At 44.4% G+C, this 117,954-nt stretch overlaps 4 protein-coding genes and 1 long non-coding RNA gene across 7 annotated transcripts; 2 read left to right on the forward strand and 3 right to left on the reverse strand.

Annotated features, from left to right (window-relative positions):
* The first annotated feature begins 2,930 nt into the window (after positions 1-2,930).
* Positions 2,931-22,052, forward strand: C1QTNF4 (C1q and TNF related 4). The gene is made up of 2 exons (XM_069968404.1): positions 2,931-2,959; positions 19,393-22,052. Exon 2 carries the CDS (start codon positions 19,394-19,396, stop codon positions 20,477-20,479), a length of 1,086 nt encoding a protein of 361 aa, XP_069824505.1. The 5' UTR covers positions 2,931-2,959; position 19,393; the 3' UTR covers positions 20,480-22,052.
* A 10,772-nt stretch (positions 22,053-32,824) lies between these two features.
* Positions 32,825-38,834, reverse strand: NDUFS3 (NADH:ubiquinone oxidoreductase core subunit S3). Its single transcript, XM_069965827.1, has 7 exons — positions 38,718-38,834; positions 37,180-37,239; positions 36,016-36,113; positions 35,043-35,192; positions 34,530-34,655; positions 33,604-33,723; positions 32,825-33,081 (listed from the first exon to the last, which is right to left on the reverse strand). Exons 1-7 carry the CDS (start codon positions 38,761-38,763, stop codon positions 32,917-32,919), a joined length of 765 nt encoding a protein of 254 aa, XP_069821928.1. The 5' UTR covers positions 38,764-38,834; the 3' UTR covers positions 32,825-32,916.
* On the forward strand, positions 38,777-60,091 carry KBTBD4 (kelch repeat and BTB domain containing 4). 2 transcript variants are annotated; one of them, XM_069965826.1, is made up of 7 exons: positions 38,788-38,939; positions 43,305-43,937; positions 45,934-46,040; positions 56,817-56,897; positions 57,455-57,523; positions 57,746-58,113; positions 59,710-60,091. In XM_069965826.1, exons 2-7 carry the CDS (start codon positions 43,334-43,336, stop codon positions 59,918-59,920), a joined length of 1,440 nt encoding a protein of 479 aa, XP_069821927.1. In that variant the 5' UTR covers positions 38,788-38,939; positions 43,305-43,333; the 3' UTR covers positions 59,921-60,091. The 2 variants fall into 2 exon arrangements, with proteins under 2 accessions (XP_069821926.1, XP_069821927.1); XM_069965825.1 differs by lacking the exons at positions 56,817-56,897; positions 57,455-57,523; positions 57,746-58,113; positions 59,710-60,091 and adding an exon at positions 47,894-51,151 and having other exon boundaries at positions 38,777-38,939.
* Positions 54,636-65,119, reverse strand: PTPMT1 (protein tyrosine phosphatase mitochondrial 1). Its single transcript, XM_069965828.1, has 4 exons — positions 64,902-65,119; positions 62,332-62,412; positions 56,005-56,196; positions 54,636-54,951 (listed from the first exon to the last, which is right to left on the reverse strand). Exons 1-4 carry the CDS (start codon positions 65,052-65,054, stop codon positions 54,808-54,810), a joined length of 570 nt encoding a protein of 189 aa, XP_069821929.1. The 5' UTR covers positions 65,055-65,119; the 3' UTR covers positions 54,636-54,807.
* Positions 65,120-74,053: 8,934 nt separating this feature from the next.
* On the reverse strand, positions 74,054-77,957 carry LOC138789648 (uncharacterized). Of its 2 annotated transcripts, none has more exons than XR_011362747.1 (3): positions 77,751-77,957; positions 74,426-77,043; positions 74,054-74,201 (listed from the first exon to the last, which is right to left on the reverse strand). It is a non-coding gene; the product is annotated as an uncharacterized lncRNA (long non-coding RNA). The 2 variants fall into 2 exon arrangements; XR_011362748.1 differs by having other exon boundaries at positions 74,372-77,043.
* Between the last annotated feature and the right edge of the window lie 39,997 nt (positions 77,958-117,954).

The raw sequence follows: 117,954 nt of genomic DNA on the forward strand, positions 1-117,954 counted from the left end.
ACAGGACACAGGAACAACAGAGAGCTGGGCCAAACGCTATGGGAAGCATGTAGAGGCTCCAACCCAGGGGACAGGGCATGCTGGGATTTATAGGGGAGTGATTGGGTGCAACTACCAATTAGGAGCGCACTGCCCCTTTAAATCTGAGACAGCCGGCGCGCGCGCGCCCTAGGAGGCGGGGACGCGCGCGCCGGCCGGCACAGACCGCAACATGCACGGAGGAGAGGTGAGGCGCCCCAGGGGCCGAAGCAGCAGCAGCGCCGGGTCCCTACACAAGGACCCCGGCGGCTGCACGGGACAGGAGGCGGTCGCGGCGGCAACCCGGAACGCGGGAAGCCGCCGCGGCCGTGACAGTGAGAGACATCGCAGGACGGAGGCAAGAGGTTACGGAGACGCGGATGGCGGGTGAATCGAGTGTGTTTTGGGGGTTTTTTTGGGTCCCGTGGGAGTTAGTTTGCTGGCCAATCAAGCCCAGTGATGCTGTGGTTAGTAAACCAGGTATTGGTACTTTTGGCAGTGTGGACTTCCTGCTGGAAGATGGAAATTCCATCTCCAAAAATCTTTTCAGCACAGGGAAGCATTAAGTACTCTAAAATTTCCAGGTAATCGGCAGCGTTGACTTTGGTGTTGATGAAACACAGTGAATCTACACCAGCAGATGACATGGCTCCCGAAACCATCACTTACTTACTTACAGATGATTATCTTACATCTGGAATCAGCACCTTGGACCACTAATCAAAAGTCCAGTTCTCCTTTTCCTTGGCCCAGACACTTCTGGCATTGTTTATTGGTCAGGAGTGGCTTGACACATGGAATGCAACACTTGTAGCCTATGTCCTGCAGACGTCTGTGTGTGGTGGCTTTTGAAGCACTGACTCCAGCAGCAGTCCACTCTTTGTGAATCTCTCCCAATTTTTTAAATGGCATTTTTGATACAATCGTGTTAAGACTACAGTTCTCCCGGTTGCTTGTGCACCTTTTTCAACCACACTTTTTCCTTCCACTCCACTTTCCATTAATATGCTTTGATACAGCACTCTGAGAACAGCCGGCTTCTTTAGCAATGAACTTTTGTGGCTTACCGTCCTTGTGGAGTGTGTGAATGACTGCCTTCTGGACATCTGTCAAGTCAGCAGTCTTTCCCATGATTGTGTTGCATACTGAACCAGACTAAGGGACCTTTTATAACACTTAGGAAACCACTGCAGGTGTTTTGGGTTAATTATTGTAATTTTCTGAAATACTGACTTTTGGGTTTTTCTTGGCTGTAATCTATAATTATCAACCTTAACAGAAATAAACGTTAGAAAAAGTTCAATCTTTATGTAATGACTCTATAGAATATATGAGCTCACTTTTTGAATTGAAATACTGAAAAAAAATTTTTGTTGATATTCTAATTTATTGCAAACCACTGTATTTGTGTATTTATCATTTAATTGTTTATGTGTGAATTTTAATGTTGTGTACGTATCTTCTTCTGCAGTGCTATTTATGCACCTATATTTGTGCTCATAATGTTGTTGTTTGTGAATATCATATGCTGTGGTTTTATGTACCTTGTGCTGCTGTTTGTGTTTTTTTATGTGTTGACTTGTGTGACTATTTAGTACTGTGTGCATGTGATTTGTGCTGTTTTAAGCTGTTATATGTGTATTGTGTGATGTGTGTACTGTATTCTGTGCTGATGTATGTATATTGTTCTGCTTTGTGTATGCTGTCCTCTTTATGCATTAATTTTGCTGTTCAAATTATGTCTTACACTTCTGTGTGTATATTTTATACTATTGATGTGTGTATCCATCATGTATCACTTTGTGTACGTATTTTGTTTAGTGTGTAGATATATTTTGTTGTGCTCTGTATGTGTTTTTATTTTGACTGTATATTGTGCTGCTTTGTGTTAATTATTTACTTTCTATATAGGTTGTGTGTATCTATCTTGTGCTGCGGTGTATATTTTGTACTGTTTGTGTGTATTTTATGCTGAGAGTGTGTGTATTTTCAGTTGTGTTTTAAGCTGATGTATGTGTATTTTGTGCTTTGCTTATGCATGAATCTTGTTTTGCTGTCTATATTTTGTTCCATTTTAGGCTGGTGTGTGCATTTATTTTGTACTGTGTGTATTTTTTTTGCTGAGTAGATGAAGTATCCTATGCTGCTATGTGTATATATTTTGTGCTCTGTATTTACGCATATGTATTGTATGCCACTGTATGTATTTTGTATTGCTGTGTGCATGTATCTTGTGCCTCTGCAACTATATTTTATGCCTTTTTGATTGTTCCTATTTTGTGCTGTGTATATGCTTGTCATGTGGCACACTTTAATTTTTTTTTTCTTCACTTTAAGGAACAATCATCTTCTTTTTACAGTATATAACACATTTACATTATCCTCATATACAGAACTCTTCTAGAGAACATTGTTAATTCCATTTTCTATACATTACAGTGTAATGTTTCTTCTAGATACATACATTATTTAGTAGTTTTACACAACCCCCACTTTCTATTGAAATATCTATTTGTACCTGGCCCAGAATCACCTCTGTCTGTGGATATTACCGGGGGCTATTCTGATATCAAGGCAGCAAAATCAATAACATTTAAGGTGGTTCATTCTTATTATGAATATGTATATAGCAACACTAATAAGAAGGAATTACCCTGCATATAGCTAACTTTTTGCATTTCAAAATGTACATTTTCTAATTTTGCTTTAAAATCCTGAAAAATTTGCAACCAAGATCAATATGCATTAGGAGCCTCCTGTGAAGAGATGGAATCTGGTGCTTTACTACCTGTCCATGATTTTGTGCTCTGCACATGTGGATCCCCCTTCACTGCCCCCTCTCCCTTCCAGCTCCCCCCTCCACAGCCCTGCACCAAATCCTCCTATGTGACACAAAGTGGAGATACAGGCAGAAGACAAGTGACAAGCAGCAGCTGAGCAGGTAGGTACAGAAGGGGAGTGGGGGTGACAGGGGTGGAGAAGGGCACTGGAGGATGCAGCTGGTGCAGGTGCTATCAGGTAGTAGTGTGTCTGTAAGGTAAACAGTGGGGGCAGGGAGAGAGGGATGGAGATGCTGCCTGAATGTATCACTGGCTTCTGCTGCACCTGCACAGATCCCCATGTTATCATAGCTGGTGTCCTTAATGCCAGTGTTTCTAGATCCAGCCTTTTATCTCGGCATCTGTTGTTGCAGCTCTCACCCTGGTTGCACCCTGTCATCACCCTCATCTTCCTCACCCCCAGATTGCTAGAAAGACATTTTCTCTCCAGAGATGTGGCATTGATTTGGGTCACCCTTGTGCCCTGCTGGTTTTCCACATGTCATCTCTCATCTTACATTATAGAGAAGTCTTCCCCCAGGGGATGGGGTCCCAGATGCTTTCCTTTCTACAAGATTAGAAGATTTTCATAAAGAGAATGCACGCTTGTGCGCGACACTAAGCCTTACACTATGACATGAATAAAACTGATGTATGGAGGCATGAAGGGTTAAAAAGGTCTTGTCACATTTCTACATGCCTTTTTTTGTCAATTTATAATAGAGTAGATATTCTAGAGAGTATTTGTTATATGATAGGATGTGTCATCTAACAATGTTCAAGAATTGAGATTGTTATCTTGTATAATTTATTCTTATCAGTGGTTTTCCATAGGTCTGCAAGTAATTGATTCAAATTATAAGTAAATGTTATGTAACACATTAGTTACATAAGTGCATAGAAAAATGTTATAGATGATGAATTACTCCATTAAAGGGGTATCCCAATCTGATGCAATTTTCACCTATCTGTGGGATAAGGGATGACAAGCTGGTTGCCACTAGGACCCCCACTGATCCTGAGAATGGGGACAAAATTGTCCTTGGAATGGAAGGCCGCCAAATATTGTCAGGCATTGAATTCAAGAATGTTTGGTGACCCCATAGAGAATGAATGGGGTTGCACATGTAGGGGAAATTTATCAAACATGGTGTAAAGTGAAACTGGCTCAGTTACCCCTAGCGACCAATCAGATTCCACCTTTCATTTTCCAAAGAGTCTGCGAGGAATGAAAAGTGGAATCTGATTGGTTGCTAGGGGCAACTGACACAGTTTTACTTTGGCCCATTATATGTTGGATAATTGGCATACTTTTTTGGGGGGCCTATGAAATAGCAGTCTGCTATGCTATTCCATACAGAACTATGAAGATAACGCTTAGAAAACAAATTCATATTTAGTTTTAAACAACACAGTAAAAACTTAGGTGGTGTCTAGAAATCATTATTTTGTGTAATAACCCTGATTTTTATCCAGAATTTTCATGACTTTCCATCCATCTGTCACATTGCTCTTGGGGACATTTACGCCACTTCTGGTGCAGAAATGTCAGCAGCTCAGCTTTGATGGTTTGTGGCTATCCATCTTCCTCATGATCATATTTCAGAGGTTTTCTATGGTGGTTCTTCATCCACACCATGTTTGACCTGTCTGTGTGACATGGGGCATTGTCCTGCTGAAAAAAAAAAACAACAAAAACAAAACAATAAACAGCATTGGGGAACATTGTCAAAGCAGAAAGAGGCAAGTTTTTCTTCCAGGATAACTTGGTTCATTTGTCCTTCACAAAGACAAATCTACCCAATTTCAGTCTTGATGAAACTGCCCCGCATCATCATCATCAATCCTCCACCAAATTTCACAGTGGGCATGAGACACTGTGGCTTGTAGACCTCTCCATGTCTCTGTCTAACCATTACACTGCTTGCTATTTCTTCTTTAGGTCACTATTATGTCTGTGCCTGTTCAGACCTCAGTGCAGTCCTCTGCCTGTAAAATACAGCCAAAACAGTATCTGAATTGTATGTTTCCTTTGCACCAGTCTGAACTCTGATTTTTATACCTGCTGTGTGGTGATTGACAGGTTCTTAACCATACCTGTCTGGTTTCTTCTGCTAGCCCTAGTTCCCTGCTGCACATGGTTTAGACCATGGGTCTCCAGCTGTTGCGAAACTACAACTCCCATCATGCCTGGACAGCTAAAGCTTTGGATTTAGCTGTCCAGGCATGATGGGAAATGTAGTTTTGCAACAGCAGGAGGGCCGCAGTTTGGAGATCCATGGTTTAGACTCAGTAGTAGAGCTAAAAAAACTTCCCTTCATCTCCCTTCCCTATCAGTCTGTGTGGTCTAAAGGTCAGAGGGACAGTCCAATCACGCTAGTGTTTTATACTGAATTGGATGCTTGTAGTTCTGACCTCTTTGCCTGTCCTTCTGACCTCTGTTTTTGCCTGCAGTTCATGTACATTCAGCTATTTCCAGTTTGACCTGTATCTGCCTAATTATTCTTTATTGTGTTTGTCTATCTGGCCTTAGTCTGTGTTTCACTTACCTAGTGAAGGGAACATCGTCCAGTTGTCGACTACCTCCTAGGGTTGAGCTGGCAAGTAGGCAAGGACAGTCTTGGGGCCTAGAGCTAGGACTCTCTCTATCTATACCTGTCTTCCATTGAAGTCCCAAGTTTCCTTACAGTTACTTGATATTATCCTACATTTAAATGAGATTTCAATTAAATAGTTATAATCACGGTCAATAGAGAGTCGTTTCCTCCTTCTGTCAGTCTGTCACTTTGTTGCCCCCAATACTTGCAGCTTGACCTTGTTCTAAAAAATATTTATTTTTTTTTTCAATTTTAAGGATGGAAGAAATCTTATGCTCACTATATGCCTCTGCCAGAGAAGCTAGAATTTAACGTTTCTTCTCCTGATTCAGAACTTTTCTTTTCAACTCTTTAGGCTTGGTCTGTAGTTATTTTTGATGACACTTGCTTTTCTGGTACTACTAGCACTGCTCTCACTATTCAGCTGAGAATAGTGATAACCAGAGTAATGGCTTTTCTTTTCTTTTATACTATAGACAACTGAATACTTTTAGGCTATGTTCACACTATGTAAAAGTATGGCCATTGTTGCCATCGGCGGGTGAACATTACCTATTATTCTATGGGATCCCAGCCAGGCGTACACACATCGTATACGCTCCGGCCGGGATCCTGCACGGAGCTGCAAATAACTGACATGTCAGTTTTCTGCGGCTGCAATTCAATGAATTGCGGCCATAAGAAACCCTGTCAGTTCACACAGTGAAGAGAGCGGTTCCGGCATCAGAACCCTGCGGCCCAAAGATCATCCGGCCGGGTCACGGAATGGCCGGTCTCCAAACGTTGTGTGAACATAGCCTTATACTGTTTTAGCCCTATAGACAATCCATACCTGACACTGGACACTGCAAGACAAGTGTGAGGCCGGGTTGACACAATGTAAGACACTGGCCGTTTTGTGACACAGCCTTATCCCAGCCCGTACTGCAGTATCGTCCAGATAAACTTCATTTCTTTAGAATTGGAATGCAGGCGCATTCAGGTATGCCCACATTCCAATTACCTATTGCACACAATGTAAAGTGTGGCCGGAGCTGCACTTTACATTGTCTGCACAGTCAGTTTTGTGCAGCCGCTATTCAATGAATAGGGGCAGCACAAAACTGACATGTCAGTTATTCGTGCAGCCACAGGGAATCCCGCCCGGAGTGTATACAGAGTTTATACACCCTGGCTGGGATTCCATAGCCTTCGATGCAATGTATATTTTCAATTAATCATGTACGGTGTTAAAATTTGCAACAACAGCCATGATTAATTGAAAATATACATTGTGTAAACTTGTGTAAGCCTAGAAGGAACCTAAGGTTTTCTTTCAAATGCATTTTCTGGATAGTATAGTAGGTCTTTTTGCATTCCTGTGTAAAAGCAAGGATAATATGTTGGCAAATGATCAAGATAAGTTACTAAACCCTGCCTCGCTGCACTCTTAGTAGGTGACTGTGTTCTGTAAGAATATTTGGAGCAATTATGTATTGCAGGCTACTTGGATGTACATACTAACGTATAAAGATGTTTATTTATATCCAATGAGGATTCTGATTACTGCTTGAAAAAGAATCAGGAAAAAGAAGAAATGATGGATAATGTAAGCCACAGTAGCAACCCTAACAAACCATCCCTTGTTAAGTTCTATTAACTGAAGCAGAGCAGGGTGACAGGAAACAGAGCAGGGTGCTGAACCAAATCTAGGACATATAATGCAGAGCTAAAGCCAACCATACACTTGAGACAGCTGTCAGACGAACACTACAGCTATTTGTCCCGACTTTGCCATAACCATATACATTCTACATCTTCATTCCAAAGGGGAATAGGAAAGAAGCAGCGGACAGACTCTTCTGCTTATCTCTTATGATGATGAAATGCAACATGCACAATCCATCTTACCCCCGACATTTATCTGCGGGGAACAGTTATAAGGGCAGGTTATCTATTAGAAAGGAAAGGTGAGTGACAACAAATATGTCCAGGGGGATATGTACTGCTTTTAACAACCCCTCTAGGAGCTGTATTGAATACCTGACTTTTCCAGGAACAGATATACTTAGAAACATCTCAATAGAAAGTCTGAATAATCTCATACTTGAATATAACTCAAGGACTTATGAGCATTGGGCACTTGAGCGAATATGCTTATATTATGCTTGCATCTGCCTGTAATAACTAAAGGTGGAAATAGAGTTCACATCAGAGTTCACAATTCCCATCTTAAGGTTTTTTTTAGACAAAGCGATCTTCTGACATATGTGACAGAGTGATCTTCTGACAAACTGCCCCAATGCCCCAAAGACCATCAGAGTGCCCCAATCCAATGAACTGTCAACAGACACTGCTGGTGCCGCACATAAAGAGTACCTATAGAGTTAAACAATATAAGAAATGATGCACGTAGGGTGCAAAGACACATCCAAACAGGAGACAACCAATGTGGTTAACGATGGTTAACATGAACGATGTCAGCTGATCGTTGCAGTCATTTGTCTTTCAACATGTTGGAAAACAAACGACTCATACAGCAACGATCTGCTGCTCTTGCTCTAGCGATCACTCGGGCAGCCCCCTGCAGCTCCCTGTGGCCTCTCCTGTACTCACCCGCTCGCTGCTGCAGATAAAACTAAACTGGGTAAAGCAGAGAGGGGTTTGGAAAGGCTGAAGGCTTGGGCAGATAAATGGCAAATTAAGTTTAATGTGGATAAATGTAAGGTTATGCATTTGGGCTGTAGAAATAATAAGTACAATTATTTGCTAAATAATAATACACTGGGTAAAACTGCTTCCGAAGAGGACCTGGGGGTATTGGTGGACAGTGAACTTAACTTTAGTGATCAGTGCCAGGCAGCAGCTGCCAAGGCTAATAAAATAATGGGATGCATCAAAAGAGGTATAGATGCTAAAGATGAGAACATAGTTTTGCCTCTTTATAAATCACTGGTCAGACCACATATGGAATACTGTGTACAGTTTTGGGCACCGGTATATAAGAAGGACACAGCTGAACTGGAGCGGGTGCAGAGGAGGGCCACTAAGGTCATTAAGGGAATGGGTGGGTTACAGTACCAGGACAGGTTATCAAGCTTGGGGTTATTTACGCTAGAAAAAAACATCTTAGGGGCCATCTGATCACAATGTACAAATATATGAATGAACAGAGATCTTTCTAGTGATCTTTTTACACCTAGGCCTGTAATAATGACAAGGGGGCATCCTCTACACTTAGAGGATATCCCATACAAAGAACACCTGTGATAATACCTGATGCACTAAGTATGATTATATCACCTGTGAAATACTAAGGAAATCCTCAAAACATGACCAGTCATTAGATCCTAATAATGACTATGCATTACAGCAATTACGTCACTTCCTCAGAGTCCTTTATCAGGGGTAACAGTCTCTATGATTTATATAATCATTCACTTATATGAAGTGATCTTCTCTGTAATTAAATTAACCTTGGAACCAATAAAGATGGACCCACTAGGACTTTACACAACCTATGTGATGATCTATCTCTTTACTTGTCAACATACCTTAAAGTAGCGGTACAATGCTGGTATGTATACTCACGGAAGCTGATCGATGTCCCGCAGCGCGGCTCCATTCCCGTCCCGCGGTGCCTTTCAAATCCGACGCGCACTCACATCTGCCGGTGCTGTGACTCCTCTTCTTTGCCTTGTAAATTGAACGCCGGAAGTCACGCGCTTCCATAGAGAATGCATGGAAGCGAGTGACTTCCAGCCTATAATGACAGGTCAGAGAAGAGGAATGACAGTGCCGGTGGATGTGAGCGCGTGCCGGATTGAATGGCACCGCGGGACATCGATCAACTTACGTGAGTATACATGCCAGCGGCTATCGGGGGGGCCAAAAAAAATTTTTTGTGAACTGCTTCTTTAAGCAATGTCTACAAAGATCTAAGGTTGGGACCTTGGCATCATGTGGGTACCAGTGGAAAAATAAGTAGAATATTCAAGACTGGATATATCCAATTGCTAGTGGGTTGCAGATCTTTCTGTCTGGACAGTAAAATCTAACCTGTTAGTACCTTACATCTATTTTAACAGCAATAAGTCTTCATTAGTGTAGGTAGGACAGCACAGATGTTGTCTTTGCTAACTCAGCTGAGCAAAATGCTAAGACGTGGTTATCCTGCTGCAGTTAATCACAATGACTTATGGTCTCTGCAGGGAGGAACATCATGTAGTGAGAACCTTGTGATGTGGATACAGGATTCATGCATGACCTGCTGATTCTGCAAACTGGAAAGAGCGTAATATACCCTGAAGCAGGAGTGTATAGGAAACGTGCTACAATGTAGCTGGTGTCTAACAACATAACTTAAAGTTATACTGTCACCAGCGATGATTAAAGGAGAAGTCTGGGGCTGCTATAATTTTGGGAAGAAGCAGAAGCGGGAGGGGGGGGGCATACTAAACAACACTACTCATCCATTCCAGTGCCAGTCTAGCGCCAGATCATTGCTCCAGGACCCCTGCCGGCCTTTGGGATCTTCTTTTCAGCCGACGTCCTGACCTGGCTGACCATCCTGGTGGTCTCTCTCCCATCCCGCACCGGAGCTGTTTCCGGTAGTTACGCTACTTCACGCTCCTGTCTCTGCCATGCCCAGCCCAACCCGCACCTCTGTATGTTACACAGTGGGGTGTGACATCACCATTTTCACTAGGAATAGATAGGTTTTGGCTTCAAAGATCTGTCAGATAAATCTGTCTGTGTAAATGCACCATCAAGCACTATATGTGCATTTGCCATAATTAGTGTATATTGAGAATTTGCGTAATTTTTGTTGAGCATTAACATGTTTAAAGCCTTAGAGAAGTGGCTTTAAGATCTCTATTTGCTGTCAATGAATGCAAACACGCTGTACTCTTCAACTACTTTTAAAAGGAGATATATATACAAGTACTCCAGCGGATGGTGGGAATACACTACCTAGTGATAATGTTTTACCTTTTACCCCCATCCCATCTAGTGACCACGGAGATCCCTTATACTATACATATCCACAGAATTTGGATCCACACCCGTATAAAATTTTGATATCTTTATTAACATTAAACATACAATATAAAACCAGAAAAACAAGAGGCAATTCCAAACATGAAACCTTCCAGACTGTGTACTTAGAAATAGGGTTCAAAAACAATTTTGTGCAATAATAATAGTCAGAAAATAGGAGGCTATGTCAGGGAGAGGACACAATGTCTAGAAATAGTCTCAATTCCACACCCCAATGGTGTCTCGCTACCTGTGTCCTCAATGTATTCCCTTTAGCTCCTCTCACTATGGGCCATCCCTGCACATAGCATCTGCCCAGCGCTCTATATGTAAACAATTTCATATTATTGCACAATGTTATTGAAGTAACTATTTATCTTACCCATAATCATACACGTCTGATCAATTCCCCAACGCACGTTTCGCGATCGTAAAGCGATCTTTTTGCTTCCTCAGGGGGCTTGCCTATTCTATCATGTGGGCTCTCTTTTATGTGCTGATTTGCTGATGTCATCCCTACTTCCGGATATCTTGGCGCATGCGCGGATGGTTTCCGGAAATCACACCGCGTCATCCCAGGCGTCCGGCGGCGCGCCGATGCCCAAGACCAAAATGGCCGAGTATCATAGGCGCATCACCTACGTCCGCCCGGATAAGCAGCGTCCAGATCTTACATCAGCGCATGCGCTCATCCGTATTTAGGGCTATTACAGAAAATGTGAAACGGAGCTACAATTATGATGTTCGAGAAGACTATTATGGATCACCACTAGTTTATGTTGGGTAAAAGGGCAGAGGGAGGGGGAATTTTAAAACATATATTACATGTATTGCATTTTTGTGATTACGTGTACATAATTACAATCTCTATAAGTGCCAAAACATTTATAAGCAAAAATATGTAAAGTGCATAAAACTCCAACTACTGGAGAATAAAGTGCAAACCAGTGACTATATATAAAGTGCATAAATCTCTAAACTAGTGGAGAGTAACATGCCAATATCCTCAGAAAATACAAATATTAGTGCAAAAAAGCAGTGCTGAAAAATTCCTTTTATCATGATATATGTACCACAGTGATTAGAATAATTGTAACGAAAAAACGCATTAATTACCAAAAAAAACGCTTCAAAACCACAGGGAAAAAAAAAAAAGTGTATGATTATGGGTAAAATAGTTACTACAGTAAGATTGTGCAATAATGTGAAATTGTTTACATATAGAGCGCTGGGCAGATGCTATGTGCAGGGATGGCCCATAGTGAGAGGAGCTAAAGGGAATACATTGAGGACACAGGTAGCGAGACACCATTGGGGTGTGGAATTGAGACTATTTCTAGACATTGTGTCCTCTCCCTGACATAGCCTCCTATTTGCACTATTTTTTGCACTTTTCTGACTTCTATTATTGCAGAAAATTGTTTTTGAACCCTATTTCTAAGTACACAGTCTGGAAGGTTTCATGTTTGGAATTGCCTCTTGTTTTTCTGATTTTATATTGTATGTTTAATGTTAATAAAGATATCAAAATTTTATACGGGTGTGGATCTAAATTCTGTGGATATTTTAAAAGGAGATGTAGAAGAACGAAAAGGGTGTGATAGATGTGATGAATAAGAAGAATAATGATGTAAACAGATGTTATAAAACAGTAGGCGAGAGGAAAGTCTGAAAGGAGAAAGACAAAGGATTTCTTATATTGGATATACAGACCAATTTAATACAATTGGTTGGGTCCCAGATTTTCCTTATTCCCCTTAATTGTTCCCAGAATAGTTTCTATGGAAACCACATGTGTAATCTATAAAGAACACACACACACCAGCTTCCAGATTGCTTTATTGTTTCCAAATTGAAGTTAGAAGAGAACAATGACACAAAACATCTTAGAACATTCTGTGATTCAAATAAATTGCAGCAGGCTCCAACTTGCAGATGTGGTGACATCAGTATAACCCTGCAGTGTCACGATCTTTGTGATAACTACATCCAACTGTGTGCTCCTCCAGGGATGGATCACCTGAGTAGTAGAGGAGTCTCTGCTGGGCGCAAGGTGCAGCAGAAGACAATCCTATTTGAAGGGAACTTTGCAGCCATTTATTTGTTACTTGGGCCAATTTGTTATGGGAACATTCACAGATAACCTAAATAACCTAATCTTATTGATGATAGCAAATTTCAAGGCAGTTAAAGGGGTTATCTAGGGACATCTTTTTAGCTGGGACATGTTAAATATAAAAAAAGTCATACTCACCTGCCCTGATCAGCTGCCATTCTAACACCTTCCAGTCCCTACTCATCACTGCAACTTCCTACTTCCTATGATATCTCATTGCAGCTGGAACTGCCCACTCATCGAAGGAACCAGAAAGCAGCAGTGATGAGTGGGGACTAGGAGGCACTGAAATGGCAGCTGCGAGGGAGTGGGAGAGGTAAGTATAACTTGTTTTTTATAATTAAAGTACCCCAATAATGTGTAAACAAAATGATGTCCCTGAAAAACTCCTGTGCAAATGAATAGTAACAGAATAAATTCCTCTGGTGGTCTTAAAGAACACAAGTCTGAGACTGCCAGCCTCATATGACCCCATAGGCACCTAAGTCTCTGTGATAACAGCCACATATGCATCCCATAATTCTACCACATGACTAGGATGGATTTTCTTCCTTCAATTTTTCCAACTGAATGCAGTGTGCAGAGATGTTGAAAACTATGAACAATATACAGAATATATTAGAAAATGTTACAACATACCAGAATGCAAGCTTGAATTAACTATGGTTTAATCTTTTTGATCTTCTGCTTACCCAATTCTTCAGCAAAGTCATGATGGGGGAAGGGATCAGTCTTAGATTTATTAGTCTATACTCTATGGAATATTGAAGTAGTTTCTGGAGACGGTAAGAGGATTATCCTTCCTGTATTTATTAAAAAGTAGCAAAAGGTCATTTAATAATTAGGCATGGGCCTCATCTACCCTAGATGTAGGTTGGGTCAAAAAAAAATAGTCCTTTTATTCCATTGCATTTCATTATGCCTGCACATTGTATTGTAATGAACATACGGATGTGATAGTATCATTTAGGCTACAGCAACTTAGGTTGAATGACAGGAAGATTGAGATGTCACATCATTTTCTTCCTAAAGTATGTTGCGATTCTTCAGCCTGGCACAGTTTCCTGCTGCTACCGCATTTTAAGCAGTAGTCTGCTACCTGTGACTCTCAAGTTGTTTTAAAGCTACAACTACAACTCCCACCATGCCTAGGTAGATTTTGCACTTGTGACAGTAAGGTGTTTCTAAACACATGCTTACATCACATATTTTTGCTTAGGATGATGTTGCTCTAATATTCCTGCTAGTTTATGAAATAGTCTGGTGATATGTGGTAACTAAAGGCCATATTACACAGCATGATGTTCTAGGGGAAGCCTGTCAGTTTAGCTCTCCCTTCCCCCTCATTCCTGGCTTGCTGACTGTGCTATTACACACACAGACAGTGAGCGGTGATGGGCGTCCGGAACGATCCTTACATAAAAGTTAGCGGCTCTCTATTACCTCTCTATGCACAAATGAGGCGTGGTCTATTTTGCACTAAAAAAATGCACCTGAATCTGGCTGAAAATTCTTGTGGACTTCAAGACAAGTAATTGGGGGTGTAAACTTTGCACGAACAGCTTGAGGAATCTGTCACATTTAAAGATTGTCTAGTCTAAGTTTGCACTAAGACTAGAGCTGTGTGACAATGGGAGCTGTGTTGCGGTAACTGCACATCTACAGAGCCAAGACTTCTATTTCTATACACAATATTTACATCCAGGTGCTGCAGTTCGGCCAAACAGCACATCAGCTATTGAAGGCTTATCCTGGGGATACTGTCAAAATGTAGCTTGAGTGGGCCGTTTAGAAAGTTACATGAACATATCAGCCTCTGATAGTGTAGTGTTCTTGCTTGTCAGCAGATTTTAGTACGTCAAGGTAAGGAACACTTTCATGTAAGGATTATACCTGGGTGGAAAGACTCACATTTTTTTAGTCATACTTTAATTATTGGCATTATTCAATCTATAAATTTCATCCAAATATACCAAAACAGGCTGTGTATATTTTACTGTTGTAGCCGAGCCAGCGTTCCTATCCACCTGCTATGTAACAGTTCGAAGTGCAGAGCCTTCTTACTCACAGGTGCACAGGACACAAAAGCTTTATCCTGAGTATACACCACTTTTTAATTTTACCTGAATAATCCTTTAATTTTCCAATCCTTAAGGCCCTATTAAACGAAATGATATCAGCCATATTCGGCTGATAATTGTCTTGTGTAATGTCGGCCGTATTCATGTCAGCTGATCGTTGTCTGTCGCTGTCTTTCAACATGTTGAAAGACAAATGACTATGATAGCAGCGATCTGCTGCCGTCTCCTATGGGCTGCCTGGATGATCTAACGATCACTCGGACTACCCATATTATAATCTAATGTAATGGAGGGCCAGATGTAATTGAAACCCCTAATTGCCTGGCGGGCCAAAAATAATGACACCGCGGGCCAGATTTCCATGGAACGATAATCGTTACTTATGATCGTATTCACGATAGTTTTTTCTTTGCTTTTCCTTTGCTATTTCTTCGCTATTGCGTTCGTATCTACTGCAAACAACCGAATGATGTCATATTCAGTGTGAACGATTTGCGAACGTTTTGCGAATGAGCAACGATAAAAAAAGGTCCAGGTCCACTGTATTGCATTGTGTACAGCAACTCTTATTAGACCATGATCCTGGTCAAGTGTTGCGCTTGCAGCGCATCCCTGTTGTTTTGACTACTGTTTTATTGTTCGCCTCTGTTCGCACCCTTTGATGTATAACGCTGATATTTCAATAAAGCTCTTTGGAATCGGAAAAAAAAAAAAAAAAGGTCCAGGTCTTATAAAGCGATCAACAATTTCTCGTTCGGTCGATAATCATTAACTGCATTTCAACTGAACGATTATCGTTTAGATTCGAACGATTTAACGATAATCTGAACGATAATCGTCCGGTGGAATAGGGCCCTTTACGTTGGGGGGCCCAGAAGCTTCAGCCTATCTCTCTGCTATCTGGCATGTATCGTACAACACAGAATGTTTTGTGCTATTTGTTTCCATACTTCTCATCTAATGAACTTGAACTTTCACTGTCTGCAAATCATGATACTGCCAAGTGGTAGTTCAGAGCCAAGTGGAACACCATTCAGATGTATGACCTAATCCCTCAATGAGCCTGAGAGACACAGAGACAATATTCTCCTTGAATGTTAGGAGAAAGGATCTGTAAGAGGATCCAGGCTTAGCAATGACTGCGGAGGTTGTTCTTCCTACAATCCTGAACATATTTTCCTGGCTCTTCTCCTATAACTGTAATGGAGAGACCCCTCCAGTCTTCTTGTTGCCTTGGAGACATTGTACACCTCCCTCTGGGCTCCCTTGAATGTCTGCCGCTGCCGGCAACTCACGTAGGATGTGATGCCTTTGATCATAGGTCTTCAAACACATAGACTCAACATGAATGACTGAATTAAGAAGGCAAATGAATATAGATCTGGGACAGAAAGAGGCTGTTTACATCAACATGTTATTTAGGCATGGAAGCCAAGAGTGGATACTGAGGGGCCCTGTGCTACAAATGCATGAGGCCCCTTCCACCAGCATACCTGCAACTTACATCTAATTAAATGTAAAATAAATAATAACTGTAGAAAAAAAATTGTTTTCTTTTCCTAAAAAGTAATGGTCTTAACTTCCCCCTGCAGCGTCAAGTATCATCCATGGTAGTCTATTTTATAATTATTATTATTATTTATAAAGCGCCCTTTATTCCAGAGTGCTATACAAGCCATAAACAAACTCAAACGACCGCTGTGGCGAACAACCTGAAATCGTTCACCCAATTACATGGATCATTACTTATGATCATTATTGCGTTCACCGCTACTGCAAATGACATCTTATTACATGAGAACGATTTACAAACAGTCAACGATAAAAATAGGTCCAATTTCTATTTCTCATTTCTAGTTGGTCGTTAAATCGTTGTCTGCTATTATAATAAATGATTAGCGTTCAAATCCGAGCGATTTAATTATTTTTCGAACGATAATCGTTCTGTGTAATATCACCCTTACAATCTATACTAGGAGAAAAAGAAGAGGTAAAGTGCAGCCAGTCAAGTGTAATGCAGAATTGTTATAGGCTATAGCCTAGTTTGAAGAGATGGGTTTTCAGGTTACTTTTTTAAAGGACTTGATGGTAGATGAGGGACAAATGTGTCGGGGTAATGAGTTCCAGAGTATAGGGAAGGCTCAGGCAAAGTCTTGGAGGCGGTTGTGTGAGGAATGAACAAAGGGGGGAGCACAAAAGGAGGTCACTGGAGAATCCAAGGTTGTGTGAGGTTTAGGGCAGTAAAAGAGATAATGGTAACACCCACTGTAATCTAGGCTAGTTAAGGATAATTGGTGGTCTAGAGCATTGAGGAGAGGTATGTTATCATTCCTAGTGGTCTAGGGCTGTAAAGTTTGAAATGAATCAGTTCATAGTTCCTGCACAGCTTCTGTCTTGCATTCACATTTCTAAGAGTTGTCCATACATTTCTATTGTCTTTATGTGGTGAGCTGGGGGGTCTGCAGAAGGTGGTACAGTGCAGGCTAGCTGGCTGTTGTGGTACCGCATTGCAGCTTGTATCACCAGCCAGAGTGGTATGCTAGCTTTCCCTCACTTTTACCAAAATCAGTTATCCTTATTGTGCAGTGTGTTGGTGGTGGCCATTAACCATAGTTTCTTAGGATAACCATAAACTTTGCTGAATAGTTCTTAAAGTACAATACAGGGCAATACAGTCCTACTTCACAAGGTGCAGAAAGCTTTTACGCTCGAGAAAAGGTATACAGGTTACTTACCTCTCTCTAGAGCACCTCTGGTTCTAGGAGGTTAAACTGGTAAATTTAGGAGACTTGAAGTGGGAAGGCTTAGAGTGCGTTTACACAGAAAGATTATCTGACTTATTATCTACCAAAGATTTGAAGACAAAGCCAGAAACAGACTATAAATAGAGATCAGGTCATAAAGGAAAGACTGAGATTTCTCCTCTTTTTAAATCCATTCCTGGCTTTGGCTTTAAATCTCGTGTCCTTGCAGCCATTGATTTAAAAGTATAAAAAAAATAAAGTTTATACATACCTCTGCACGCTCCCTGGTGTTCTTGCTTCTGTCCGCAGCTGGCGCTAGTACTTCAGAACTGGTCTCTGAAATGACAGGCCGCTCAGCCAATCACTAGGCACGGTGGTCGCATCTCGGCCAGTGATTGGCTCAGCGGCTAGTCACTGGTTCTGAAGTTCCCCCAGTGGCTGCGGGGACCAGGCAGAAGCAAGAAGGAGACCAGGGATCATGGAGAGGTATGTATAAAGTTTATTATTTACACAATCATCAGCCATCAGCTGCACACGGCTATTAACATAGTGATGCGTGCCTTGGGCTGGAATAAACTATGGTTTTGTCAGCTGATCATTGCCTGTGTAATAGGGCGCTTACACTCTGCTGATGAGGCCCTTTACAGCCTTGGCTTGACTGCAGGATAACACAAGAGAAAACCATACTCATAGATAATTCCGTCTGACTGGAACCTTCCTTGGTCACAGGGACACTTCAACAGCTTGCAGCTTCTCCAACCCCTGACTTGAGAATTTAGAAATAATGTACCTCACAGTGTAGACTGGTAAAAGCTCAACGGTAGCTGCACCTCAGGTATTTAGTACAGCATGGCTCTGGCCCTCAGGAACATAATAATACAGGCGCACAGCAGTACAGCGGCACAGAATCTGGCTGAACAATGGCTCCTGGGAGGAGGACTACAGCTGGAACTTTGCAAAGAAACACTGGAACAAGACAGACTGACCAACCCTTGAACTACCACTCCTTTTATGCTAGAGGGAGAGGGCTTCAATTGGTGGAGAGAGACCTGAGGTAACTTGATCACCTATTGGCTCAAAGGAATGAGGAGAGTTTTGTCAGGCTTTGATAGGCCCAGAAGTGGGAGGTGACCCAGACATACCGTCTCCACAAGCGAGTGGCATAGCTAAATGGTAGAATTAGTCAGAAACTGAGTAAGCCCTTGTACAGACCTTCAGCACATGCTACAAGTCAATATTTAGAAAGCAGTGAAGGTGGCAATCACGTCACAACATGGAGTAACCCTGAGACAGTGAATAAAATAATTGAATGTGCTGCCCTACACAGTATTATTTCAGCAGCATGAGAAATTGGGTTCTGGGACACTGCATAGAGTCTACAGAGGCTACAAATGTACATTTGAAGTTTTGTTCGAGTACCTGAGGAGGACTTATGAATACACCAATATGATAAATGTCATATGGTAGTTGGGGACTGCAAAATACGCCTCTAGACTTCAGGTACGTTTGTATGGAGAATATGCAATGTTGCAATGAAAGGAAAGACACCAGCAGCAAATATGCATTGTTTTAGGAGGTTATAGAAGCAGCATTTCCTAACTGGGATCCTCTGGAGTCCATAGGTCACTATGGCTTGTATGAAAGTAGAACAGATATGTGGTCAAATCCAGCAATTTAATAATAGTACTGTACTCATACTGTAATCTTATTATTTTTATGACTATTTCTATATTTTGCTAATATTTCTATTACAGTAACATGGGCATCACTGCATTGCTTCTAGTGGGGAAAACACACATGTACTCTTTGTGGCCTATGGTTCCCTGGTACATAATATTCATGATCTCCTATGTGCTCTCATGTATTGAGAATATCATTTCTTAGATTACTTTTTAATGATTAATATTGTTACACTGGTCTCTTCAAATATGATTAGATTTCAGGTAACCATCCATTTTGACTGTAGAGAATAATTCTTTTTTCTTTTCCCTCAACTAGAATGTTTGCTTCAAGTATTCTTGGAATATGGGCTCATCTCCTTCTCTTTTCTTCGGTGGCCCTTGGTACAGATTTCCGTTCAGCTTTTTCTGTTGCCCGTACAACCAGTATGGAAGGGGGACCTGAAATGGTCATCACTTTTGACAAGGTCTATGTAAATATTGGAGCAGATTTTGACCCTAAAGCAGGTATTTTCAGATGTCGTATTCCCGGAGCATACTATTTCTCCTTCACCATTGGAAAGTTCCCTAAGAAAAACCTTTCAGTCATGTTGATGAAGAATAAGAATGAAGTTCAGGTCATTGTCTATGATGAGCATCACCACAAGGAGAGAAAAGTTGCCAGTCAGAGTGCAATGTTACAGCTTGACTATGGAGACACGGTTTGGCTTCGGCTCCACGGAGACCCAAAATATGCACTTTACAGCAATGTTGGACCTTATACAACGTTCAATGGATATCTGATCTATCCTGATACATCCTATTATTTCCAGAGTGGTGGTGATTCCTACAAAGCGCAAAACTCAATTACATCAACAGAAGGGTCTTCAGAACAGAATGAAGTCTACAAAAAGTATACAGCTGATAATGACCAATCCATTAACACAGACCCTAGGTCAGCCTTTTCAGTTGCCCGAACTGAAAGTCTTGTTGGGTCAGAGGACAGGAAGATACAACATCAACCAATCACGTTTGACACTGAGTTTGTTAACATTGGGAAAGACTTTAACCTATCATCTGGAGAATTTCACTGTCGTTTGGCTGGAGCATATTACTTTTCTTTCACCATAGGCAAAATGCCTTATAAAACCATGTCCGTCAAGTTGATGAAGAACCAGAATGAAGTACAAGCCATGATTTATGATGACAGCCACTCTAAAAAACGTGAAATGCAGAGTCAAAGTGTGATGCTGTCACTACAACCTGAAGACACAGTTTGGCTCTATAGCCATGGACATGAAGGCTATGGGGCCTACAGTAATCATGGAAAATATATTACTTTCACTGGATTCCTGATTTATCCTGAGATACCGTCAAAGCAACATATAGAAACAAACCCCAAACCAGAAATTATAACAAATATTTAATAGGTACCGTGATGGGTACAACAACAATGGCAGACTATGACAGTATACAAAACTGAATTGAATAATAGGTTGTCTAGGCACACATGGTGCCACAGAGATGGAAAGCACATGTTTCTGTTGTCTTCACCCAAATTTCACTCATAATTGTCTGTAGCATTGCTCATTGTGTCATAGCTAGCACCTACTGAATAATATGTTGCCTATATATTCTTGAACATTGACTTTAGGATTGTGTATAGTTCTAGATAATCCCCTGCAAGAGATTCCTCGCTCTGGTTTAGTCCTTTAGGTGAATGGATTTGAATGTATTTAGAAAACCAGGCCTCCAAATTATTAGAAGCTAACTATATGTGGGATAAAATAATGGGTTAGTAAGATGTTCTGACTTAAGTGCTTATAGTAAGCATCTCCTAAAACTAGAAGTGCATCTTATTGCACATAGAGCAATACTTACTTTTTCCTCACACATACCCTTAAAGTAAAGTGATAAGAATAGAGACAATTGGTTTGGCATTGTGTATCCTGAAGTTATGAGTTATAGGTATATAAGCCCTTTAATAACATCTGACCAGTTATGGCTACCTAAAAGTCACTTTTAACTTTTCCTATCACCAAATTTTAAATTGTCGATGGAAGACACAGTTGTCACTTTCGGCTTAGGCCTTATTTTTGTATGGTTCCCTTTTAATCAGAATATAAGATCTCCAGGAATGTCTTTCAAAGCTGAAAGGTTATCATCACCTCCCAGTATGCCAACCACGTCGCCCACAGTAACTTCAGATTTCTGGGGAGAAGATAAAGATGATGAAATACTGTTTACCCTTGAAGATTCACACTCCAAAAGGTCCAGGCAACCAAGTTATAGATGAGTCATTTGCTAGGTTCCCCATAGTGTGGTATCTCCTTCTGCTGTTGCTGTCCTTGCCAATAACATGGAGAGAACAAGGTAGCCGCCAGTGATTCTTATTACCTACCATAGAGACTTTACATGGTCACCACATTGCTTTTTGACCTTGCAGAGCCACAATGTTCCATGGCATGGAATTATTCACTGGTGAACACTTGGAGAAACTTACCAAACAATGCTTTATATATCTGCTTTCTAGCCTGAGTTAAATGTTGGAATACAAAGCATTTTCCTCTTTAGGAAAGGATGGAATAGTTCTAGGATAGGTTAGGGTATGGCTACCAAGACCAAAACAAGTCCTTAGAATGAAAGGGTCGCAAGTACTGGTAATTGGGGTTGTGCCATTGAGCAAAATTGTTAAAATCGGATGTGCACCACATACCCATATTTAAAAGTACAAAAATGTGCTGTTTTTTTTTTTTTTAAGTAAACTATCTTACATCCCTGTAGTTATTTTTCCCTCATGGATCTGATCACTTCCTGGTTTCCTCTCTGAACTGTGACCCTACTGTTGCTGTGCAGCAGTGCAGACACTTTCTCACAATGCCCCTTGCTTGCAGGCACAGTGGAGATCAGCTGCCAGTACTTCCTGAGCACTATATCCATCAATTCGATTAATGGACATGTGTGGTGCTATTCTAGAAGAAAGTGTCTATGTATTTTTAATCCTGGACAGCCCCATCAAGCACGTTAGCTAGAGATGAGAAAACTGAGCGTGCAGCATTTGATTACCAATGGCTGAAGAAGTTGGATGCAGCCCTAAGGCTGCCTTAAAGGCTCCATCCAACTTTTTAGCCACCAGTAATAAAATGCTGCACGCATGGGTTTCGGATTAACCCAGAGCATCATCGAAGTCCGCTTATCTCTAATTGTAGCGTCTTCAAGGATTTTTCCAGAATGTTGCATTCTAAGCCACTGACTCTGTAGGGAACTACGGCACAGTCCTATTCACTCAAACTGAAGATTTTTTTTATTTTTCAGTTATAAAGTTTTTAGTTTTAAAGTTATAAAGATTTGGAAATAACATCTATTAAAAAAAGTCAAGCCTTCCAGTACTTATCAGCTGGTATATGCCTTGCAGGAAGTGAAGTATTATTTCCAGTCTAACAAGGTGCTCTCTGCTGCCACTTCTACCTGTGTCAAGAACTATCCAGAACAGGAGAGGTTTTCTATAGGGATTTGTTACTGCTCTGGACAGTTCCTGACATGAACAGAGGTGGCAGCAGAAAGCACTCTGTCTGACTGGAAACAATGCACTACTCCTGCAAGGCAGGCACCAGTTGATTTGAAGACATTTTTTTTCTCTGGAGTACCCTTAAAAATAGTGTTGCGGTTCTCTGCACAGCCAGTTTAGCATTGTACAAGACAACTGCCAAAACTTAACACAAAGATAGTATCTATATAGAATAGGAAGGACCAATTCATAACTGAAAATCTAAACCTACATAGGGCCATGAGCCTGCTACACGTCCTATGTTCCTTCCCATTAAAACATAACTTTTATTAGGTGCTGTTAAAATCAGACAAATGAAAGCACACTGTGGATTTAAAAAGATGTCCACTAGGTGGTGCCAGCACACAAGTACTTGTTTGCGTGACCTTGCCAGTATTACTGATTGAATGTTATGGAATGATACTACACATAGTAGAGGCTGTGTGATATGTTTTTTTTTTTTACAGTTTCACTATCAGGGTGGGTTCAGACTACGGAATTCTCCCAGATAAATTCCGCGGAATTCCGTCGCCTGTACGCGCTCACAGCCGCGCGCCTTTCCGCCAGCTCCATAGACACCATTCTATAGGCCAGCTGCGTCCGCATTTCGCCGAAAGAATTGACGTGACAATTCTTTTGGCGGAATGCAGAATCAGCCTGCCCATAGAATGGGGTCTATGGAGCCGGCGGAAAGGCGCACGGCCGTGAGCACGCACTGGCGACAGAATTCCGCGGGATTTATTTGTGAGAATTCCGTAGTCTGAACCCGCCCTCAGACAGGAAGGGGGGATAGCTGCAGTCTATCCCCAACGGCCAGTTTTGATCATTTGTAGCCTGAGGACGCTCCAGAGAGGAGTGAAACTAGTTGCTCAACGAATGATATATAGATTTTATAGTGGTGGTAAATTATGGTGATTATTTGCCTCCAGGTAGGGATGACTGCAGCTACCCCCCTCCTGGCTAATAGTGAATCAGTGACAGACACCTATCACACAGCCAGTACCACTGAGCGTACCATACCATAATGTTCAGACAGTAGTGCAGGCAAGCTCACACAAACAAGTTATTACCTTGTGTACTAGCACCACCTAGTGGACATTTTTAAATTTACAAAGTGTTTTCATTTGTCTAGCTAAAGCTATATTTTAATGGAAAGGACTAAGGGCCCTTTTACACGGAAAGATTATCTGACAGATTATCTGTCAAAGATTTGAAGCCAAAGCCAGGAATGGACTATAAACAGAGAGCAGGTAATAAAGGAAAGCCTGAGATTTCTCCTCTTTTCAAATCCATTCCTGGTTTTGGCTTCAAATCTTTGGCAGATAATCTGTCAGATAATCTTTCAGTGTAAAAGGGCCCTAAGGGTCCAATTACACAGAAAGATTATCTGACAGATTATCTGTCAAAGATTTGAAGCCAAAGCCAGATCAGGTCATAAAGGAAAGCCTGAGATTTCTCCTCTTTTCAAATCCAATCCTGACAATCTGTCAGATAATTTGTGTAAATGGACCCTATAGGACTTGTGGTGAGCTCATGGACCTTTGTGGGTTTAGTTTTTCAGACAACTGCCAAAGAGACCTCCTGTGTTTGGAAAGTTTTTCTAGTGATTTGCCATCCTATTATAAGGGTGGGTTCATACTGAGGAATTCTCGCAGATAATATCCACGGAATTCCGCTGTCTGTCCGCACGCCTTTCCGCCGGCTCCATAGACACCATTCTATTAGCCGTCGTATTTCGCTATCCGCTGAAAGAACTGACATGTCAGTTCTTTCGGCGGATAGCGGAATACGCCAGCCCATAGAATGGTGTTTATGGAGCAAATGGAAAGGCGCGCGGCCATGCGCGCTGACAGACAGCGGAATTCCGCAGACATTAACAGCGAAAATCCCTCAGTATGAACCCACCCTAATACAGAAATACCCCTTCAAGTTCAGTTGCACCTTAATTTCTCTCTCTTTTGTGATGTTACTCTATAAATCCACTCTACTTGTAATTAAGTTGATGGAATCTGTAGAAAGACAATGGTCTGTATCTCCATTCATAAAAAAAAAAATGTTATTTGCACTGTTCGTCTATGTGTCATTGAGCATGTTATAAACCTGTGTTCTGCATGAGTGGAGTGGTGAACCTACCTGATGTCTATAGTTGTCTTATTCACCTAAGGAAAGCAAAGAAGGAAGGTCCTCCTGACATATGGCAGGTGTAAGATACACTGAAGCAATGCAGAACATTCTATACATGTAATTCTAGGGGAGCAAGAGAATAAACTAATTTTCTATTTCCCATGTGTCTGTCGATTTTAGCTGTCATTAACAGTGTATGTTTATGCAGATTGGAGTAATTTTATGGAGATGCCTCCTCTGGGAAGACGACTTCGTATGCCAGCAGGTAATTAAACCTGTTAATGAACACTTCTATTTGATCAGTAAGAGGCACGGGATATACAGTGTAGCGGATTCTGAGTCACTGGCACCAATTTACAGCTGTTTTGTAGGTGCTGTGATAATTGGTGGTTTTCTGAAAAAAACTAATAACACTAATTCAGGCGGAATATTTGCATTTAAAATGGTTGGATGGAGATGAGAGTAAAGGCCCGAGAATTGCTACAAACGCTCCTTTGGCTGATAATTGGCCCGTGTAAAAGTGACAGCGATCAGTCAAAGAGCAGGAAACCACCTGATCTTTTAGTATGGCTGCAAAATGTATTATTAGCTGCATATCATTCTGTCCAAACAGGAGATAGCAAAGGGAAACTGACAGCACAGAAATGCATCTATCCATGCCCTATTCACACCTCACTGAAGCATGCAGATTTTCTGCTATGGATTAAAATAGATTATCCAAATTTAGAAAAACATAGCTGCTTTCTCCAAGGAACAACTCTTGGCCAAGTTGTAATAGCATGCACAACCTGAAGACAGGGGTGGTGCTGTTTTGGGAAGAAAGCAACTATATATTTTTTTAAACTCCTGGACAACTCATTTAAGCTAGAAATCAACTTAGTGTCACTGTCATTTTAACCCCTTCGGGACCAGGCTAATTTTCGTTTTTGCATTTTCGTTTTTTCCTTAAAAGGCCATAGCACTTGCATTTTTACACCTACAGACCCACATGAGCCCTTATTTTTTGCGTCACTAATTGTACTTTGCAATGACAGATTTTTGCATAAAGTATACTGCGAATCCAGAAAAAAATTCAAAGTGTGGTGAAATTGAAAAAAAAAACGCATTTCTTTTATTTGGGGGGAATGTGTTTTTACGCCATTCGCCCTGGGGTAAAACTGACTTGTTATGCATGTTCCTCAAGTCGTTACGATTAAAACGATATATAACATGTATAACTTATATTGTATCTGATAGCCTGTAAAAAATTCAAACCATTGTTAACAAATATGCGTTCCTTAAAATCGCTCCATTCCCAGGCTTATAGCGCTTTTATCCTTTGGTCTATGGGGCTGTATGAGGTGTCATTTTTTGCGCCATGATGTTTACTTTCTATCGATACCTTGATTGCGCATATACGACTTTTTGATCGCTTTTTATTACATTTTTTCTGGATTTGATGTGACCAAAAATGCGCAATTTTGCACTTTGGGATTTTTTGCGCTGACGCCGTTTACCATGAGATATCAGGAATGTGATTAATTAATAGTTTGGGCGATTACGCGCGCGGCGATAGCAAACATGTTTATTTATTTATTTATTTGTTTACTTTTATTTATAACCTGGGAAAAGGAGGGTGATTCAGACTTTTATTAGGGGAGGGGGCTTTTTACTAATGACAACACTTTTTTTTTTTTTTTTTTTTTTACACTTATACTAGAAGCTTCCCTGGGGGAATTCTAGTATATACACTTTGTACTTGATATACAGAAAAGATCAATAAGATCGGCACTCGTTTGCTTTCGGCTGCTGCAGCCGAATACAAACGAGTGCCGAGGCGGGGACGGTGCCATCTTAGACGAGTCCCCGGCCGGCATCAGACAGGGAGATCGCTTCTTCGGGACAACGTCCCGGAGGAGTGATCTCCGCCACTAGACACCAGGGAAATGCTGTATCCGGTAATCGGATGCAGCTGTCATATTTGACAGCTACAAGCGGCACCCGGGACCGCCGCGGTTCAGAGCGGGATCGCCGCGCAGCCCCGCTCTGAAAGCCCGCACCCGCGCGAGGACGTACAGTTACGTCCTCGTGCAGGAAAGGGTTAAGTTTCAAAATCTAAATCAACAGTAGATGTGATATGAAGCAAGTTTGCAATTTATTTTTTTTTATTTGTTATTATGCTGTAAAACAGAGCTTTACATACCTGTATCCAGGTCCAGTCTCTTCAAGGCTGATTTTTAGTCTTGTTCTGGTTTAAAATAAGAGACTAAACACATGGGGGAACATTTACAAAGCGTTCGCCCCTACTCCCTGGCATACGCCTCCCATATGCCCCGCTCGCTGGGGGAGGTTGGGGGGGCCTGATGAGGCGGGGAGGAGGCGTAGCCTCCTCCCGCGCCTCATTTAGCATGATTTACGCCTTGCTGAAAGCTAATATAAGACCGGAGTACTTGTCTTGTCTTCATAAATCCCCCCCATGAAGTCCAGTGTTTCACAGGTCATCTGCGCTCACAGAGAAGGCAGTCATGTGATTGATGGACACGGTGAGCCATGACACTCTGTACTGGCTGGAATTCCTGTGTTTAGTCTGTTTTTTTCAAATCAGCACAAGCAGGGCCGTTTCTAGAGGCGGGCGGGCCGGGCGACCGCACAGGGCGCCGACAGCTAGGGGGTGCTGGTGGCTCCACTGAGCTGCGCGCACCCACGGCCGCCCGTCCGCTCACCCCATTACCTAGCTTTGTGACCCCCTGCCTCTGTGCCCCATCACAGGGCAAGACTGGTGCCCGAACGTTGTTCCGCCCCCCGCCCAAATGTAGCTCCACCCCCCGCCTGAACGTAGCTCCCCCCCCCATGGACCGCCCGGACCCTGCCAAACACTCTGCAGGCCGCTGCAGACATCTTCTCCCTGAGCAGGCGCAATGACGTCATATCACTGCGCCTGCTGAAGAGAGAAGATGTGTGCAGGGGTGACGGCGGCCTGCTCCTCGCAGGCTGGAGAAGAGGAGAGAGGGACCTGCTGTATGCTGGAACAAGGTGAGTATAATGGTTTGTTTTTTTTGTGTGGACAAAGCATGGGGGGGTTACTACTATGGGTGGGGGAGCACAGGAGGCTTATTACTATGGGTGGGGGAGCACAGGGGGCTTATTACTATGGGTGGGGGAGCACAGGGGGGCTTATTACTATGGGGGGGAGCACAGGGGGGTTTATTACTATGGGGGAAGAGCACAGGGGGGATTATTACTATGGGGGAAGGGCACGGGGGGTATTACTATGGGGACTGCACAGGTGGGTTTATTACTATATGTGAACAAACCATGGGGGATTATTACTATGGGGGGAGCACAGGGAGGATTAATACTATGGGGGGGGGGGCACAGGGGGATTATTACTATATGGAGGCACAGCAGGGGATCCTACATACAGGGGGCAACTCACATACCTACTGACTTTACTGCACAAGACACAAAAGAAGTGGAAGTTGTAAAAGTGCGGAACCTAAGATGTTTGTCTGGCAGGTTAACAAGAGATGAATTGTTGCTGCAAGAAATCATCATGGAGGTCTGGGCCAGATGGAGAGGAAAAGGGAAAGCGACGCCTCAGATCAAAGAAGACGGTCACCTGTGAGTCACTGAACTGCTTTTGTTTTGGGGGGGGGGGGGGGGGGGGGGGGGGGGCGCTTTTAGCAGGATTCGCCCTGTAGTCAAAATTACCTAGAAACGGCCCTGAGCACAAGACTAAAAGGCTTCCTCCAGGAGACTGGACAACTAAAAAACAAAAAAAAAACAAACACAAAGTAAATTGCAAACATGCTTTATATCACATCCCCTATTGATTTAGATTTTAACAGGTATAATGACAGTGACACTTTAAAGGGGTATTCCCCCCAAAATTATTTTTGCATTAATAGGTTGCCCACCCGTAGCTTTCCATCTTTCCAATATAAAGTTATTATGGATTCTGCACAGTTTTGCTGTTATCTAGGTACATTTACCCCCATGGATTGCATAGAATCATCAGACCTCAATCCACTCCGACACGCTCACTGCTCCTGGCCCACACCCTCCGAGACGGCATCACGTGCCCTCCTTCTCTTCAATAGGCCGGGTTAGCGCTTCTAACCCAGCCAATCTGAAGTGAAGGAGGACGGTGGTGGCTGCTGTTAGAGAGGGAGACAGTGATCAGTGAAGCTGTCACTGTCTCCTTCTCTAACAGCAGCCACCCCAGTCACCGGTACCGTGTGTGCCCCCAGCCCCAGAGCTCACCCCCTGACTGTGACCCCTCGCTGGCAGCACCCTGTCACCCGCAGCACCCTGCGGCGCTTACCGGTGGCACCAGCAGCCCCCCCCCCCTTGTGGCCAGGGCCGTCTTTCCCATTGGGCAGGGTAGGCGGCTGCCCGGGGGCCCATGACTCATGGGGGGCCCCACAGCCAAACACACACTTATGGGCCACGGCTTTTTCTGCTACTCTGCAGACATGTCATGTTCAGGGAAGCTGATGAGCCACGCTGTGCCCCCCTCTCCCCATGAACACTTATCAGGGCCGTTTCCAGGCCCAGCTCCTGCCCTGACCAAGTAATTGGCGCCGCCTCCCCTCCAGACCTCACAGATCTTCTTCAAGCTGCCGACGCCCCCTCCCCTACAGACCTCACTGATGATCTCCTGTAAGCTGCCGACGCCAGCCTCCTCTCCCCCTGCGCGGATCTCACTCGCATCTCTCTCAGACAGATCCTGCAGCAGGTCAGTGATGACGTCATCGGGCCTGCTGGAGGATCCGTGCGGCAGCTGACAGGCAGGAGAGAAGAGAGGAAGACTGGGGCCAGGATTAGGTGAGTATATTGGTTTGTTTTGTTTTCTTGTGTTGAGGCAGTGCAGGAGGTCTCTTACTATGGGGGTCGTGCAGGGTGTCCCCCATACTGTACTCCTGTCCCCATTTTCTATACTATACCCAGAGAGAGATCACTGTGTTATCTGTGGTGTTACATAGGACTGCAGGTGACATCTACTACATTATCTGTACTCAGAGATATCACTGTGTTATCTGTGGTGTTACATGGAACTGCAGGTCTCAGGGAGTTGAGCTCTGCTACATCTGCCACCCTGTAGCATATCTCTATCTCCTGATACTGTGGAGCGGCTTGTGCACAGACGTGACCCAGGGCCGTTTCTAAGGCCAGGCTGTCGGGGTAGTGTGTCTGTTGGGATGGTGGGGTAGTGTGAGGGGGGGGGGGTCAGGTGGAATAGTGCGTGTAGGGGGGTCAGGTGGGGTAGTGTGAGGGGGGGGTCAGGTGGGATAGTGTGTATAGGGGGGTCAGGTGGGATAGTGTGTATAGGAGGGTCAGGTGGGATAGTGTGTATAGGGGGGTCAGGTGGGATAGTGTGTATAGGGGGATCAGGTGGGATAGTGTGTGTGTGTGTGGGGGGGTCAGGTGGGGTAGTGTTTGAAGGGGGGGGGTCAGGTGGGATAGTTTGTGTATGGGGGGGTAGGTTTTTTGCAGGCAGAGGGGGGAACTTTATTACTATGGTGGGTACAGCAGGCGCATTATTACTATACAGGCATAGGGCGCAGCAGTGGAGGCATTTTACTGTTTTACTATGGGGAAACACACAGCAGGAGACATTATTACTATATGGAGGGTACAGCAGTAAGCAGCATTATTACTATATTCTTCCTAGTAGCCCGAGTAACCCGCCCCTTCCTTACCCAGGGCTGAACTAACCGCTTCCCGGACGTCCCTTTCGGTGACTGACGTCACTTCCTGGACGTGCCGCTGAGGATCCAGGAGCCACGGCAGCTGCTGGGCACCGGAGCTCCTGAAGGAAGAAGACTTAGCTGGGGAGCAATTTTTGAGGTGATGGTTAGGGGGTCGGGGGCAGGGGGATGCGGGGACTTGATCTTGGGTCAGGGGGCCCAGTTCACAGCTGTGCCCAGGGGCCCATAGTTTTGTTAAGACGGCCCTGCTTGTGGCTCACTGGCCCTCGTCACCCCCTCAATCGCGGCGCCCGCCACAGCGCTTACCGGCGCCACCCCCCCCCCCCCCCCCCCCCCCCGTCACTGGCGATGCTGGCCCGCTTACCGGCGGCACCCCCCCTGTTATCTGCGGCTAGGCTCGCGATGCTGGGCCGCGCTGTCACTCGCGATTGCCGGCGGCATCCTCCTCCCGCGGCTCACTGTCCCCCCGGTTCACCTGCGGCTCCATCATCTCCGTGACCGCGGCCCCATCAACCACCCCCCCCCCCCTTACCAGCACCCGCGGCTGATTGTCGCCCCCCGTCACCCGCGGCTCACTGTCCTCCCCCCCCCCGGTCTCTTACTGTCAGCCGCGGCCCACCGGCGCCGCGGCTCATCTCAGCTCTGCTATGCCATCACCATCTCGGCTCTGCTATGCCCTCACCACCTCGGCTCTGCTATGCCATCACCATCTCGGCTCTGCTTTGCCATCACCATCTCGGCTCTGCTATGCCCTCACCATCTCGGCTCTGCTATGCCATCACCATCTCGGCTCTGCTATGCCATCACCATCTCGGCTCTGCTATGCCCTCACCATCTCAGCTCTGCCCTCACCATCTTAGCTCTGCTATGCCCTCACCATCTCAGCTCTGCCCTCACCATCTCAGCTCTGCTATGCCATCACCATCTCAGCTCTGCCATGCCATCACAATCTCAGCTCTGCTATGCCTTCACCATCTCAGCTCTGCTATGCCCTCACCATCTCAGCTCTGCCTTCACCATCTCACCATCTCATCTCTGCTATGCCGCCATCATCTCAGTTCTGCTACGCCATCACCATCTCAGCTCTGCTACGCCGCCATCATCTCAATTCTGCTACGCCGCCATCATCTCAGTTCTGCTACTTCATCATCAGACATAAGCATTGCATGATGGGAAATGTAGTTTCCTATCTTGATTATAGACCATGTTTTAGAAAAACTTGTTACTCAGGAACAGCAGCAGCTAGAAAAATGGGAGACGGATCAAAATACTCGGGGGGACTTGGTGAGTAAGACCAGCTAGGTTTGGGGGCATTACATTTTTTTTTGCTTTTGGGGGGGAATACCCCTTTAAAAAAGGGCATATTTACTAAAGCACATGTCATACTTGTCATTTTTTACTGTGGTATTTCTCTCCTCTCTGGCATTTTTTAGGCTCTGTGACAGTTTTTCCAAAATGCAGCATGCTGAGGGTTTGGAGTTTTTTTTTCCTGCAAACTGTGGCATTTCTCTCCCATAGCGTTCAATGGAATTTCTTCTGTTTGTCTAAAAATACGACTCCTGGAAGCACACAAAAACAGCAAAAAAAAAAAAAAGCCATATACACCTGAAGTTAAAAAAAAAAAAATACCAATAATCTGTTTTTCAGGAAGCCAGAAAAACACCACAAAAAAAGCTGTGCATGAAGCCACCCTAACAGTGACAGCAGTTTATGACACAAATTACAGATGAAAGATTCCCTTTGAAGAACTGTGGTCGTTTTTTCTGTGTTCTGGAAGCACACACATGTATATGAAAGGTACTAGGTGTCTTACTGATCTAACAGTGTCAGCAGTTGAAAACGTGAATAGCAACTGACAGATTCCCTTTAAATTTGCCTCATGTGACTTCAATGTGGAAGTCAAAATCCACAATAAAACACACAGGTGGTGGATACTGCTGTGAACTACCTGCGGCAGCAAATCTGCACAATAAGTTGCAGAGTTGTCTTAATTAGGTTTCCCTGCATACTGTTTGAAAAAAAAATTCTACACTAAGTCTTACTCTCATACAAGTGGGGTTGAGCATTGCAGGTATTCGTGTGGGTAAAACCACGACTGCACAAAATGTCCAATGTTGCCACACAATGTTAACATTGGTAATATCGGGCAGATATTAGTCATTGTCCACAACATGTTCCCACCTCATCTCCTCAGTGGAAGTTATCAGCACAGATGAAGGAAGTGGAGTGACGGAGAGCAGAAGGGGTAGGACCTCTTCTGCTCTCCATATGACCCCTAAAAGCCAAATCTTATGGCCTTTCTTCAGTTGTAAGTCACAGGGCTAGGCTGTGTGGTACAGTTGCCCAAGCAACTGTACAAAGCCAAGAGATTTCCATGCAGTGTAATGTCAACCAGCTAATAACCAGACACATTTTTCAAGATTTCAGATGTTTATTCTATGTACATAAATAGATTTTATAGGTTCCACAAAAGACTGCAGAAATCCACAAGTAAGCACTACTTTTATTTAGTTTCTTTAGTTTCTCCTGCCTCCAGCTTTGGGCTTTCTGGTGACTCGCGGTGGGCTGGGAAAGCCTCCCATGGGCTGTTTAAGTCGAATTTCCGGAACTCCTGTGATAGCTGCACTGGCTCTGCTACCACACGCTTCACCTCATCGTCATAGCGGACCTGAGAAACATAGAAGCCACACAGTACTTAACATATATTTTATCACTGGCTTCAGTGGCTTTTTAAGACAGTGCTTCACCAAAGTATTAAATGTCATTCTGAGGCTCAAAATAACAGCAGTTATTTGCCGTCATTTTGACAGTGTAAATACAGCCCTATTGTAGATTATTTGAGTATTACTATTAACATTTTTTTTGTGTGTGTGTGTGTGGGGGGGTGTAGCCCATTACAATATGCACAGAATACACATAAGTAGTCTGACTGTGAAAATTTCACAAGTGAAACATGAGACATTTCAGCGTATCCCCAGCTGATTTTAAAGTAACTCTATGGACATGCTTTACAGACTTAAAATAGGTGACCTGTGAGGTGTAATATGAGTTTTAATACAAATACATTGTGTGGCCACAGCCAATGTTTCAGCATCCACCATTAAATTAAACTGACTGTTCACTTTCTGCCTATTATATCAGTGTTTTTTACTTTGTCATTGGTTTAACTAAACTAATTGATATGACCTACCTCCACGTATCCAGACAAAGGAAAGTCCTTACGAAATGGATGTCCCTCAAAACCATAGTCTGTAAGTATTCTTCTCAAATCAGGATGATTGGCAAAAAAGACACCATACATGTCCCATACCTTACAAAACAGAAAGCAGCACAATTAGTAAATGGCTGATATGACTTTTTCAGCTCGGCAGTCGTTGCATAAGAGCTAAACCACTCTATATGTGGTGTTTGCTGGCTATATGTTACAGCTGACACTTGTCTGTAACTACTGGAAGTAGCCCTGCGAGCCCACCCCACCCCTGGACAGCTCATCTGTGCACTCAATATGCAGATGAACTGAGGCGAATGTGATGGGCATAGGAAATCGGCTCTCTAGTGATTTCCTATGGCCATCGGACTCAGCTCATCTGCATATACAGTGTGCAGATGAGCCACGGTGGGACCGGCACCGTAAGTGAAACACACAGGAACGAGTATGTATGTGGTCCCCGTCCTGGGGTTTGTGTGGACTTAGGGGGGCTTCCCAGGGTGACAGGTTCCCTTTAAGGGTGTGTTCACACGTACAGGATCCTCAGCAGATTTGATGCTGTGTTCAGTTATTTAGATCAAATCTGCTGCAGATCTTCAGCATAAAACCCGCTGCGATACAGCTGATTGCAGCATGCCGAGAGTGAATTGACAGATAGTGATTGCAGCGTGCAGAGAGTAAATTGACATATAAAAAGATTGCAGCATGCAGAGTGTTAATTGACACGTAGAGATTGTAGCATGCAGAGAGTGAATTGAAAAATAAAGAGTGTAAAAGTTTTATTGTATGGAAGAGACATACAAATATGAGGCAACAATCTAAATCCACAACATTCATTTTCCTGAATTGTACAGAGTACTGCGCTGCCACCATGAAAAGCCTTAAACGTTTCAAAAGTAAATGCTTACCTCCCGCTCATACCAATTTGCACCTTTATGGACAGAAACAATAGATTCTATAGGTGTGAGTTCATCTGCATAGGTCTTTACCCGGATTCTGGTGTTATACCGCAAAGACAGTAAGTTGTAGACAATCTGGAGAAGAAACATAAAGAATAAAATGGTCAGATGTCAACCAAAAGACTGTCCTAAGGTATGTGACTTGTGCAGTTCTCTATGATGTGTAGATATGAGCAGAATACTTCTATATTCCCCATTTACACAGGCACTTATAAAGGAGCCAGTCTCCATCCATCATTGGCTGTTCAGTTGCATATTATTAATTGCTCCCTGTTATCTGGGATTTTAAGCTGGGTAAAGGCTGACTGTAGTGTCCTTCAATAGGATGACTGACCGGAGGTCCATATACGCATAACTGGAAATGCATGCTTTATCTCAAACCCTTTATTACAAGCCTCTCATATATAATTCACCACTGGTTTAATTCTTATACCTTCATATATAATAGGAGTCAGTGATTACCTCAAAGCGGTTTTGCCTGGTTGGGATATCAACAGCAGTCAGGTCAGCCAAAGACTTAAACTGGGTATTTGTGTGATCTCGAAGAAATGTCAGTACTGGGATCACTCCATCTGGATGGATCATAATCTCCAATTCCCCAAAGCATGTTACCTAAAAGAGCAAAGTACCTTAAGTTTATGCAAGTTTATCCTTTCTACTTGTATTGGTCATTTTTAGATTTATCGTCCCTTTAATGAGAGACATTAAGAGTAGAGATGAGCAAACCGGGTTCGGGTTCGAGTCCATCCGAACCCGAACTTTCGGCATTTGATTAGCGGTGGCTGCTGAACTTGGATAAAGCTCTAAGGTTGTCTGGAAAACATGGATGCAGCCAATGACTATATCCATGTTTTCCACATAGCCTTAGGGCTTTATCCAAGTTCAGCAGCCACCGCTAATCACATGCCAAAAGTTCGGGTTCGGATGGACTCGAGCATGCTCGAGGTTTGCTCATCCCTAAGAGGTAGAATAGTAATTGCAATCTAAAGTTTAACCAGCAGAAACCAACAGTTTATAGGAAAAGATAGCCTATCCTGGCCAACTTACTCATGACAGGGAACCCATTCTTTGCTCCAGGTATAGGAGCTAGGACTTAGTAACTATGTCATAAGCCAGTGGAAGATTTGTAGGTATAAAGTTTAGAGGAAGCCTCCATTTACACTAAACTGCAATAAATTTTAATACATGTGCAGTACCTGCAGGAATGCAAAATGTAAGGATAGTTATTGTAAATGATATTAGCAAATGAAGCAGATAAGTCAACTATATATATGTGGTGACATAGAGCCCCCTAGTGGCGACATTTACATGAGAGGGAACTGATCCATGAAAGTCTATAGACAGTATGAATAATAGTAGCAATAATCATACTACTTTCTAGAACCCATTTCTGTATATATAGAAGGGTGCAGAAACAAACAAATCCATAACTCACCTGAACCTGCTGTACATACTTGGGAAGAATTTCTGCTACATACTCGCCGAATGCAGAGAGCTGATGAGTCAACACTGTATCTGCAGGGCGAACTGTCGCTATGGGGAAAAAAAAAGGAAAAATTATACTGATATAGTAAGACACAGCTGCACCTAAAGGGGCAGAGCTTATGGGTGTCTCCTACTGCAGAGAGAACAGGGGAGGAGGGCTTCTGCAGCAACCAGGTGCCTTAAAGGGTTTGTCCGGCTAAAAATATTTTCTTTCACATCAACTGGTGTCAGAAACTCATATAGATTTGTAATTTACTTCTATTTAAAAATCTCAAGTCTTCCCATACTTATAAGCTACTATATATCCTGCAGGAAGTGTTATTTACATTCAGACACAGTGCTCTCTGCTGCCACCTCTGTCCATGTTAGAAACTGTAGAGAGCAGTAGCAAAATGTTCATAGAAAGCAGGAGAGCTCAGGACAGTTCCTGTCTGGGCCAGAGATGTCAGCAGAGAGCACTGTGTCTGACTGTTAATAAAACAACGCTTCCTGCGGGACATATAGTCGCTGATAAGTATGGGAAGACTTGAGATTTTCTAATAGAAGTAAACTACAAATCTATATAACTTTCTGACACCAGTTTATTTGAAAGAAAAAGATTTTCGCTGAACAACCCCTTTAAGGCTGATCAACTACTTAACAAGGAGGGATTCTGTGAGCTGGCCAGGTCATCTGTCTAATAGTCAAAAAGAAAAGAAAAAAAATTACAGAATCATCACTGGCCTCCTTATGGCCCCAGATACACATGGGTAATGGGTTCTATGGCTTGGTTATGACTAACCAGCATAGCACTATTGAGGCCCCCATAAGGTACTAGAGAGACACTGAATTGTTATCTAGTGTAATTTCCAGACTCACGCCTGACTATGTTGGGGTAAAGTAGGATAGCAAATGGTGAATCTTAATCCCAGATTCTTTTGGTCTTGATGGTGATGAGTATGGAGAAGCTCGACCACCATACAAGACTCATCCTTATCTGGTATTGAGAATCATGATATTACACTAAGAATCAGTAAAGAGGTTCAAATAGTGACAACTCTACTGCAAGCTGTGGGCTCCAAAGCACTACAAAGGAAATCTAAATAATGTGTATAGATGAGAAAAGGGGACTTACGTTTTGTCTCTGTAGTGGAGCTTTCACATCGTACTTGTGGCAGCACACGGAGAGTAGAGGCTGCAAGGCAAGGAGACAGAAGAGAAAGTTACAATACAGCGGACACCAAGCAAGCATGGGTCAACTAGGCGGCCTTATTCACACACCTTGAACTGACTCTCTGCACAAAGTTTGATAAATCTTCCCCTAGGTCTTTCGTTTTCTTCTCATTTTGATGTAAGTGATTGAAAATATTGTCTTGCTATAGTGCTGGGGGTGTGTTTGGTTCCAATGTATCAGAGTAAAGGGTTTGTTTGGGTGCCATTCTTCTCTGTACTATGACTGCTATGTATAAAATATGTCATATGGCTGTGTAGCGTCTCTTAAATAGCGGCTGACAGACCCTGTGACTTGTAATGGGGCGTTGGGGTGTTCACAGCAAATGTAGCAAAATCTGTATACTCCTCCCACAAGTGTGTTACATCCTGTGGGAGTTGCATCCTGTATTAATCGCTATTCTGCTGGTGCGGTCACTGTGTACAAACATTACTAGTCCTTCACCGATTTAGCTACATCCTGTATTATACTCCAGAGCCGCACTCCCTAGTCAGCTGGTAAAATCACTTTATACATTACTTGTCCTGTACTGATCCTAAGCGACATCCTGTATTATACTCCAGAGCTGTACTCAGTATTTTACTGGTAAAATCACTGTATACATTACTTGTCCTGATCCTGAATGACATCCGGTATTATACTTCAGAGCTGCACTCAGTATTCTGCTAGCTGTCACTGGAAACAGGCAGCAGGGGTGTTTATCGTGGCTGCTAAGGTATATGCTGATGAATTGTATATGTCATCTAGTGTATAGTGGTGGACAGGGACAGGTTCTTCTAGTTCTCTTACTGAAGGCTGGAAATCCAAATGTCTGCATGCTGGGATATGTAGCTGCACAAATAAATACTAGAGAGTCAAAGTAATGTTCCCCAACCTGTGGCTGTCCAGCTGTTGCGAGGCTACAACACGGCCAGAGCATGCTGGGAGTTATAGTTTTGCAGCAGCTGCCACAATGCTTGCTATCAGGGCATGCTGGGAGTTATAGTTTTGCAGCAGTTGGAGGACAATAGTGTGGGGAGTACTGCCACAATGCTTGCTATCAGGGCATGCTGGGAGTTATAGTTTTGCAGCAGTTGGAGGACAATAGTGTGGGGAGTACTGCCACAATGCTTGCTATCAGGGCATGCTGGGAGTTATAGTTTTGCAGCAGTTGGAGGACAATAGTGTGGGGAGTACTGCCACAATGCTTGCTATCAGGGCATGCTGGGAGTTATAGTTTTGCAGCAGTTGGAGAACCATAGTGTGGGGAGTACTGCCACAATGCTTACTATCAGGGCATACTGGGACTTGTAGGAAAATGCTCATGCATGCTTTACTATGAGAACGTATTGAACCCAGTTGTCCTATTAAGACAGCCACCTCTGATTCTCTATTGAGCAGCCAATGCTGGGACTTGTAGTACCACAGAGCCCACCTCCTCTCTCCCCGCACCACACACTCACCTCCCCGGAGCAGAGCCCGCTGCGCCGCCCGCACTCCAGCAAGCATTATTCTCCCGGACACACAGACAAGGGCAAGCGGAACGGGGCGGAAGTACAACCTGACAGGTCCGGCTACGAAAACACTCCCCTGATAACTTCCGGTAAGAGAGACACGCGCCAGGTTCCGAGTTACCAAGTACCGGCAATAGAAGGCAAGAGGAGGAACGGACAGCACCGGGATCGGTAAATCATGGCTGCTCGGGAGGGAATCTTATCAGGCACCGTACATAGACTCTGTCAGAGGATTTCTATGAAGTGTTGGAGGCCGCCATGAACTCCCTCGTGTGACAGTAGGCAGTGTCCACCATCACACCCAGAGTGTTTATGTCATACCCTGTAGTATATACTGTATACTGCGGCCTCCTTATACGTCATGTGACCTCATCAGACCGCCAACTCTATCACTCATCACTCATCACCCTCACTCCTCCTGCTAGTGCTCACATGGCTTCCTAACTTATTTTAGTCTAGAATACATGTGTCATGGAGGATGAAGACTCTCTATGTACAGACTGTGTGTTGCTGACAAAGAATGGTGCATACATTGCAAAACTGAGATCTCATGGCCTTTGTTACCATCCTGGTGCCATCTTCTTAGGCAGCTGATCAGTGATTTAGTCTTTGTGGTGGGGCACAGGTGTATTGTTGTATCCAGCATATCCTAGCAGAAGGGATCCTATGGCCCTGCCTCCCAGAGCCCCTACACCGCGCCGGGCAGAGCCCCTGCACCGCGCCGCCCAGAGCCCGTGCACCGCGCCGCCCGGAGCCCGTGCACCGCGCCGCCCGGAGCCCGTGCACCGCGTCGCCCGGAGCCCGTGCACCGCGCCGCCCGGAGCCCGTGCACCGCGCCGCCCAGGGCCCGTGCACCGCGCCGCCCAGGGCCCGTGCACCGCGCCGCCCAGGGCCCCTGCACCGCGCCGCCCAGGGCCCCTGCACCGCGCCGCCCAGGGCCCCCGCACCCCGCCGCCCAAAGCCCCCGCACCCCGCCGCCCAAAGCCCCCGCACCCCGCCGCCCGGAGCCCCTGCACCGTGCCGCCCGGAGCCTCTACACCTTGCCGCTTACAGCGGGATGTGAGTATGTAATCCTATTGAAACTAACAGAAGGGGAATCGCTGCGGATTTTGCTGCAAACTCGCAGCACGAAATCCTCAGCGATTTTGCTACATGCGAACCCACCCTCAAACCAGAATCAAACATATAAAGTAGGTTTACACACAGCAGATTTTAGTTTAAAGGCTTATGGATTAACAAGACCTTATTACAAGACCCTGGAGCCTTGATGGAGCTCTGCCCTAATCTGTCCCAATACTTTGCTACCAACCTTACACCTGATTCTTCCCCTCTGGTTATTTGTAAGGCACACAAGTGTTTCATACAGGGAACTTTCATTATTGTCCCTAATCTCTCAGATTGCAGATCTTGACAAACTCCATAAGAGAATGTTGGCAGTTGTAACAGGGATGGAACTTGCTTAGCGAGCTGAGAGATCTCATGTTTTCTAAAGCCAAAGCCTCTTTTGCACGCTGCCACCTTCACTTCTATGAGTTTGGCAATAAACTTGGCTGGACTCTGGCTCGCTTCCTTTGGGTGCAAAGGGGCTCAGTCTTTTATTACACATATCTCTTCCCCATCTAATACCAAGCTCTCCCTGTCCTCACACATCATAGACACGTTTCGTTCATATTATGAGAAACTATATGGCCTTGCCCCCTCCCTTTTCTTCCTTCCCCCAGGACCTCTCCTCCTCTATTACCTCTTATATCTCAGACTCCAACTTCTCCACTCTGCTAGAAGGTGCTATTTCCGCTCTAGAGGCTCCGATTACCTCCATGGAGTGGGCCATTAAGACATCCCACTCTGGTGAAGAGCCTGGCCCCGATGGATTCATGCCTCCTTTCTGCACCATTCTCTATCTCCAATGGCACCCTACAAGGCTGTCCTTTCTCCCCTCTCATTTTCATCCTCACTTTTGAACCTTTTCTGTGTCATGTCCACCAGAACCCTGATGTCTCTGGCATACCCTTAGAAAGCCAGGAACATAAGGTTGCAGCGTACGCGGATGACCTCCTCTTTCTTACTAACCCCACTGTTTCTCTCCACAACCTTCTTTATGAACTAGCTAGGTACCAGTCCTTGGCCAACTATAAAATTGACTTACAAAAGTCTGAAGCTTTGAACATATAATTGCCCCCCTCTACAACCCAGTCCCTGGAGGCTTCTTTTCCCTTTAGGTGGGCAAAGACCTCTCTCACTTATCTTAGAGTCCAACTCACAGCAAACATTACTGACCTGTTTAAGGAAAACTTTTCACCTATAATTTAAAAGATCACTGAAGATTTGCAGAGGTGGCACAGAGGTAAGTTTTCATGGTTTGCTCACTGCTCCATCTTTATGATAAACGTACTACCATCTTTATACCCCTGTCATACTTCCTTCAACTCTCCTCCTTACTTACCAGATTTATTTGGGTCCAAAACCTGACCCGCCTTGCTAAAGCTATACTTCATCATCCCAAGACAAGCAGAGGGATAGGACTCCTTAATCTTTACCAGTATTATGTGGCACCTCATCTTTCTAGGGTACTTGACTGGTACAGGCATGCCTCTACTTAGCTATGGGTTACATTTGAAGCTGCTCTCTCTCTGATATCTCTTTTAGCAGCCCCCTACGCAAACCCATAGGATTTTTCTAGAAGTCTCGCCAATGTGCCTGGAGAAATTGCAGGGAGGAGGGCGTTCTTATTCACACGTTTTGGAGTTGCCCCAAACTGGAAAGAGGTGTGGCACTTTGCCTCTACCATTACAGACCACCTGGTACCTTTCCCACCTGCGTTCTTCCTCTTGCATATTTCCGACATCCCCTTCAAGACCTACCATAACTCTGCTGGTCAACGCAGCAAGAGCTTGTATACCCATCCTCTGGCACTGTCCTCACATCTGAATGTGGCTGCACAGGGTGGAGGACATTAAAGCGACTCTGTAACCACAATCTGACCCCCACTTCCCCCCAACCACTTGTACCTTCGGATAGCTGCTTTTAATCCAAGATCTGTCCTGGGGTCCCTTCAGCAGGTCATGCAGTTATTGTCCTAAAAAACAACTTTTAAACTTGCAGCCCGTGCCAAACGGGAGTATCTGTCCCCTAACTTTGCACCACCCTCTCCGTCCCTCCTCCCCACCCTCTTCATCATTAGGAATGCCATTGGAACATTTTTTCCATGCTGAACACTGCACAGGTGCTTAACGATCCAGCCCATGTGCCGGGCTGACACAGCTGACTAATAGTAGGCAATCTGCCTGGAGCATTCCTAATGATGAAGAGGGTGGGGAGGAGGGACGGAGGGGTGGTGCAAAGTTAGGGCACAGATACTCCCGTTTGGCACGGGCTGCAAGTTTAAAAGTTGTTTTTTAGGACAATAACTGCATCACCTGCCAAACGGACCCCAGGACAGATCTTGGATTAAAAGCAGCTATCCGAAGTTACAAGCGGTTTGGGGGGTCAGATTGTGGGTACAGAGTTGCTTTAGGCGTATTGAGGATCCTACGGCACAGCTCCATGACTGTTCTGCCTGCTTCTTCCGGACATGGTATTATTCGGATCAATTTACTGACACTCCTAAGTTTAAAGTGTACCTGTCGTTATAACTTTCAAAATCTAAATTAACTTCAGCATTGCGGAGAGTTTTGTGAATTGCATTGTTATGAAGAGTGCCATATGAGTGTTTGTTTCAATTTACCTGAGTTATGTTACATTTACTGTACAGTTATTCTGGGCTATTGTTGTCTGCCCAATTCGTTTGCTTATTTGTTGTTCGTTTATTTAGAAAATTAATAAAATTTTATGGAAACCAAAATCTAAATCAACAGTAGATGTAATATATAGCAAGTTTTATATTTTTATTCATTATTTTTTTGTTATCATGCATAGAAAAAACACACTGGAAATTATACTGATTGAAAGTGACTAGTCTGCTTCCAGAACAGCAGCAAATCCATGGTTAAAAGTGAAAATATGGAGCAGAAAACTTGAGGCAGTGCAGTGTGTTTTGTGGTGTATTTTTACCAAGCAGAAGAATATGCCATGTGCACATGTGCTTTGAGGGTACAAACACACACACACCGTATACGCAGCGTATTTATTGCAGCAAATATGCAGCAGATTAGATCTAAATAACTGAACACAGCATCAAATCTGCACCATCAAATCTGCTGCTGATCTGCTGCATATTTGCTGCGTATCTGCTGCGTATACGGTGTGTGTGTGTTTGTACCCTAAAGATTAATAGCCTGTCCTCAGGATAGGCCATCAGTATTAGATTGGTGGAGCCCTGACTTTCTGCACCCATGCTGATTCCATAGGACAACAGTGCACTGCACCTTTTGAGCATTTGTAACTATTGAAGAGGGTCCAGCAAATACATCAATATATACTTTACTTCAGTAATCGTAATTGGGAACAATGGAATAGATTGCACAGTAAATGGAAGTAATATAGACTCTTGACTGTCTTCAGTCTAATTTTGACGTGTTTTTTTTTTTTTTTATCCAGGCACTTGACTCTCAGAAGTATTATAAAGCATGGACCCTACAGAAGAGGCTGCGGGTCAGAACCTGACCAGCTCCACGGAGGAGAATTATTTTGTGACGTATACCTTCACAGATCGCTCCCACAGCAGTCGTGTGGCTCAGAGCATCATGAAGCTTTGCATGGAGGAGGAGCTGTTTGCTGATGTCACCATCCTAGTGGATGGTAAAGAGTTCCAGTTGCACCGACTGGTTTTGTCAGCCCAGAGCTGCTTCTTTCGCTCCATGTTTGCTTCAAATCTAAAGGAGGGGCGTAACCGTGTGATACAGCTGCAGGATGTCAGTGCGAGTGTCTTCCAGTTGCTGGTGGATTACATCTATCATGGGACAGTGAAGCTGCGGCTAGAGGAGTTGCAGGAGACCTATGAGGTGGCAGACATGTACCAGCTGACCGCTTTGTTTGAAGAGTGTTCTCGCTTTCTAGTGAGGACGGTGCAGGTGAAAAACTGTCTGCAGATTATGTGGTTGGCAGACCAGCACAGCGACACCTCCCTTTATACTGCAGCCAAACACTGCGCCAAAACCCACTTGTCGCAGCTGTGTGACACAGACGAATTCCTGAACCTGCCTCTACGATTACTTACAGACATTATTGCAGGTGGGTTAGAGGATATCTGTATAGTTAACACATTTTTCTGTAATGGTGGCACTCTTAAGACCTCACCCACCCAGCCATACTTGTGCCGTCTGCAAGTACAGACTGTATAGGACACATTACAGTCCATGGGCCAATCCATATAACCATGAATGCCACTTTCTGGCATGGTTGTATGGGACCTGCACTTTTATGGTCTGTTTGTGGTCCAGGCTCCATACACTTTAATCCCCTTCACAAGTCCATGTGCCGTCTGCAATCATGGACATCTAACCAACAGATGTGTAGACAAAGCCTAAATGTTACAAAGCACCAGCAGCTGTAGGCTTGCTGGGAGTTAACACAACATTCTGCTAGTGCAGTCAGCACCCCCAGTGTATTATATATTCTAATAAGCGGCTCAGTATCACTAGTGCTGTGTCTGTGGCAGTGCTTAATTAGAGCTGGGGAGCAGGGACCAGGCCTTGGACAGCCCTGCAGTTCCCAACACGAATATTGGTGGCAGCAAAGAGGCCAGTGTCAGCCTTTATTGTTGCCATTCAACATATAATATTAGATAAATAAATTCTACACTTAAGTTATATTGCTAAGTAATATAACTTTATTATTTTTGTTTAATTGTTACTTTCTGGAGACCCCCTTTAACCTTTTGGACTATTCCTACTTAAAGGAGTCCTTTGACAATAAGCTGATCAGCTGTAGAACCTGACAATATAAGGCTGGGTTCACATATAGTATTTGATCAGTACTTTGGTCAGTATTTTTGCTAAAACCAGAAACAGGTTAAAAACAGAAAATGCAAATCTTACTATTATATCATTTGTCTGTTCTAGGTAAACTCCTGGTTTTGACAAAAAATATTGAACCAAAATACTATGTGGGAAATTTATCAAATGATGTAAAATATACACTGGTGTAAACTGCTCATAGCATTTTCATTCTTCATTATGGATATTGGCGGTAGCCTTGCCTAATACCATGTAATGTTGTACCCTTTTTGCATGGTCAATAAAAATCTGATTACACCTAAAATGCTCACAGCAACCAATCACAGCTCAGCTTTCAGCTCTTATAAAATGAAAGAGGACATGGGATTGGTTGCTATGAGCAGTTTACACCAGTGTATCTTTTACAACCTGTTATAAATCTCCTACTATGTGTGAGCCTGAGCATGGCCTTAGGCTGCGTTCACTTTTCCCGGAACACAGACGTGGAATGCCTGACACAGAGTCCCCCCCCCCCCCCCATGGGCAGCATCTCTGATGTTATGCTGGGACCAGGGGAACTGTATGAATATGTGCCGCGCTGTAATGAAGCTGCCGTACGGCTCTGTCACTACAGTGCGGCACATATTCATATCACTTCACATCAGAGATGCTGCTTGCGGGGGGGGGGGGGGGAACTACTCAGTTACAGGAATTCCACGTCTGTGTTCTGGAACGTGTGAATGCAGCCTAAGGCTTTATTCACACATTCAAAGTTTTGTTGCATTTTTTGGTTTGTAGAATTAGGGCCTAACCGGTTATGTGTGCTCTGCAATTTTGTCTAAATCAACCCTCTGGGCTTGAGATTACCAGGCTTCATCAGATTATTTATGACAAGAAAAACACCTGTGATAAGAGCTGCTAATGCTAATCACACGGCAAAGCCTGGACAAACAGAAAAACGCAACTAAACTGCACAAGAATTGAGCGGAGCTTTACAAAGTAAGCTGAGTCCTGCAAGGGCTGTGTATTATGAGTAGAGAGGCGCAGCGAGCCTAGGGCACCTGCCACTCTAGGCTCGCCTTTTTAACACTTGCACTAGCTAAAGCATTTTTTATCAAAGTACTGACACTTTGTAGTCACTGACAGCTATCAGGCATCTTAAAAATTTTTAAGAAATCCATCTTTAGTGTAGTCTTGTAGTTTATGACCGTACACTCAAAGGCTGAATCTTGCCAGAATTAAGTTTTTCCCCCTTAGCTTTTCTTCCTAATTGTTGCTGTTCTTCCTGTCAGACGGCGTTCCCTGCTCACAGAACCCGACCGCAGCTATAAAGAACTGGATCCATTTCAATAAGGAAGAGCGGGAGGAATTTTCTGAAATGCTGCTTTCTAGCCTGAAGGTAAGTATTTGTGCCAGTGTACTTGGCAGTATTACTGCAACACCACTTATGCTTTTTCATACATATTCTGTAACCTCGGTGCCAGTTTTCTCATGCCCCTTAGGGCACTGCTGTCTTTTCCTAATGGTATAGACAACATGAAGTTATCTACATTCTGAGCACTCAACCAAATGCTCATGAATATTCATGTACTGTACTAGCCAGAGCATCCTGTTTGGAGAAGTGCCTGGAAAGTCTCATTGGAGGCTGTTTGTCTCTTAGGCTAGGATGGACGATTGGCAGCTCAGCAGTACTATGTCAGTATGTTGTGTTATGGGACAAAATAAATGCAATGAAGCTTGATTGACATTAACTTTTGATCACTGACTCAAAATGCTGCTATATTACCCGTTCATAGGAGTTAGAGAGATCACATGTAGATACTAGAGATGAGCGAATTTCAAGCACCCTCAAGTGAGTCCAAACACAAACGCTCTATGTGAAAAGGTTTACAGTAATAAAATTAAATGTACGCTGTAAATAGTACTTAGAAATGCATGTTAGCTGCTGTGTCTTTGCAAAGTGATACTGACAAACTCTAATGGGAATCTATTGCCTTATACCATATATTGTGCTATTCTTGCTGTGGAAAATCCCGAAACTCTGAATGGCAAAACTGAGCAGACACACAAAAACACAGAAAAATGCAACAGCTCACCGCAACAGCAAGATACAGACCCACCATAGACTTGAAAATAATTAAAAGCAGCCCCCCCAACTGCCCCAAAAATTCCCACAAAAATAATGAGTCTCTTGGTTACTATTTGCAAACAGCGTAAAACTGAGCAGAGCCACAGGCCTGGAGTTCCTCATCTGGAATTCAAATGATATTTCTAGTTTTAAAATTTCTATATCAGTTAAGAGAAGTTTCATAAAGGATTTCATCCTTCTTTTATAGACTATTAACTTCTTAATACCTACCTATACCTGTTTTAATGGTGACCAGCACTTGGCTCTTTCCGGAGGCTCCATAGAGAATGAATAGAACTGCGGGTCACGCACCAACCCATGGCTCCATTCATAACAAAGGAACCGGGGTGCCAATCTAGAGATCCCCAGGGGGCATAGGGGTCAGACCCCACACAATCCACTCCCTATCCTGTGGAAAAGCCCCTCAAGGGCATTTATTTTTCAGCAACGCAGTATAGTGGCTGCACAGAAGGCCTTCTCAATCCTGGTAGACACAGTGCTCAACAGGATCAGGGTTGTTCTTCTCAATAACTGCTATGACAGCCCCAGTTATAGGTAAATATACAGGTATAGCAAAATTAAGTTTTCCTCAAAGGGTAAGTGGTGCTGTAGACATGCAAACCACCCTACAAATGTTCAGTATGTCCCCATTGGTTTTCAACAACGCTCTCCATTTTTTCCACCACTGAACAATGGCTGAGTGACCAGTTCCTCGCCGCTCAGTTCTAGAAATGAGGACCGTGCTCTGTGAAAATTGCAGAAAGCGAAGAAGTATGAGAATTTGTAAAAAGAACGGATGGTTTAATGGTGAAGGGCATGGGCTCCATCAGTCCAACAGATGTACTATTACAACAAAAATTTGCACCATATTGGTGGGACTTCTCTTAATAAGTTTGACATCTTTTAGATTTATTTTCCACCTCCCTTTCATATTGGCACCCCCCATGGTAATCTGCTAAGGAGGGCAATTTCCATTCTCCATAGAACCTGTGAAAACTAGAAGCTAGAATCTGATGGGTTATGACGCATAGCACCTCTTTTATAAACCTCCGCCATTATATGTTGGTCAGCATTGATTGACTGAGTAACTAAGAAAATGTTTCAATATCTATTATGTCTTTAAGGAAATTGGGGAAAACGTGCACATTTATCTGATTGGGAAGGAGGAATCTCGCACACATTCCATTGCCATCTCTCTGCATTGTGCGCAGGATGACTCGATTAGTGTAAGCGGACAGAACAGCTTGTGCCACCAGATCACTGCTGCCTGCAAGCATGGTGCTGATCTATACGTAGTAGGAGGATCCATACCTCGTCGTATGTGGAAATGTAATATGGAGACCATGGACTGGGAACGATGTGCACCACTTCCTCGAGACCGCCTACAGCATACTCTGGTGTCTGTGCCCAGTAAAGATGCCATATACTCTCTGGGTGGTAAGACGCTGCAAGACTCTCTCTCTAACGTGGTCATTTACTATCGAGTGCAGGACAATGTCTGGACAGAAACTAGTCAACTGGAGGTCTCCATCTCCGGTGCAGCAGGGGTTAACCTTAATGGGCTTATCTACCTGATGGGAGGGGAGGAGAACGACCTGGACTTTTTCACAAAGCCCTCTCGTCTTATTCAGTGCTTTGACACCAATACTGAGAAGTGCCACGTCAAGCCCTACCTGCTGCCATTTGCAGGTCGAATGCATGCAGCTGTTCACAAGGACCTGGTGTTCATCGTAGCTGAGGGAGATTCGTTGGTTTGTTATAACCCTCTTCTGGACAGCTTCACGCGACTTTGCCTTCCCGAGGTCTGGAGCTCACGACCATCTCTCTGGAAAATTGCCAGCTGCAACGGGTGCATATATGTGTTCCGGGATCATTACAAGAAAGGGGATGCCAATACCTTTAAGTTAAACCCAGCCACCTCTGTGGTGACTGTAACCAGTGGCATTCGGTTTTTGCTTACCAATCTACAGTTTTTATTGGCATGATGCCCAATCTCATGACTTAGGAACAAGCAGATATGTCTTTTGTTGCTTTTGTGCACCTCTTAATCTTGGATTTGGGCTCTAAAGCTGAAAAATATATGAACATAAGGTAGTAAGAGTGATGGAACCACTGATTTTTGGTGGTGTTGGTGAAGCACACTGAATCAGCCAAGTGTCCTCTCCTGTGTTGTCACGTATCTTGTCGCTGCTAAATCTATGCTTAGCTAGCTGGTTGAGTCTGGAATCGAAGGCCCAGTAAAGCAATGTAGGACCTGGGAGCATAGGATGAACAAGTTCTGTCTAGATTCTGTATCTTTACGTTGACCTGTCTTACAGAATCCTTAGTATCAGTTGTCTTGGTAGTCCTGAGATTTTATTAAGAAAAGTGCATCACTATGACATACTTCTAATACCCGAAGAACCAATAGAAATAAAGATGACATTATGTCTCAAGGTTAACTAGGCTTTACTAACATTATGAAAATTGCTAGGAGAATTATATAACCTTACAGACAGTTCCTTACCTTAGCAGCAGCCACTTTGCCTGTGCAGCTACACTTGTGCAACACCATCGTACAGCCACTGTTATGGTAGATTATCTCTAGGGAGAGCAAAATAATTAAACATAACATGCCAACCATTTTTTCCCCTCACCTCATCTGTAGGGGTAGAGTCGAGACACTACTATACACATAGATAGTTGGCAGGACCAGAAGAAATCAGCAGGTTCAATTAACGTTTCACAAAGTTGTCTAACCGGCTGATAGTTTTCCTTTAACATGAAGAAAACTTGATTTACACAATAGGTCCTTTTTCTGAAGACACCTTTTCTTTGAAGCGTTACTCACCCCCTATTTGTGAGAGAGGGTATGGGGGTATGGCCACAGGGCTCCACCACCAGTCCTCTCCTTTGAATGAGTTGCAGTCTGACATGTGTGATGCTGCTTTTTCTAACTTCTTCGAAAGTGGGTTGTGTTTTTTTTCATTATTTTAATCCCTAATGATTATAATATATTGGGAGTAAAATACCTTATAATTGTACCTTGGCAGCCATTGGGGTGCCAGAAATGGGGCAGCTGATTGCCTCTGGCCTTACTCTGATGCCTATAAACAGCATCTGGTTCCATAGGCGCAGACCACCTCCAGTCCTGGGATAAAGGAGTGTCATCTCATTTCATTTCTTGCTTGTAGGTAGGATGTTTTGTTTCTAGGGCCCCATTTACGGAACCTATAGTAAAGTTCTTGTTTGTGTTTAAATTATTATTATTTTTTTTTATTAAAATAATTTACCTCCTAAACCTTATTTAGGCCTTGAAGATAGTAAAAAGCTCTGTAATAATCTTGAAGAACCCCCTTGTAAGATGGGTCATTGATGACACTTTGCTTTTAGTGATCTAAAGGCACACACATATGCTCAGGTTAATATTTCATGGTTATGAAGATGTCTTTGTGTGCTAAGTGCACTGTGGGTTGCTGATGGTGCAGGTATATTCACCTTCTGTGAAAATTGACGGGTTGGGAAATGTACCGTTCTGTCTAAAAATGATTATTAAGTGTTCGATATCAATGCCTAGAGGATTGAGCATTTGGTCCCATGGTCGTATTGCCAAAGTAATACCTGATCTTTTTGATTGATCAGTATTGGTTGCCCCACGGTCTGAGAGTACTCTGACCCGAGGGCCAAGCCTACAGTGCTGATGATAACATTAGGTTGGGATTCAGTAACACATGGGGTCTTCTTTAGCCGCTGACCACTCAGTTCGCTTTGTTGCACATTGAGTCAGTTATAATACTGTTGCAAAGACATTGCTTTTAGGGCTGTTTCGAATGTATTTTTTTTTTATGTTTATGCTTCCGTGTAGAAAACACTAGAACCTTTTCAGACAGCTGGTTCAGTGAGCTTAGTTTTCTATATAAATTTCATATGCTGAATTTGCAATGAATGTGTTTAACCCATCCTAAGCCTAACCTTGACTGTGCTCTTACCTTTGCCAATATAATGAACATTGATGGGGAATGAATCTGTCTTCTCGGATTGCTTGCTCTGCTTACTGAAGTGTGTCTACCTTATAGAGACCATTGATGTGTACCAATGTATGATGTTATGAAAAGTTTCTTCTGTTAAGGATATCTATGTAGAGCAGTGTTTTGAACCCTTTGGCTCTCCAGTTGCTGTATATCCACATCTCCTAGCATGCCACGAAAGCCATAGGATACAAACCACTGAAATAGAACCAAATGTCTCCTAAAAAACAAAGTTGTAGTCAGCGCTATAGCAGAATAGTATCAGAACTATGCATTCAATTTTCTAAAGAAACTATTGCAAAGAATTTGTCAGTCAAAGCAGTGTATGTGTGTACTCACTGATGTATTCTTCAGATGTGACACAGGAAACCTCACAGAAAGAATTTTCATTAAAAAGTTATAAAATGTTGTGGTGGTTTTCATGTGGGTCATTGAATTCCTTGTACACTTATCATGAGTCACTCTTTTCCCACCACAGTGATTTTTATTCTAGTTGTTTCCCACCTCTATTTCCATCAAACGTTAGGAATATATTTGATGACTATGCCAATGATAGGCCATTAGTTGCAGGTCGGTGGGATGCCAACTAATCTGCTGTTTGGAATCTACACTATATATTGAATAGGGGTAAAAGCAGTTGACTCTGTAGTGGTGGAGCCGCTTAACTAAAGCTCAGCGCCTATTTAAGTGAATAGCTGCAGTAGGTCAGGTGGTGTGGCTGTGCTGATCAGTGATTGATGGCCTATCCTGTGGATAGGCTGCCTATTATGTTAGGGCCCTATTCCCTGACAGGAGCAAACGAGCGCTATTATCACTCATTTGCTCCTTGTTCCCTGCTCGCTGCCGCCGCAATTCCACACCCGGGTGATCACTAGATCGTTCGGGCAGCCCATAGCATACGGCAGCGGTCTGCTGCCGCCGCTTCCATTCCTCGGAGCGACAGCAGCAGATCGTTGCTGTATGAGTCGTTTGTCTTTCAACATGTAACGGCCGATAATCGTTCTGTGGAATAGGGCTTTTAGTCTGAAAAAAAACCTTTAAGGAGTAACAGATGACTTTTCAGAATAGTCTTTAACATGTCTTCTTGGGTAATAACACTGCATATGACTTTCTCCTGCATTTTAACTATCTTTTTTACTCTTTGTGCTCCATGTCAGTTTTCCCTGAGCTAGTGGATAGACTAGATTATTTTAATGTCTCACGTAATCTGCATACACACAAGAGGTGATCCTACTCCCTTATCAGTACAGCACACCCTCAGAAGTAGCAGATGCATAGAGGATATTCACAATACTGCTGAGCACTGTAAGCTGTGAAATAGAAGGACACTTAATAGAAGAAGCGGCAGTATCTGTGAGCGTGTATCCCCATGCAGCTGCTCTTCTTTCCCTGTCTTTTGCCTTCTATGCTGAAAAATTGTAACCTGATCCCTCAGTAAGTTCATAATCCATCTTTAACTCTTCTATGGAATGATTCTACCGGTGAATTTAGAGTGAGTGATTGGTGCAGTTTTTATGTTATTGCATATGTTGTTACAAAAAGTAGGAACAAAGGTATACATCCCCAGCCAAAATACTCCAAAATCTCCATTTGTAGTATATTTGTGAAGTCATTGGGGGACATTTATCATGACCAGTTAATAATGCAGTCCCCTGGATTTACTTTAAGGCCTCACTCACATGTCCAGTGTTTTTCAAGGAGCATGATTTTGACCGCTCCGTGAAAAACAGTCTGTTGATTGCATCCGCCATGGATGCGTTGGGTTGGGGGTTGGGAGGCGCTGGTGTAGTCCAGGGAGTGCTGACAGGAGTGGGGAGAGAGATGGGAGCGGGGGAGATAGGAGCACTGAGAGATGGGAGCGGGTGACAGCAGCGGGGAGAGACGAGAGTGGTGACAGGAGCAGGGGAGATAGGAGCGATGAGAGATGGGAGCGGGGGAGATGGGACCGGGTGACTATTTCTACTGTGGTTTATGCCTGTTTGCAGGCCTAAATCATGATAAATCAGGTGCAGGAGGAGGTCACACCTCCCTGTTCACCTATTAGGTGAGCGGGGCTTGTGGCACGCTATAGCTGCAGATTTTCAAAATTTAGTATTTTTTCCCATAAACCTGTCATTTTTTTTTTCTTCATAGGGGTAAAAATCTAACTTGCAGAGCTCCTGTTTTGCGAGCTACCCACTTGTGCTTTGCACACATACTTGACTTCCTAATGCAATTTGAGCAGGACAAAGAGATAAGATGGTGCTAGCTACCTCTGCCAGCGCTTATCTCATGGTGGGGGAAGAGGGGCAAAAGGTCAGACAGGAAAGGTGATAGCAGATTGTTTGGTACGTGACATAACAATAAAACTGCCATATAAGGTACACAGGGTACGTTAATAATGTAGGTTATAAATAACAGCACCTAAGAGAAAAGGATGGTGATACGCCCACTATACAAAAGAAAACTGTAGCCGTCCTTTATTAAACATTAGTTTGATAACAAATGGAAACTGATAACCAAAATCAATAAATAATCAAATGTTTATTATGATTTCGGTCATAAATGTGAGCAATTAAAGGGGTTGTTCTTGGTTACTGTCCAATGCCAACATGCTTTGCTCTCATACCTTTTCCCACCAGATGTCAGATTGCTGGAAGGGCATGTTTCCAGAACCCCTTTAAGGGTGCCTTCACACCTACCGACTCGCAGCGTTAATAACGCTGCAAGTCGGCTAGGTCCTAGCAGATCACTGTCAGTACATAGACGCAGCGGTCTGAACGACCGCTGCGTGTATATAAATCTGCCGGCTGCTTAACTCCTTCTGATGCCGGCCGGCCGCCTCCTGCTCAGCTCTGTATACATTACCTCCTCGCTCCACGGGGTCCCGGCGTCCTGCTCTCCCGCCCGGCCAATCAATGGCTGCGGCAGGGCAAAACACTGATTGGCCGGGCGCGAGAGCAGGACGGCGGGACCCCGTGGAGCGAGGAGGTAATGTATACAGAGCTGAGCGGGAGGCGGCCGGCATCAGAAGGGGTTAAGCAGCCGGCAGATTTACATACACGCATCGGTCGTTCAGACCGCTGCGTGTATGTACTGACAGTGATCTGCCAGGACCTAGCCGATTTGCAGCGTTATTAACGCTGCGAGTCGGTAGGTGTGAAGGCACCCTAAAGGAGTCATCCAGGATTCGAAAAAGCACAGCTACTTTCCTGCAAAAAATAAAAAATAAACACCACCCCTGTCTCTAGGTTGTGTGTGGTATTACAATTCAGCTCCATTCACTTCAATGGAACTGAGCTACAAAACCTGACCCAAACTGAGGAAAAGAGGGCGCTGTTTCTGGAGAAGAGCTGCCAAGTCAGAGAGGCTTTCAGAAAGTTCCTGATCTAACTACACCTCCCATCCCTTACCATGCTTGCAGCTGACTGTCAATCAAGCAGAGTCAGGGATTAGAGGGATTGTTAGGAGGTATTCCACCTTGCAGCATTTTTCTATGTTCTGGAAGCACAGACAGGTTAATGAAAGATACCATGTGTCTCCATCAAACAGTGTCAGCAGTTTGGAACATGAATTACAGCCGACAGATTCACTTTTTACATGCATGGTTGCCATGTGTCAGGTGCATTTTTGTATCTGACTGATTGATAAATCTGGTCCAATGTTCCTGAATAAAAGTCTGGTTTCTATCATTCACCAAGGATTTTTTCAGCTGTATATGAAGCATCTCACAGCATGTAAGCCTGGTGGATATACACAGGAGCCAATTCATCAAAAAAGTGAAAAGTACTGCAGCACAGAATATACATACACTTAAATAATATATACTGTACTACAGACATAAACCCTATTTATAAGTGATAGAAAGAGATACAAAATACAAAGACACATATTCCATTTTATTTAGAAAAGAGCCTCTAATAAAGATCACACTGGGCTGATTGGACAATGATGCTCATAAGGATGGCGATACCAGCAGCAGACCATCCTGAGGCCTAAACCATCCTGCCCTGGAGATGAAGGAGTTAAACAGATGGATAAAACTTTTTATATCACCCTCCATTTCCCGGAGCGCCTGTGTTGGCAACTAAGAGATGGAACTTCTCCAGCATTTGGCGTTGCCTATTGTGGATCAGGATATGTGGACGGATTTCTGCTATGAAAGCACTGGCAACATCAGGTTTCCACTTGTGTTTCTGCAAGAAGAAGAAAAAAAACCCTGTGATTTTACTTTCTATTTATAGGGATTATAGCATGATTCTCATATTTAAACTTAATAACCACTCAATTTGAATGCATTTTATACATTTATTTTACCACTGATGTACAAATGTAAGCAGCCTCCTGTTACATAAAGTTATTGTAAGGCCGGGTTTACATATATGCGTCGGTGCAGCGGCGTTTCCCTCCATCGCAGGAGAAAAGCGCCGGAGGGAAACGCATCACTGAACTGATCCCATTCTTTTGAATGGCACAGTTCAAAATATGCGGCGGTGAACTAGTGGTCGCCGCATCCCCGGACCATCGGTGCGTCAGGACGTATCTTGCAGCGTCCTAACGCACCACCGCTCCGGTGATGCGGCGCCGCACTAATTCAAACAAATAGAGCGCCGGATGCCCCGCCGGGCAGGACGCATGCCGTTCGGCTTTGGCATCCGGCGTTCAGCCAAAGAGTAGCACAGTATACAGAAATAAACATATCTCTCCCCCTGTGTGCTCTCCCCCTCCCCTATAGCCCCCCTGTTGCTTTCCCAGTAGTACATAGCCCCCTTGTTGCTCGGGCAGTAGTATTTAGCCCCCCTGTGCGCTCTCTCCCAGTACTATATAGCCCCGCTGTGTGCTCTCCCCCAGTAGTATATAGCCCCCCATGTGCGCTCTACCCCTCCCAATTAGCCCCCCTGCGTGCTCCCCCCCCTCCCATATAGCCCTCCTGTGCGCTCTCTCCTTGTAGTATATAGCCCCCTGTGAGCTGCCCCAATTAGTATATAGCCCCCCTGTGCGCTCCTCCGCAAATTCCATTGAGAATGACCGGAAAACATACTGGGGAAAAAAATGTCAACTGATGAGAGCAACTTGTGGTAACTGATGGCTTTTAATGAAAAGAAGGATAGAAAAACTGATCACAACTGATGCATTTTTGGCATCAGTTGTGGTCAGTTTTTAGAAATAAAACGCAACTGATGCAAACCCAGCCTAAGTGAAGGACAATATAGGCCCCTAATGGGGGGATTTTTCTTTTTTGATCTTACCTCTATTAAATAGGCAGCTACCATTGTAGCACTACGGGAGCGGCCAGCCTTACAGTGGATGTAAACACTGTTGCCCATTTTCCTATGCTTGTGAACAAACTCAACCCCCTTTTGTAAGTGCTCCAGGGTTGGCACCCCCGTAAAGTCAACGGTGCTGAGTCTTAACTGTTCCACACCCAGCTTGTTCCACTCCTGTAAAGATGAAAAAAAAGATAATCAGCCATATATTATATGGAGCAGAAATGAATGGGCAAATTTGTAATATATGGAGTACAAATAAATGGGTAACTATGCAATACAACATGTAATAAAAACTAGTAGATGACCATGACAATCCCCACCATGGAATCCACTCTTGCCCCAGTTGTCCCTTTTGGCTAATGTGTGTGGGACCCTTTTTTCTACACCGTCCACGTGCCCTAATAAGATATTTGTAAAAGCCCTTATATTATTATTATTATTATAATTATTATGTCAGGATAGCTATATGTCTATCCCAGGCATGTTTAACACCTTAGTTACTGGCCTAATTTATACCTTAGGATCCTTTTACACAGCCGATATAGGGCTGTGCAAGCGGGTATCGATCAGCAATATTGGCACTTGTCTGCAGTGCCTTCAGAAGGTAGATACAAGATGATCTATAGATAGTTGGCTAAGACATGATAGATGCCTCTGAGATGATAGGTAGCTAGATAGATAGATATCTTTCAAATGATAGTTACCTATGGGCAATTAATATGAGGCGGTGATAAATGCTATTTTCCAAAGAATATAATAAATCTGTGATCATCAAATTTTTTTTATTTCAGTCCGACGAGGAGATTAGTACAGAGGAGGAAAGCCTTTATACTGAAACTGTAACTGAAACTTCTGAGTGGGATACCTCGCAGGTAATATATATAATTTGTGCTTTATAATAATAATAATAATAATTTTTATTTAGATAGCGCCAAGAGATTCTGTAGCACTTTAAAATTCTGGGGATACATACATACACTAAATCAGACATTACAGAAACAGGATATGTTTACATTGAATAAAAGCGGCGGAATTCTTTGGCAGAGCCCCCATCGCGGAGTCCCACCTGCCTCAGTGTGTCAATGGAATGCGGTACACCTTCGCTCAAAGAATTGACATGTCAATTCTTTGACCAGAGGCGCATGTGGCATCCTATTGACACACTGAGGCAGTTGGAACGCCGCGGTGGGGGCTCTGCCAAAGAATTCCGCCGCTTTTAATCAGTTTGAACATACCCATAAACATGTACTTATCAAACCAAACATAAGGAGTGAGGGCCCAGCTTGTAAGAACTAACAGACTTTTAGAAAGGTGTTATAGACAAAAGGCAGAGGAGCAATATATAATGACTTGTATAAATTCTGACTTAGACCATCTCAGTTTGTTAATAACCATGTTGACACTAACTATTTTGGTGTATTTCAAAAAGGAAGAAACTGAGGATGAGGAAGAGGTAGAAACTGATAGACGACCAATGGAAAGACATATGCAGAATCCTGTGAGTAGAAGTACTACTTTGGTTTATAATAATAGAATTTGTCTACTCTCATTCCTGGTTTCATTAGAACCAAAGAGCCCCAGAATGTATCAAAGTCCTCATCCCAACATTTTTTTTTGTACCCTAAACAAGGATCCTAATTTTTAACTCGTGTATAATAGTCTTTGTGGTATCACTATTTATATTTTGAATTTTAGATTTTTTTTTTCTTGTTTTCTAAAGGCTTTTCAAAACCTACTGCAAAGATTACAGGATAAGATAGACGAAGAGAATCGTCTCTACCCATATTGTTTCCAAGACGATCCTCAATGGGGCCCTGATGAGCAACGTCCGATACCGACCGAGGACACAGAGGGTCGACTTCAAAGTATTCACTGGTGTCACTGCAATCGATGTCAAATTTCATCAAGTGTAGAGGAAAGCCTGTGCTGCACTGAATATGCTTCTATCAATGTGCTTAGACAACACCTTGAATGTGTCTGCCTCCACAACGATTTTGAAAGAAAGGTGTTGGATTATCAAATCTTAATACACTTCATACAAATGTGGAATTGTGTTTCAGAGAGAGAAATGAGAAAGAATGCCAATCGGTAGGTTCAAAATATGATACATATCAGTATTTAAAGGGAATCTGTCAGCACCTGGGCCATCCCCTAGCGAGCATGTTGCCTTTTGGTAATTTGTCTGTGGAGTGGATTATGCACAATCTCAGGTCTCCTACTGTAATGAAGAGTCAAAGAGGAGTTGTAGCTTAGCATTTGTACTGCACTCTCGCACACCTCACCATTCCTTCCAACTCAGTGCTTCCCAGCCTCCTGCTCACTCTTGCTGTCAGCCAGTGTTTCTGATTGCAGCTCAGTCTTCTGTAGGTAGTTTATGTCTGAAAGAAACAGTTAATTATGGTTGAATCCCTGAGCCCAAATGTGTTGGAGCGGTGGTCTAGGGGTAAATCAACTATCTAAAAACCACCAGCAGTTCCTTCTTTGGTTTGAATCCCCTGATGGAAATTAAATATAGTTATGTTATTTTTTTTTCTTTTTTGTCATTTTTGTATCATTTTTTAAAAGTACAAACATTTCCCAATCAGGTTCAAATTAGTTTTCTAATGTAATGATGCGAAAAATTTAAAAAAAATAGTTTTTTTCTTCTTCTCATCTTTGTATCAAAAATACTGAACTAATTTAGACCTGATTGGGAATTCTTTGCACTTTTAAAAATTATACAATAATAATAAAAAGTAAAAAAAATAACCCTTTCCCTCAAGGGATTTGAATCAAAGAAAGCACTGCTGATGGGCGCTAGACAGGCGATTTACCCCTAGACCACAGCTCCAACACATTTGGGCAGCATTGATAATTCATGAAGAAGAGGGAGGAGGATAGAGTGGTCATGTGTGCTAGAGCGTGGCACAAACGCTGAGCCACAACTCCTCTTTGACTTTTTATTACAGTAGGAGACCAGAGACAGTGCATAATCTACTCCATGGACAAATTACCAAAAGGCAACATGCTCACTAGGGGACTGCCAGCAACAGCACACTGTCAGCACCTCAGGTAGGGTCCAGGTGCTGACAGATTCCCTTTCATTTCTATTCGTTATGTTTACTGATACACATGACTATGTATTTGTCAAGTACCTTTTTATAGGTATTGGATCACAGGGAAACTATCAGAAGGTTACCACCGTGTGCTAATAAGGTGGTTTGGTGCACTCTAGGGCAGTGTTCCCGCCCCACTGCACCAAACTGCCTTATTAGCAAAGGCATTTAACTACAAACTGTACAAAAATGGCACTGAGGATAAAAGTAAGAAAATTTACCTTCATCCTCAAAGCCCCATGCACTATAGGGAGATATCAGAAGGTTAAATAGATCTTCCCTTTAAAAACGAGGAATATTTTCCCTTTAAAAACTGCTGATAATCTTGGCCATTGATTGCTGGGGCTTATAAGAAAATTATAGCCTATTTTCAAATAACACAATCAAGTTTCTCCCTTCTTCATGCACTTGCAGAACAATTTCTCTGCTACTTGCCAGACATTCATGTCTTTGCTTGTGCTTAGTGCAGTATCGCTTGAGTTATTGATTGGTGATTTTGTTATAAAGAAATCTCTATTATCAACTATGTTAGTTAAAATTTTGTAATTTTAAACCATTATCTTTACTAACCATTTTTTTTTCTTTTTAGTCACCTACGGTGGGCAGCCTATCGTTCGTTCTGTGCTTTCATATATGGTTATCTTGGTAAGGGACACAACACACAAAACAAAGTTCTAATACCTTCTTGTGTAGTGAATCGCATAAAAGAAACCTTCCCTGACCCCGAAGGAAGTTACACTGGGTTTAAGTGGTTTGGAGATTATATCTCTGGGAAGGTACCCAAAGAATTGAACTTTTAATATGGCTTTACATTGTTAAAAGAGCATCTTTATAGGGTCTGTTGAAAAGGTATTGCACTAGTTACGTGTTACGTATACAGTTTTTGGGGTTTTCTTTATAAGACATGCACCTTTTACCTATGTCCAAAAATACTGTTATTTATGTGTTATTTTGTTGTTTTACATATCTAAAAAAAAGTGTATTAAAAAAAATTAGAAATACAAAACAAAAATGTAAGAATATTTATTGCTTATGATTTCCAAAAAAAACATTACTATGAACAACAAGTTCTAAATATCAGATAAGTAAAACTGAAATTGTGATCGAAAAACATTGAAGGTTCCCTGAAGATATAATCATTTTGAAAAATATTGCTTGAGCGTTTCACATCTAAGCACAACAATTTCAATAAATTACAACAAGTTGTATAAAATTATCACATAAAAAGTTAAAGAAGAAGTACAGATCACTAATTGGTGAAGGAACGCATATGTATGGGGCACTCAATTGGGAAAAGAATAATATATACAGTATAGAGAGAGAAATTGGGCAAAGATGCACACTGGAGGTCTAATAGACAAAATGGAAAATTATAAGCACAGCATTCAAGGTCTCAATGTCCTAGTGCCAAAAAGGTACAATGCAAGTGCCTTAAATAAATATGGACCTGTGTCCACCCTAAGGGTGAGTAGGTGAGGTGGACATAGGTTCATAATGTATTTCAGGCACTTGTATTTGTACTTTTTTGGCACATCTTGTTTTGATCTGATCTTTGCAGCAGAATGTGGGTTGTATGTGGTTATTAGCAACTATGGCATTGGGACCTTGAATGCTGTGCAAATATTCTATTTCGTCTACTGGACCTCTGGCCTGCATCTATGGTTTCTATTTGAGGGGTCAATTTTTGTATAATGTATTACTCCTTTGCTGATGTGTGTGCCGCATACATATGTAACAGATATTATGTGTTCCCTCACCAGATGGTGATTTGTACTGTTTCTCCCGCTTTTTATATGATACTTTTATACTACTTGTTATCTATACATGGTAACTGTCTGTCAAACTGGAGCTGAATTCTCTGCTCAGAAGATGCACCATTAAGAACAACCTTCTGATATCTATCCTTCATCCAACAACAAATCCACTGAACTATCCAGGGATTAACGTGTAACTATCATTTAAAAAAACATCTGACATGTCATAACGACACGTTAGAAATTTGCATCTGTGGAGGGTCCAGGTGCTGAGACCTCCACTGATCACTAGAACAAAGGGGCAGACGCACTCAGCAGTGCGCATTCTGCCTTTTTTCTCTGCTATAAACTACTAATATGAGCAGTGTAAGTTATAATGGGAGCCCATGGAACTTTCAGTATACAGAATTGCCGGATGTTTCATAGGCTCCCATTATAATTCTGTAGACTGCTCGTATTAGCAGTTAGGGTACAAACCCACACACCGTATACGCAGCAGATACGCAACAAATACGCAGCAGATTTCATGGTGAAGATTTGATGCTGTGTTCAGTTATTTAGATTTAATCTGCTGCGTATTTGCTGCGTATCGCAGCAGTAAATACGCTGTGTATACGGTGTGTGTGGGTTTATACCCTTAAAGTGGAAATAAAGAGGATGAGGTTGCAGCAATCATAGAGTGGAGTTTTTTAGAATCTCTGGGGTAGACACCATCTGGACCCATTGCCCTTTTAAAGGGAACCAATCAGCACAATTGTGCTGATTATGTTCCCAACAGCACCTTATAGACTCCCTACCCTGTCTGGGGTTGTCCTGTAACTTCCATGGAAAATGTATTTTTATGTAGTGCGCAAGGCAGAGAGAGAGATGGGGACTAGTCATTTGGGTTGTGACTAGGCACATCTGTGAGGTGATTCACAGGCAAGGGGGCATGTTAGAGGCAGCTTGAGAAAGGAGGGACACACTTCTGAAACGTAGTGTGACTATGTTAGCTACTGGCCTCCCTAAAAGAACAGAGGTCTCTGCCTTGAATGATACATGGATGTATGTTTTTTTTAAAGCAATTGTTTGTTAATGAAAAGCACAATATAAGAATTTATTTGACTGTAGTCATCTTGTCGTGTCACCTAATGCAAGTATAACATCAATCAAATTTTACCACTAACAAAGAATGTGCCATGAAAAAACAACCTCAAACCCACTTGGGTAAGTAAAAGCATCCCAAACCTATTACTACATTGAGACACGTCAGAAGTGAAAAATAGGCTTGGTCATAAAGACACAAAATAGCAGGGTCAGGAAGGGGTTAAATAAAACCTGCCAATCTGCACACAAAAATATATAAAGTAGTATAGACATCCCTTTACTCCATCTTATGCTATTACACTCCTACATGCTGGCAACCAGATCAGCTTTGCTACAGAAAAACTCCTGGGACCTGGAGAAGGAAGCGGCACCTGAGATGAGTGGCAGAGCAGTTGTGTTTCATATTCTTCATTCATAGTGATGACTCCGTGCACATTCTCTTCTTTAATCAGCTGTAAGAGACATTGGCATGAGCTCAGATATATCACATCCGCAGCACGTAAAATGATATAATATACATAATTTTTAACCTTTTTTTTTTCTCTTTCATTCTCTTTCAACTAAACTAGCATTTATCACCAGCATCCAAGAAAACTTTTAGACTTTTACCCAGTCTGGGCCCTGGTCGCCAAGTGGGCAGGGAGAGGGCCCAGCATTGTATGAAGGGGGTGTTTGGTCTCCCCATGTGCTTAATATAATTTATGCCTGCACACAGGCCTTAGGTACGCTGGATTTATAGAACGTGGAGCACCTCTCAATAATTTCAGAAGATCAGATATGGGGATATGGCTGCTTTCACAATTTCGCGGATCTTATGGATGGGGAAGGCAAGTAAAGGATTTGTTTCCTGCCCGGCATGATGTTTCAATATCATTCCGGCAGTGGGGAAACTCTTTGAAATGCTTCGGCACTGACACAGTCGTGGTGATTCAATCCTTTACTTGCCTTTCCCGTCTGCAAAATTGTGGACATGCGAAAGCAGCCTAAATTCAGACAAAAGCAATATATGAGACCCCGTATCGTCTGCTGTCTATGGTTGGGGTATGTCTAATAGGGAGGGAGTACTTACAAAAGTATAGCATGAGGATATACCTAAGGGATCATGCTTACTAGCATGAGAGCTATATAGCAGTACACATAGGGCCCTATTCCACCGGACGATTATCGTTCAGATTATCGTTAAATCGTTCGAATCTAAGCGATAATCGTTCGTTTGAATAGCAGTTAACAATTAACGACCGAATGAGAAATCGTTGATCGCTTTATAAGACCTGGACCTATTTTTATCGTTGCTCGTTCGCAAATTGTTCGCATTGAATAAGACATCGTTCGCAGTAGATACGAACGCAATAGCGAAGAAAAAAGGATCGCAAATACGATTATAAGTAACGATTATCGTTCCATGGAAATGAGCGAACGTTTTCAGGTCTTTCGCAATAGCGGTAGTTTGAGATCGTTAACGATTATGCGAACGATAATCGTCCGGTGGAATAGGACCCATAGTTATGAGTTGAGCTATTGTCTCTTATAATTCCTTGACAGGTAAATATCTGATGAAGGCCAGATGTGGAGCCAAAATGTGGCCATGAGCATAGAGAGGGGAACACCTGACACACTTGTTGTGACACAATATGGGCTGAGGCACTTATGAGGCGACACCAGTTACTGAGGCACTTATATAAGTTACACTAGTGACAAATACTTATGGGGGGTAATATCTGGAACTCTGGTGTGTTTACACAGACAGGTTTTTAAAGCCAAAGCCAGGAATGGATTTGAAAAGAGGAATCTCAGTCTTTCCTTTAGTATCTGTTCCTGGCTTTAGCTTCAAAAATATGTCAGATAATCTGTCTGTTTAAAAAGGTGCTTGTGAAAATCCAAAGGAAGATATCCAGCACCCAACCCTTGGGTGCTGGATATTTTCCTTTGGATTTTCGTATATGGGCCAGGTTCAGGTCTTTCCGAACACCAAGCCAAGTTGCTAGAGCCGGTGAGCTGACTGCTATTTGGACTGTGCTATAAGGCACTTGTGGGGTAACAGCTATCGGCTGAGGTAACAAAGTTTCACTGAGGCACTTACAGGGTTTACACCGTTGACTGACACAATTATAAGGATGACATCTGTGACTGAGACCCTTGGAGTAAAACAGGCAGAATTCTGCAGCAGAGCTCCCCACCGCGGAATCCTACCTGCCTCAGTGTAACACAGTGTCTCTATGTAATGGCTCTGCTGCAAAATTCTGTCCATATGAACCTGCTGTTATGTGCCAGTAAGTGATGTGATATAGATTCCACCTATATTTGGGTAATGTCAATCTGTTGCATCATTTTGGAATCAAAGATAATAAAATATATGTAAATGAGCTATTTGGCACACTAGGGGCGTTCCCTCGGCCTGCAGTGCACTGGCCCACCTGCCTCACCTACTTATGCATATGTTACTTATGTCTTCTTCCCCTGCCCACATCCAGCACTTGCACAGTAACAGCACCCAGGATCTGGGAAGACAACACTACTTTGTGCATATGCATTAGGTCACACAGAAGCAGCCAGCAGGCAGTGAACTGAGGGGGTTGGCATAGGCCCCCAGTGTGCCAAAGCAGCACTTTCCCTTTAAGGGGGTGACACTGGGTACTTATAGAGGTGACAGACCTGTGACAGAAACACATATGGGGCGGACACCTATAAAAGCCACTTATGAGGGTAATATTGGTGACACTTATGGGGGAGGATGTCTGTGACAGAGCACCATGGGGGGGGTGATAACTGTGCATGCCAGGGTAAGACTGTGGAGGAAACCTGCGACAAATACATTTATGGCTGAGGCACCCATAGGCGTGGTAACTGTTATGGGAGAAGTAAATCAGTAAAGGCAGTGCACACGCTGCTATGGCTGACATACTTCAAGCTAAAGAAAAGTCAGCAGCGCATGCGCATTTACCTTTTCACTCATTCCCCGGAAGGGCAACGCTCCAAGGATGACGGTTTCATCGATCCTGTCATACCACTTCCGGCTGGATACTTTCTCCATGATGACGTTATACAACAGGGTCGGATAAAATAAAACGCGGGTAGCCACCGACTGTAAAGCCATGATTCTTGTAGAATATGTCACCCGCTACCCGGCAGAACTGCAGCCGCCATGTTTATTATTGGCACTTCCGCCACAATGCTGGGGGGGTTTGCCAGTGATTGTGGGCGGAAGAAGCGTGCCGCCATGTTGTGTAAGGGCAGTTAGATCGGCCATGTTTGACTAGGGAATCCCTCAATTGTCACTTATTCCCATAGTAATGCTGAATAATGGGAGATCACACAGTGCTCGGCCACATTTCACTGTTATTTTTAGTTCCTAAAGAATCATACAGATTATCAGTTGATACCCGGGAAACCAGCAACAAACTGCTGTTGTCTGATCTTGAAAACATGTTTATAGAAGGTGGAATCTACCATATTTGATTTCATAATGAAAAGATCTCATTCTAATACATGTTGTGGTTAAATTATTCACTGTTTTCTGATGCTGCTTACTGGCAATGAATGGAAACACTCCTGTTTCTATCCAGAGACTGACCTGCCACACTTTGTAAGCTCATGTGTCACATTGTTCCACCATGTCCCACCATGCCTAGCCATGTGCTCTCCAGGTTGGCTTACATGTGCAAGCCCTTCTAGTTAGAATAGGGCTGCATGGAACTTGCAGCACATGGGATCTCCTGGCATAAGTTGTGTCTCTCTATGCCGAACTTATATTGGGGAGAAAAATGCCAAAAAATGCATAATGGCATAAAGAGCTAGCTTATCTAATGCTGACAAACCCTTGTAGGCTATGTTCACATGCTGTATAAACAAAGGCTGTTCCGCGCAAACAGCCGTATAACAAAACCTACAGCCAGAATTAATGATCATGATCATTAATTCCATTTGTATGGAGCGTTAAACAACGTGGGAACATAGCCTAAAAGAGCCAAACAGACCCAGAGCTGACACTGGGCTATCCTTATACACTTATACACAGTTTTTTTTGTGGCGACTTTCTGGCCTCCAAAAAACCGACATGGGCGCATGGCATTTTTTTTTACTGTATGTATATAAATAATCTTTTTTGTGGCTTAGGTGTTTTTGAGTGCACCAAGATGGTGGAACTTTCTTTTCCTCTGCCATTAAATGACATAGTTGCTGGTCCAAAAGCGGTTTTGGAACAACCAGAACATTACCATTGAAGTTTTTAAAAGAAAAACACAGTTTTCAAAAAAAAAAGAAAAAAGCCACACCCTCCTCAGCATGCTGCGTTTTGGAGCAACTGTCATAGAGCCTCAAAAACACCAAAAAAGGAAAGAAAATCCCCACACCAAAAGAAACACCATGTATGTAAGGCAGATCATAAACTTCCACTGACTTCTAGCTAACATCTGGTCACTGGCGTTTTTTCACCATTTTAAGGCAGTGTAAGCCAGTCTAAAAGAACTGAACAGAGACTCATATTTAGAATTGCAGGTCTGTGAACAGCAGCTTGCCGACAGTTTCCAGCAACTAACCTAGTGTTTTGTACATTAGCAGCATAGTGGATAAAATTTTAACAACTCTTTTCCACATGCTGTGGCTAAAACTTTATGGCGGTATATTCCAGCCCCTATTTGGTGGTAATGGTTGAAGTCAATATTTTGCATGGGTGTACATATATATGGTATACTTTGGGTGTGAGTATATGCTTATCTGTTAAATACGTAGGTACATGAATGTCTAACTGTAAAGACCCTTTTACACATGCTGATTATTGGCACACAAACAGCTCATCTTTAGCAAACTGTTTGTGGTCTTTCCTGTACATCATCTTCAGAACATATCCTAGTCCGACATTGGTGTGCGGTGTATAGTCTGAGCATTGACATTGCTGCACCACCCTTCCCCTTTAACCTCTGCAGCAATGCTGGCAGCACTTCTGGCAGAACATCTATTCTCAAAAGACAACCTCTGGATGTAACACTTAGCCTGTGCACTCTAACCACCTTCTTTGGTTGACCATTGCAAGGCCTGTTCTGACTGGAACAGGTGTTGTTAAACCGCCATATGGTCTTGGTCACTGTGCTGCAGCTTGGTTTCAGGGTGTTGGCAAAGCTTAGACTATCTTTACGTAGAGCAACACTTCTTTTCTTTAAATCCTCAGATAAACCTAAACTTCTGGTTAAACTTCTGGTTTTATAAGAACTTCTGGTTGTATAAGAATGTGTGAGAGTGATCACAGCAAATATATTGCACCTGCTCCCCATTCACACCTACGGCCTTGTAATAATAACCAGTCACATGACACCTGTGAGAGCAAATGGCTACTTGGGAACAATTTGGTCATATTCACTTAGGGGTGTGCTCACTTATGTTACCGATGTTAGACGTTTATGGCCGTGTTGAGATATTTTGAGTATAAAAAATATATCCTATATGTCTGGCAGACTCAGTAGAGATCAGTCCTAAAATTTTACTTTTAGGGTAGCAAAGTTTGGTAAGTTTATTGTAGACAGCTGGTGATACAAATTTGTGTGACTCTAAGATGGCTTCACAATCTTCATCATCAAGATCGGGTATTAATGTTTTCCACAGGTAGAGGAGTGGACGCAACCACCGCTTGGATCAGGAATTCGTAAAGGGAAGAAACTATGCCACCAGTGAACCAGGTAATCAAGGCATATGAGGATAAAGCCTCTGTGGGAGAGGGAAACTGTGCTGACAGTGCATGTCACAATTGGAGATAGCAGAAAAAAATGTGTGCAGGGGATACTAAATTTATCTCTAATAGTCTTAAAGGGAAACGGTGCCCTCGACATACAGGTCAGTGAGGTACCACACCTCTTTTTGGGACCAATATTGGGCGTCATCAAAAGTAGCTAGTTGGGGTAACCCTAAATTATGCCATATGCGTGATTCTTCCGAGACTTTTACGTGCCACCTTATGTGCTGGCAGAAGAGGGATAGGTGGACACACAGGGGCCTCCAGTATTGACCATAGTGTCACGGGGGATATAAAGTCTGGGGCGTATATCTCGGGTTGTCCGACTGGAGAAGCAGAGGTCCAGGGGTTAAGGTATTTAAGTTGCCCAGCCAAGTAGTAAAGGTACATATTGGGCAGTGCCATGCCTGCTTCTTGTTGAGGACAATTTAGCCAGTTGGAGTTTGGACCTGGATGAGCCCCAGATAAAGGAAATCATGGCCGAGTCCGATTCTCTGAAAAAGCTTTTGGGAATTGAAATGAATATGTGTTGGAGTATGTAAAGGCATTTAGGTAATACCACCATCTTAATTAAATTAATCCGACCAGCTACAGAGAGTGGTAGGGTAGCCCATAGCTTGAATTTATCCTTAAAGTAATGGAGTAATGGGTCTACATTCAGGGTGAGATTCTGGGATCCTGTTTTTGTAATGATGATCCCTAGGTATTTGAAGTGATCAACGACTTTCAAGCCGCACACTTCACTCCCTATCATAGCCGTTCGATCAGAACTAAGAAATTGTAATGAGGACTTGCTCCAGTTAATGGACAGCCCGGAGTACACACCAAAATTGTCTATAATGTTTATGGCCCTGGCCAGGGACACCTCCGGGTTGGATAGGAATAGAATTAGGTCGTCTGCGTAAAGACTAAGGGCCCTATTCCACCGGACGATTATCGATAGCATAATTGTTAACGATTAACGATCTCAAACGACCGCTATTGCGAAAGACCTGAAAACGTTCACTCATTTCCATGGAACGATAATCGTTACTTATGATCGTAATTGCGATCGTTTCTTCTTCCGTATTTATTCGCTATTGCGTTCGTATCTATTGCGAACGACCGAACGATGTCTTATTCAATGCGAACGATTTGCGAACGAGCAACGATAAAAATAGGTCCAGGTCTTATAAAGCGATCAACGATTTCTCGTTCGGTCGTTAATCGTTAACTGCATTTCAACCGAACGATTATCGTTTAGATTCAAACGATTTAACGATAATCTGAACGATAATCGTCCGGTGGAATAGGGCCCTAAGGGCCCTATTCCCCTGGACGATTATCGTTAGCATAATCGTTAACGATTAACGATCTCAAACGACCGCTATTGCGAAAGACCTAAAAACGTTCACTCATTTCCATGGAACGATAATCGTTACTTATGATCGTAATTGCGATCGTTTCTTCTTCCGTATTTATTCGCTATTGCGTTCGTATCTATTGCGAACGACCGAACGATGTCTTATTCAATGCGAACGATTTGCGAACGTTTTGCGAACGAGCAACGATAAAAATAGGTCCAGGTCTTATAAAGCGATCAACGATTTCTCGTTCGGTCATTAATCGTTACTGCATTTCAACCGAACGATTATCGTTTAGATTCGAACGATTTAACGATAATCTGAACGATAATCGTCCGGTGGAATAGGGCCCTTACTCTGTCTTCCCCGGTGGAGTGGGGTATACCAGACAAGTCCGAGTGCAGTCTCAAAAGGGAGGCCAGTGGCTCACCAGATACGATGAATAAAAGGGGGGATAGGGGGCAGCCCTGATGGGTTCCACGTGACAGAGAGAAAAGAGGAGGAGATTAGTCCATTTACTGCTATAGCGGCCCTGGGATCCTTATATAATATTTTAATCCAGTTAATGAAGTTAGGACCAAAGCCCATTCACTCCAGTACTCCAATTAGAAATGGAACTTCAACTTGAATAACTTGAAGTCCCATTTCTAATTGGAGTACTGGAGCGAATGGTCTTGCAGTTATTGCATTATGTTGTTGCATTATGTGTACTATTTGCCTGGGCAGTTCGGACGAATGGGTCTCTCGCAGAGATCCTCTTGCCCGAAATGTGGACAGGTGGACGCTGATCTGTTGCACATGTTCTGGTCATGTGGTGAGATTAGTGCATATTGGGAAGAAATATGTAATACCCTGGAGAATAGAATGAACATCTCTATTCCCAGAGATCCTCTGGTGCTATTGTTGGGAGTCTCGAGTGGGTTAGGGAATTAAAAAAATCTTATACTTAGGGTTATTTTTTATGCGAGGCTGGTTATTTTTAGAAACTGGATCTCCCCCTTCAGTGCAGAAGTGGATTACCACGGTAGACAAGATTAAGCAATATGAACGAGTATCGTACTCTCATAAAAAAAAATGAGGTTTTTTTTTTTTCCTTTCGTGTTTTTGTTTTGGAGGTTTCTCGCCTGTCCAAGTGGGGTTGGGTTGCATAATTATGAATTATTGTAAGTTGGTTACTGTACTGCTAAGGCATCATTTCCGCTATTGAATGTAACCATATTATGTGTTTTTTATATATGGAAAATTAAATATTTGGGAATTAAGAAAAAAAATGTAACCATATTATGTGTTTTTTATATATGGAAAATAAATATTTGGGAATTAAGAAAAAAAAAAGAAATGGGACTTCAACAGAATCAAAGGCCTTGGCCGCATCTAGTGAAGCCAAGGACAAATCCTTGTCTTCCAATACGCTTCGCTGAGCAATCAACTGGACTCTGCGGAGATTATCAGAGGTACTGCACTTGGGGACAAATCCCGACTGGTCATGATGGATAACATGATGGATTACAGCGTTCAGCCTATTTGATAATAATTGATAAACATATGTCTATCCTAAGATAATAAGATGGGAAATACTAAAAGGGCAGACTAGATGGACAAGGTGTCTCTTTTTGCCGACAATCTTCTATGTTTCCTCGAGGTTGAAGGGGTATTCCCCTCAAAATTATACGTTGCCCACCCCTAGCTTTCCATCTTTCCAATATCAATGTATTATAAATTCGGCACAGTTTTGCTGTTATCTAGTTGCATTCAACCCCACCAAACGCATAAAATCAACAAATTCCAGTCCAACCCGTCACCACTCCCTGCTCCTGGCCCACACCCTCCGAGACGGCATCACGTGTCCTCCTTCTTTTCAATGGGCTAGGTTAGTGCTTCTAACCCAGCCAAACTGTAGTGAAGGATGACACTGCCAGCGGTGGCTGCTGTTAGAGAGGGAGACAGTGATCAGTGCAGCTAACAGCAGCCCCCCAGCCCCAGAGCTCACCCCCTGACTGTGCCACCTCACCTCACTCGCGGCACTCCTGTCACCCCTGTTACCCGCGGCACCCACTCGCTGCGGCGCTTAACGGCACCACCCCATACCTCCCACCCCCCGTCCGGCGGCACCTCTGTCACCGGTGCTTACCGGCGGCATTCCTGTTACCCTCTGCGGCGCTTACCGGCACAATTGCCCCCCCCCGGTTTGGCTGTGCACAGATCCGGTTGGTTGCGATAGGGGTGCCGCGGCACCTGTCACCCTGCTTCCCTGTCACCTGTCACAAGCGGCATTACTAGTCTAATTCGCGGCACCCCCTGTCAGCGCTGTCACCCGCGGCGCCGCATACCCCCAGCTGGGCTCATTTGCGCCACCTCCCGCCGCACCCCTGTCTCCCGCGGCGGCCTTGTCACCTGCCGGTTCTGTCACTGGCGGCACCCCTGTCACCCGCGGCTCAACATTGCGGCTCAACACCCCTGTCACCGGCGACACTGACTGGGATGGCAGCTGTAAGAGAGGGAGACAGTGATCATTGCAGCTGTCACTGTCTCCCTCTCTAATAGCAGCCACCGCCGTCACCCGCCCGCACTGTGTGCCCTCCCCCAGCCCCAGAGCTCACCCCCTCACTGTGCCACCTCATTCGCGGCACCCCTGTCATCCCTGTTACCCACGGCTCAATCGCGCCTCTCACCCGCGGCAGGGGTCATTAGCAGCGGCACTTACCGGCGGCACCGCCTCCCCCCCACGATTTGTTTGCGGCACCTCACTCGGCACCCCTGTAACCCGCGGCGGCGCTCACCGGCACCCCTGTCACCCGCGGCGGCGCTCAGCAGCACCCCTGTCACCCGGGGCGTCACTCACCGGCACCCCTGTCACCCGTGGCGGCGCTCACCAGCATTAGCCGAGAGCCCCTGCCCCTCCCCCCCGCGTCACCAACTACACCCCCCCTCTCACCCGCGGCCCCTCAACACCTTTCGCAGCTCACCCATGCATGGCGCTCTGTTACACCATCTCAGCTCTGCTACACCAACTCACCATCTCAGCTCTGCTACACCATCTCACCTCTGCTACACCAACTCACCATCTCACCTCTGCTACACCATCTCAGCTCTGCTACACCGTTTCACCATCTCAGCTCTGCTACACCATTCACCATCTCAGCTCTGCTACACCATCTCACCTCTGCTACATCATCACCGTCTCATCAGGCATAAGCATTGCATGATGGGAAATGTAGTTTCCTATCTTGATAATAGACCATCTTTTAGAAAAACCTGTAACTCATGAATGGCAGCAGCTAGAAAGATGGGAGACGGCTCAAAATACTCAGGGGGACTTGGTGAGTAAGACCAGGTTTGGGAGCATTACATTTTTGCTCTTGGGGGGAATACCCCTTTAAGTACTGGACTCTGCCTTTACTCTGCACCCTCACTTACACTTGTCCTAACCTTTCAAAGCCTAGTGGTAGGCTTGTCCTGGCCACCATGACAAGTGCCAACTTGGTGAAAAAACATCTAGCCCACTGCTAACAACACCTAGCAACCCCAGATTACTGCACAAGTATTAATAGATTTGTGCTGTCAGTTTAAAGATTTAACAAGCAACATGGTTGTGATCCAGCACATCTCCTCCAGCCCAGCCGTCGGACGTATCTTCAGGTCTCGCCGGATTGGAGGAAAAATGCCGGATCACAAGCAGCACGTGTATAAGTATACACTGCTGCTTGTGATCTTTAAACTGACAGCACAGATACATACATATCTGTGCGGTCAGTTTCCCAGGCTGCACGAACAATACAAGGATCGTTCACGCAGCCCAGGCCACTTGATTTGTCGTGCTGTGTAAGAGCCTTGTTAGTGTCAGAGATTTCTGCTGTTACACCTATTGCTGTACTCCTACCTGTGTTGATAAAAAGGGCACGGCTGGGAAATGACCTGTACAGAACAGGAAGTCTGAGCTTAGTCTCAGGGTGGCCATACACCTTCAATAACTGATGGTTGAACGATCGTTCAGCCGTCAGTCATCTCTCCCGACCACCCAATACACAGGAACTTTCGGCAGGCCAATGATCCTGTTCTCTATGAGGAGGCGAGGATTAAGCTGCCCGATCCCTATCTCCACCGGCATTTTCTGTCAGCAATTTGTCGGTACAGACCCATACAGCTTATACTTCAGTTGATGGTACCAACTTTTAAAGGGGTTATCCAGCGCTACAAAAACATGGCGACTTTCTTCCAGAGACAGCCCCACTCTTGTTTCCAGCTGGGGCGGGGTTTTGTTGCTCAGTTCTATTGAAGTGAATGGAGCTTAATTGCAAACCGCACCTGAACTGAAGACAAGAGTCCTGTTGTCTTTGAAAGAAAGTGGCCATGTTTTTGTAGCAATGGATAACCCCTTTAACCCTTTGAGGACCAGGCCCAAAATGACCCAGTGGACTGCGCAAATTTTGATATTTGTGCTTTAGTTTTTCCCTCCTCCCCTTCTAAGAGCTCTAGCACTTTCAGTTTTCTATCTACAAGGCCATGTAATGGCTAGTTTGTTACAGGAATAGTTGTACTTTGTAATGGCGTCTTTCATTTTACCATAAAATGTATGACGGAATCCCAAATATATTATTTATGAAGATATAAATAGGTGAAATCGTAAAACGCGAACACGACGTTTAAGGAGTTAATGTCACGCTGCAGCACAATCGCTGCAGCGTGTCATTAACGGTGAGCAGCCGGCCCCCACCTGCTATGAAGCGCGCTCCGCTCCGAATCGCGCTTTATAGCTCAGGACATAGCGGTACGTCCAGGGTCGTCTGGGGACAGACTTCCAGGATGTACCGGTACGTCCTAGGTTGCCTAGGGGTTAAACCAAGTGAACAAGACTGAAGATCTCAAGATTCTTTTATAATACAAATAGTGAAATGGAAGATTTAGAAAAGATCACCAAAGATTCTACCATGTTCATGAGCTTTTGGGTCAGATTCAATAAAACAAGACAAGAATGACAAGAAAGACAAGAATGAGGCATTAAATATTTTTCATTTACAAATAATCCGGCATCTTTTTTGATGGTACAATAGCATCTCACGAGCTTGGATTCTTCTTCCATCACACTTGGCCAAAAAAACACTTCTGACTGGACAGTCCTAGCTGCGTGGCAATCCAAGCTCCAGGTTCTGCTCAACCATCCTCCAGTTTAAATTTACTGTAGGAACATAAAAGATTGTCAGCATAAAAAGAGCACCTAGTCTGTCTAGTACGCCTATCTACTGTTTCCTATTATCCTAGGAGAGCTACATGTGTGTCCCAGGCAGGTTTACATTCAGTTACAGTACATTTAATAACCACTGGAGGCTGTTCCAAGCATCTACTAACCTTTCAGTAAAGTAATATTTTCTCATATTGCTTCTGATCTTTCCTCCAACTAACCTCAGATTGTGTCCCTTTGGTTTTGTCTTCAATTTGTTATTAAGGGCCAGTGTCTCAGGAACACCACAGAAGCTTCCAGTAGTCATATGTGGCCTCCAGAGCGCAGTTTCTCTCTGCCGCTCGCCATGAAAGAGAAACATTAAAGGATAGTTGTCGATATTTCAATAGCACACACCACAAATGTCACACAAAACAGCCAAATCTACATCTATCACATGTATTGTCTTATTTATGACATCATCTGTTACTGCTACATAGTGGCTGATGGTAGCAGTCTTCATCTTCATCTGTTTTTTTGCCCAAAGAGGGTGGTCGTCTGTCCCAAGTCTTGTTGTTTTATTCCTTTCTGGCCACTGCCTAATCTTGCATATAGAAATCCACAGCTACTCCTAGCACATGATCACAGACATAAGCCACAACTATCATACAGCGTACAACAATCACATGTGCAATATTTGGAAGATAGCCTGTAGTGACAACAGTCTTCATCTTTAGCTGTCTTCTTGCCCGAGGAGGGTGGTCATCTACCCCAGGTCTTTCTTGTTCTATTTTCTTTCTGGCCACTGCCTCTTCTTCCAGAAAGAAATTCACAGCTACTTCTAGCACATGATCTTAGACATAAGCCACAAGTATCATACAGCATACTGTATAACATTCACATGCGCAATATTTGAAAGATAGCCTGTGGTAACAACAGTCTCCATCTTCATCTAGTTTTTTGCCCAAACTAGGTGGTCATCTATTCCAGGTCTTTCTTGTTGTTTTATTTCTTTCTGGTCATTGCCTCTTCTTGTAGAATGAAATCCACAGCTACTCCTAGCACATGATCACAGACATAAGCCACAACTATCATACAGCATATAACATTCACATGCGCAGTATTTGAAGGATAGCTTGTGGTGACAGTCTCCATCTTTAGGTTGCTTCTTGCCCAAGAAGGGTGGTCATCTGTCCCAGGTCTTCTTTGTTATTATATTTCTTTCTGGCCACTGCCTCTTCTTACAGAAAGAAATCCACAGCTACTTTTAGCACATGATCACATCCATAAGCCACAAATATCATACAGTATACAACATTCACATGTGCAATATTTGGAAGATAGCCTGTGGTAACAACAGTCGCCATCTTTAGCCGTCCTCTTGCCCAAGGAACATAGTCATCTTTCCCAGGTCTTCTTTGCTGTTCAATTTTCTTTCTGGCTATTGCCTCATCTTGCATGAAGAAATCCACAGCTACTCTTAGCACATGATCAAAGACATAAGCAACAGCTATCATACAGCATACAACATTCACTTGTGCAATATTTGGAAGATAGCTTGTGGTGACAAGTCTTCATCCTTATCTGGCTTCTTGCCCAAGGAAGGTGGTCATCTGTCCCAGGTCTTCTTTGTTGTTTTAATTCTTTCAGGCCACTGCCTCTTCTTCCAGAAAGAAATCCACAGCTACTCCTAGCACATGATCACAGACATAAGCCACAACTATCATACAGCGTACAACAATCACATGTGCAATATTTGGAAGATAGCCTGTGGTAACAACCGTCTCCATCTTCATATGGCTTCTTGCCCAAATAGGGTAGTCATCTATCCAAGGTTTTTCTTGTTTTCTTTCTTTCTGGTCACTGCCTCTTCTTGCAAAAAGAAAATCCACAGCTACTCCTAGCACATGATCACAGATATAAACCACAACTATCATACAGCGTACAACATTCACGTGTGCAATATTTGGAAGATAGCCTGTGGTTACACCAGTGCCCATGTTCAGCTGGCTTCTTGCCCAAGGAGTGTGGTCATCTGTCCCAGGTCTTCTTTGCTGTTCAATTTTCTTTCTGGCTATTGCCTCATCTTGCAAAAAGAAATCCACAGCTACTCTTAGCACATGGTCACAAACATAAGCCACAGCTATCCTACAGCATACAACACTCACATGCGCAATATTTGGAAGATAGCCTGTGGTGACAACAGTCTTCATCTTTATCTGGCTTTTTGCCCAAGGAGAGTGGTCATCTGTCCCAGGTCTTCTTTGTTGTTTTATTTTTTTTTGGCCACTGTCTCTCAGAAAAAAATCCACAGCTACTCCTAGCACATGATCACAGACATATACCACAACTATCATACAGCATACAACATTCACATGCGCAATATCTTGAAGAAAGCCTGTGGTGATAAGTTATGGGTATTATAGAAGTCTTCATCTTAACCTGTCTTTTACCCATTGTGGGTGGTCATCTGCCCCAGCTCTTCTTTCTTCAATGAAGGGTATTTTTCCCATAGTGTATATTAACTTGCCCCAAGACTTTTATTAGTTTTTAATTCCTGTCAATGTAGTGTTTTACAAATAGGAACCCTAGATCGTGTGCCAGGTTTAGATTTGGTTTCTTATTTTTAATCAGGATTTTTATTTTATCTCTCCCAACCATTTTTGCAAAAATAAGATTATGGCTACCCCAGCACATGGCCACAGGTAATATATCATCTATCCTCTCATAAGGAACATTGATACATACATAAGGCAACCAGTGTTACGAGCAGAATTGCCCAATTCCCCCTCTAGTAATGTTAGATAGACGTCACCTGTAGCCTTTGCCCCGGGATTGTTCTCTCTCCAGTGTTCTGCATCTGTAAAGAAAGAAGAAACATTTGTATCAAAATAGTTTTAGGGTGGGTTTGCACATATCGCAATTGCAGTTGATTTTACACTGCGAGTTCACAGTGAAATCCGCTGTTATTTCCATACTGTCAAATTCAATAGGTTTATATACTGTACTTATAGCAGAATTTTCATCCCACTGTGAGTATGTAAATGCCGCCCCCTTTAACCCACCGCAGCTCAGTGAATACTTTAGCAGTACTTTATCACATTGTTACTTCCAGCAACCACTTTCAGTAACTAATACATGTGTGTAACATGGAAATAAGAATGACGATTATAATGTATGTGGTAGAATCCCGATGGGTGGGCTGGGGGAACTTGGGAGGGTGGGGGGAACGTGATGAGGCAGGGAGGAGGCGTGGCCTCCTCCCGCACCTCATTTATTAGGTGTAAATCATGATCCAAATCTACACCTGCTGGGAGCAGGTGTAGATTTAGAACGCCGGGCGCAGGTTTGGGCGTCCAGCTGGATTCACTTAGAGGCGTGCGCCTCTTAGTGAATCCTGCCGGGGAAAAGGGAGCAGGGCCTTATATAAGACCGGAGTACTTGTACGCCGGTCTTCATAAATCCCCCCCATAGTGTTTGAACCCTTTAATAGAAAACAACAATTGTAGGTTGTGGTCTTACACATCCCCACCACACATTGTACACCGTCTGCCTAGATAGACCCACCTGTATTGTAGGTCAGTGGTCTTCCCCCTGTGGCTATCCAGCATAGGACGCTGTTCCAATCCTGTCCCAGGTGGAGTTGTCTCTGTAGCAGGAGATAGCGGGCGGTCCTGGGATGAATATTTTGCAGTGTTGTTTCTGTGTATCTGATCCCTGTTTCTTTGTTCCTTGAGATGTTGTGATGACAACCAGGTGCATAGTGACATCACTTTGTTTGTCCTATTACTGTGGCAGCCAATCAGATTAGTGCTTATAGGTTTGGCAATTGAAGCAATGATCTGATTGGTTGCTAGGGTCAATGACTGTGGCAGCCAATCAGATTAGTGGTTATAGGTTTGATAATTGAAGCAATGATCTGATTGGTCATTGATGTCCCTATTGAGTCCCTATGACAAGAACTGTCATCACATGATGTGCCAAGGGGGAAGGGGACATTGGCAATACAATATAAATAGAAACAATGATATAGTAATGGTATATAAGTAACAGTGTATCTTGCTGTATACGGCCTCAGGTGTACAATGTGGTGACCGACGCCGCATTAAGTGACAGGGAAACATCTCACTACTGGGGAGACCATTAATAACTGTCTACTGGGAAATCTGTGTTTTTCTCCCATAGTAACCAACTAGAGCTGAGCTATCATGTTAATGAGCGCTGATTGGTTGCTATGGGCGACAAACACAGCTGTACTACTAGATAGATTATGATCCTATCCCCCCGATGTGTTTCCATGTCTGTCACCTGGTATAACCGCACTGCAATAACCACAACGCAAAGTCGCTGCAATTCAAGGTAAAAAGGCATCAAGCTTTGCGGGAAGAAGGCGGTGTGGGGTTTTGTACCTGACCTTTAGTCCACCATAAAAACAAACAAGAAAAGAAATATCCCTGTGTGTTCCCAGGCTGATGCCTCAGTTATCTTTTTTTTTTTTTTTAATAAAGTGTTCTTATTAATAAATATTTTATTTTAACTTTCTTCTCCCTTATAGGGGATGGCCTCATTTATCTGGGAAAAAAATGGTGTGTGTGTATAGTCTGAGGCCATGTTCCCACGTAGTTAGACACTGGCCGTTCCGTGACCCGGCTAGGGATCCCGGACAGAGTGTATACTATGTGGATACTCCGGGATTCCCTCAACTGCAGCACTACGTGAGTTCCATAGTAATCACAGCCGTTGTTGCAAATCAGCAACAACGGCCGTGATTACAACGGATTTTACATAGTGTGAACATAGCCGCAAAGTGTGTGTTATGTGCAGTGGTGGTTTTATAGCCTATCTGAGATGTTAAATACACAGTGGAAATAAGCCACAGGAGCCTTATTGACAGCAGACAGGGGTCTTTTATCACCACAGAGCAGCAATAATGTGGGGGGCGCTAACTGGGGAGCAACAGTAAAAAGGCAATTTTTTTTCTTATGTATTAATTTAATGCCTGCAATTTATAAGTGCAATGACTACATGCAGACTGAGCCGTGCCCACTTGTGGTGGCTAGTGGCCGCATTGCTTCAGGTGGTTCCACAGTTTTAATGGTTCAGAGTGTTTAAAAGCAACACAACTGGGCAGAAAGAGGAGGTAGTGAGGGCAGCATAAGGTGTCTGTGAGGAGCGGGAATGAAGGATAGTTTGGGGAGTTATGAGCTGTAGTCTACGTGGTGAGGTATGAGCAGCAGTCTGTATGCAGGGGTGCATGAGCAGCAGTCTATATGTGGGAGGGGGGGAGGCATGTGTGACAGAGTCTGAGTGAGAGGGGGAGCCATGAATGGCAGTATGTATCTGAGAGAGGGCCATAAGCATCAGTCAGTGTGAGAGGGGGAGCCATGAGTGGCAGTATGTATCTGAGAGAGGGCCATAAGCATCAGTCAGTGTGAGAGGGGAGCCATGAGTGGCAGTATGTATCTGAGAAAGGGCCATAAGCATCAGTCAGTGTGAGAGGGGAGCCATGAGTGGCAGTATGTATCTGAGAGAGGTTCATAAGCATCAGTCAGTGTGAGAGGGGGAGCCATGAGTGGCAGTATGTATCTGAGAGCAGGGCAGTTTCTAGGTCATTTTGGCAACAGGGCGAATTTTGATAAAAGCGCCCCCCCCCCCCCCCCCCCACCACCTCACTCAGTTCCGCTCTGGAGAAGAAAGGGGGGCTTTTATCAAGATTCGGGTTACTAGGAAGAAGCAGTGTATTGCAGCATAGAGCAGTGCAGCGCTCCTAACAGATAATATTCTACTCAATACAAGTTCATTATACAGTGACTCACAGGTGACGTCTTCTTTGATCTGAGGCGTCACTTTCCCTTTTTCTCTCCATCCGGCTCCGGCCTCCATGACGGTTTCTTGCAGCTACAATTCATCTCTTCTGAACCTGCCAGACAAACATCTCAGGATCCGCACTTCCAGAAACTTCCTTCCCCTTTCCCACCTATAAGGTCCCAAACTGTATGCTGGGAGAGCTGGATGACCTCCATTACACTGACATACAGGATGCTGGGAGAGCTGGATGACCTCCATTACACTGACATACAGGATTCTGGGAGAGCTGGATGACCTCCATTACACTGACATACAAGATGCTGGGAAAGCTGGGTGACCTCCATTATACACTGACATACAGGATGCTGGGAGAGCTGGATGACATCCATTACACTGACATAAAGGATGCTGGGAAAGCTGGGTCACCTCCATTATACTGACATACAGGATGCTGGGAGAGTTGGATGACCTCCATTACACTGACATACAGGATGCTGGGAGAGCTGGGTGACCTCCATTATACACTGATATAGTGACATACAGGATTAGGGGAGAGCTGGGTGATCTCCATTATACTGACATACAGGATTAGGGGAGAGCTGGGTGACCTCCATTATACACTGATATACAGGAATAGGGGAGAGCTGGGTGACCTCCATTATAGTGACATACAGGATTAGGGGAGAGCTGGGTGACCTCCATTATGCTGACATACAGGATTAGGGGAGAGCTGGGTGACCTCCATTATAAAAAAACAAAGAGTGGTCAGCACTCACAACATGAAAGTCCCTTTAGATGGAATGTGGTGTTCTTATTATGGCTGTATGCCTTTCCACGAGCACGCGAGAAAAAACCCCCGGACCCAAGGGCATCCAACAAGGTATAAGCACGAAAGTACTCTCCAGCTCGCTTGATTACTTTTAAACCTTTATTGTATAATGTTTAAAAGGCCGACGCGTTTCGGGCTCTCTTGCCCTTATTCATGGCTCTCTGTCAGGAGGTCCCGAGACGACCCATAAATTAAGAAGTCGTCACCCAAAATATAAGGGGGGACTATTCCCTGTCCATGCCCTACAATGATAAAGGAGAAAGGTGAGCAGAGTGGCGTCAGTAGCCCCGCCACAAGAACTCATTGTGAATTCTTGTGGCGGGGCTACTGACGCCACTCTGCTCACCTTTCGCCTTTATCATTGTAGGGCATGGACAGGGAATAGTCCCCCCTTATATTTTGGGTGACGACTTCTTAATTCATGGGTCGTCTCGGGACCTCCTGACAGAGAGCCATGAATAAGGGCAAGAGAGCCCGAAACGCGTCGGCCTTTTAAACATTATACAATAAAGACCTCCATTATACACTGATATACAGGAATAGGGGAGAGCTGGGTGACCTCCATTATACACTGACATACAGGATTAGGGGAGAGCTGGATGACCTCCATTACACTGACATACAGGATTAGGGGAGCTGGGTGACCTCCATTATACACTGATATACAGGAATAGGGGAGAGCTGGGTGACCTCCATTATAGTGACATACAGGATTAGGGGAGAGCTGGGTGACCTCCATTATACACTGATATACAGGAATAGGGGAGAGCTGGGTGACCTCCATTATACTGACATACAGGATTAGGGGAGAGCTGGGTGACTTTCATTATACACTGACATACAGGATTAGGGGAGAGCTGGGTGACCTCCATTATACTGACATTCAGGATTAGGGGAGAGCTGGGTGATCTCCATTATACACTGCCATACAGGATTAGGGGAGAGCTGGGTGACCTCCATTATACTGACATACAGGATTAGGGGAGAGTTGGATGACCTCCATTACACTGACATACAGGATGCTGGGAGAGCTGGGTGACCTCCATTATACACTGATATAGTGACATACAGGATTAGGGGTGAGCTGGGTGACTTCCATTATACACTGACATACAGGATTAGGGGAGAGCTGGGTGATCTCCATTATACTGACATACAGGATTAGGGGAGAGCTGGGTGACCTCCATTATACACTGATATACAGGAATAGGGGAGAGCTGGGTGACCTCCATTATACTGACATACAGGATTAGGGGAGAGCTGGGTGACCTCCATTATACTGACATACAGGATTAGGGGAGAGCTGGGTGACCTCCATTATACACTGATATACAGGAATAGGGGAGAGCTGGGTGACCTCCATTATACTGACATACGGGATTAGGGGAGAGCTGGGTGACCTCCATTATACACTGACATAAAGGATTAGGGGAGAGCTGGATGACCTCCATTACACTGACATACAGGATTAGGGGAGAGTTGGATGACCTCCATTACACTGACATACAGGATGCTGGGAGAGCTGGGTGACCTCCATTATACACTGATATAGTGACATACAGGATTAGGGGTGAGCTGGGTGACTTCCATTATACACTGACATAAAGGATTAGGGGAGAGCTGGATGACCTCCATTACACTGACATACAGGATTAGGGGAGAGCTGGGTGACCTCCATTATACTGACATACAGGATTAGGGGAGAGCTGGGTGACCTCCATTATACTGACATACAGGATTAGGGGAGAGCTGGGTGACCTCCATTATACACTGACATACAGGATTAGGGGAGAGCTGGGTGACCTCCATTATACTGACATACAGGATTAGGGGAGAGCTGGGTGACCTCCATTATACACTGACATACAGGATTAGGGGAGAGCTGGGTGACCTCCATTATACACTGACATACAGGATTAGGGGAGAGCTGGGTGACCTCCATTATACTGACATACAGGATTAGGGGAGAGCTGGGTGACCTCCATTATACACTGACATACAGGATTAGGGGAGAGCTGGGTGACCTCCATTATACTGACATACAGGATTAGGGGAGAGCTGGGTGACCTCCATTATACTGACATACAGGATTAGGGGAGAGCTGGGTGGCCTCCATTATACTGACATACAGGATTAGGGGAGAGCTGGGTGACCTCCATTATACACTGACATACAGGATTAGGGGAGAGCTGGGTGACCTCCATTATACACTGCCATACAGGATTAGGGGAGAGCTGGGTGGCCTCCATTATACTGACATACAGGATTAGGGGAGAGCTGGGTGACCTCCATTATACTGACATACAGGATTAGGGGAGAGCTGGGTGACCTCCATTATACTGACATACAGGATTAGGGGAGAGCTGGGTGGCCTCCATTATACTGACATACAGGATTAGGGGAGAGCTGGGTGACCTCCATTATACACTGACATACAGGATTAGGGGAGAGCTGGGTGACCTCCATTATACTGACATACAGGATTAGGGGAGAGCTGGGTGACCTCCATTATACACTGACATACAGGATTAGGGGAGAGCTGGGTGACCTCCATTATACTGACATACAGGATTAGGGGAGAGCTGGGTGACCTCCATTATACTGACATACAGGATTAGGGGAGAGCTGGGTGGCCTCCATTATACTGACATACAGGATTAGGGGAGAGCTGGGTGACCTCCATTATACACTGACATACAGGATTAGGGGAGAGCTGGGTGACCTCCATTATACACTGCGATACAGGATTAGGGGAGAGCTGGGTGGCCTCCATTATACTGACATACAGGATTAGGGGAGAGCTGGGTGACCTCCATTATACTGACATACAGGATTAGGGGAGAGCTGGGTGACCTCCATTATACTGACATACAGGATTAGGGGAGAGCTGGGTGGCCTCCATTATACTGACATACAGGATTAGGGGAGAGCTGGGTGACCTCCATTATACACTGACATACAGGATTAGGGGAGAGCTGGGTGACCTCCATTATACTGACATACAGGATTAGGGGAGAGCTGGGTGATCTCCATTATACACTGACATACAGGATTAGGGGAGAGCTGGGTGACCTCCATTATACACTGACATACAGAATTAGGGGAGAGCTGGATGACCATCATTATACACTGACATACAGGATTAGGGGAGAGCTGGGTGACCTCCATTATACACTGACATACAGGATTAGGGGAGAGCTGGGTGACCTCCATTATACACTGCGATACAGGATTAGGGGAGAGCTGGGTGGCCTCCATTATACTGACATACAGGATTAGGGGAGAGCTGGGTGACCTCCATTATACTGACATACAGGATTAGGGGAGAGCTGGGTGACCTCCATTATACTGACATACAGGATTAGGGGAGAGCTGGGTGACCTCCATTATACTGACATACAGGATTAGGGGAGAGTTGGATGACCTCCATTACACTGACATACAGGATTAGGGGAGAGCTGGGTGACCTCCATTATACACTGACATACAGGATTAGGGGAGAGCTGGGTGACCTCCATTATACTGACATACAGGATTAGGGGAGAGCTGGGTGACCTCCATTATACACTGACATACAGGATGCTGGGAGAGCTGGGTGACCTCCATTATACACTGATATAGTGACATACAGGATTAGGGGTGAGCTGGGTGACTTCCATTATACACTGACATACAGGATTAGGGGAGAGCTGGATGACCTCCATTACACTGACATACAGGATTAGGGGAGAGCTGGGTGACCTCCATTATACACTGACATACAGGATTAGGGGAGAGCTGGGTGACCTCCATTATACTGACATACAGGATTAGGGGAGAGCTGGGTGACCTCCATTATACACTGACATACAGGATTAGGGGAGAGCTGGGTGACCTCCATTATACTGACATACAGGATTAGGGGAGAGCTGGGTGACCTCCATTATACTGACATACAGGATTAGGGGAGAGCTGGGTGGCCTCCATTATACTGACATACAGGATTAGGGGAGAGCTGGGTGACCTCCATTATACACTGACATACAGGATTAGGGGAGAGCTGGGTGACCTCCATTATACTGACATACAGGATTAGGGGAGAGCTGGGTGATCTCCATTATACACTGACATACAGGATTAGGGGAGAGCTGGGTGACCTCCATTATACACTGACATACAGAATTAGGGGAGAGCTGGATGACCATCATTATACACTGACATACAGGATTAGGGGAGAGCTGGGTGACCTCCATTATACACTGACATACAGGATTAGGGGAGAGCTGGGTGACCTCCATTATACACTGCCATACAGGATTAGGGGAGAGCTGGGTGGCCTCCATTATACTGACATACAGGATTAGGGGAGAGCTGGGTGACCTCCATTATACTGACATACAGGATTAGGGGAGAGCTGGGTGACCTCCATTATACTGACATACAGGATTAGGGGAGAGCTGGGTGACCTCCATTATACTGACCAGGGCCGTTTCTAGGTAATTTGATCTACAGGGCGAATCTTGCTAAGAGCGCCCCCCCCCCCCAAAGTGATGTTGGGGGGGTTTGTTACTAGGAAGAAACAGTGTGTGTATTATGGCATAGAGCAGTGTTATTCAATCCTTTTCAATTTGGGGCAAAAAAAAGTCATTCAGTGACTCACAGGTGACGTCTTCTTCTGAGGCATCACTTTCCTTTCCCTCTCCATCCAGCCCAGACCACCATGATGATTTCTTGCAGCTACAATTCGTCTCTTCTGAACCTGCCAGACAAACATTTTAGGCTCCGCACTTTTACAACTTTACTTTACTTTTTTGTGTCATGTGCAGTAAAGTCAGTAGCTATGTGGGTTGCCCCCTGTATGTAGCATCCCCTGCTACCTGCTTTGCCTCCATATAGTAATAATCCCCCCTGTGCTCTGTCCCCACAGTAATAATCCCCCCTGTGCTCTGTCCCCACAGTAATAATCCCCCCTGTGCTCTGTCCCCACAGTAATAACCCCCCCTGTGATGTCCCCACAGTAATAATCCCCCCTGTGCTCTGTCCCCACAGTAATAATCCCCCCTGTGATCTGTCCCCACAGTAATAACCCCCCCTGTGCTGTCCCCACAGTAATAATCCCCCCTGTGCTCTGTCCCCACAGTAATAATCCCCCCCCTGTGCTCGCCCCCTCAGTAATAATCCCCCCTGTGCTCTGTCCCCACAGTAATAATCCCCCCTGTGCTCTGTCCCCACAGTAATAATCCCCCCTGTGATCTGTCCCCACAGTAATAACCCCCCCTGTGCTGTCCCCACAGTAATAATCCCCCCTGTGCTCTGTCCCCACAGTAATAATCCCCCCTGTGCTCTGTCCCCACAGTAATAATCCCCCCCTGTGCTCTGTCCCCACAGTAATAATCCCCCCCTGTGCTCGCCCCCTCAGTAATAATCCCCCCTGTGCTCTGTCCCCACAGTAATAATCCCCCCTGTGCTCTGTCCCCACAGTAATAATCCCCCCTGTGCTCGCCCCCTCAGTAATAATCCCCCCTGTGCTCTGTCCCCACAGTAATAATCCCCCCTGTGCTCTGTCCCCACAGTAATAATCCCCCCTGTGATCTGTCCCCACAGTAATAACCCCCCCTGTGCTGTCCCCACAGTAATAATCCCCCCTGTGCTCTGTCCCCACAGTAATAATCCCCCCCTGTGCTCGCCCCCTCAGTAATAATCCCCCCTGTGCTCTGTCCCCACAGTAATAATCCCCCCTGTGCTCTGTCCCCACAGTAATAATCCCCCCTGTGCTCTGTCCCCACAGTAATAATCCCCCCTGTGCTCTGTCCCCACAGTAATAATCCCCCCTGTGCTCTGTCCCCACAGTAATAATCCCCCCTGTGCTCTGTCCCCACAGTAATAATCCCCCCTGTGCTCTGTCCCCACAGTAATAATCCCCCCCTGTGCTCGCCCCCTCAGTAATAATCCCCCTGTGCTCTGTCCCCACAGTAATAATCCCCCCCTGTGCTCTGTCCCCTCAGTAATAATCCCCCCTGTGCTCTGTCCCCACAGTAATAATCCCCCCTGTGCTCTGTCCCCACAGTAATAATCCCCCCTGTGCTCTGTCCCCACAGTAATAATCCCCCCTGTGCTCTGTCCCCACAGTAATAATCCCCCCTGTGCTGTCCCCACAGTAATAATCCCCCCTGTGCTCTGTCCCCACAGTAATAATCCCCCCTGTGCTCTGTCCCCACAGTAATAATCCCCCCTGTGCTCTGTCCCCACAGCAATAATCCCCCCTGTGCTCTGTCCCCTCAGTAATAATCCCCCCTGTGCTCTGTCCCCACAGTAATAATCCCCCCTGTGCTCTGTCCCCACAGTAATAATCCCCCCTGTGCTCTGTCCCCACAGCAATAATCCCCCCTGTGCTCTGTCCCCACAGTAATAATCCCCCTGTGCTCTGTCCCCACAGTAATAATCCCCCCCTGTGCTTTGTCCCCTCAGTAATAATCCCCCGTGCTCTGTCCCCACAGTAATAATCCCCCCTGTGCTCTGTCCCCACAGCAATAATCCCCCCTGTGCTCTGTCCCCACAGTAATAATCCCCCCTGTGCTCTGTCCCCACAGCAATAATCCCCCCTGTGCTCTGTCCCCACAGTAATAATCCCCCCTGTGCTCTGTCCCCACAGTAATAATCCCCCCTGTGCTCTGTCCCCACAGTAATAATCCCCCCTGTGATCTGTCCCCACAGTAATAATCCCCCCTGTGCTCTGTCCCCACAGTAATAATCCCCCCGGTGCTCGCCCCCCACAGTAAAAATCCACCCTGTGCTCTCCCCCCAGTAATAATCCCCGCTGTGCGCTCTACACACAGTAATAATCCCCCCTGTGTCTGCCCCCCCCCAGTAATAATCCCCTCCCTGCTCCCCATAGTAAAAATTCCCCCCATGCTGTCCTCATATTAATACCCCCCCCCGTGGTCTGCCCCATAGTAATAATAGTAATAATCTCCCCCTGTGCTCTAACCCCCCCGCCCCCACCACCCCAATTCCCAAACACACACACACACACAAAAAAAAAACAACAACCTTATACTCACCTTAATACATACATCGGGTCCCTGTCTCCTCTCCTCCTCCAGCCTGCGAGGAGCAGGCAGGCCGCTGCCGCCCCCGCACACATCCTCTTCCTCCAGGCGCAGTAATATGACGTCACTGCGCCTACTTGAGGAAGAAGATGTGTGAGGGAGCAGCAGTCGCCGGCCAGGTGATGAGCGCCCGGCTCGGCCGAGCCGAGCTCGGTCCGAGAGGGGCGGAGCTTCGGTCCGGCGGGCGGTCGGGCATTCGGGGCAGCTGATGGGGAGGGGAGGTCAGGCCAAGTGATGGGGCGGGCGGACTGACGGCCGACGGTGCGTGCCGATAAGTGACGTCCTGGGGGTGCCACCAGCGCCCCCAAGCTGTCGGCGCCCCGTGCGGTCGCCCGGCCCGCCCGCCCCTAGAAACGGCCCTGATACTGACATACAGGATTATGGGAGAGCTGGGTGACCTCCATTATACTGACATACAGGATTAGGGGACACCTGGGTGACCTCCATTATACACTGACATACAGGATTAGGGGAGAGCTGGGTGACCTTCATTATACACTGACATACAGGATTAGGGGAGAGCTGGGTGACCTCCATTATACACTGACATACAGGATTAGGGGAGAGCTGGGTGACCTCCATTATACTGACATACAGGATTAGGGGAGAGCTGGGTGACCTCCATTATACTGACATACAGGATTAGGGGAGAGCTGGGTGACCTCCATTATGCTGACATACAGGATTAGGGGAGAGCTGGGTGATCTCCATTATACTGACATACAGGATTAGGGGAGAGCTGGGTGACCTGTCAGCTCTGGCGCCGGGCGGGGCTTATCGTCGGGGGTGGGGCTTATAGCGAGGGGGGGGGCGTCGAGCTTATCGGGACATATCGGGGCTCCCTCTGTGCTGGATCCCCCACCAGATACTCACCTGTCACCCTGCAGCCTCCAGCTCCTCTTCTTGGTGAGTCCCGTCCTCTTCAGACTTCCGGTGCAGGCAGCCATCCTGTCATACAGAGGCCGCCTGCACAGGAAGCCTCTGTCTCTGCCCCGGCTGCTGTTTCCTTTAGCTGTGCGTGCTGTATGCACAGCTAAAGGTCTCTCTGGCCAGGAGATCTGGAACTTAGATTCCAGATCCTCGGGCCAGTCCTGATGATGCGGGGGCTGCAGGCTGGGTACTGTCGGGCGCCGCCTGGTGCCCCCTAGCTGTGGGCGCCCCGTGCGGTGGCCCGGCTCGCCCGCCCCTAGAAACGGCACTGTCTGAGAGAGGGCCATAAGCATCAGTCAGTGTTAGAGAGGGGGAGCCATGAGTGGCAATATATATCTGCGAGAGGGCCATAAGCATCAGTCAGTGTGAGAGAGGGGGAGCCATGAGTGGCAGTATGTATCAGGGAGGGCCATAAGCATCAGTCAGTGTGAGAGGGGAGCCATGAGTGGCAGTATGTATCTGAGAGAGGGCCATAAGCATCAGTCAGTGTGAGAGAGGGGGAGCCATGAGTGGCAGTATGTATCTGAGAGGCCATAAGCATCAGTCAGTGTGAGAGGGGAGCCATGAGTGGCAGTATGTATCTGAGAGAGGGCCATAAGCATCAGTCAGTGTGAGAGGGGAGCCATGAGTGGCAGTATGTATCAGGGAGGGCCATAAGCATCAGTCAGTGTGAGAGGGGGAGACATGAGTGGCAGTATGTATCTGAGAGAGGGCCATAAGCATCAGTCAGTGTGAGAGGGGAGCCATGAGTGGCAGTATGTATCAGGGAGGGCCATAAGCATCAGTCAGTGTGAGAGGGGGAGACATGAATGGCAGTATGTATCTGAGAGAGGGCCATACGCATCAGTCAGTGTGAGAGGGGAGCCATGAGTGGCAGTATGTATCAGGGAGGGTCATAGGCATCAGTCAGTGTGAGAGGGGGAGCCATGAGTGGCAGTATGTATCTGAGAGAGGGCCATAAGCATCAGTCAGTGTGAGAGGGGAGCCATGAGTGGCAGTATGTATCTGAGAGAGGGCCATAAGCATCAGTCAGTGTGAGAGGGGAGCCATGAGTGGCAGTATGTATCTGAGAGAGGGCCATAAGCATCAGTCAGTGTGAGAGGGGAGCCATGAGTGGCAGTATGTATCTGAGAGAGGGCCATAAGCATCAGTCAGTGTGAGAGGGGAGCCATGAGTGGCAGTATGTATCTGAGAGAGGGCCATAAGCATCAGTCAGTGTGAGAGGGGAGCCATGAGTGGCAGTATGTATCTGAGAGAGGGCCATAAGCATCAGTCAGTGTGAGAGGAAACAGTGGGAGCAGTGTATGCAGAGTGCGGTGTTTGGTCGTTTTTTGTCACAGTATACGGAAAATCAAAGCCATACTAGTTGCAATGTGTAGATGTAGTAAGGGCCGAACAATATTTCTTTATCCTTTACACCGTGTGTAAAGTGAGTATACAGACTTGCTTACACAGCCTAGAGACTACATAAATGGCAAATCCTGCCCTGTGGTAAGCCAGGTCCCCAAATCAAACAGATTTTCGTTTTTATTTTACTTTAGCTGTTTTTATCCAGTGGACTTTTTTCCAAGCACTAATGGGGTGAAAGGAGGCGCTGTTAGTGTGCAGGAGTATTTAGGGGAAAACACATCCCTGAATGCACTATTTCTGTCTTTAAATATGTTAAGCTTGGTGTAAACTGTATTTTTGTATACGTGGAATATAAAGGTTTTATACTATTGATAATGATAAAAATATATAGCTTAAAGGGGTGCTCCAGCAAAAAAAATTCTTTCAAATCTACTAATGTCAGAAAGTGGCAGAGATTTGAAAGTTTGTTCTATTATAAAATCTCCAGTCTTCCAGTACTTATCAGCTGCTGGATGTCCTGCATAAAGTGGTGTATTCTTTCCAGTCTGACACAATGCTCTCAGCTGCCACCTCTGTCCGTGACAGGAATTGTTGAGAGCAGTAGCAAATTCCTATAGAAAACATCTACTGTTCTGCAGGCTAGAAAGAATACACCACTTCCTGCAGTACACACAGCAGCTGATAAGTACTGGAAGACTTGAGATTTTTTTTAATAAAAGTAAATAATAAATCTCTGGAAATTTCAGGCACCATTTGATTTGAAAGAATTTTTCTTTTGCTGGAGTATCCCTTTAATGGCTGTTAAAAAGAGATGCTACTGTTTGCCATACAGCAGAATACTTTTCCCATTTACTTACATTTAAAAAAAACTGTAGTTTTTTTTCTGCATACAATAGCGTAGTCGGCTATGCTTTTGTTTACAGTAAAATTAAACGTAGTGAAACATAAACACTAAACACTGTGTTAAACTAGCTTTACAAATATACTTGGTTAGGTAAAGGCAAAATCACAGCAAATGTCCTCTTTTGCTAGACTCCCTATTCTGATATAGTGCAGTACCAATTATCACCACCAGATGTCACTGCAGACCCACTCTTACAATATTTCCCAACATACAATATGCCTGGCAGTAATCAGACTTTCCATGCTTTTATTAGATGTCATAGGGGTTGCATCATCCCCAATCAAACAGAGTAGCAAGTATATTTTCTTTATAAGCTGCGGGGCTGTGGGGAATTACAAATTCCTTGAAGACATCCACTTAATAGCATACATCCCATAGCTCAGCAACCTGCATCTAGAGAAAGGAAGAAGAAATGATAGAAATCTCAACCCCTTAGCACATTATTGTTCTTTAATGTGAACTATTTGGTTGATAACTGTACTTTAGGAAATTGCTGTTTAAGCAATATATTTTTCCAATATATATGCCCATCGCCCATATCCCAGGTGGTATCCACTCACCTGATTAGGTTGTCTTGAACAAGGTACAACTAGGCATGTGTGTATACAATCCTGTGGGCCAGCTGCCAGGGGGATTACCTGATCCACTACGTCTGTATTCGGCATCAACATCTACTTTGTTAAGAGGCAAAGGGCATTAACCCTTGTCACAAAAAAAACTAATTACATATATATTTGTGACAATCCCATATAAGTTAAACATTAAACATATAAGTGTCTGAGTTGACTCTCTTGACTTGATCTGCTATTGCTGACATCTGCACTAATATATACAGGTTTAGTTTCTTTTGGGGCAAGGGTTAAATCCCCTTGCCTCTATACAAAGTATATAAGTATTATAGGCACAGGTAGTACTTCCTCCTTATCTCAAGTATGTGATCACATAGGGGACATTTACACATACATAATCCACTGTGGATTTCATGCTGCAGAAAATCGGAAATGGATTTTACTCATCGACTTTAACAGGTTTGAAGCAGATCTGCAATAGAGGAGGATTTGTAGATTTGCTGTGGACCCATTGAAGTAAGTGGGTAGGAAATCTGCTACAGTTTTTCACAGTGTGAAATCCACAGCTGACTACTACATGTAAACATATGCATAGAGTGTTTCCTTTCTGCCGGTGTCTATTTATTAGGGGCACAGACAGAACTGCTTTCCTGTTTATGATCTGGGCACATACAGTACAGACTACATCTTTCTCCCTAAATAAAACATAGTATTAATAATATATAGTCACTTATAATCCTGCCTTTCCGTTTCTTCCTGTTTCGCCACTGATGGCACTGCCTTGTCTCCTGATGTAAGTGATGTAGGGATAGATAGCACTGCCTCATGCAGTACAGTGATGTGCTTGTAAGTATATGGACAGGCTTTTCCTTGCCTCTGATATACGGTAAATAGCAGTGTTCAAAAATAAAAGGTCTAATCAAAAAAACGGGATATGCTCGAATACTTAGTTACATAGTTACATAGTTAATACGGTTGAAAAAAGACACATGTCCATCAAGTTCAACCACTTGTCTTAGTCCTCATGGGGATAACACAAATATTTCCAGTGTATGCAGTATATTTTTGTCATCCATAGATATTTTGGATTCCTGAAGCTACCAACACCAATATATTACAGGAAATGCACATACAGTGCTTTTTTCCCTGCACTTAATACTGCATCAAGCCTTCACTTCCTGGATAACATGGTGATGTCACGACCCAACTCCCAGAACTGTGCGGGCTGTGGCTGTTGGAGAGGATGATGGCAGAGGGACACTGAGGGACACTGAGCATCCCTCTGCCATCATCCTCTCCAGCAGCCACAGCCCGCACAGCTCTGGGAGTCGGGTCGTGACATCACCATTTTATCCAGGAAGTGAAGCCCTGATGCAGTAGTAAGTGCAGGGAAAAAAATAACTTTTTGTGCATTTCCCGTAATAAGTGTATATTAGTGATTTGTATAACTTTTAAGGGGACAATACAATACTTTAATACAATTATTTTGCTGGACTTCTCCTTTAAAGAGCACCTGTCCACTCTGCTTATATATTCCTGCATTCCTACATGAAATCACAATCCTGAATCATTCTTAGAAATCTTCATGCTCTGTTATTCCTCTTTGAAATGTGTGGCCATTCCCTCTGTTAATTGGGTGTGTCCATGCACAGTCTGACATTATAATATTAGTGTAAAGCTTTTTACACCCTATTAAAGGGATAGTGTGGCGCTAACTTAAATAATAAAAATCTCTCTTTTCAAAATTCCCGCACTTCCTGTTTTGCCAGTATGACGTGCACTGCCGCTTTCCCATAGTGCAGCCTGCGTCACATGTCATAGTGCTGGCCCTCTCTACCTTCCCACCTCATCTCCTATGCCGCTCTTCTCCTTATCCTAAACACTCCTCCTACCCCTGCATGACCTGCCCCTTAAGCTAGTGAGGCTCCGTTATATAACGTTGTTATGTGGTGCTAGATTAATTTTAAAAAAAGCTTATTGCCGCTAACTCGTCTCTCTTCCTGTCAATCATCCCCTCAGAGCACACTGACAAGCAGAGAGCTGTGACTAGTCAAAGACGGCTTCCCACCCAGATGACTAATTGCCGCTCCTCTCCTATCATAGCGCAGGGGAATGAAACTACTTTTTTCCCACTGTAAAGCTACCGCCACAGCCTTGGCTGGTAGCTTCACGGAGCTGCACAGCAGAGCTACTGTATGCTGTTCAGCAGGTAACCACATCAGCACAATTGTGCTGATTGGTTCCCTTTAAAGGGGTATTCCATCACGTCTAATATAGTTAAAGGGAATCTGTCATCTACAATTCATGTTCAAAACTGCTTACACTGTTATATAGCTGTTAGATCAGGGAGAAACATGGTATCTAATACCTGTTCCATAACTGCCTGGAAAACATGGATACAACCATAGGTTGAATCCATGTTTTCCAGGACTCCCTAGGGCTGCATCCAACTTCTTTAGCCACTAGTAATCAAATGCTGTGGTAGAGGTTCACTCGTCTCTAGTCGCAGTCACAGAAATTCCTCTTTTATTTTGTCCCTCATAGAGAAATATTGAAATATTGAAGCAACTCATGGATGAAGCAGTAAAATTATATCCTATATAAGGCAGACACTAATAGTACTGCTTCCCTACTGCTGTATTGCTGTCCAAACAGCTATTACTGCCTCCCTTATGTTGGCACAGACAGTACTGTGTCCCTGTTTCTCCCTGCATAGATACTACTGCCTTCCTGTTTTTTCAATACATTGTGTAAGCATAGATAATAGTGTCTCTCATTTATTAAATACAAAACAGGTCACAGAAATCATTAACCAAAACAAATTAGTAAGAATAAGCATTGCATATAAACATGTAACTATTGATTGGCAGAACTGTTAAACATGGCGCCCTACTGCAGCTTTCCACCCACAATCTCTTGGAGCTGTTGGTGCTTGTAAGAAAGCAATGGGAAATGGGAGTGTTGTCAATATGGCGCACATATTTTCCTAGGTAACTGCGATTTCCTGATATTCGATTAAGTAACGTTAAAAAAATAAATAAAAATTACCTCCAATCAATACAGCTTTAAAGGCACTTAAGGTCGGTGTGAGAGGATACTCCTGAGCACACCTAGTAAACTCTGACAGAAGAAGAGATGATCTGTGTGGTTTTCTACTAAAGTAGTTTGAAAGCTAAATTGCTTCTCTATATTAAGTAGCCATTTTAGTGTTCAGCTCTCAGGTTTCCATGGCAACAAGCGAATTTGTACATCTGAAGCTCTATTCACAGCTTCAATACTCCGATTCAATGACAAAGCTCCATTCTCTGGCAGATTATTACGTGCACAGCCAGAGACAGCAATATGATTTACCTACAAAATGCGGCAAGTGCAGAAGAAAAGACACAAGGGTCTGAGGTGTAATGTGGGAAAAAAGCTGCATCATTATCGGTCTGATGATTAGATCGCATGTGTACCGTAAACAGCATTAAAATAACTCTGGTGGGTGGTAGGAAGATCACATCCCCCATATCACATCCTACACATGCAACGTTTCTGGATGCAAACAGAGTATTGTCTGCATTATATCTTAAAGGAATATTCTCCTGGTATTGTGTCACACCTTATGTAATCAAATACAAAGAAATGATCAGTACATTTATGATGGCTGGAAAACGTAATAATGCCCCCTGTGCTTTGTCCCCATTGTAATACTTTCCCCTGTGCTCTTTCCCCATAGTAATAATGCCCCCTGAGCTCTGTTCCCATAGTAATAATGCCCCCTGTGCTCTGTTCCCAATGTAATACTTTCCCCCGGTGCTCTTTCCCCATAGTAATAATGCCCCCTGAGCTTTGTCCCCATAGTAATAATGCCTTTGTGCTCTTTCCTCATTGTAATACTGCCCCCGTGTTCTGTCCCAATAGAAATACTGTCCCCTAGTAATAATGCCCTATGCTCTGCCCCCATTGTAATAATGTCCTCATTGTAATAATGTCTCCATAGTAATAATGTCCGCCATGCTCTGTCCCAATTAAAAAATACTGTCCCCATAGTAATAATGCTCCCTGTACTCTGTCCCCATTGTAATACTGTGCCCCGTGCTCCGTCCCTATTGTAATACTGTCCCCATAGCAATACTATCCCCCCTGTGCTGTCCCCATTGTAATACTGTCCCCCTGTGCTCAGTCCTCATTGTAATACTGTCCCCTTGTACTGTCCCCATTGTAATACTGTCCCACTGTTCCCTGCATTGCCCAGCACCAAAAAAATAATCATACTCACCTAATCCTGGCATGGAGCGGGTCCCTCTATCTTCGTATCTTCTCTTCTGTCACCGCGGGGACAGATGCTCCAGCAGGCGCAATGACGTCATATCAGTGCGCCTGCTGGAAGGAGAGATCACATCCAGGTCAGGGAATGGCGGGCCGCGGTCTGGACAAGTGATGTGCTCTCAGCTGAGCTGAGCCCAGGGGCGGCGGTATAGACGGGAGGCGGGACGGCCTGAGCAGGTGATGTGCGGCGGTGGGGGGATGCAGCCGGGATGTGGGCGGCTGGGGCGCGGGGGGCACCCTGAGCAGGGGAATGGCAGCATGTGTCAGCAGTCAGGCCAGGTGTAGGTCCAGGGGGGGGGCATGGCACACTATTCAACCCCGCTGGGTGATGTCTGGGGGGGGTGCCACGAGCGCCCCCTAGATGACATTGCCCCGTGCCGTCGCCCGACCCAAGAAACGGCCCTGCAGCAGTCTTCCACATCCCCTGTAGTCACAGCAGTCTTCCACTTTTTTATTAGTTGTAGCAGTTTTCCACAACCCCTTTCTTAAATATGGAGGGCACCTGACTGGATATGGAGAGTGCACACTCCTGGGTGTTTCCTATAAGCTCTGTGGCCAATAGGCTGGTTTCCTTCCTTCCTCTAACTTCTCCCTATCCCTTTAGTTACCTGAACTTCCTATTTCTGCTCTAAATCTCCACTGGACTGACCTGCAACTACCCACCCACTTTCTTTATGTGCTTTTTTTTGTTGTTATTATACTACTTAAAGGGGTACTCCAGCGGGGGGGGGGGGGCACTTTTTTGCTGGGACCGGGGAGGAGGTGGCTGAGGGAAAAGACGTCCACTCACCTCCCCGGTTCCAGCAGCGGGTCCCGCATCACGGCGCTCCGATCCCTGCCCGCTTCCTGGTTTCTGACGCGGGCCCGAGATGATACGTCTCAGGTCCGCTCAGCCAGTCAGTGACGGAGGCGGGATCTGAGCGGACTTGAAACGGATCCTGCCTCTGTCACTGACTGACTGAGCGGACCCGAGACATCACGTCGCTGGAATCGGGGAGGTGAGTCAGTAAGGCGGACTTGACGGCATATCACTTACACCCCTCGGTTTAAGAGTTTGGCATTACATGCACGGCTGTTTGTATGGTTAAAGAAATTATTATTAAAAGTTGTGGCCGATAACCACAGCGCGGTTATATCAATTAAGTAGCAGGAAGATTGGAATCCCTGTATTGTTTGTGTGTCCACTTAAATATATTGCTGTTGGACGCACATCTCCGGTTTACACAAAAAGGTGTGCGGCTGATAGCTGAACACTGACACTATAAAGATACTCTGAAGTGACTGAGCATTTTTAGCAATTGGCCTAATCTATTGTAGAATGTTTTTTTGCAATGTAGTTCTCACATGGGGCAGCACTGCAAATTAACAGTTCCTTTTTTGTACCATATCTGTAGTTGTTATGAACCCTCAGCAATTCATGGAAAAGTGGCTTGGAAATTGCCAAGAAACTGGGGCAGCTACAGATGAGGTACAGAAGAAGTACAGATAAATTACAAGGCTACTGCATGTGGTTAGACCACTCTAAGGCTGCGTTCACACTACGTATATTTCAGTCAGTATATGTATATTTCAGTCAGTATATTTCAGTCAGTATTGCAACCAAAACCAGGAGTGGATTAAAAACACAGAAAGGATCTGGTCACACAATGGTGAAATTGAGTGGATGGCCGCCATATAATGGCAAATATTTTCTGTTATTTTAGAACAACGGCTGTTATATTGAAATAATGGCCGTTATTTACTGTTATATGGCGGCCATCCACTCAATTTCAACATTGTGTGAACAGAGCCTTTCTGTGTTTTTAATCCACTACTGGTTTTGGTTGCAATACTGACTGAAATATACTGACTGAAATATACGTAGTGTGAACGCAGCCTAAGGGCCCTTTTACACGGAAAGATTATCTGACAGATTATCTGCCAAAGATTTGAAGCCAAAGCCAGGAATGGACTATAAACAGAGATCAGGTAATAAAGGAAAGCCTGAGATTTCTCCTCTTTTCAAATCCATTCCTGGTTTTGGCTTCAAATCTTTGGCAGATAATCTGTCAGATAATCTTTCTGTGTAAAAGGGCCCTAATGGTGCGTTTACACAGGCAGACTTATCTGACAGATTTTTGAAGCCAAAGCCAGGAACAGACCTTTAACTAGGAACGGGTCATAAAGGAAAGACTGAGATTTCTCCTTTTTTCAAATCCATTCCTGGCTTTGGCTTTCAAAATCTGTCAGATAAATCTGCCTGTGTAAACACACCATTAGGAAAAGCCCTATAGACAATATACTTACGGCTGACAACAGCCTCATCAACTAACGAACAACCAATTGGTTGGTTCATCAGCTGTGAGCTAGTCCTTTTAGGGTCCATTTACACAGAAAGATTATCTGCCAAAGATTTGAAGCCAAAGCCAGGAATGGATTTGAAAAGAGAAAAATCTCAGGCTTTCCTTAGTGACCTGATCTCTGTTTATAGTCTGTTTCTGGCTTTGGCTTTAAATCTTTGGCAGATAATCTTTCTGTGTAAATGGACCCTAATGGTGCTTTTACACATAGAGATTTATCTGACAGATTTTTGAAGCCAAAGCCAGTAACGGACTATAAACAGGGAACATGTGATAAAGGAAATACTGAGATTTCTCATCTTTTCAAATCCATTCCTGGCTTTGGCTTTCAGAATCTGTCAGATAAATCTTTCTGTGTAAACGCACCATTATGCTAAGTTTACACGAGGCGATTAATGGACCGATCGTACGATTAGCGATTTCAAAGTAAGGTTTTTTTTTTTATAACGATCAGCGTTTAGACGGTACGATATATCGTACGGAAAAATCGTTTTGCGATCGTGCGCCTGCAGCCCGGCCCGCCCCCCCGCTCAACCGCAGCCCCCTGCGCCGCCTCGATCGCCACCCCCGCCGCTCCGATCGCCACCCCCTGCCGCTCCGATTGCCCCCACCGCCGCGGCCAAGAGCATACATTACCTGCTCCGCGCAGCAGGTCTTCCGACATCCCCGGCTCCCCTCTTCAGCGCATTGATTGGCTGAAGAGATGAGCCGGGAATTTCAAACGGCTCCTCTTCAGCACTGATTGGCTGAATGGGAGCCGTTTGAAATTCCCGGCTCCCCTCTTCAGCCAATCAATGTACGGCAGCACTGATTGGCTGAAGGGGAGCCGTTTGAAATTCCCGGCTCATCTCAGTGCTGCTATGCATTGATTGGCTGAAGAGGGGAGCCGGGAATTTCAAACGGCTCCCCTTCAGCCAATCAGTGCTGCCTTGCATTGATTGGCTGAAGAGATGAGCCGGGAATTTCAAACGGCTCCCATTCAGCCAATCAGTGCTTAAGAGGAGCACTGATTGGCTGAAGAGGAGCTGTTTGAAATTCCTGGCTCATCTCTTCAGCCAATAAGTGTGCTGAAGAGGGAAGCCGGGGATGTCCGAAGACCTGCTGCGCGGAGCAGGTAACGTATGTTCTTGGCCGCGGCGGTGGGGGTGATCGGAGCAGCGGCGGGGTGGTGATCGGAGCGGCGGCGGGTGGGGGTGGCGATCAAAGCGACAGCGGGTGGGAGTGGCGATCGGAGCGGCGGGGGTGGCGATCTGAGCAGCGGCGATCGGAGCGGCGGCGGGGGTGGCAATCGGAGCGGCGGCAGGGGTGGCGATCGGAGCGGCGGCGGGTGGGGGTGGCGATCGGAGCGGCGGGGGTGGCGATCGGAGCGGCGGGGGTGGCGATCGGAGCGACGGCGGGGGTGGCGATCAGAGCGGCGGCGATCGAGCCGGCGCAGGGGGATGCGGATGAGCGGGGGGCCGGGCTGCGAGCGGGGGGGGGCCGGGCTGCGAGCGGGGGGGCGGGCGGCGGGACTATCGCACGACGACTGTTTACACGGAACGATCGGCGCATTTTTTGCGATCGGCGAACGACTATTTATGAACCTGTTAAAAGATCAAAATTAACGATTTTTCGATCGTTCGCCGCGTTTACACGTACGATTATGGTTCGAATTCAATCGTTATCGCGAAAATTCGACCGATAATCGTTCCATGTAAACATAGCATTACACAAAGCAATATTGACCAATTTGGCCAATAATCGCCTTGTGAAATAAGTCCCTTATGGTGTCAGTCTTTTTCTTTATGACCTGTTCCCTGTTTATAGTCTGCTCCTGGCTTTGGCTTCAAAGATCTGTCAGATAAATCTCTCTGTGTAAACGCACCATTAAGCTGCGTTCATGTGTCGTTTTTTAGAGTTTGTTAGGGGACATAAAAATGGTAAATTGCCTGACAGTTCACATGCAATTTAATTTTAAAAGCATAATTATACCTGATGTAAAAACAAGTTCATAGTATTTATTTTGGGCTGTTTTATGTCCAAAAAAATCCCTGTTTTTACTTCTGCATATAAACGCTTCAAAATATCTATTGGCTATGTTCACACTTGATTTAATAGTGTCTGTTGCATAGCAATGGACGCTGTTAAAGGGGTAGTGCGGCGCTAAGAAAATATTCACAAAATAACACACATTACAAAGTTATACAACTTTGTAATGTATGTTATGTATGTGAATGTTCCCCGCCCCCCGCCCGTGGACCCGGAAGTGTAGTGCATTATACATACCTGATCTGTGACGACCGACCCCTGTCAAAGACGTCATCTTCGGGAGCCCGGCCGACCCGCTCCTTCCGGGCCCCCTCTGCCGCGTTATAACTATGCTCAGTCAATCGCGGCTGAGCACAGTTATGACGCAGCAGAGCGGGGCCGGCATGAGGGACAGCAGGAGCGGGTCGGCCGGGCTCCTGAAGATGACGTTTTTGATGGGGTCTGTCGACACGGATCAGGTATGTATAATGCACTACACTTCCGGGTCCACGGAAGCCATTTTAAAGCCATTCACTTCAATGTAATGTGCGGCCGCCGTCACGCATTACATTATGCGAACAGCAATAATAGGCAGGTACATTATTTTAATGCCCGTTCTAAAGAGAGTTAACATAAGGATGATTTCAATGCAATGTCTTCCCTGCAGTAAAGAACCGACACTGATTCCATTGCAATCAGTTCTTTACATAAAAATTAAGTTATGTGAACATAGCCATACAATGTACGCAAAAAGCCCCCCAAAAGCTACAGAATACAAATGTGTACATGAAAACAACCCAAAGCACCTCAAAAAAGTGAGGTACATTTTGCTTGTAAAAACAAGCATAATTTCGAGCCTTACAATGCATTGTGTCAACATAATCTAAGACATAGGCCCAGATCTATCAAACTGTGCAAAGCAGAAACTGGTGTCAACTACCCAAAGCAACCAATAGTAGCTCTGGTAAAATGAAAGCTAAGCTTTGATTGGCTGTTGTGGGAAGTTTACACCAGTTTCTATGCTGCACAGTTTGATAAATCTGGGCCATCTGGACTACACAATTGACCAGTGAACCAGCATGTTGTACTGCCTGGTCAGGTGCTCCCATCACTCATGTAAGTGAATGGGATCAAGTTGCGACTCACAGGTGGCTGCAACCATGCAGATGCAAAAAAAATGTATCCAGTATGAATTTTTTACCACTGTGGGGTCACAGTAGCTTGTGAGGTGAAACTTGATCCCATTCACTTGGATGAGTGATGGAGCTGTGTGACACCGTGGTTCCTGGTCATGTGACCGGGAATCACCATGTAGCCCCCACCAAATTTTACCATGGTATGGGACAACGGGCATGTGCCTTATAAGAGTTTTCCTTGCTTTCCTCTGGATCAACACAGTATATATGGACGTGTGAATGCAACCTTAGGCTATAGTCACACTACGTAAGTTTCGTAATAATCACGGCCGTTGTAACAACAGCCGTGGTTACCACGGAACTTACGTTGTGCTGCCTTCTAAGGAATCCTGGCTGTAGTGTATACACTCCGGCAGGGATCTGATTCCTTTTACCGGCGCCGCAAGAAACTGACATGTCAGTGCACACAATGGAGCATGTGGCTCGGGCTGCACGCTCCATTATGTGCAGCGGGGAATTCTGAATTCAGCGGCAGAGAAAATCATCCAACCGATGCTGTAGTAGTCCGGGATGATCTTCTCTGACACCGGCTGTTCCATGATCCGTCCGGGTCACGGAACACCCGGTGTCTTACTACGTGGGAACATGGCCTTATAGGTAGAGTTGAGCACACTTCCAGCATGCTTGAGTTTGTCCTAACCTGAGCATGCAGCATTTGATTAGCAGTGGCTGCTGGATAAGTCCTAAAGGTGCAGAACTACAACTCCCAGCATGCCCCGACTGCAACAAGCTGGGGAACAGTCATTTATAAGGAACCATATTAGGTCTGTCCGGACACAAATGCTATCTGTATAGAACCACAAGTCCCAGCTGCTGTACTTTAGCTGCGAGCTGCACAGCCAGCTTCCCCCTTTCTCTGAGAAGTTGCACAATCACTGACGAGGCTGAAGTTGGTTTCTTATTCGGCCAGTTTCTTATTCGGGGCTGAAGTTGGTTTCTTATTCGGCAGTTTCTTATTCAGAGGATTTTTCTTTTTCCTGTTTTAGCTATTATTCTTACAGAAAATGTATAATATTCATACCCTACCCTAAGTGAGGGGCCCTGAGAGGACTGGTGATAAAAGTGGCAAAAAAGATCCCACGGTTGGCATAAACATGGGCATGAAAGTAAAACCACAAAATTATTATTTAAAAATAAAATTGACTTTGGGCCACTGATCTCACACTGATAATACACAGAGAGGGATGCCCCGCATCATACCCAAGAGAGTCCAGCCTGGCCCAAAGTGGTTCTGGGTATAAAAACTGGCATCAAAGTGGGCACATAGCCATTTTTCATGATTTGAATAAGTAACAGGTATTTTCAAAGGGTTAAATGAGTTTGGGCCACTGATCTCACACTGATAATACACAGATAGGCATGCCACGCATCACACCCAAGAGAGTCCAGCCTGGCCCAAAGTGGTTCTGGGTATAAAAACTGGCATCAAAGTGGGCAGATTGGCATTTTTTCCTAATTTGAATAAGTAACAGCTGTTTTCAAAGGGTTAAATGAGTTTGGGCCACTGATCTCACACTGATAATACACAGAGAGGGATGCCCCGCATCACAACCAAGAGAGTCCAGCCTGGCCCAAAGTGGTTCTGGGTATAAAAACTGGCATCAAAGTGGGCACATAGCCATTTTTTATGATTTGAATAAGTAACAGCTATTTTCAAAGGGTTAAATGAGTTTGGGCCACTGATCTCACACTGATAATACACAGAGAGGGATGCCCGGCATCACATCCAAGACACTCCAGCCTGGCCCAAAGTGGTTCTGGGTATAAAAACTGGCATCAAAGTGGGCAGATTGGCATTTTTTCCTAATTTGAATAAGTAACAGCTGTTTTCAAAGGGTTAAATGAGTTTGGGCCACTGATCTCACACTGATAATACACAGAGAGGGATGCCCCGCATCACATCCAAGAGAGTCCAGCCTGGCCCAAAGTGGTTCTGGGTATAAAAACTGGCATCAAAGTTGGCAGATTGGCATTTTTCCCAATTTGAATAAGTAACAGCTATTTTCAAAGGGTTAAATGAGTTTGGGCCACTGATCTCACACTGATAATACACAGAGAGGGATGCCCCGCATCACATCCAAGAGAGTCCAGCCTGGCCCAAAGTGGTTCTGGGTATAAAAAACTGGCATCAAAGTGGGCACATAGCCATTTTTCATGATTTGAATAAGTAACAGCTATTTTCAAAGGGTTAAATGAGTTTGGGCCACTGATCTCACACTGATAATACACAGATAGGCATGCCCCGCATCACAACCAAGAGAGTCCAGCCTGGCCCAAAGTGGTTCTGGGTATAAAAACTGGCATCAAAGTGGGCAGATTGGCATTTTTTCCTAATTTGAATAAGTAACAGCTGTTTTCAAAGGGTTAAATGAGTTTGGGCCACTGATCTCACACTGATAATACACAGAGAGGGATGCCCCGCATCACATCCAAGAGAGTCCAGCCTGGCCCAAAGTGGTTCTGGGTATAAAAACTGGCATCAAAGTTGGCAGATTGACATTTTTCCCAATTTGAATAAGTAACAGCTATTTTCAAAGGGTTAAATGAGTTTGGGCCACTGATCTCACACTGATAATACACAGAGAGGGATGCCCCGCATCACATCCAACAGAGTCCAGCCTGGCCCAAAGTGGTTCTGGGTATAAAAACTGGCATCAAAGTGGGCACATAGCCATTTTTCATGATTTGAATAAGTAACAGCTATTTTCAAAGGGTTAAATGAGTTTGGGCCACTGATCTCACACTGATAATACACAGATAGGCATGCCCCGCATCACAACCAAGAGAGTCCAGCCTGGCCCAAAGTGGTTCTGGGTATAAAAACTGGCATCAAAGTGGGCAGATTGGCATTTTTTCCTAATTTGAATAAGTAACAGCTGTTTTCAAAGGGTTAAATGAGTTTGGGCCACTGATCTCACACTGATAATACACAGAGAGGGATGCCCCGCATCACAACCAAGAGAGTCCAGCCTGGCCCAAAGTGGTTCTGGGTATAAAAACTGGCATCAAAGTGGGCACAGAGCCATTTTTCATGATTTGAATAAGTAACAGCTATTTTCAAAGGGTTAAATGAGTTTGGGCCACTGATCTCACACTGATAATACACAGAGAGGGATGCCCCGCATCACATCCAACAGAGTCCAGCCTGGCCCAAAGTGGTTCTGGGTATAAAAACTGGCATCAAAGTGGGCACATAGGCATTTTTCATGATTTGAATAAGTAACAGCTATTTTCAAAGGGTTAAATGAGTTTGGGCCACTGATCTCACATTGATATTACACAGAGAGGTATGCCCCGCATCACATCTAAGAGAGTCCAGCCTGGCCCAAAGTGGTTCTGGGTATAAAAACTGGCATCAAAGTGGGCAGATTGGCATTTTTTCCTAATTTGAATAAGTAACAGCTGTTTTCAAAGGGTTAAATGAGTTTGGGCCACTGATCTCACACTGATAATACACAGAGAGGGATGCCCCGCATCACAACCAAGAGAGTCCAGCCTGGCCCAAAGTGGTTCTGGGTATAAAAACTGGCATCAAAGTGGGCACATAGCCATTTTTCATGATTTGAATAAGTAACAGCTATTTTCAAAGGGTTAAATGAGTTTGGGCCACTGATCTCACACTGATAATACACAGAGAGGGATGCCCCGCATCACATCCAACAGAGTCCAGCCTGGCCCAAAGTGGTTCTGGGTATAAAAACTGGCATCAAAGTGGGCACATAGGCATTTTTCATGATTTGAATAAGTAACAGCTATTTTCAAAGGGTTAAATGAGTTTGGGCCACTGATCTCACATTGATATTACACAGAGAGGTATGCCCCGCATCACATCTAAGAGAGTCCAGCCTGGCCCAAAGTGGTTCTGGGTATAAAAACTGGCATCAAAGTGGGCAGATTGGCATTTTTTCCTAATTTGAATAAGTAACAGCTGTTTTCAAAGGGTTAAATGAGTTTGGGCCACTGATCTCACACTGATAATACACAGAGAGGGATGCCCCGCATCACAACCAAGAGAGTCCAGCCTGGCCCAAAGTGGTTCTGGGTATAAAAACTGGCATCAAAGTGGGCACATAGCCATTTTTCATGATTTGAATAAGTAACAGGTATTTTCAAAGGGTTAAATGAGTTTGGGCCACGGATCTCACACTGATAATACACAGAGAGGGATCCCCCGCATCACACCCAAGAGAGTCCAGCCTGGCCCAAAGTGGTTCTGGGTATAAAAACTGGCATCAAAGTGGGCAGATTGGCATTTTTTCCTAATTTGAATAAGTAACAGCTGTTTTCAAAGGGTTAAATGAGTTTAAGCCACTGATCTCACACTGATAATACACAGAGAGGGATGCCCCGCATCACATCCAAGAGAGTCCAGCCTGGCCCAAAGTGGTTCTGGGTATAAAAACTGGCATCAAAGTTGGCAGATTGGCATTTTTCCCAATTTGAATAAGTAACAGCTATTTTCAAAGGGTTAAATGAGTTTGGGCCACTGATCTCACACTGATAATACACAGAGAGGGATGCCCCGCATCACATCCAACAGAGTCCAGCCTGGCCCAAAGTGGTTCTGGGTATAAAAACTGGCATCAAAGTGGGCACATAGCCATTTTTCATGATTTGAATAAGTAACAGCTATTTTCAAAGGGTTAAATGAGTTTGGGCCACTGATCTCACACTGATAATACACAGATAGGCATGCCCCGCATCACAACCAAGAGAGTCCAGCCTGGCCCAAAGTGGTTCTGGGTATAAAAACTGGCATCAAAGTGGGCAGATTGGCATTTTTTCCTAATTTGAATAAGTAACAGCTGTTTTCAAAGGGTTAAATGAGTTTGGGCCACTGATCTCACACTGATAATACACAGAGAGGGATGCCCCGCATCACAACCAAGAGAGTCCAGCCTGGCCCAAAGTGGTTCTGGGTATAAAAACTGGCATCAAAGTGGGCACATAGCCATTTTTCATGATTTGAATAAGTAACAGCTATTTTCAAAGGGTTAAATGAGTTTGGGCCACTGATCTCACACTGATAATACACAGAGAGGGATGCCCCGCATCACATCCAACAGAGTCCAGCCTGGCCCAAAGTGGTTCTGGGTATAAAAACTGGCATCAAAGTGGGCACATAGGCATTTTTCATGATTTGAATAAGTAACAGCTATTTTCAAAGGGTTAAATGAGTTTGGGCCACTGATCTCACATTGATATTACACAGAGAGGTATGCCCCGCATCACATCTAAGAGAGTCCAGCCTGGCCCAAAGTGGTTCTGGGTATAAAAACTGGCATCAAAGTGGGCAGATTGGCATTTTTTCCTAATTTGAATAAGTAACAGCTGTTTTCAAAGGGTTAAATGAGTTTGGGCCACTGATCTCACACTGATAATACACAGAGAGGGATGCCCCGCATCACAACCAAGAGAGTCCAGCCTGGCCAAAAGTGGTTCTGGGTATAAAAACTGGCATCAAAGTGGGCACAGAGCAATTTTTCATGATTTGAATAAGTAACAGCTATTTTCAAAGGGTTAAATGAGTTTGGGCCACTGATCTCACACTGATAATACACAGAGAGGGATCCCCCGCATCACACCCAAGAGAGTCCAGCCTGGCCCAAAGTGGTTCTGGGTATAAAAACTGGCATCAAAGTGGGCAGATTGGCATTTTTTCCTAATTTGAATAAGTAACAGCTGTTTTCAAAGGGTTAAATGAGTTTAAGCCACTGATCTCACACTGATAATACACAGAGAGGGATGCCCCGCATCACATCCAAGAGAGTCCAGCCTGGCCCAAAGTGGTTCTGGGTATAAAAACTGGCATCAAAGTTGGCAGATTGGCATTTTTCCCAATTTGAATAAGTAACAGCTATTTTCAAAGGGTTAAATGAGTTTGGGCCACTGATCTCACACTGATAATACACAGAGAGGGATGCCCCGCATCACATCCAACAGAGTCCAGCCTGGCCCAAAGTGGTTCTGGGTATAAAAACTGGCATCAAAGTGGGCACATAGCCATTTTTCATGATTTGAATAAGTAACAGCTATTTTCAAAGGGTTAAATGAGTTTGGGCCACTGATCTCACACTGATAATACACAGATAGGCATGCCCCGCATCACAACCAAGAGAGTCCAGCCTGGCCCAAAGTGGTTCTGGGTATAAAAACTGGCATCAAAGTGGGCAGATTGGCATTTTTTCCTAATTTGAATAAGTAACAGCTGTTTTCAAAGGGTTAAATGAGTTTGGGCCACTGATCTCACACTGATAATACACAGAGAGGTATGCCCCGCATCACAACTAAGAGAGTCCAGCCTGGCCCAAAGTGGTTCTGGGTATAAAAACTGGCATCAAAGTGGGCACATAGCCATTTTTCATGATTTGAATAAGTAACAGCTATTTTCAAAGGGTTAAATGAGTTTGGGCCACTGATCTCACACTGATAATACACAGAGAGGGATGCCCCGCATCACATCCAACAGAGTCCAGCCTGGCCCAAAGTGGTTCTGGGTATAAAAACTGGCATCAAAGTGGGCACATAGGCATTTTTCATGATTTGAATAAGTAACAGCTATTTTCAAAGGGTTAAATGAGTTTGGGCCACTGATCTCACATTGATATTACACAGAGAGGTATGCCCCGCATCACATCTAAGAGAGTCCAGCCTGGCCCAAAGTGGTTCTGGGTATAAAAACTGGCATCAAAGTGGGCAGATTGGCATTTTTTCCTAATTTGAATAAGTAACAGCTGTTTTCAAAGGGTTAAATGAGTTTGGGCCACTGATCTCACACTGATAATACACAGAGAGGGATGCCCCGCATCACAACCAAGAGAGTCCAGCCTGGCCAAAAGTGGTTCTGGGTATAAAAACTGGCATCAAAGTGGGCACAGAGCAATTTTTCATGATTTGAATAAGTAACAGCTATTTTCAAAGGGTTAAATGAGTTTGGGCCACTGATCTCACACTGATAATACACAGAGAGGGATGCCCGGCATCACATCCAAGACACTCCAGCCTGGCCCAAAGTGGTTCTGGGTATAAAAACTGGCATCAAAGTGGGCAGATTGGCATTTTTTCCTAATTTGAATAAGTAACAGCTGTTTTCAAAGGGTTAAATGAGTTTGGGCCACTGATCTCACACTGATAATACACAGAGAGGGATGCCCCGCATCACATCCAAGAGAGTCCAGCCTGGCCCAAAGTGGTTCTGGGTATAAAAACTGGCATCAAAGTGGGCAGATTGGCATTTTTTCCTAATTTGAATAAGTAACAGCTGTTTTCAAAGGGTTAAATGAGTTTGGGCCACTGATCTCACACTGATAATACACAGAGAGGGATGCCCCGCATCACATCCAACAGAGTCCAGCCTGGCCCAAAGTGGTTCTGGGTATAAAAACTGGCATCAAAGTGGGCACATAGGCATATTTCATGATTTGAATAAGTAACAGCTATTTTCAAAGGGTTCAGTGAGTTTGGGCCACTGATCTCACACTAGGTTCACACAGATAGGCATGCCCCGCATTACATCCAAGAGAGTCCAGCCTGGCCCAAAGTGGTTCTGGGTATAAAAACTGGCATCAAAGTTGGCAGATTGGCATTTTTCCCAATTTGAATAAGTAACAGGTATTTTCAAAGGGTTAAATGAGTTTGGGCCACTGATCTCACACTGATATTACACAGAGAGGGATGCCCCGCATCACATCCAACAGAGTCCAGCCTCGCCCAAAGTGGTTCTGGGTATAAAAACTGGCATCAAAGTGGGCACATAGCCATTTTTCATGATTTGAATAAGTAACAGCTATTTTCAAAGGGTTAAATGAGTTTGGGCCACTGATCTCACATTGATATTACACAGAGAGGGATGCCCCGCATCACATCTAAGAGAGTCCAGCCTGGCCCAAAGTGGTTCTGGGTATAAAAACTGGCATCAAAGTGGGCAGATTGGCATTTTTTCCTAATTTGAATAAGTAACAGCTGTTTTCAAAGGGTTAAATGAGTTTGGGCCACTGATCTCACACTGATATTACACAGAGAGGGATGCCCCGCATCACATCCAAGAGAGTCCAGCCTGGCTTAAAGTGGTTCTGGGTATAAAAACTGGCATCAAAGTGGGCAGATTGGCATTTTTTCCTAATTTGAATAAGTAACAGCTGTTTTCAAAGGGTTAAATGAGTTTGGGCCACTGATCTCACACTGATAATACACAGAGAGGGATGCCCCGCATCATACCAAAGAGAGTCCAGCCTGGCCCAAAGTAGTTCTGGGTATAAAAACTGGCATCAAAGTGGGCACAGAGCCATTTTTCATGATTTGAATAAGTAACAGCTATTTTCAAAGGGTTAAATGAGTTTGGGCCACTGATCTCACACTACGTACACACAGATAGGCATGCCCCGCATCACATCCAAGAGAGTCCAGCCTGGCCCAAAGTGGTTCTGGGTATAAAAACTGGCATCAAAGTGGGCACATAGCCATTTTTCATGATTTGAATAAGTAACAGCTGTTTTCAAAGGGTTAAATGAGTTTGGGCCACTGATCTCACACTGATAATACACAGAGAGGGATGCCCCGCATCACATCCAAGAGAGTCCAGCCTGGCCCAAAGTGGTTCTGGGTATAAAAACTGGCATCAAAGTGGGCACATAGCCATTTTTCATGATTTGAATAAGTAACAGCTATTTTCAAAGGGTTAAATGAGTTTGGGCCACTGATCTCACACTGATAATACACAGAGAGGGATGCACCGCATCACACTGATAATACACAGAGAGGGATCCCCCGCATCACACTGATAATACACAGAGAGGGATGCCCTGTGGGTCCTTACTAGACTTTGGAGCAAATGCCAAACTTTACTGAAACGGTAATGAGGATTAAGGTAAAACACACCTTTATCCATGGTGTTTTTGGTGCAATAAGGAGCTATCAGCAGTTTAGATTAATCTAACTGGCTGACAGTTCCCCTTTAATAATGGTCATTATTTGCCCTTATTTTTACTTTGTTTAAACATAGCCTAAAGGGTTATCCTGGAAAAATTGAAAAAAAAAAGAACGAAAATTAACCCTTAACTAAAGAACTTATATATTCCTTGTTGGCTTTACTCGGAGATTGCTGGTCCAGTCACATGATGCAACCTTTCTTACAGTGATGTCCTACTTCCTTTCATCTTCTTGGGTATGGTGACGTCAGCACTTGGGGGCAAAGCCATCTCTCGTACCCAGAACGGCCTTCCTACACGTGCGCAGTGCAATCATTAGTATTGCAGCATGCATCTGCTAATGCCATTGGGTACAGGGACATCAATGCTCCCGTAATCAGGTTCTGCTGGCTACAAGGGCGGTCTTACTGGCTACAAAGGGGTCCTATATGGCTACAAGGGGACCCTGACATTGCAGGCAACACATAGGACAAATATATTTCAATGGCCCTGTTCACACATCTGTACAAGTGTTCAGGTCCACGTCCCGCGCTACAAAAAAATAAAGGATAGATTATAGTGCGGACTTGCATTTGCGGCACGAATCATTGTCTTCTACATAGTGCTCCGTAAACTGCGTAGCACTGTTACTGCACATTCATAGTGCGGTCCACCATTACAGGTCCGTATTCACTGGCTGAACTATGGATGTGTGAATGAGGCCTAACATAGCCTAAAGCAGACCTGTCAGCAGAAAACATTGCTGCAGGTATTGTTACTATAGAAATGTATTCAGGGTTAGCCGAGAAATGTTTAATAAGACGAGATGGGACAGCGAATTCTGGGATCCTGTTATGCTGACAAATGCCTCCTGAGTACTTTAGCCCTGTTTGCTTAAAGGGGTAGTGCGGCGCTAAACATTTATTCACAAAATACCCAGAACCACTTTGGGCCAGGCTGGACTCTCTTGGGTATGATGCGGGGCATCCCTCTCTGTGTATTATCAGTGTGAGATCAGTGGCCCAAACTCATTTAACTCTTTGAAAACAGCTGTTACTTATTCAAATTAGGAAAAAATTCCAATCTGCCCACTTTGATGCCAGTTTTTATACCCAGAGCCACTTTGGGCCAGGCTGGACTCTCTTGGATGTAATGCGGGGCATGCCTATCTGTGTGTACGTAGTGTGAGATCAGTGGCCCAAACTCATTTAACCCTTTGAAAATAGCTGTTACTTATTCAAATCATGAAAAATGGCTCTGTGCCCACTTTGATGCCAGTTTTTATACCCAGAACCACTTTGGGCCAGGCTGGACTCTCTTGGATGTAATGCGGGGCATGCCTATCTGTGTGTACGTAGTGTGAGATCAGTGGCCCAAACTCATTTAACCCTTTGAAAATAGCTGTTACTTATTCAAATCATGAAAAATGGCTCTGTGCCCACTTTGATGCCAGTTTTTATACCCAGAACCACTTTGGGCCAGGCTGGACTCTCTTGGGTATGATGCGGGGCATCCCTCTCTGTGTATTATCAGTGTGAGATCAGTGGCCCAAACTCATTTAACCCTTTGAAAACAGCTGTTACTTATTCAAATTAGGAAAAAATGCCAATCTGCCCACTTTGATGCCAGTTTTTATAACCAGAACCACTTTGGGCCAGGCTGGACTCTCTTGGATGTGATGCGGGGCATCCCTCTCTGTGTAATATCAATGTGAGATCAGTGGCCCAAACTCATTTAACCCTTTGAAAATAGCTGTTACTTATTCAAATCATGAAAAATGGCTCTGTGCCCACTTTGATGCCAGTTTTTATACCCAGAACCACTTTGGGCCAGGCTGGACTCTCTTGGGTATGATGCGGGGCATCCCTCTCTGTGTATTATCAGTGTGAGATCAGTGGCCCAAACTCATTTAACCCTTTGAAAACAGCTGTTACTTATTCAAATTAGGAAAAAATGCCAACCTGCCCACTTTGATGCCAGTTTTTATAACCAGAACCACTTTGGGCCAGGCTGGACTCTCTTGGATGTGATGCGGGGCATCCCTCTCTGTGTAATATCAATGTGAGATCAGTGGCCCAAACTCATTTAACCCTTTGAAAATAGCTGTTACTTATTCAAATCATGAAAAATGGCTATGTGCCCACTTTGATGCCAGTTTTTATACCCAGAACCACTTTGGGCCAGGCTGGACTCTCTTGGATGTAATGCGGGGCATGCCTATCTGTGTGTATGTATTGTGAGATCAGTGGCCCAAACTCATTTAACCCTTTGAAAACAGCTGTTACTTATTCAAATTAGGAAAAAATGCCAATCTGCCCACTTTGATGCCAGTTTTTATACCCAGAACCACTTTGGGCCAGGCTGGACTCTCTTGTATGTGATGCGGGGCATGCCTCTCTGTGTGTACGTAGTGTGAGATCAGTGGCCCAAACTCATTTAACCCTTTGAAAATAGCTGTTACTTATTCAAATCATGAAAAATGGCTATGTGCCCACTTTGATGCCAGTTTTTATACCCAGAACCACTTTGGGCCAGGCTGGACTCTCTTGGTTGTGATGCGGGGCATCCCTCTCTGTGTATTATCAGTGTGAGATCAGTGGCCCAAACTCATTTAACCCTTTGAAAACAGCTGTTACTTATTCAAATTAGGAAAAAATGCCAATCTGCCCACTTTGATGCCAGTTTTTATACCCAGAACCACTTTGGGCCAGGCTGGACTCTCTTGGATGTGATGAGGGGCATCCCTCTCTGTGTAAAATCAATGTGAGATCAGTGGCCCAAACTCATTTAACCCTTTGAAAATAGCTGTTACTTATTCAAATCATGAAAAATGCCTATGTGCCCACTTTGATGCCAGTTTTTATACCCAGAACCACTTTGGGCCAGGCTGGACTCTCTTGGTTGTGATGCGGGGCATCCCTCTCTGTGTAATATCAGTGTGAGATCAGTGGCCCAAACTCATTTAACCCTTTGAAAACAGCTGTTACTTATTCAAATTAGGAAAAAATGCCAATCTGCCCACTTTGATGCCAGTTTTTATACCCAGAACCACTTTGGGCCAGGCTGGACTCTCTTGTATGTGATGCGGGGCATGCCTCTCTGTGTGTACGTAGTGTGAGATCAGTGGCCCAAACTCATTTAACCCTTTGAAAATAGCTGTTACTTATTCAAATCATGAAAAATGGCTATGTGCCCACTTTGATGCCAGTTTTTATACCCAGAACCACTTTGGGCCAGGCTGGACTCTCTTGGTTGTGATGCGGGGCATCCCTCTCTGTGTATTATCAGTGTGAGATCAGTGGCCCAAACTCATTTAACCCTTTGAAAACAGCTGTTACTTATTCAAATTAGGAAAAAATGCCAATCTGCCCACTTTGATGCCAGTTTTTATACCCAGAACCACTTTGGGCCAGGCTGGACTCTCTTGGATGTGATGAGGGGCATCCCTCTCTGTGTAAAATCAATGTGAGATCAGTGGCCCAAACTCATTTAACCCTTTGAAAATAGCTGTTACTTATTCAAATCATGAAAAATGCCTATGTGCCCACTTTGATGCCAGTTTTTATACCCAGAACCACTTTGGGCCAGGCTGGACTCTCTTGGTTGTGATGCGGGGCATCCCTCTCTGTGTAATATCAGTGTGAGATCAGTGGCCCAAACTCATTTAACCCTTTGAAAACAGCTGTTACTTATTCAAATTAGGAAAAAATGCCAATCTGCCCACTTTGATGCCAGTTTTTATACCCAGAACCACTTTGGGCCAGGCTGGACTCTCTTGTATGTGATGCGGGGCATGCCTCTCTGTGTGTACGTAGTGTGAGATCAGTGGCCCAAACTCATTTAACCCTTTGAAAATAGCTGTTACTTATTCAAATCATGAAAAATGGCTATGTGCCCACTTTGATGCCAGTTTTTATACCCAGAACCACTTTGGGCCAGGCTGGACTCTCTTGGTTGTGATGCGGGGCATCCCTCTCTGTGTATTATCAGTGTGAGATCAGTGGCCCAAACTCATTTAACCCTTTGAAAACAGCTGTTACTTATTCAAATTAGGAAAAAATGCCAATCTGCCCACTTTGATGCCAGTTTTTATACCCAGAACCACTTTGGGCCAGGCTGGACTCTCTTGGATGTGATGCGGGGCATGCCTATCTGTGTGTACGTAGTGTGAGATCAGTGGCCCAAACTCATTTAACCCTTTGAAAATAGCTGTTACTTATTCAAATCATGAAAAATGGCTATGTGCCCACTTTGATGCCAGTTTTTATACCCAGAACCACTTTGGGCCAGGCTGGACTCTCTTGGATGTAATGCGGGGCATGCCTCTCTGTGTGTACGTAGTGTGAGATCAGTGGCCCAAACTCATTTAACCCTTTAAAAATAGCTGTTACTTATTCAAATCATGAAAAATGGCTCTGTGCCCACTTTGATGCCAGTTTTTATACCCAGAACCACTTTGGGCCAGGCTGGACTCTCTTGGGTATGATGCGGTGCATCCCTCTCTGTGTATTATCAGTGTGAGATCAGTGGCCCAAACTCATTTAACCCTTTGAAAACAGCTGTTACTTATTCAAATTAGGAAAAAATGCCAATCTGCCCACTTTGATGCCAGTTTTTATACCCAGAACCACTTTGGGCCAGGCTGGACTCTCTTGGGTATGATGCGGGGGATCCCTCTCTGTGTATTATCAGTGTGAGATCAGTGGCCCAAACGCATTTAACCCTTTGAAAATAGCTGTTACTTATTCAAATCATGAAAAATGGCTATGTGCCCACTTTGATGCCAGTTTTTACACCCAGAACCACTTTGGGCCAGGCTGGACTCTCTTGGATGTGATGCGGGGCATGCCTATCTGTGTGTATGTATTGTGAGATCAGTGGCCCAAACTCATTTAACCCTTTGAAAACAGCTGTTACTTATTCAAATTAGGAAAAAATGCCAATCTGCCCACTTTGATGCCAGTTTTTATACCCAGAACCACTTTGGGCCAGGCTGGACTCTGTTGGATGTGATGCGGGGCATGCCTATCTGTGTGTACGTAGTGTGAGATCAGTGGCCCAAAGTCATTTAACCCTTTGAAAACACCTGTTACTTATTCAAATCATGAAAAATGGCTATGTGCCCACTTTGATGCCAGTTTTTATACCCAGAACCACTTTGGGCCAGGCTGGACTCTGTTGGATGTGATGCGGGGGATCCCTCTCTGTGTATTATCAGTGTGATGCGGTGCATCCCTCTCTGTGTATTATCAATGTGAGATCAGTGGCCCAAACTCATTTAACCCTTTGAAATTACCTGTTACTTATTCAAATTGGGAAAAATGCCAATCTGCCAACTTTGATGCCAGTTTTTATACCCAGAACCACTTTGGGCCAGGCTGGACTCTCTTGGATGTAATGCGGGGCATGCCTATCTGTGTGTACCTAGTGTGAGATCAGTGGCCCAAACTCATTTAACCCTTTGAAAATAGCTGTTACTTATTCAAATCATGAAAAATGGCTCTGTGCCCACTTTGATGCCAGTTTTTATACCCAGAACCACTTTGGGCCAGGCTGGACTCTCTTGGGTATGATGCGGGGCATCCCTCTCTGTGTATTATCAGTGTGAGATCAGTGGCCCAAACTCATTTAACCCTTTGAAAATACCTGTTACTTATTCAAATTAGGAAAAAATGCCAATCTGCCCACTTTGATGCCAGTTTTTATACCCAGAACCACTTTGGGCCAGGCTGGACTCTCTTGGATGTGATGCTGGGCATCCCTCTCTGTGTATTATCAGTGTGAGATCAGTGGCCCAAACGCATTTAACCCTTTGAAAATAGCTGTTACTTATTCAAATCATGAAAAATGGCTCTGTGCCCACTTTGATGCCAGTTTTTATACCCAGAACCACTTTGGGCCAGGCTGGACTCTCTTGGTTGTGATGCGGGGCATCCCTCTCTGTGTATTATCAGTGTGAGATCAGTGGCCCAAACTCATTTAACCCTTTGAAAACAGCTGTTACTTATTCAAATTAGGAAAAAATGCCAATCTGCCCACTTTGATGCCAGTTTTTATACCCAGAACCACTTTGGGCCAGGCTGGACTCTCTTGGATGTGATGCGGGGCATGCCTCTCTGTGTGTACGTAGTGTGAGATCAGTGGCCCAAACTCATTTAACCCTTTGAAAATAGCTGTTACTTATTCAAATCATGAAAAATGGCTATGTGCCCACTTTGATGCCAGTTTTTATACCCAGAACCACTTTGGGCCAGGCTGGACTCTCTTGGGTATGATGTGGTGCATCCCTCTCTGTGTATTATCAGTGTGAGATCAGTGGCCCAAACGCATTTAACCCTTTGAAAATAGCTGTTACTTATTCAAATCATGAAAAATGGCTATGTGCCCACTTTGATGCCAGTTTTTATACCCAGAACCACTTTGGGCCAGGCTGGACTCTCTTGGATGTGATGCGGGGCATGCCTATCTGTGTGTACGTAGTGTGAGATCAGTGGCCCAAACTCATTTAACCCTTTGAAAATAGCTGTTACTTATTCAAATCATGAAAAATGGCTATGTGCCCACTTTGATGCCAGTTTTTATACCCAGAACCACTTTTGGCCAGGCTGGACTCTGTTGGATGTGATGCGGGGCATCCCTCTCTGTGTATTATCAGTGTGAGATCAGTGGCCCAAACTCATTTAACCCTTTGAAAATACCTGTTACTTATTCAAATTGGGAAAAATGCCAATCTGCCAACTTTGATGCCAGTTTTTATACCCAGAACCACTTTGGGCCAGGCTGGACTCTCTTGGATGTAATGCGGGGCATGCCTATCTGTGTGTACGTAGTGTGAGATCAGTGGCCCAAACTCACTGAACCCTTTGAAAATAGCTGTTACTTATTCAAATCATGAAATATGGCTATGTGCCCACTTTGATGCCAGTTTTTATACCCAGAACCACTTTGGGCCAGGCTGGACTCTCTTGGGTATGATGCGGGGCATCCCTCTCTGTGTATTATCAGTGTGACAGCAGTGGCCCAAACTCATTTAACCCTTTGAAAACAGCTGTTACTTATTCAAATTGGGAAAAAATGCCAATCTGCCCACTTTGATGCCAGTTTTTATACCAAAAACCACTTTGGGCCAGGCTGGACTCTCTTGGGTATGATGCGGGGCATCCCTCTCTGTGCAATATCAATGTGAGATCCGTGGCCCAAACTCATTTAACCCTTTGAAAACAGCTGTTACTTATTCAAATTAGGAAAAAATGCCAATCTGCCCACTTTGATGCCAGTTTTTATACCCAGAACCACTTTGGGCCAGGCTGGACTCTCTTGGGTATGATGCGGGGCATCCCTCTCTGTGTATTATCAGTGTGAGATCAGTGGCCCAAAGTCAATTTTATTTTTAAATAATAATTTTGTGGTTTTACTTTCATGCCCATTTTTATGCCAACCGTGGGATCTTTTTTGCCATTTTTATCACCAGTCCTCTCAGGGCCCCTCACTTACGGTAGGGTATGAATATTATACATTTTCTGTAAGAATAATA

The sequence above is a fragment of the Dendropsophus ebraccatus genome, chromosome 4 (genome assembly GCF_027789765.1).
Source record: "Dendropsophus ebraccatus isolate aDenEbr1 chromosome 4, aDenEbr1.pat, whole genome shotgun sequence".
NCBI classification, from domain to species: domain Eukaryota; kingdom Metazoa; phylum Chordata; class Amphibia; order Anura; family Hylidae; genus Dendropsophus; species Dendropsophus ebraccatus.

Bases quoted from the DNA above. Each gene is read 5' to 3' on its own strand.
- C1QTNF4 (XM_069968404.1), top strand. From the start codon at position 19,394: ATGTTTGCTTCAAGTATTCTTGGAATATGGGCTCATCTCCTTCTCTTT.
- NDUFS3 (XM_069965827.1), bottom strand. From the start codon at position 38,763: ATGCTTGCTGGAGTGCGGGCGGCGCAGCGGGCTCTGCTCCGGGGAG. The intron at 35,193-36,015 runs GTGAGTTATGGA...TTGCTCTTTTAG, and splicing joins AGTATGTACAGCAGGTTCAG to GTAACATGCTTTGGGGAATT. The intron at 33,082-33,603 runs GTAGGTCATATC...TATGTTTCTCAG, and splicing joins CTTTGTCTGGATACGTGGAG to GTCCGCTATGACGATGAGGT.
- KBTBD4 (XM_069965825.1), top strand. From the start codon at position 43,334: ATGGACCCTACAGAAGAGGCTGCGGGTCAGAACCTGACCAGCTCCACG. The intron at 43,938-45,933 runs GTGGGTTAGAGG...TCTTCCTGTCAG, and splicing joins ACTTACAGACATTATTGCAG to ACGGCGTTCCCTGCTCACAG. The intron at 46,041-47,893 runs GTAAGTATTTGT...TATGTCTTTAAG, and splicing joins TGCTGCTTTCTAGCCTGAAG to GAAATTGGGGAAAACGTGCA.
- PTPMT1 (XM_069965828.1), bottom strand. From the start codon at position 65,054: ATGGCTTTACAGTCGGTGGCTACCCGCGTTTTATTTTATCCGACCCTG. The intron at 56,197-62,331 runs GTGCCGCTTCCT...TCATCTTTACAG, and splicing joins TGCTCTGCCACTCATCTCAG to GAGTGGAACAAGCTGGGTGT. The intron at 54,952-56,004 runs GTAAGATCAAAA...TTCTTCTTGCAG, and splicing joins TAGCTGCCTATTTAATAGAG to AAACACAAGTGGAAACCTGA.